The 116409-nt window shown below is 46.1% G+C and overlaps 35 pseudogenes; 23 read left to right on the top strand and 12 right to left on the bottom strand.

Annotated features, from left to right (window-relative positions):
- The first annotated feature begins 840 nt into the window (after positions 1-840).
- LOC143936406 (5S ribosomal RNA) lies at positions 841-959 on the top strand (annotated as a pseudogene).
- Positions 960-1659: 700 nt separating this feature from the next.
- LOC143937147 (5S ribosomal RNA) lies at positions 1660-1778 on the bottom strand (annotated as a pseudogene).
- A 297-nt stretch (positions 1779-2075) lies between these two features.
- LOC143937790 (5S ribosomal RNA) lies at positions 2076-2194 on the bottom strand (annotated as a pseudogene).
- Positions 2195-10682: 8488 nt separating this feature from the next.
- Positions 10683-10801, top strand: LOC143937416 (5S ribosomal RNA; annotated as a pseudogene).
- Positions 10802-10909: 108 nt separating this feature from the next.
- Positions 10910-11028, top strand: LOC143937313 (5S ribosomal RNA; annotated as a pseudogene).
- A 26747-nt stretch (positions 11029-37775) lies between these two features.
- Positions 37776-37894, bottom strand: LOC143937359 (5S ribosomal RNA; annotated as a pseudogene).
- Positions 37895-38225: 331 nt separating this feature from the next.
- LOC143937175 (5S ribosomal RNA) lies at positions 38226-38343 on the bottom strand (annotated as a pseudogene).
- Positions 38344-38673: 330 nt separating this feature from the next.
- Positions 38674-38792, bottom strand: LOC143937410 (5S ribosomal RNA; annotated as a pseudogene).
- A 107-nt stretch (positions 38793-38899) lies between these two features.
- LOC143937140 (5S ribosomal RNA) lies at positions 38900-39018 on the bottom strand (annotated as a pseudogene).
- Positions 39019-39828: 810 nt separating this feature from the next.
- Positions 39829-39947, top strand: LOC143936756 (5S ribosomal RNA; annotated as a pseudogene).
- A 100-nt stretch (positions 39948-40047) lies between these two features.
- On the top strand, positions 40048-40166 carry LOC143937248 (5S ribosomal RNA; annotated as a pseudogene).
- A 320-nt stretch (positions 40167-40486) lies between these two features.
- On the top strand, positions 40487-40605 carry LOC143937726 (5S ribosomal RNA; annotated as a pseudogene).
- A 101-nt stretch (positions 40606-40706) lies between these two features.
- On the top strand, positions 40707-40825 carry LOC143937363 (5S ribosomal RNA; annotated as a pseudogene).
- A 10095-nt stretch (positions 40826-50920) lies between these two features.
- Positions 50921-51039, top strand: LOC143937286 (5S ribosomal RNA; annotated as a pseudogene).
- Positions 51040-51360: 321 nt separating this feature from the next.
- Positions 51361-51479, top strand: LOC143936346 (5S ribosomal RNA; annotated as a pseudogene).
- Positions 51480-51580: 101 nt separating this feature from the next.
- On the top strand, positions 51581-51699 carry LOC143937134 (5S ribosomal RNA; annotated as a pseudogene).
- Positions 51700-51799: 100 nt separating this feature from the next.
- On the top strand, positions 51800-51918 carry LOC143937339 (5S ribosomal RNA; annotated as a pseudogene).
- Positions 51919-52238: 320 nt separating this feature from the next.
- On the top strand, positions 52239-52357 carry LOC143937727 (5S ribosomal RNA; annotated as a pseudogene).
- A 101-nt stretch (positions 52358-52458) lies between these two features.
- On the top strand, positions 52459-52577 carry LOC143937364 (5S ribosomal RNA; annotated as a pseudogene).
- Positions 52578-59266: 6689 nt separating this feature from the next.
- Positions 59267-59385, top strand: LOC143936982 (5S ribosomal RNA; annotated as a pseudogene).
- Positions 59386-60355: 970 nt separating this feature from the next.
- LOC143936983 (5S ribosomal RNA) lies at positions 60356-60474 on the top strand (annotated as a pseudogene).
- Positions 60475-63506: 3032 nt separating this feature from the next.
- LOC143937737 (5S ribosomal RNA) lies at positions 63507-63625 on the top strand (annotated as a pseudogene).
- Positions 63626-63945: 320 nt separating this feature from the next.
- Positions 63946-64064, top strand: LOC143937729 (5S ribosomal RNA; annotated as a pseudogene).
- Positions 64065-64165: 101 nt separating this feature from the next.
- On the top strand, positions 64166-64284 carry LOC143937346 (5S ribosomal RNA; annotated as a pseudogene).
- A 1195-nt stretch (positions 64285-65479) lies between these two features.
- On the bottom strand, positions 65480-65598 carry LOC143936984 (5S ribosomal RNA; annotated as a pseudogene).
- Positions 65599-82097: 16499 nt separating this feature from the next.
- Positions 82098-82216, top strand: LOC143936852 (5S ribosomal RNA; annotated as a pseudogene).
- Positions 82217-82910: 694 nt separating this feature from the next.
- LOC143937205 (5S ribosomal RNA) lies at positions 82911-83029 on the top strand (annotated as a pseudogene).
- A 1175-nt stretch (positions 83030-84204) lies between these two features.
- Positions 84205-84323, bottom strand: LOC143937351 (5S ribosomal RNA; annotated as a pseudogene).
- Positions 84324-84424: 101 nt separating this feature from the next.
- LOC143936449 (5S ribosomal RNA) lies at positions 84425-84543 on the bottom strand (annotated as a pseudogene).
- Positions 84544-85054: 511 nt separating this feature from the next.
- Positions 85055-85173, bottom strand: LOC143937240 (5S ribosomal RNA; annotated as a pseudogene).
- Positions 85174-90533: 5360 nt separating this feature from the next.
- On the top strand, positions 90534-90652 carry LOC143936347 (5S ribosomal RNA; annotated as a pseudogene).
- A 101-nt stretch (positions 90653-90753) lies between these two features.
- On the top strand, positions 90754-90872 carry LOC143936600 (5S ribosomal RNA; annotated as a pseudogene).
- A 7825-nt stretch (positions 90873-98697) lies between these two features.
- Positions 98698-98816, bottom strand: LOC143937730 (5S ribosomal RNA; annotated as a pseudogene).
- A 316-nt stretch (positions 98817-99132) lies between these two features.
- LOC143936415 (5S ribosomal RNA) lies at positions 99133-99251 on the bottom strand (annotated as a pseudogene).
- Positions 99252-109332: 10081 nt separating this feature from the next.
- On the top strand, positions 109333-109451 carry LOC143936462 (5S ribosomal RNA; annotated as a pseudogene).
- The last annotated feature ends 6958 nt before the right edge of the window (positions 109452-116409 follow it).

The following is a 116409-nucleotide window of genomic DNA, read 5'->3' on the forward strand; positions in this document are numbered from 1 at the left end:
TCATATATACGGACTTATTGGTTATACACTGGGTGTTTTTTATTTTTTTATTTTTTTTATTTCCCTCTTTTTTCCATGTTGTTATAGGTTTATATAAATGGAATTTCATATTGCAAGGAATAAGTTGTATGGTTTGAGCTACTAATGTATTTGTGTTTTTTACTATGCACGATATAGGCATATATTAATCTATATATAGTTGCTAATATTGGTTCACGATTTATTTCATTTTTTGCACAATTAGATGTTTGTGTGAGTCAAGCACGGCTTATTATTTTTCATTTTGTTTTTCTGTATTTATGTGACACAGTGAAGCTGCTGCTAAACGTTCATTTTTAAGAGTATCACACACGATTCTTTATTTATTTTATGTTTCACCTTAGCGCAGTTTTTTCTTCTTTTTTTCTTTTTTTTTTCTATGGACTCATCAACCTGAATGCGCCTGATCTCTTCTAATCTCAGATGCTAAGCAGGGTCGGGCATGCTTAGTACATGGGAATACCAGGTGCCGTAGGCTTTTTGTTATTTGTTGTTGGCGTCGACGACCTGTTTTATTTTTCTGCTTGTTTGCTGAGGTGACCATCTTGGCGTTTTTCAGGAGGGTTGAGAGTGGGCAGCAAGATTGCCTTCGGCCACATCACTCTGCATGTGCCCGATCTCGTATGCTAAGCAGGGTCGGCCTGGTTAGTACCTGGATGGGAGACCCACTGGGCGTACCAGGTGCCGTAGGCTTTTTTTTAATATGTTGTTGGCGTCGACGACCTGTTTTATTTTTCTGCTTGTTTGCTGAGGTGACCATCTTGGCATTTGTCAAGAGGGTTGAGAGTGGCCAGCAAGATTGCCTACAGCCACATCACCCTGAATGGGCCCAAACTCATCTGATCTCGGATACTAAGTAGTGTCGGGCCTGGTTAGTACCTGGATGGGAAACCGCCTGGGAATATCAGGTGCCGTAGGCTTTTTTTTAATATGTTGTTGGCGTTGACGGCCTGTTTTATTTTTCTGCTTGTTTGCTGAGGTGACCATCTTGGCGTTTGTCAAGAGGGTTAAGAGTGGTAGGCAAGATAACCTATGGCCACATCACCGTGAATGCGCACAATCTCGTCTTATCTAGGATGCTAAGCAGGGCCGGGCCTGGTTAGTATCTGGATGGGAGAGCACCTGGGAATACCAGGTGCTGTAGGCTTTTTTTAAATATGCTGCTGGCGTCGACAACCTGTTTTATTTTTCTGCTTGTTTGCCGAGGTGACCATCTTAGCGTTTGTCAAGAGGGCTGAGAGTGGTCAGCAAGATTGCATACGGCCACATCTCCCTGAATGCGCCCGATCTCATCTGATCTTGGATGCCAAGCTGGGTCGGGCCTGTTTTATTTTTCTGCGTGTTTGCCGAGGTGACCATCTTGGCTTTTGTCAAGAGGGTTAAGAGTGGCCAGCAAGATCGCCTATGGCCACATGGAGACCGCCTGGGAGTACCAGGTGCCGTAGTCTTTTTTTTAATATATTGTTGGCGTCAACGACCTGTTTTATTTTATTTGTTTTACCTGTTTTAGGTCATCTTGCTGGTCACTCTCAACCCTCTTGACAAAAACAAAGATGGTCACCTCGTCAAACAAGCAGAAAATTAAAACAGGTCGTCGACGCCAATAACATATTACAAAAAAGCCTACGGCACCTGGTATTCCCAGGTGGTCTCCCATCCATGTACTAACCAGTTCCGACCCTGCTTAGCATCCGATACCAGACAAGATCAGGCACATTCAGGGTGACGTGGCTGTAGGCAATCTTGCTGGGCACTCTCAACCCTCTTGACAAATGCCAAGATGGTCACCTCGGCAATCAAGCAGAAAAATAAAACAGGTCGTCTACGCCAACAACATATTTAAAAAAAGCCTACGGCACCTGGTATTCCCAAGTAGTCTCCCATCCAGGCGGTCTCCCATCCAGGTATTAACCAGGCCCGATACTGCCAATCTTGCTGGCCACTCTCAACCCTCTTGACAAACGCCAAGATGGTCACCTCAGCAAACAAGCAGAAAAATAAAACAGGTCGTCGACGCCAACAACATATTAAAAAGAAGCCTATGACACCTGGTACTCCCAGGCGGTTTCCCATCCATGTAATAACCAGGCCCGACCCTGCTTAGCATCCGAGATCAGATGAGATTGGGCGCATTCAGGGTGATGTGGCTGTAGGCGATCTTGTTGGCCTCTCTCAACCCACTTGACAAACGCCAAGATGGTCACCTTGGCAAGTAGAAAAATAAAAGCCTACGGCACCTGGAATTCAACAAAGCCAACAACATATAAAAAAAAAGCCAGGAGGGCGTGGCTTGCCTAGAGAGAGGATGGCTGCTAAAGCTTTTTGCTCCGTCTTACCTCAGCCTAAAAAAGATCGATCACTGAGGATTTTACCTGAAAAACACTGTCACATCATGGGGACCTCCTCAAGCGGACCCTCTGCATCTAGATCCCACTCACCAAGGGACCTGGGATCCCGTAATACCCAGACAATACCGGATCTTTTCAGGAACCAGGGGGCCGACATGGCGGCCCGTTCTCCCGCCACCAACCACATCGGGATTACCCTGATGCCGACTGATCCACAGCACACTATGGCAGACAGTCCATCTCCCATCACCAACAACTAAATATCCACGACCTGAGGACTGTCGCGGCCAATATAAAGAGCACTCTAACCGTGGCCATCTCAGACCTCCGCCACGAGATACAAGCAATCACAGGGAGAGTAAACTTCATGGAGCTAATGGCGGCGCAACAACAGAATGAATTGCAGATGGCTCAAGGCAAAGTCGACACACACACACCTGGCAGCTCAGAGACCTCCAGCGCCATGTCGAAGGTATCGGCAATAGGGGACGAAGACACAATCTGAGGATTAGAGGCCTCCCGGAGTCGATGGAGCCCGAGCAAATCCTCCCAGCGGTCACATCCCTATTCAACCAGCTGCTAGTCTGACCCTCCGGTACACCTATAGCTATGGAGCGGATACATAGAGCCCTTAGGCCTAAGGGCAAAGATTCTGATCCCCCACAGGATGTCATCTGTTATGTTAATGACTATACCCTCAAAGAAGAGGTTCTTAAAAAAACTAGGAGCGATCTGAACCTGACATTTGAAGGCCATTTGATCCAGATATATCGGGATCTTTCGGCGATCACGCTGAAACATCGAAGAGACTTGCGCCTATTGCTTGACGTGCTGAGGCAGAGAGACATCCGCTATCGCTGGAAATTTCCATTCGCTCTGCAAGCCTCTTACCAGGGCCGCACTGCCATCTTAAAAGTGCCAGAAGATCTAGAAACCTTCTGCAAAACGCTGGACCTGCCACTGGTTGAAGTACCTAATTGGTATGCTGATTTTCGGATCCACATTTCACCCAACACCCACAGCACTGAAGATCTCATGGAAACTCAACTGTCCAGATCTCGCAGACATAGGTCGCCATCCACCTTTAGACCACTTGGGGGACACCGACCCCGCCACCCACAGACGAGCCTGACTTCGGCCCCGCTACCTCACAGAGCACACAGGGACCGCTAGACCTGTCGCCTCACGAGAGCTCCGGGACACCCATGCGATGGTGGATTAGCCTACATGCTTCATACCCTGCCTAGTGCCGCTCTCCTTTCCTCTGCCGTGCATATGGACCATTCCCTTACTCACCTGCCTTGAAAGACTACAGACACTTACACTAGCTTCAATATCCCTGACTCCGGTTACCACCATGATTTCTACCTGGAGCAGTCCTGGGCCTCCAACCCGTCAGACGAGAGAGCATTCAACGCACGCACTTGACTAGACACCAGACCTGCTCGGATCCCATATAGTTGTAGCCTTTTACTCTCTAACTGAACACTACCACGGCCGAATGAGCACCCAGAAGGACCCGAGACACCTATCGGTAAAGTATACATCGAACGGAGCACTTGGTATATTTTAGTGACTGATCCGATCTTGTGCCCTGCTGCGACATTTATATTGGCGCTTACCTCTATGCCTTATATGAACTATTCTTCATATTGCAGACCTCATATCATCATAGAGAAGCTAGTAATTCTATATACTTTACTAAACATCATACTACCCTGAAAGCACTACCTTACAATATTGCAGGCATTGGGTGGTCAATTTATCAAGTGATACCCCCCTTACTAGCCTTATCCCTGATCCAGGATATACAGGAGCCATGATTTATATGATTTTTAGGCCCACCCAAACCTACCCCCAAGTACCCACCTCTTACAAACCTATAACATCTATCAGGTGTAGGGCAGGGGTCAGGGGCGTAACTATAGGGGGTGCAGCAGTCGCAACCGCAACCGGGCCCTGTGATGCAAGGGGCTCATGCAGCCCCCTCTACATATGGCCAGCAGCAGCATAGGCAGCTAGGCGTACCAGTGCACCATGCACACGAGTGGCTGGAGGTGGAGAGTGACAAGCAGAGCTCCATGCTCGACTGTCGCACTGGCTGCTCTTTAGTTGTGCATTCCCCGCATGACCTGTGTCCTCAGCCGGCTCCTCATAGTACCCCTATCCTGCTCCATGCATTGCCGCTCAGTCCGATATCTGTTCTCCCCGGCCAGAGTCCCGCCCTCCCCCGAGTCCGGCACACACTGCACTGCATACTTCTCCCGGGTAAACAAACTTTAAGCACACAGATGCAGTGCAGCCCTATGAGAGCCGGCTCCCCGGAGGACACTGCAGGCTTGTCTGCCAGCCCCCCTCCTCCCCCGTCATACACAGATGATGAAAGGTCTTTCTGGGAGATAAGCTGATCGACTCATCCAGCACACTGGATGGAGCCCAGGCCAACATGGATGAGTGCGCGGCCTACAGCTTGGTCATGGTGAGTGAGAGGACCCCATCCCCCACACACCATTACATACCCCCTCCCTCTCCCCCTGGGGACAGGGACCCCTTTTTACGTGGGGACAGGGACTCCCACCTCCCCTGGGGACCGGGACCCCTTCTCACCTGGGGCAGTAACTACATCTGCCCTGGAGAAAAGGACCTTATCTCTTCTGGGGACAGGGACCCCATCCTGCCTAGGGACAGTCCCCCAATGGGGCACCTAAGAATTAAAAAAAAATTATAAAAAAAAAACGAATGATACCAGTGGTGGAACTACAGGGCTCACAAAGGTCATACCTGTGACCACGCCCTGGAGTTCCACCGCCAGACTCGAAGGGAAGGGCCCTGGCTGGGGTTCAGGGGGGCCCTTCATGGTTTCTTGCATTGGGGCCCTGAAGGTTCTAGTTATGCCACTGGCAGGGGTAGACAAGCCATCCCTAGTTGTTAAGATTATGTAGCTCTCACTTCCCCTAGTCAAACAGCCGCCACTATATATATTGCGTCACCCATCTAAGCCCCGGTTAGGGTTAATTCATTTCATTACTTGTTTGCCCATCACTATATGGATGCTGCACATTATAGAATACAGACCCCCAACTTACTTCGGGGAACGACAATATGATATAATAACGATATAGTGAGGCCCGAAACTGAAAAGACAGAAAAGAAAAAGTAGTGCAGGGCCGGGCATGACCATGTTTTTAGGGGAGACAATGCAGGGGTTAATATGAAGAGATAAGAGGGGAGGGGACAGTGAGTAAAGTCCAAGGGGGAGTGGTAATATATAAGGAGGAGGTGGGACTTGGCTGGGGAACAGAAAGTTGTGGAGAAAGAAAGGAGGAGGCAGTTTTTTGCTCTGCTCCTCCAACATAGCTGAGATGTCACTCGGATGAGGGTCCCTATGGATGACCAGGTGAGTGGATGGAGGCTGGGAGGTGAGGGTTGCTGTGCATGCAGAGTTTGCGGCCTCTGGCACTCTGTTTTCACCAGGGCCCTCATCTGGGGCCATGCGCCAGGCAAGGAGCACTCTAGGGGGAACAATCCGGTCCCGCAACAAAGAATACCCAGCCGTCTGCCTGAGCAGGGTCTGGGCAGACTCCACGCCGCCAGCCCAGCTCAGTGGGTGGGGCCACGGGCCATTATGGTGCTGCTTCCCCGCCCGTGAATCGCAGGACTACTACCTCCTCTGCCTGCATCACTGTGCGGGGAGGAAGGCTCGGCGTGGGAGACTTATTAGTATGGCCGTCAGGCTGCTTATATAAAAAAAAGTTTTTAAGGGGGCGGAGTTCCACGGGTGGGCGTTACCTATACGGGCGGCACGAGATGGCACAAGATGGAGGTGGAAGGACGAGGTTGACCTTCCAGGTCACAGTATGTGAGGGCATGTGTAGAACCATGGCAGGAGGCAGAGCTTCGGGGGTGAGACGGGCACTACAACAGAGGGATTTCACAGCCCCCAGGACCTCTTTGCCTGGGGGGCTGATGACACCACCGGTCCTGGTCTAGGACGACAGGTCGGAAGGCGAACTGACAGTGTGCGAGGAGGAGGAGCCGCAGGAATGCGAGCCAGCAATTGAGGCAAGCACGGCGGCTGTTGGGGTTCCAGTCAGCCCGGTAAGTCAAATAATGTCTAAATGTTTTTCGCTTAAGTTGCATTACAGGATTTGTTGGGGGGTTGGAAAGGGGGGTGCAATGTCGGCGGCAGTTGCTCCTCTGGGAACAGAGGTGGTGGATGCTGGTCCACAAATGGCGGGCGGTGCGTCTGCAGTTTGGGGACAGTGGTGCAGTGGTGGGGTTGTCAGGTAATGGTAGGATGGAGATGGTAAGGATTGCAGATGCAAAAAAAATAAATTAATTAATAAAATGTGAGATGTACGGGTGCTTTGAGGGTCCCCTGGGAACACAATTAAATAGGAATTCCGGGATACGATTTGAAAAGGTAAGTGTGTGGAGATCTTCTCGTTATGGCCCCCTTTAAAAAAAATTAAAATAAAAGGGGGGGAATTTAGATTTTAAGTGTGTAGGGTCATGCAGGAATATTAAGGGAAAAGGGATGAAGGTAAGAGGAGGTACCGATTGATTTTGTGGAAGGCGGTCGCCATTATGCGATTGCCATGGGGGGGAAGAACCCGTTGTTCTGTTATATGTAGGCCATTGCACACGTTAAAAAGGGGAACTGATTGGCTACGGGATGATGAGCAGTTTAGACCGTGCAGGTCGGTATGGCCGCCTCTTAATGGGGATCAAAGGATAGCGGCTTCTGGATGCGGTTTCTGTAGTAGTCGAGGCCCCCGAAGCAGTTCCTTCGGGGGGGTATACCCAGGGCCGTCTTTAATATTGATTGGACCCTGGGCAAACATTTTTTTAGGGCCCCCCCCATGCAATTTCGCTCTCCATCTTCTCTGAGACATACAATAAATAGCAGCAAGACTTAAAATCACTTTACTGTATCAGATCAGGCAGCGATTGCGATTGGTTGCCAGAGGTTACAGCATATTATTACTGCTTACTGACTGGTTGCTAGAGGTTACAGCACATTTCTGCTTGTTGATTGGCTGCTAGAGATTACTGTACAGTAATACTGCTCACTGGTTGCAATAGGTTACAGCACATCTTCTCACTGCAGTGGGGTATGATATACTTATGAATGCTGCCTTTATTTAAATATCAATGCCGTTGGCCTCGGCTATTTACATATGCATGTGACTGCTATTTACATATGAATGTCAGTATTTATAGGTAAACACAGGTCTGCAGGTGAGTCATCTGTACACAACAATAGGGCAGAGCTGGGCAGCATTAGTAGCAGCACAGGACTAAAACTTCAAGGGACAAGGGAATGTAAACTGGGATAGTTGTCAAATATGAGGCAGCTGCTTTGGGCCCCACAACAATGACAGGGCCCTGGGCAGCTGCCTCTTTTGCCCTGCCTTAAAGACGGCCCTGCGTATACCCCCCTCTGGACGGTCGGCCGAAAAGGAAGGGGGGTGGGTTGGCAGTGCAATGTGAGCTCCTGTCAGTTCAGTGGTTTTTGACGTTAAACACGAGTGTTAAAAGGTTCTGTCATAATCCGATTATAAGGTGGGTTAGGTGTGACGGAAAAGGGGCGCCTATGGTGAACTAGGAATCCGTGTTCCACTTGCTTACAGTTTATTCGGAGAGCTTTGGCTGCTGGATAGATGCTGGCAAGAGGAGTTTTTTACTTGGAACGATGCCTGCCCATAGGTTGCTCAATTTAGTGGGCCATGGTTAGATGTTTAGGTAATTACCAGAGTGGGGGGTAGAGACGTGTCGGTCCCTGATTCAATCGTACATGGCTTGGACATTTTTGTGTGTTGGGCCGCCTTCCTCCGATGTGTGTGCGATTATACTTTATACATTGCAGCACATTGCAGGTAGGTTCATTAGTGCCATTGGCTGCAAAACACGAGGGGCCGACGAGGGATATTGTACTATTTTGTTCTGGCATTGTGATTGTTTCAGGGGTTACGGAGGGTCATCTGCCAGTGACCAAGGTGGAGGTATTATAGAAGGGGGTGGGGGAGGCCCAGGGATGGCGTGAGGTACAGTTGAGGACTTTGCATTCGTTGCTGGGTAAGTTCAATTTCACCTGCCGGTTTTATTCTGATGAGTGGGTTTTGGCCGACGGCTGCCGTCTGCTACAGTGGGGGTTTCAGGCCCTGGCTAATTTAAACAGTTAAATGCGGAACATAGGGAGGGTTAGAAGGTTTGGTACGAGTTCTTGGCTACATATAACAGACGATAGGTGGATGCCAGGTCGCTGGGAAAAGGGGTCACGAACACGGCAGGGTAAACAGGTTTGGGGGAAATTTTTTCTTTCAGGGGCAATAGAGTGAGGAAATTTGGCCCTAATTTTGTTGGGTGGAAGTGGTGTTCATTCGTAAACGTGTGCTATTGGAATTTTTCCAGTGGTTCCGGCTATAGAGCTGGGGTTAGGGTCATGCAGGAACCTGACACAGAGTTGAATTGTGATTATGTGGGTGTGGTTTACGTGGTCAACCACATGTCCGTGTTGTCACAACTGGTCATACGGCAGCTACGCCACTTTGTGGTGCGTTAGGTGCAGTTGAACATTTTCTATATGCTATTCATCTTGCAGGCTTCGGAAACACGGGGGGCTTACTCCTTGCATCTATTTTCGGTGGGAGTTAGCCGGCTACAAAGGGGGAGGAATTCCCTACTCGGGCTGGGTATGGGAGATGGCATTGGAGTCACCACGGGAGGTAACAGGGCGGTCAGCCAGTGAGTGCACATGGGCGTCTTACGTGAAGGTATGAAAAGAAGGGTGGGTTGTTCGGTGCAAGAGTCTGAGGTCAAACATGGCTATGTGGGGGGTAAGGTTGTTGGTGGTACTGTGGTTCTAGGAACTTGGTAAACGGGGTCGGTATCTGCCATTGAGCGGAAACTGGTGGGTTTTTGGCTTTTGTTTAACCTGCGGTGCAGGGTGGATTGAAAAAAAAAGAGTTTGGGTTGGACAATTAAAAATGAGGCGGCAGTAAGGAGGAATGGTAGGTGGGAAGCAAAGCGATTACGCACTTACCTATGCCTTCATGTGGTGGTGGAATAAATAATAAAAATAAATAAATAAAAATAAAACACGAGTGGGGGAGTAGTCTGTATATACAAGCTGTGTTGTTTGTGGTAAGGGGTACATTGGTTTACTTTAAAGTTGCTGCTGCCTTTGTTTGGTGTTTTTTTTGTCCAGATGGAGGACTTATACACCTTGTCTGGATTTTCTTTGTTATCTGTATGTTTGTTGGGGGGCCAGGAGAGCAGATGCGAGATCCGTTGGCAGACAGTTGGGTAGTTAGAGGAGGGAGGCATGTGTTCACTGGCTAGGTGTATGGGGGTTGAGGTGGAGCAAGGTGATATGGGAAATGGAACGTTAGGCATGGCGGGATAAACTGCCGGCCGTCTGGGTTATGCATGCAAGGGGTAATGCTTTTGGGTTCAAATGATCAGGGAGCTGATCTCGGACGTTAAGTCAGATATTTTACGACTTCGTACAGTTGTCTAACACTCAGGTGGTGGGGAGGTTGTGGCTCAGAATGGGGGGCCTGGTGATCAGGCAAGTAGAGGTGGAAACTAATGTGGGCCTGTAATTGAGGGTGTTAGAATACACCTCTAGGTAGTGGGGATTGTTTTCTGGGCTCTGGGGCTGCAAGATGGGATCCAGCGGGCCCCGGGGGTGTGGGGGAGCCCTTAAGGGTATGGTGTCATCCTTGTGGGCTGTGGCGGTGTTTTGTTGGTCTTTGACGGTGGCAGTAAACATATGTGATGGAAAGGGGTGGGGGGCTCATCGGTAGTATGTGCCCCTCCGGTGTATTCCAGCGAAAGGTTAGCTGGAATACTGTAATGGTTGCGCTGCGGGAAGGGGGTTGTCTCCGAGCTGATTATCCGCTGGAGGCCTATCGTGTGAAAAAAGGTCCCGCAGTGTATTGGTGGAATATGTGTTGGAGTTCGAGGGTGCCGTCAAAGACCAACAGACTGGAGTTAAACAAGTTGTTACGGAGGTGATATTTTGGTATATATTTGATATTGGAGTTATTTATATGGTGTGAATAATAAATAGTCTGCTATGGCCATTTATACTCCAAAATTAAGGTGTGGTCTCTTCATTTTAGAAGGGTAAGAAATGGGGATGTTTGAGTACAAGTGATATAGCAGTAAGAGGCAGGTTGGGTACCTCTGAACTACACTGGTTAGTACCTGATGTTTTATTTTTCTGCTTGTTTGCCGAGGTGACCATCTTGGCATTTGTCAAGAGGATTGAGAGTGGCCAGCAAGATCGCCTATGGCCACATCACCCTGAATGCACCCATTCTCGTCTGATCTTGGATGCCAAGCAGGGTCAGGCCTGGTTAGTAAATGGATGGGAGACCGCCTGGGAATACCAGGTGCCATAGGCTTTTTTTCAATATGTTGTTGGCGTAGACGACCTGTTTTATATTTCTGCTTGTTTGCCGAGGTGACCATCTTGGCGTTTGTCAAGAGGGTTGAGAGTGGCCAGCAAGATCGCCTACAGCCATGTCACCTTGAATGCACCTGATCTCGTCTGATCTCGGCTGCTAAGCAGGGTCGGGCCTGGTTTGTACCTGGATGGAAGACTGCTTGGGAATACCAGGTGCTGTAGGCTTTTTTTTAATATGTTGGTGGCGTCGACGACCTGTTTTATTTTTTGCTTGTTTGCCGGGGTGACCATCTTGGCGTTTGTCAAGAGGGTTGGGAGTGGCCAGCAAGATCGTCTATGGCCACATCACCCTGAATGCGCCCGATCTTGTCTGATCTTGGATGCTAAGCAGGGTCAGGCCTGGTTAGTACCCAGATGGGAGACCGTCAGCGCTGGACTGGGAATAAAAACCAGCCCAACAGCATAACGTCATTATTTTCTTGTTCATGAAAGGGAAAGCCATACATTTTAAAGAACATTTGATGAAGAGTGTATTATATATAGATATGAAGTCACATAGGGATATATATATATGCAAATTCCAGTTAAAAGTGGTAAGTGGACAATCATCAAGGGGGACCCCAGGAACTCAGAACGTGGGGGGGGACCACCTTCCACAGAAAGAATACACTAAGGTAAAGGGGATGGGTGCTCACCAAATACAGCTTTACTCTACCTGTGAATGCAGTCTCACTGTGCCCACAAATGCGGCCTCACCGTGCCCACCATTGCAGCCTCACTGTGCCCATTATTGCAGCCTCGCTGTGCCCATCAAATGCAGTTTTACTGTGCCCATGAATGCAGCCTTACTGAGCCCATGAATTCAGCCCCTCCTGTTCCCCATGTCCCAGTCTGCAGTCCCTGTCTGTGGGAAGATGTGTTGTTGATGCTCGGTACGGTACCTTGCATGCCAGCAGGATATCCATGACAGCCAGCAGCAGGCAGGGTCTGTTCTCGTTTTGGATGGGGACAGTGCTCCTTCTGTTTGCTGTGAGATGGAGTGGTCCCTGGCCACCTGCACCTTCAGCCGTCCCCATTTTCCGGCCCCAGTCAGCCTGTCCTCTGGTCCTGGGGAAGTGGAGAATACTGGGTGGGAGGTGGAGAGAAGGGGAGCAGAGAGTATTGGCGGGGTTGGAGAACACATGGGTGGGGGCAAAGAGCAGGGGGTAGTGGAGATCACAGGGGTGGGGAGCAGAGAGTGCTGGGGGGAACTTGAGAGTACTGGGGGGGCCAAAAAGAATAGGGGTGGAGAGCATGGTGGGCTGAGAGCACTGAGGGGGCTCCTCAGAATGTGGGGTGGCGAAGAGCACTGGGGGGCAGAAAAGCAGGGATGGAGAGCACGGGGGCTGAAGAGTGCTGGGGGGGGGTACAAAGAGTAGGGGTGAGGGCTTAAGAGCACCAGTGGGGGCCAGAAAGAACAGGGGGAAAAGCACGGGGGATTGGAGAGCATTATGGGAGGTGGAGAGTATTGGCAGGGTTGGAGAGCACATGGGTGGGGGCAAAATGCAGGGGGAGTGGAGAGTGAAAGGTTATGTTAAGCATCCATCTTGTTTTTGTCAGCCATCTTAATATTCACAAACTTCCATTTTACAATATGTACAGTTTGAACACCCCTTTAACTTCTCAGATAACTGTCTCAACATGAGATTCTTCTAACTCATTTGTTCTCACACACTTATCTATAACTTTCACACATTTTCTCAGCATTGCTTTAGCTACAGAAGAAATCATGTACTGTCTCTTATCTTTTTCTCATATTAATTCAGCTAGCTTAGAACAAAGAACAATAGCGTTTTGTCTTGACCAGCTGTAATCGTCTTGATGTCTACTGCGCATGTCTTATTCTGTGTGACGTGAAATTTACTATATCAATCGCTTTGTAATAACTCAATACAATTAGTTCTTGAAGGACGCCATGGTGTGTGTGTGGTTTTATTTGTTCTTTGAGAATTGATTCCAGAGTGCTCTGAATTTATACAATACATTGGATCTAAGGTCTGAGAGGTTGAAGTCCCTTCAACACCCTAGACACAGGATTAACCCTTTCAGCACTGGGGGCTTGTCCTGGGATGGATGTTTATTTACCCTTAACGGACTTGGAAAGCTACTTTTAATGGCTCGGTAAGTGAATTCTATTCTTATTGAGTGAAATTGACTTGCCGGGGTCCAGGTGTGTGACTTGGCTTCCATCCCACAGAGATTGCTGTTGGGTTATAGAACCTCTCATAAGTATAGATAAGTTGACCGGTCATGACCTTAGGGGTCATATAGTGTTTTGGGGACACTTGAAAAGGTTTTGGTGACCTTAGAAAAATTTACAGAGTACTCTAGAGTTTTAGTTCTGTTCGGGACAGAACTGGTGACTGATGATCAATGTATTGTGTAAACTTTGTGTATGATTGTATAACTGCTTTGCTTTAAAAGTATCACGCTGAAAGTATAACGCTGAGTGTGTGTATATGTGAACTGCTATTTTGTTTCCAGAACCAAAAGGCATACTTGGTGAGTAGTATTCCTGGAGGTTATAAAGTTACAATTTGGGTAAAGCTATTTTGTGAAAGGTAAACAAATTAATGTACATTGCAAAGTTAAATTCATATGTGATTTAAATTTGTCTGAAACAAAACAGCAGCTCCATGAGCAAAATTGTGTGTTTATTGTATGTCTGAAATACTCTTGAACTTGTTCCAAATTTATTCTGTTACAGACTTGAAGTGATTGTAGCTGTATTAGTATAAAAAAGTATCACGGACCGTACCATATTTTTTTGTTAAAGGAATCTAAGTTGAGGTATTGTCTGATTGTCTGCACCGCTAGGTGGCAGTCAACCACGATAAATTGTTTTGTTTTCATAGGAAAATGAAAAGTACGGAGCAATACCTAGTTAACTCTTGGGTGGATCATATGGCAGAATGGACAGAAAGCCGGTTTGGGTATTGTGCCAACTTTGGATCCATTATTGATCCAGACTTTCCTGAGTAATCTCAAACCCCATTTAGTGGTCCCAGTCAAACAAATGATTACTGAATGGTCAACACTTTCTAGAACTAACTTTGGTAAAGCTCTTTCACAGAAAGATGCAGCAGGTTGTTTTGATATACCAAACCTGTCGCCTGTCTCCACACAACATTTCCAAGGGAATACAAAGGGGAACTTTAGAGGCAGAGGAAATTTTAGAGGCAAATTTTAAAGGCAAAAATGGAAGAGGGACGCGTCGCTCTAGAAACAATGGATGTTTCAATTGCGGTGCTGAGGATCACTGGGTGAGTCAGTGTCCTCACCCCACCGCTACTCAGACTCCCGATTCCAGCTCTGTCCCTAACCAGACACAACAACCACAGGCATCCATCCAACAAGGTCCAACATTTCCAATCAAATGGGGAAATCAACAACAATGATGGGGCCCGGAGGGTAGTGTCCCAGCTTTTCCTTTTGTCTCAGATGATTTCACTGACAGTCCTATGGTTGCTATTTCAATAAACGGGAGACTCCTCCCCTATCTCGTTGATAGCGGGGCCACTAGAAGTACTGTTTGTGAAGATCATTTCAGAGGCAAGTGGGAACCAGCGGAACCCTCTTTGGGAATTAATGGGATACTGACAAAAACATATAGGACTCCACCCATACCAATAGAAGATGATGAAGGGTACACCATATGCACACATTCTTTTAGGATAATACCAAGGTGTCCTGTAAATTTGTTGCGAAGAGACTTGTTTGGGCCACTAGGAATCACAATTAGAACCAACTCAGAAGGAGGTCTAGACATTTCCTCAGATAAAATCACTATAGTAGCATGCAAACCAGGTTTATTGATGCTGTCACAACAAAATAGTGAAGAAGATTTTGAGGATATAGACCCCCAGGTCTGGTCTACATCAGATCTGGATGTAGGACTTGTTTCATGCACACCATACAAGGCCACCCTCAAAGAAGGTGCATTTCCTATCTATCACAAACAGTATCCACTCTCTAAAGAAAAGATGGATGGCATAGTGCCAATGGTGAAAAAGTTTCTGCAGGATGGAATCCTGAAGGAAATTATTTCTCCATACAACACACCTGTTAACCCTGTAAAGATGCCGGATGGCTCCTTCAGATTTGTACAGGACTTGAGGGCCATAAATGACATGATAGTCCCAATAGCACCCATTGTACCTGATGTTCCATCACTACTGTCCTCCATTCCAGCAACAGCCAAATTTTTACTGTAATTGATTTAAAGAATGTTTTTTTCTCTGTCCTTGTAGACAAGGAGACAAGCCCACTCTTTGCTTTTACTGTGTCGATTGACCAACACAATCGCCAGTTTACCTGGTGTAGAATGCCCCAGGGATATATAGACTCACCTGTGGTCTATTCTATAGTACTCCAAGCCACCCTCAGGCCTTGGACTGCCCCTCATGGTTCTGTACTGTTGCAATATGTTGATGATCTTTTGATTTGTAGTTCTTCAGAGGAGGACTGCCGAGCTGATAGCCTATCCTTATTGAAATGGTTACATACGTGTGGTCACAAAGTGTCTAAGAAAAAATTACAATGGTGTAAACAGGAGGTTGAGTACCTAGGGTTTGTGCTGTCTCCGGGAGTTAGGAAAGTCAGTCACAAAAAAACTGTTGCTATAGTGGGTCTGCCCCGCCCACTTACCAAGAAAGACCTGCTAACCTTTCTTGGAATGATTGGTTACTGCCGCCAATGGATACCTGACTGTTCTTTCTATGACAATATATTGAGACAAGCAACCCTCTCTGAAATGTCTGACATTGTAAAATGGTCTGATGAAATGTTAAATGCTTTTACCATGTTGAAAAGTGCAATGGTTACCAGCCCGAGCCTCGGCCTCCCTGATTTTAGCAAAATGTTTCACTTGTTTGCTAGGGAAAATTGCAGAACCATGGCAGGAGTACTGGCCCAGGAACATGGTGGGAGACTGCGCCCTGTAGCTTTTTTCTCAAAGGTGGTTCCAGTACAGGTGCAAGGCATGCCTGCTTGTCTCAGAGCGTTGGCTTCTTGTTCTATGTTTGTAGAGTTGGCAGCACCCTTTACCTTGGGCCATAACACTACTTTACACACCTCACACAACGTTACCACACTCCTCAAAACTTTACATACTCAGCATATGTCAGCACAAAGATTGAGTGGGTATGAAGTCATCCTCCTGTCCAATCCAAACCTGAAAATAAAAAGTTCAAACATAAACTCTGGCCCAGCTCCAATTTTGAATGCCTTATTAGGTCTTAAAGGAGAACAGGATAACTTACCACCACCTCATGACTGTACGCAATCAATACATCAGGACATTTCACCTAGAGCAGATATGCTTTCAGTACCAATTCCTACTGCACAAACAGTTTTTGTTGATGGCTCTTGCAGCAGACCAAGTGATAATGTCTATCATGCAGGATATGCTGTTGTCCAACTGCCGGATTCTGTCCTTGAGGCCAATCCAATACCCTATCAGTCTGCATAAGCTGCTGAATTGATAGCATTAACCCGTGCATGCCAGCTGTAAACATTTACACCCATTCCAGGTATGCTCATGGTGTGGTTTGGGACCATGGTGTAATATGGCTTTGCAGAGGATATGTGGCAGCAGATGGAAAGAGCATCTCACACTCTGACCTAGTCACAGCATTACTAGATGCAATTCAGTTGCCTTCAAAACTAGCTATCATGCACTGTAAGGCACATACAGGCCAAATGACTGATATAACCAAAGGTAATGCACTAGCTGACAGAATAGCTAAAGAAGCTGCATCTACACAAAAGGCAGACATTCAAATGCCCATGTTAACACCTCAGCCATGTTCCCTGAAAGAGACACATTGGCTCACAGAACTACAGGCTTTTGCCACCCCTGATGATATTGCGCAATGGAACTGTGATGGGATGGTACAAAAGGATCCTAAAACAGGATTAATCTGCAAAGAGGGGAAGCCGTGTATTCCTGTTGCTAGCGCCCCCCTGTTCATTGCGCAATACCATGGACTGGGTCACAAGGGATGGCAGGCCACATGTGAACTTCTAGATGCAGATTTTTTCATTGCAGGATTACCTAATCTAGTCAAAGCTTTTGTAAGGAGATGTGTCACTTGCATTAGGAACAATCCAACAAACCCAAAGAAATCAAAGCATGAACATCTTGAGTACCCAACAACACTGTTTACCCATTTACAGATGGACTTTACACATATGCCCAAAGAAGGAAAGAAACAACAATATCTTTTGGTTATAGTGATCATGATGTCTCGCTGGTGAGAAATCTTTGTCACCAACAATGAAAACGCACAAACTGTAGTGAAGATCCTCACACAGGAAATTATTCCTAGATGGGGATGTCCATTGCAAAAAAATTCAGACAATTACCCAGCTTTCACAGCTAAAATCTGCCAAGATCTTGTAAAAGTACTAAAAATAGACTGGAAATTTCACCTCCCCTACCATCCACAGAGTTCAGGAATTGTAGAGAGAATGAATAGAACAATTTAAAGACAGGATAAGGAAAGCTACGGGTGGGAATTTTGGCAAGTGGAAAAAAGTTCTCCCAGCTGTATTAGCTGAAATCAGAATGACCCCTCACAGTGTGACGGGTTATTCCCCCTTTGAGGTACTCATGGGTAGGCCATTCCCCACACCGTGGGCTAATCATCCCTTGATGGTAGAGAAAGGTGATTTGGAACACATACATGGAGGAATATGTAAAAAAAACTGATTGAAACTCTTGATATTGTTGAAAGAAGAGTTGCTCGCACCTCTCCTTCTTCTTCACAGGTACCAACCCACCCGTTCCAGGTCGGTGATCAAGTTGTGGTCCAGAGGCTTCAGAAAGGTCAAAAGCCGCAAGAGGTTCCATTCGGACCAGTGACCAAAGTGGTAGCCGTCACCAGGACCGCCATCCTTACAGAGGAAAGTCCTACTTGGATCCATGCCAGCAGAGTAAAGAAGGTTGATCTAAGCCCAGGAATTCAAGAAAGGCTGAAAAGAGGTGAAGCAGGTGTTTTAAGTCCTCAAAAGACAAGCACAGACATAAAGGACAGTGATGTCACTCATTTCACCACAGACTTCTGGGAAGGCCTTTTGCCTTCTGGTGATGTTTCTACTTCTGATCTTTGTCCCAGTGTGGATAATTACTAACTGTATCTTTCATCCTGAAGACTTAGGTGCCTTGAAACTCATATGTGGTAAAAGCGAAATACACACCAACCATACTGACTTTCACCTCAGGAATCGCAGTAAAAGAGATGTCTCTAATGAATTGATCAAAGAAACAAGTTTTTCTGGAAAAATGTTACTGTTAAAATTTAAATATGCTTATGCTAGAAAGTCAGGATATGAAAAATGCTGGATTTGTAGTAAGTTGCACCCAGAAACTGCTAAAATCCCACTTTTAGCTGTCCCTCTAAACCTCAAGTCATTATTGGAAAATACTCTAGTCTTAAGTATTAAGAATGTCTCGGAAGGGTACCGCAATCAGAGTATTATGTTTTACACTTTAGGAAAGACACATGAACCTGAGTGGTGTGTTCAGTTAGGCAATACATCCAACGGAATAGGTAAGTGTTCCAAGTCAGTATTTAACATTTCAAAGGGTATTCCCTTCCACACCAGTAACATCATCAAAGGTCATATGTGTAGTTACAAAAATCAATCCCTTAACAACACCATTAGTGAACTTACTACATACAGGAACACAACCTCTGGGATACTTGTGAGTAAACTTGTTAGTGCTGCATTTGAGGCTGGAACTGAGCCCCAACGTAGTTCTCTAAGAAGTTTTTCATTGGGAAACAATACATACGTATGCTGTGCTAAAATTTGTTACCCATGGATCCCCGCAGGAGTGAAAGGATGGTGTTATTTAGCACAGTTGGTACCAGTCATGTCAGCCCTAGGCCAGAATCAGGAACATCACATACAAGTGACTTCAAGTCCAGTACATAGGTTAACTTATAAATACAAGAGAGAAACCCCACCTATGTTTTCTACTTCAGATAAGTCATGGACATGGTTTCCATCCTGGACAGGATGGGGCATACCCATGATGGACAAATTAAATAACTACACTAGTTTAATAAATGATGTTATGGAAAAAAACTCCCAAGATATAGGACTACTCAATGTCGAGCTCAAAGCAATTAGAAGACAACTAGAGTTACACGAATTGGCTATTGAAAGCATGAGTGCAGCTCTGACAGGTTTATGCGAAATGACCCAAGATTATGAATGTTGTACATGGTTTCACAATACCAGCCTGGAAATCCCAGACTACTATGATGTTATTAGTCAACACCGAACACAGGTAAATGAATTAATGAAACAAGCAAGGGACATAGGTAATTAAAGATGGAACCCCTTTTCTAGTTTGGGTTTAGGTGGAATGTTTTCATGGTTAAAGGACATAGTGATAATGATTATCATAGTACTATTGTTAGGATTGATAGGCTACCTGATTTTCAAGCTTATTCTACTTTGTATTAGCAAATGTACTACACCAGACCAACCTTCTCACGCATATACACAATATCTGCAGCTTTATGTAAATGAATATAACAAACGTAGCAAGAACTGTAGATTTCAGGAGGCTGCGGATCTGTAGAAAGTCATTCCATGACTTAAGAGGGGGTTGAAAGGTTATGTTAAGCATCCATCTTGTTTCTGTCAGCCATCTTAATATTCACAAACTTCCATTTTACAATATGTACAGTTTGAACACCCCTTTAACTTCTCAGATAACTGTCTCAACATGAGATTCTTCTAACTCATTTGTTCTCACACACTTATCTATAATTTTCACACATTTTCTCAGCATTGCTTTAGCTACAGAAGAAATCATGTACTGTCTCTTATCTTTTTCTCATATTAATTCAGCTAGCTTAGAACAAAGAACAATAGCGTTTTGTCTTGACCAGCTGTAATCGTCTTGATGTCTACTGCGCATGTCTTATTCTGTGTGACATGAAATTTACTATATCAATCGCTTTGTAATAACTCAATACAATTAGTTCTTGAAGGACGCCATGGTGTGTGTGTAGTTTTATTTGTCCTTTGAGAATTGATTCCAGAGTGCTCTGAATTTATACAATACATTGGATCTAAGGTCTGAGAGGTTGAAGGGACCACCCTAGACACAGGATTAACACTTTCAGAGAGTACAGGGGTGGGGAGTGGAAAGTGCTGGGGGGAGCCAAAAAGAACAAGAGTAGAGAGCACAGGGGGTAGAGAGCACGGGGGGCTGGAGAGAGATGGGTGGAGCTTGAGAGCACCAGGGGGCCATAATGAACAGGGGTGGGGAGAATGGAGGGCTGGAGAGCACTGGGGTGGGAGCTGGAGCGTGATGGGGATAGCTGGAGAGCACTGGGGAGGTGATAAAGAACAGGGAGGAGAGCACTGGGGGAGTGGAGAGCACTGAGGGGAGAACAGGGGGGAGAGCACTGGGGGGAGTGGAGAGCACTGGGGGGGGGGAGAACAGGGGGAGAGCACTGGGGGGAGGAAGAACAAGGGGGAGGGGGAAAACAAGGGTGGAGAGCACTGGGGGGAGTGGAGAGCACTGGGGGGAAGAACAGGGGGAGAGCACTGGGGGGAAGGAAGAACAAGGGGGAGGTGGAAAACAAGGGCGGAGAGCACTGGGAGGAGTGGAGAGCACTCTGGGGTAGAACAGGGGGGGAGTGAAGAGCACTGGGGGGGAAGAACAGGGGGGAGGACTGGGGGGAGTAGAGAGCACGGGGGGGAAGAACAGGGGGGGAGAGCACTGGGGGGAGTGAAGAGCACTGGGGGGAAAGAACAGGGGGGAGAGCACTGGGAGGAATGGAGAGCACTGGGGTGGTAGAACGGGGCGGGGGGGAGTGAGAGGAACAAATTGTGGGAGCCTGCAAAGAACTTAACAATTGTGGCAGCGAATCACAATTGCAAGACTTTCTCCAAGACAGAGGATGTACATTGGTCTTTAATCCTCCACACTCCTCACATATGGGTGGCATCTGGGAGAGACTTATAGGTATTTGCAGGTCGACTCTTGGATGCTATGTTGCTACAAACCAAACCTGCTAAGTTGACCCATGAGACTTTACGCACCTTTATGGCAGAGGTTACGGCTATTGCCAGGCCTATAGTTCCTGTGTCCCCAGACTCAGATACACCTATGGCCCTTACCCCAGCAATGTAGTTGGCTCAAAAGGTGAACTCTTTGTATGCTCCATCTGGAACCATAAGTACAACACAATTTCATGCAAAACAATGGAAGTACAATGCTTGGCAGACACATTTTGGAAAAGATGGAAAAGAGTATCTGTCAAATCTTCAACGCCTTAGGAAATGGACTCAGGATCGTCCAAATGTAAAAGTGGGTGATGTTATGTTGAAGGACAGCCAAGAGGGCAGCAGGGCCGGATTAACATAGGGGCTATTGGAGCTGCAGCTCCAGGCCCCTTTCTCAAGATAGGCCCATTTGCCCAAAAAAAAATAAAAAAAAAAAGATCGACCTAGAGGATTTTAGCTCGGCGACCAGGAGTCACAGAGACCCCATATTTGGTGGGTATGTAGCTAAAGACCCACCCCAGCACTGGTTAAAATATGGGGCTGCTATCATCTATGGTTCCGGAGATACAGGGTTCCTTGCGCAGCCTGTCAGAAGCTACATACAGAGCGGCAGTATAAATACAAGCTGGAACACTCTGCAGCAGACTGAGAGGATGAACTCACAGAGCTCATAATAATTATTTGTATATTACTTATGATAATTAACCCCTTGGCAACCAGGCCCATTCTGAGACTTCTCTCCTACATGTAAAAATCATCATTTTTTTATGCTAGAAAATTACTCAGAACCCTCAAACATTATATATTGTTTTAGCAGAGACCCTATGGAATAAAATGGTGGTATTTGCAACTTTTTATGTTGGAAAGAAACTGTTTCATTCATAAAAAAAAACACTAAAGTTAGGACGATTTTTTGTTGTGTACTAAGCGATGCTTTACATTTTTTTACAGTTTACATGTTTAGAGTTACAGAGGAGGTCTAGTGCTAGAATTATTGCTCTCGCTCTAATGATCTTGGCGTATGTAACCTGTGTGTATCTGGCTCTGATACTAACCGGTGCCTACCCAGGGACTGACTAGTATCTCTCCCAGCCTGTCCCCACACACCCTCTCACCTGCTGCCCTGTGAATGGGGCAATCACTCCCGCAGTGTTATTCAATCACTCCCGCAGTGTTATTGTGTTCTGCCAGTGAATACAATGATTAGTGTTGCTAACTATAGGTGGCAGCACTGATTATTTTGGGGAAAACCTGACAGGCTGGTTGCACTCAAGTCGGTTAATAGGTTGACTTGTGTAAAACCAGCTAGCCCATACATAGATCGACTATGGCTGGTCTCTGCCTAATTGGTGTAATTTCAATCCATGTCTGGCCCGCTTAACCACTACACAGCCCCTAAACATCCTTCCACAAACCTTTACATTTTTCCTTCCCAGATTACTTCATCCTCCTCTCCTATACATAGTGCCCACTGTCATACTCTCCACACTTCTCTCCTATACATAGTGCCCACTGTCATACCCTCCACACTTCTCTCCTATACATAGTGCCCACTGTCATACTCTCCACACTTCTCTCCTATACATAGTGCCCACTGTCATACTCTCCACACTTCTCTCCTATACATAGTGCCCACTGTCATACTCTCCACACTTCTCTCCTATACATAGTGCCCACTGTCATACTCTCCACACTTCTCTCCTATACATAGTGACCACTGTCATACTCTCCACACTTCTCTCCTATACATAGTGTCCACTGTCATACTCTCCACACTTCTCTCCTGTACATACTGCTCACTGTCATACCCTCCACACTTCTCTCTTATACATAACGCCCGCTGTCATATCCTACACTCTCCTCACCTGTACATAGTGCCCACTGTCATACACTTCTCTCCTGTACATAGTGTCCACTGTCGTACCCTTCACACTCCTTTCCTATACAGTGCCCACCGACATACCCTCCATACTCCTCTCCTATACATAGTGCCCACCGCCATACCCTCCATACTCCTCTCTTATACATAGTACCCACCGCTATACCCTCCATACTCCTCTCCTGTACATACTACTCACTGTCATACCCTTCACACTCCTCTCCTATACATAGTGCCCACTGTCATACCTCCAACACCTCTCTCCTATACATAGTGCCCACTGCCATACCTCCAACACTTCTCTCCTATACATAGTGCCCACTGTCATACCCTCCACACTCCTCTCCTGTACATACTACTCACTATCATACCCTCCATACTCCTCTCATATACATAGTGCCCGCTGTCATACACTTCTCTCCTGTACATAGTGTCCACTGTCGTACCCTTCACACTCCTCTCCTATACAGTGCCCACCGACATACCCTCCATACTCCTCTCCTATACATAGTGCCCACCGCCATACCCTCCATACTCCTCTCCTATACATAGTGCCCACCGCTATACCCTCCATACTCCTCTCCTGTACATACTACTCACTGTCATACCCTCCACACTCCTCTCCTATACATAGTGCCCACTGTCATACCTCCAACACTTCTCTCCTATACATAGTGCCCACTGCCATACCTCCAACACTTCTCTCCTATACATAGTGCCCACTATCATACCCTCCACTCCTGTACATACTACTAACTTTCATACCCTCCATACTCCTCTCCTATACATAGTGCCCACCGTCATATCCTCCCTCCACACTCCTCTCCTGTAATTACTGCTTACTGTCCTACTCTCCTGTACATAGTGCCCACTGTCATACCCTCCACACTCTTCTCTTATACATAGTGCCCAATTTCATACCCTCTACACTCCTCTGCTGTGCATACTGCCCACTGTCTTACCCTTCACACTCCTCTCCTGTACATAGTGCCTTCTGCCATACCCTCTGCACTCCTCTCATGTACATAGTGCCCACTGTTAGAACTTCCACATTCCTCTCCCTCACCTGCACATACTTCCCACTTTTATACCATCCACACTCCTCCCTTATGCCTCTTACCCACAAAAAACTGTTCTTTAAAATTATATGTTAAAATTATATGTTCCTCAATGTTACCAGCTCTAGAATGGGCACTTTTGTCAGTTCAACTAAAGGAAATCTCACAGTCCTCATATTTGTTCTGCCCCATTATTAGTACTTATTTTATTTTGTAATGACTATTGTGATGTATAGAGGAACACGGGGGATGTCAGCTACTCTAAATATAGCACTTGTAAAAAAAGCAACCCTAAAATATATTTGAAATGTTGACAACCATGTACTTAGGCACTGCCCAAGGGCCACAGGGTCAGTAGGGCCCCATGAGAGGCTCCGGTGATAGTAAAGCGGTAGTAAACTTTTCTAACATTACTACTTTTTAGAGGCCCTTGGGGAGGTTATGCCATAATGTACAAGTGTGCCCAGCATATTAGCACATTAGGGTACACTTACCTGTCAGACCTCCAGTGCTGTGCTGTGATCAGTCCAGCGGGGCCCGGGCACTTCCATCTTCACCCGGTCTTCGTTCTGGGTTCTGTGCCTTCCGTCATTTGCCTTGGCCAGGCTGCGTTGATGTCATTCCCTCTTTCTCCCATCCCCCCCTTTCTCTCTCATCCTCCCTCCCTTACCCCTCACACCTCTTTCATCCCCTCTCTCTCTTTCATTTAATTTGTTATAACAAAAAATAGTTTGCATTTTTATTTATTTATTGTTTATAAAAGGCCCCATCAAAATCCTCAGCACCAGGCCCACAATGTTCTTAATCTGGCCCTGGAGGGCAGGAATGAGTGGCCCGTAGGACTTGTTAATGCTCTAAGCAGGGATGGCAAGGTTAGAAAGGTGGAGGTCAAGATTGTGAAAAATGAGACTGCCAGAATTTATCTCAGACCTGTAATTGACAGTTTTGATCTTGGACTAGCTAGGATTCAATTTTCCTGTTTATCTGTTTTTTCTGCATAGCAGTAGTTATTTAGGTAGTGACATAATAAATTATGCCAGACAGAGTGTTTTGCCCATATTTTTTATATGCTGTTACAGATTATACTGCAATGTTAGTTTCACGTTGCTGCCATCTAGTGGTCAGAATTAGTTATTATTTTGCCACAGCTTGACAGGAAGTGATATTTTCTTCACAGTGAAAGCTGGAACTGTACTTCCTTAATTTCATGACTGAATGCAGTAGAGCTCTTAACTATTCCTGGGCTAATGGTGGAATTGTCCGTGAGTACTTTCACTGATAGAGTGAGGCTGCTGTATAATGGTTTTAATGCACTGACACATTTGTTTATGCTTATGTTGTAGTTTTACAAAGTTATTTGGAAAAAAGAATACATACACATCTGATGTCTCGTGTTTCTTGACTTCTGAATTATTTTTAAGTTGTCTGACTAGTGTTATACAACAGTTCAATAACGCAAAGCAGAACAGTGGGCGTTGCAGCACGTTTTCAAACTGCACAGCAAACTGCATTTTCTGTGTAGGTTGCGTGTTCGGAAATGTGTAGATGGATTCAGACACTGCCTAAATGGAAGCGCACACGCTATGCACATTTGTTGCCTTTTTGGAAACATGCAGAAAGGTTTTGCTGCCAAAACGCACAATGCTCCATGACCAAAAAGTTTATTTAAACTACTTTGGGGCGTTTGTCGCTTATAGGGCAGCCCATTCAAGTGATGCTTGTTTATATGGGAAAAACACAAAAAAAAGTGAAGCAGGAACATGCATTTCCACTATGCTTGGGTGTGGATGGGATGTGCTGGGGAGTAAGCTTTTAGGCAGCAAGGATAACTAGGGAGGAGAGGGGGGTGGGTCAAAAAACAAAAACACTACATCAGAAGTCTCAAAGATTAAGACAAAACGTACCCCTAGCTGGTGATTTTACAATGGGATTCGTGCTACACCAGAGTCACTAAAAAATACTGCAAGACTCAAGTCACTCAATTTAAGACAGCACCTATTGAAATCTGTGTGTTTTCACTTTACCTGAGTAGCAGGTCACCAATAAATAGTCAATATGTATCAGTTCACAGGAACCCTGAGGTAGATCAAAAACAGATTATAGGCGACTCACCTATAATCTGTTTTTGATCTACCTCATGGTTCCTGTGAACTGATACATATTGACTGAGCGCATTATTTATATAGCTGGTTGCCTTATGTGGCATATATAAAACAGCTTTGCTTTGCTCAGTTTTTTCCACAGTTTTTTGCATATACAATTTATTTAATTTTTTGCACTATTTGCACATATTTTTTGGATTTTTTTTTTGCACTCTGCACTTTATGGACGCAAGAGATATACAGCTTTTCACTATTTTTGGACTTTTATTGATCCTTGATTAATGTTGGATGTTATATACAATATATGATATTTAAGACACTTATATTCTAGTCCACATTAACCACTTGCCACCCGCCCATTGTCAAATGACGGTGGCAAAGTGGTTTCAAAATCCTGACTGGACGTCATAGACCGTCCTCAGGATTTTGAGCCGCTGTGCGCCCCCGGGGGTGCGCATCACGGCGATCATTGTTGCGGGGTGTCAGTCTGATCCAATCACGGCTGATCACAGTGTAAATAGGAAGAGCCGGTGATCGGCTGTTCCTCACTCGCGTCTGTCAGACGCGAGTAGAGGAGAGCTGATCGGCTGCTCCTCTGAGAGGGGGGTCTGTGCTGCACACTGGACCACCAGGGACTCCACCAGACCACCAGGGATGCCCAGCAGCAGGTATGCCACCCTAGACCACCAGGGATTCCAGTCAGTGCCCACGATGTATGCCAATCAGTGCCCACAATGGGCATCACTGATTGGCATGCATTATTTTTTTTTTTAACAGAAACATTTTTATTGGTCTTTTAACGGATACAGCAATGCATCACATCATATTTTTTACATATAAAATATAAAATACAATGTAACAAGCACAAAAAAGAAAAAGAAAAAAAAAAGGATCAGAGCAGAATCAAGCTATGGAGTATAGCGTACATTCAGATTTAGCAGTCATATTCCGCAGAACATATCCGCACTGCACTTATCCCAGTATTCGTAGGGGACAACTCCTTAATTTGGCTGCTATAAAGGGTCAGGTCATTTGATCATAATACAGCACCTAACCATCTACAGTAGGTCGGGGTGAGGGGACCAGCGCATCAATACAGGTCAGCCCTGTGTCTCATAGTGCGCTTCTCTCTTGAACCCAACATCCCCAGATCTTAGTAAACGTTGTACCTTGTACAGCTGGAGGGCAGAATCAATCAGGGATTTCCAGTGGGCTACACTAGGTGGGTCCGATTTCTTCCACTGCATAAGAATAGTCTTTCTGGCATAGAACGCCGTATAAAACACAAACAGCTGTTTATATGTATTTGGAGCTACCCTGTCACACACGCCCAGCAGTAAAACTACCGGATCTAACCCCAACGAGAGGTCCCCAACTTCATTGATCTCCCGCACCACACCTTCCCAAAATCGTATTATAACCGGGCACTCCCACACCACATGTATAAAGTGGTACACTTCGGGCATCTATCCGAGTATCCCGGGTATATTCTGGAAAGGCATTGCAGGGTATAGTATGGCCTATGAATACATTTCAACTGTATGTACCTGTCCTTAGCTGATATCATCAATGGCAAATATTGTTGTATCCCCTCTTCCCAATCATCAGTCGCCAGGGTGGGGAGGTCCTCCTGCCATTTCTGGAAGAGGCTAGGTCCACCCCTGGCTGACCCCGTCGAGATCCTAAGATAAAGAGAGGAGAGGACACGATCCGCCTCCTGGGCCATGAGAAATTTCTCAACAATGTGGGAGTGTAAGATTACTCCTGAAGGAAATTGTGCTCTCAGTGCGTGGCGTAATTGTATGTAGCGAAAAATGATTCTGGAGGGGAATTGGTATTCTTCTCTAAGGGAATCAAAGGGGATAAGTGATCCCCTCGGCATCACCTATTGCAGAGTTGTGACACCATACCTAGCCCAAAGGGCAGGGTCCGGGACCGAGTTGAGGTGTTTCAACTTTGGGTTTTCCCACATTGGGGTGTATGGCGGGCGGGTTCAATCGAGTCGTAACCTGATACCAAGCCCGAAGCGTAGTTCGCATAGGGGTAGTGACCTCAGGGTGAGCCTTCGGCCCTTTAAAGACTAAGTTACTCGATGCAGCATAGGTGCCTAAAATTGCCGCCTCCAGATTAACAAACGGGTTGGAGCGGAGCGGCATGAACCACCACCGCACCGTAACCAGTACCGCTGCCCAATAATATTCCTTCAGACAGGGAAGGGCTAGACCCCCAAGTGACAGGGGCAATTGGAGGGTAGTTTGTGCTATTCTTGGTGTCGCCCTGGCCCATATAAAGGTGTTCACTATCTGTTCTACCTTCTTAAAAAATGAATTGGGGATCAGGACCGGGGTGTTTTCGAAAGACATATAAAAATTTCGGGAGAAACGTCATCTTGAGCAAGTTGACCCTACCCACCGGTGTCAGGGGTAGAGTTTTCCACATCTGGCACTTAGCCACTAGGTCCTGTAAGACTGGGTAAACATTATCTGTCAGATACTGCTTGGGCTCCCTCTGAACTAGTGATGGACGAACTTCCGACGGGACGTTTCGCAAACGCGAAACGCGAACGCGGCCGATAGTTCGCGAACCGTAACGTTCGCGGCGGGCCCCATTGACTTCAATGGGAGGCAAACTTTACAAACCTACAGGTCAAATTTGCAGTCACAAAATAATTACTAGCTGTGCACACATAGTCCCACCACATGGCCAATGACATAACACATGTATGAGGTGAATCTGGGATCGACAACTACAAGCATTCTTTTTTTATATGTGAAATTCTGACAATTCAGGACTCATGAGGCAATGGATGCGAGGGAAGGTCAGGGTAGGCAAAGAAGAGGGTGCAGGAGATGATCACCAGCACCGTGATATAGAGCACTGACACCTGCACCGTGATAGAGTGATCTGACACCAGCACCGTGATAGAGAGCACTGACATCAGCAGCATGACATAAAGCACTGACACCAGCACCGTAATATACAGCACTGACACCTGCACCGTGATACAGTGATCTGACACCAGCGCCATGATAGAGAGCACTGACATCAGCAGCGTGACATAAAGCACTGACACCAGCACCGTGATATACAGCACTGACACCTGCACCGTAAGTAGCCCCAGGAGGAAGTCAGCATAGCACAGGGATGGTGGGAGCCCCTCATAATGAGCATAGTACAGGGATGGTGGGAGCCCCTCATAATATGCACAGCAGAGGTACAGCCCCAGGAGGAAGTCAGCATAGCACAGGGATGGTGGGAGCCCCTCATAATAAGCAGCCCCAGGAGGAAGTCAGCATAGCACAGGGATGGTGGGAGCCCCTCATAATGAGCATAGCACAGAGATGGTGGGAGCCCCTCATAATAAGCAGCCCCAGGAGGAAGTCAGCATAGCACAGGGATGGTGGGAGCCCCTCATAATAAGCAGCCCCAGGAGGAAGTCAGCATAGCACAGGGATGGTGGGAGCCCCTCATAATAAGCAGCCACAGGAGGAAGTCAGCATAGCACAGGGATGGTGGGAGCCCCTCATAATGAGCATAGCACAGGGATGGTGGGAGCCCTTCATAATGAGCATAGCACAGGGATGGTGAGAGCCCCTCATAATATGCACAACAGAGGTACAGCCCCAGGAGGAAGTTAGCACAGCACAGGGATGGTGGGAGCCCCTCATAATAAGCAGCCCTTGGAGGAAGTCAGCATAGCACAGGGATGGTGGGATCCCCTCATAATGAGCATAGCACAGGGATGGTGGGAGCACCTCATAATGAGCATAGCACAGGGATGGTGGGAGCACCTCATAATATGCACAGCAGAGGTACAGCCCAAGGAGGAAGTCAGCACAGCACAGGGATGGTGGGAGCCCCTCATAATAAGCAGCCCCAGGAGGAAGTCAGCACAGCACAGGGATGGTGAACTTTACAAACCTACAAGTCATATTTGCAGCCACAAAATAATTACTAGCTGTGCACACATAGTCCCACCACATGGCCAATGACATAACACATGTATGAGGTGAATCTGGGATCGACAACTACAAGCATTCTTTTTTTATATGTGAAATTCTGAAAATTCAGGACTCTTGAGATAATGGAGGTGAGGGAAGGTCAGGGTAGGCAAAGAAGAGGGTGCAGGAGATGATCACCAGCACCGTGATATAGAGCACTGACACCTGCACCGTGATAGAGTGATCTGACACCAGCACCGTGATAGTGAGCACTGACATCAGCAGCGTGACATAAAGCACTGACACCAGCACCGTGATATACAGCACTGACACCTGCACCGTGATAGAGTGATCTGACACCAGCACCGTGAGAGAGAGCACTGACATCAGCAGCGTGACCTAAAGCACTGACACCAGCACCGTGATATACAGCACTGACACCTGCACCGTAAGCAGCCCCAGGAGGAAGTCAGCATAGCACATGGATGGTGGGAGCCCCTCATAATGAGCATAGCACAGGGATGGTGGGAGCCCCTCATAATATGCACAGCAGAGGTACAGCCCCAGGAGTAAGTCAGCATAGCACAGGGATGGTGGGAGCCCCTCATAATAAGCAGCCCCAGGAGGAAGTCAGCATAGCACAGGGATGGTGGGAGCCCCTCATAATAAGCAGCCCCAGGAGGCAGTCAGCATAGCACAGGGATGGTGGGAGCCCCTCATAATGAGCATAGCACAGGGATGGTGGGAGCCTCTTATAATGAGCATAGCACAGGGATGGTGGGAGCCCCTCATAATATGCACAGCAGAGGTACAGCCCCAGGAGGATGTCAGCATAGCACAGGGATGGTGGGAGCCCCTCATAATAAGCAGCCCCAGAAGGAAGTCAGCACAGCACAGGGATGGTGGGAGCCCCTCATAATAAGCAGCCCCAGGAGAAATATGACACCGCTCAACCTCTTCAAACAGGAGGGTACGGGCATATAGTACGGTGTGCTTTTTTTGTACAAGGAAGTGAGCCAAATGAAGAAAGAAGGTCTGTGTGCTCGATTAAAAAAATCGTTTATAGACACATACATGGTCTACTGGTCACATGTGTTGAATTCCTCCGAGATCCATGCCTCATTCATTTTTAGAAATGTGAGGTAGTTAACACTGTCGTGAGCTAGGCGAGCTAGGTGAGCTTGGCACCGTTGTCACACACCACTTTACCAACTGTCAAATTGAGTGGTGTTAGCCACTGATCTGCCTGTGAACGCAAAGCTGAAAGGAGTGCAGAGCCAGTGTGGCTCTTTGCTTCCAGGCACAACAGACGCAGCACGGCATGGCAGCGTCTCACCGGGCATGTCGAATAGGTTCTGGGGAGCTTGGACGGCACAGCGGAAGAGACGCTAGCAGCGGAAAAGGAGGAGTCAGCCGAGGAGGAGAGGGAGGAGGATGGAGTAGGAGAAGGAGGAGAAGAAGAGCCAGGCCTGCATGCGGAAAAGGAGAAGAGACGCTAGCAGCGGAAAAGGAGGAGTCAGCCGAGGAGGAGAGGGAGGAGGATGGAGTAGGAGAAGGAGGAGAAGAAGAGCCAGGCCTGCATGCAATCCGTGGCGGTAAAACCAAATCTACACGGGTGCCACGGGTTACATGCTTGGAGGCCTTCAGAAGGTTCACCCAGTGGGCAGTAAAAGTGATATACCTTCCCTGCCCGTGTTTTCTAGACACTGTGTGCCAGAGATACATTCACTTGCCGCTGAACATGGCCATATAGCTCTGGGATGCCCTTCTGTGAGAAATACTTCCTTCCTGGGACCTTCCATTGTGGTGTTCCAATGGCCACAAATTTTCGAAAGGCCTCCGAGTCCACCAGTTTATATGGCAGTAGTAGGCGGGCTGTCAGTTCTGACAAGCCAGCCTTCAACCGTTGGGCAAGAGGGTTATCCGGCGTCATCATTTTTTTACGCTCGAACATTAGGCCCACGGAAGCCTGCCTTTTTGCAGAAAAACGTGAGCTTGGCGTGATGGAAGGTGGAGTGGAGGACAATTGTGAGGAGAGAGGAGAAGAAGTAGAAGATGAGGCTGGACGATGAGAGCCTGGAGAGTGGCTTTGTATGTTCCGTTGCTCCCACTGGGCTCGGTGATGGCTGCTCATGTGCCTTCTTAAGGCGGTCGTCCCTAGGTGAGTGTTGGGCTTACCGCGACTAATGCGTTGACTGCAAAGATTGCAGATGGCAACACTATTGTCAGCAGCGGATACGTTAAAAAAAGCCCACACTGCGGAGCCATGTGCCGGCGTCCTGGGAGTGCCAGATGTGACCGTACATGGTCGATGACTCGCTCCTGATACGTTAGCAGTCTGCTTTGTCCCTCCTGTGCAATGTAAGTTATTCCTGCTTCTCCCCCCTATCTGCTGGTCCATATCTCCCTCTGAACTCCCCTCCTCTTCCTCTCTTGTGGGCACCCACGTGATATCACTAGATACATCATAATCGACGTCACCTTCCCCACCGCTATAATTAGAGATCTCGGAGTAGGCAGCAACACTGGTGACCAACCTCCTCCTTGGACTGATCTGGGTACTGTCGTCAGACTGCTGAGTGGCGGTTGTTGCTACCTCCTCTTCCTGATCCAATGCCAAAAGTGGCTGCGCATCAGAAATGTCTTGATATGGATCGGAAAATAATTCCTGTGACTCAAGTGGAAGGTATGTGGTGGTGGTGGTGTTGTTGGTGGTAGTGTCTTTGGGGGTGCACATAGCAGAGAGTGAAGAAGAGGGTGCAGATCGAGAGAATGAGGAGGGTGCAGAAGAGTAAGGCTGAGTGAGCCACTCAACCAATTCTGGTGCTTCCTTTGACGCAATCGCATGCACCTTCTGCAATTTCCCACTTTGGCTCAAGCCTGTTGCTCCTGCCCTACCCCTACCACCCCTGCGAAAGGACCTGCCTCTTCCTCTGCCTGTCATTTTTTAAATGACCGTGACAAAACTCTCGACAGAAGTGCAGTATGTATGTGGAAGAAGGTATATAACACCCCGCTTCAATCTGTTGTTTTTGGGGGCCACTGGTCTATCACACCAGTTACAATACTTTTTTTTTGGATTGCGTTTGTCACTCTTTGTAGTATCGCTGCAGAACCGCTCAGCAGTCACAATGCTGCACAGTGGAAACGCACTATACTATGCTTTCTATATGTGCAAGTATTTTATACGTGTATTACATAACTATATACTGCACACCAAATAGTACACCTATACCAGTCCTTAAGGACCTTTGTGGAACTAGTAGGTTGTGATTAGCAGACTGTACCTCACTCAACCCTATATACTGTGGTACACTATACCTTACCAGTCCTTAGAAGGACCTTTGTGGAACTACTAGGTTGTGATTAGCAGACTGTACCTCAGTCCCTATACTGATAAAGGACTGCTGCAGAATAGGGCAGCAGTCAGCAGTAGTGCACCTCAACCCTATATATTGTGGACCTATACCAGTCCTTAAGGATTAGCAGACTGTACCTCACTCAACCCTATATACTGTAGTACGCTATACCTTACCAGTCCTTAGAAGGACCTTTGTGGAACTAGTAGGTTGTGATTAGCAGACTGTACCTCACTCAACCCTATATACTGTAGTACACTATACCTTACCAGTCCTTATAAGGACCTTTGTGGAACTAGTAGGTTGTGATTAGCAGACTGTACCTCAGTCCCTATACTGATAAAGGACTGCTGCAGAATAGGGCAGCAGTCAGCAGTAGTGCACCTCAACCCTATATATTGTGGAACTATACCAGTCCTTAAGGATTAGCAGACTGTACCTCACTCAACCCTATATACTGTAGTACACTATACCTTACCAGTCCTTAGAAGGACCTTTGTGGAACTAGTAGGTTGCGATTAGCAGACTGTACCTCAGTCCCTATACTGATAAAGGACTGCTGCAGAATAGGGCAGCAGTCAGCAGTAGTGCACCTCAACCCTATATATTGTGGACATATACCAGTCCTTAAGGATTAGCAGACTGTACCTCACTCAACCCTATATACTGTAGTATGCTATACCTTACCAGTCCTTAGAAGGACCTTTGTGGAACTATTAGGTTGTGATTAGCAGACTGTACCTCACTCAACCCTATATACTGTAGTACGCTATACCGTACCAGTCCTTAGAAGGACCTTTGTGGAACTAGTAGGTTGTGATTAGCAGACTGTACCTCACTCAACCCTATATACTGTAGTACACTATACCTTACCAGTCCTTATAAGGACCTTTGTGAAACTAGTAGGTTGTGATTAGCAAAGTGTGCCTCAGTCCCTATACTGATAAAGGACTGCTGCATAATAGGGCAGCAGTCAGCAGTAGTGCACCTCAACCCTATATATTGTGGACCTATACCAGTCCTTAAGGATTAGCAGACTGTACCTCACTCAACCCTATATACTGTAGTACGCTATACCTTACCAGTTCTTAGAAGGACCTTTGTGGAACTAGTAGGTTGTGATTTGCAGACTGTACCGCACTCAACCCTATATACTGTAGTACGCTATACATTACCAGTCCTTATAAGGACCTTTGTGGAACTAGTAGGTTGTGATTAGCAGACTGTACCTCACTCAACCCTATATACTGTAGTACGCTATACTTTACCAGTCCTTATAAGGACCTTTGTGGAACTAGTAGGTTGTGATTAGCAGACTGTACCTCAGTCCCTATACTGATAAAGAACTGCTGCAGAATAGGGCAGCAGTCAGCAGTAGTGCACCTCAACCCTATATATTGTGGACCTATACCAGTCCTTAAGGATTAGCAGACTGTACCTCACTCAACCCTATATACTGTAGTACGCTATACCTTACCAGTCCTTAGAAGGACCTTTGTGGAACTAGTAGGTTGTGATTAGCAGACTGTACCTCACTCAACCCTATATACTGTAGTACACTATACCTTACCAGTCCTTATAAGGACCTTTGTGGAACTAGTAGGTTGTGATTAGCAGACTGTACCTCAGTCCCTATACTGATAAAGGACTGCTGCAGAATAGGGCAGCAGTCAGCAGTAGTGCACCTCAACCCTATATATTGTGGAACTATACCAGTCCTTAAGGATTAGCAGACTGTACCTCACTCAACCCTATATACTGTAGTACACTATACCTTACCAGTCCTTAGAAGGACCTTTGTGGAACTAGTAGGTTGTGATTAGCAGACTGTACCTCACTCAACCCTATATACTGTAGTACACTATACCTTACCAGTCCTTATAAGGACCTTTGTGGAACTAGTAGGCTGTGATTAGCAGACTGTACCTCAGTCCCTATACTGATAAAGGACTGCTGCAGAATAGGGCAGCAGTCAGCAGTAGTGCACCTCAACCCTATATATTGTGGAACTATACCAGTCCTTAAGGATTAGCAGACTGTACCTCACTCAACCCTATATACTGTAGTACACTATACCTTACCAGTCCTTAGAAGGACCTTTGTGGAACTAGTAGGTTGTGATTAGCAGACTGTACCTCAGTCCCTATACTGATAAAGGACTGCTGCAGAATAGGGCAGCAGTCAGCAGTAGTGCACCTCAACCCTATATATTGTGGACATATACCAGTCCTTAAGGATTAGCAGACTGTACCTCACTCAACCCTATATACTGTAGTATGCTATACCTTACCAGTCCTTAGAAGGACCTTTGTGGAACTAGTAGGTTGTGATTAGCAGACTGTACCTCACTCAACCCTATATACTGTAGTACGCTATACCTTACCAGTCCTTAGAAGGACCTTTGTGGAACTAGTAGGTTGTGATTAGCAGACTGTACCTCACTCAACCCTATATACTGTAGTACACTATACCTTACCAGTCCTTATAAGGACCTTTGTGAAACTAGTAGGTTGTGATTAGCAAAGTGTGCCTCAGTCCCTATACTGATAAAGGACTGCTGCATAATAGGGCAGCAGTCAGCAGTAGTGCACCTCAACCCTATATATTGTGGACCTATACCAGTCCTTAAGGATTAGCAGACTGTACCTCACTCAACCCTATATACTGTAGTACGCTATACCTTACCAGTTCTTAGAAGGACCTTTGTGGAACTAGTAGGTTGTGATTTGCAGACTGTACCTCACTCAACCCTATATACTGTAGTACGCTATACATTACCAGTCCTTATAAGGACCTTTGTGGAACTAGTAGGTTGTGATTAGCAGACTGTACCTCACTCAACCCTATATACTGTAGTACGCTATACTTTACCAGTCCTTATAAGGACCTTTGTGGAACTAGTAGGTTGTGATTAGCAGACTGTACCTCAGTCCCTATACTGATAAAGAACTGCTGCAGAATAGGGCAGCAGTCAGCAGTAGTGCACCTCAACCCTATATATTGTGGACCTATACCAGTCCTTAAGGATTAGCAGACTGTACCTCACTCAACCCTATATACTGTAGTACGCTATACCTTACCAGTCCTTAGAAGGACCTTTGTGGAACTAGTAGGTTGTGATTAGCAGACTGTACCTCACTCAACCCTATATACTGTAGTACACTATACCTTACCAGTCCTTATAAGGACCTTTGTGGAACTAGTAGGTTGTGATTAGCAGACTGTACCTCAGTCCCTATACTGATAAAGGACTGCTGCAGAATAGGGCAGCAGTCAGCAGTAGTGCACCTCAACCCTATATATTGTGGAACTATACCAGTCCTTAAGAATTAGCAGACTGTACCTCACTCAACCCTATATACTGTAGTACACTATACCTTACCAGTCCTTAGAAGGACCTTTGTGGAACTAGTAGGTTGTGATTAGCAGACTGTACCTCACTCAACCCTATATACTGTAGTACACTATACCTTACCAGTCCTTAGAAGGACCTTTGTGGAACTAGTAGGTTGTGATTAGCAGACTGTACCTCAGTCCCTATACTGATAAAGGACTGCTGCAGAATAGGGCAGCAGTCAGCGGTAGTGCACCTCAACCCTATATATTGTGGACCTATACCAGTCCTTAAGGATTAGCAGACTGTACCTCACTCAACCCTATATACTGTAGTACGCTATACCTTACCAGTTCTTAGAAGGACCTTTGTGGAACTAGTAGGTTGTGATTTGCAGACTGTACCTCACTCAACCCTATATACTGTAGTACGCTATACATTACCATTCCTTATAAGGACCTTTGTGGAACTAGTAGGTTGTGATTAGCAGACTGTACCTCACTCAACCCTATATACTGTAGTACGCTATACTTTACCAGTCCTTATAAGGACCTTTGTGGAACTAGTAGGTTGTGATTAGCAGACTGTACCTCAGTCCCTATACTGATAAAGAACTGCTGCAGAATAGGGCAGCAGTCAGCAGTAGTGCACCTCAACCCTATATATTGTGGACCTATACCAGTCCTTAAGGATTAGCAGACTGTACCTCACTCAACCCTATATACTGTAGTATGCTATACCTTACCAGTCCTTAGAAGGACCTTTGTGGAACTAGTAGGTTGTGATTAGAAGACTATACCTCAGTCCCTATACTGATAAAGGACTGCTGCATAATAGGGCAGCAGTCAGCAGTAGTGCACCTCAACCCTATATATTGTGGACCTATACCAGTCCTTAAGGATTAGCAGACTGTACCTCACTCAACCCTATATACTGTAGTACGCTATACCTTACCAGTCCTTAGAAGGACCTTTGTGGAACTAGTAGGTTGTGATTAGCAGACTGTACCTCACTCAACCCTATATACTGTAGTACACTATACCTTACCAGTCCTTATAAGGACCTTTGTGGAACTAGTAGGTTGTGATTAGCAGACTGTACCTCAGTCCCTATACTGATAAAGGACTACTGCAGCAGAAGGGCAGCAGTCAAGTATAATATTCTTTCTATATTTAGAAGAAATAATATTATACGTGTACAACCCTATTACCACTTATTAAAAAATTGCCTACGGCACCTGGTATTCGCAGGCGGTCTCCTATCCAGCTACTAACCAGGCCCAAACCTGCTTAGCATCCAAGATCAGATGAGATCGGGTGCATTCAGGTTGATGTGGCCGTAGCCAATCTTGCTGGCCTCTCTCAACCCTCTTGACAAACACCAAGATGGTCACCTCGGCAAACAAGCAGAAAAATAAAACAGGTCGTCGACGCCAACAACATATTAAAACAAAGCCTACGGCACCTGGTATTCCCAGGCGGTCTCCCATCCAAATACTAACCAGGCCCATCACCATGCCATCAGATCAGTTGAGATCGGGCGCATTCAGGGTAATGAGGCCATTGACGATCTTGCTGGCCGCTCTCAACCCTCTTGACAAACGCCAAGATGGTCACCTCAGCAAACAAGCAGAAAAATAAAACAGGTCGTCGATTTCATCAACATATTAAAAAAATGCCTATGGCACCTAGTATTCCCAAGCAGTCTCCCATCCAGATACTAACAAGCCTGACCCTGCTTAGCATCCGAGATCAGATGAGATCGGGTGCATTAAGGGTTATGTGGCCGAAGATGATCTTGCTGGACACTCTCAACCCTCTTGACAAATGTCAAGATGGTCACCTCGGCAAACAAGCAGAAAAATAAAACAGGTCGTCGACGCCAACAACATATTTAAAAAAAGCCTACGGCACTTGGTATTCCCAGGAGGTCTCCCATCCAAATACTAAACAGGCCCGTCACCAGGCCATTAGATCAGTTGAGATCAGGCGCATTCAGGGTGATGAGGCCATAGACGATCTTGCTGGCCACTCTCAACCCTCTTGACAAACGCCAAGATGGTCACCTCGGCAAACAAGCAGAAAAATAAAACAGGTCGTCGATGCCAACAACATATTAAAAAAAGCCTATGGCACCTGGTATTCCCAGGCGGTCTCCCATTCAGCTACTAACCAGGCCCAACCCTGCTTAGCATCTGAGATCAGATGAGATGGTGCGCATTCAGGGTGATGTGGCCATAGACGATTTTGTTGGCCACTCTCAACCCTCTTGACAAATGCCAAGATGGTCACGTCAGCAAACAAGCAGAAAAATAAAACAAGTCGTCGACGCAACAACATATTAAAAAATTGCCTACGGCACCTGGTATTCCCAGGCGGTCTCCTATCCAGCTTCTCACCAGGCCCGACCCTGCTTAGCATCCGAGATCAGATGAGATCAGGTGCATTCAGGGTTATGTGGGCGAAGGTGATCTTGTTGGCCACTCTCAACCCTCTTGACAAACGCCAAGATGGTCACCTCGGCAAACAAGCAGAAAAATAAAACAGGTCGTCGACGCCAACAACATATTAAAAAAAAGCCTACGGGACGTTATCCCATCCAGCTACTAACCAGGCCCAACCCTGCTTAGCATCCGAGATCAGACAAGATCGGGCGCATCCATGGTGATGTGGCCATAAGCAATCTTGCTGGCCACACTCAACCCTCTTGACAAACGCCAAGATGGTCACCTCGGCAAACAAGCAGAAAAAAAAAGATCGTCGATGCCAACAACATATTAAAAAAAGCCTACGGCACCTGGTATTCCCAGGCTGTCTCCCATTCAGGTACTAACCCGGCCAAACCCTGCTTACCATCTGAGATCAGACGAGATGGTGCGCATTCAGGGTGATGTGGCCAAAGACAATCTTGTTGGCCACTCTCAACCCTCTTGACAAATGCCAAGAGGGTAACCTCAGCAAACAAGCAGAAAAATAAAACAGGTCGTCGACGCCAACAACTTATTAAAGAATTGCCTACGGCACCTGGTATTCGCAGGCGGTCTCCTATCCAGCTACTAACCAGGCCCGACCCTGCTTAGCATCCGTCCCGATCTCCTCTGATCTCAGAAGCTAAACAGGGTTGGGCCTTGCTAGTACCTGGATTGGAGACCACCTAGGAATACTAGGTGCTGTAGGCTTCCTTTTATGTGGTTGGCCGTGACCTGTTTTTTTTTCACTTGTTTCCCAAGGTGACCATCTTGGCGTTTGTCAAGAGGGTTGAAAGTGCCTGAAGAGATTGCCTACGGGCACATCACCCTGAAAGCACCCGATCTCGTTTGATGTTGGAGGCTAAGAAGAGTCGGGCCTTGTTAGTACCTGGATGGGAGACCGCCTGGGAATACCAGGTGTCGTAGACTTCTTTTGATGTTGTTGGCGTTGACCTGTTTTTTTTTCGCTTGTTTCCCAAAGTGACCATCTTGGTGTTTGTCAAGAGGGTTGAGAGTGCCTGAAGAGATTGCCTATGGCCACATCACTCTGAAAGCACCCAATCTCGTCTGATCTTGGAGGCTAAGAAGAGTCGGGCCTGGTTAGTACCTGGATGGGAGACCACCAGGGAATACCAGTTATTGTAGGCTTCTTTTTATGTTGTTGGCGTTGATTCGTTTTTTTTTTTTGCTTGTTTCCCAAGGTGACCATCTTGGCATTTGTCAAGAGGGTTGAGAGTGCCCAAAGAGATCGCTTACAGCAGCATCACCCTGAAAGAGCCCTATCTCTTCTCTTCTCTGAGGCTAAGAAGGGTTGGGCCTAGTTAGTACCTGGATGGGAGATGGCGTTGGAATACCAGGTGCCGTATTCTTCTTTTTATGTTGTTGACATTGACCTGTTTTTTTTCGCTTGTATCTCAAGGTGACTATCTTGGCATTTGTCAAGAGGGTTGAGAATGCCCAAAGAGATTGCCTATGGGCACATAACCCTGAAAGCACCCGATCTCCTCTGATCTCAGAAGCTAAACAGGGTTGGGCCTTGCTAGTACCTGGATTGGAGACCACCTGGGAATACTAGGTGCTGTAGGCTTCTTTTTATGTTGTTGGCCTTGACCTGTTTTTTTTTTCACTTGTTTCCCAAGGTGACCATCTTGGCGTTTGTCAAGAGGGTTGAGAGTGCCCGAAGAGATCACCTACGGCCCCATCACCCTGAAAGCGCCCAATCTCGTCTGATCTCGGATGCTAAACAGTGCCGGGCCTGGTTAGTACCTGGATGGGAGACCGCCTGGGAATACCAGGTGCCATAGGCTTCTTTTTTTTTTATTTAGTAGTATGCGACATACAATGCAAAGGCAACTTCACAGAATGTGTGATACAAATAGTTACAAACAAACGATCATATTGCATGGATATCAGAGCCAATGGTAAGAAGTCCGAGGAGAATAGCACGTGTACAGCTTTTCGGTCATATCAAGATGAGATTAAAGCTCCATCTCGTTGGGATCCTCTACCACTTAAAATATTATTGATACTAGCCCTGCTACCCTCGAAGAGTTTAGATATCCATAGATAGGGGAAGAGTATTGTGTAGTAGTCAAATGGGCTCGGAACATACCATTTTCTTTTCCCTTTTTTGAGTTAAGAAGGGAAATAGTAGAACTGAAAGGAGGGAGAAGGGGAAAGAGAAGATTGGGGAAGGAAATGGCAGAAAAGGAAAAGAAGGGGTAAGGGGGTGTCGTGGGTAGAGTGGATAGGGTGAGGTCCCCTCCCAGGGAGCAAGAGACGCCCTCGGCTCACCAGCTCATCAGCTGTCCAACGTTTGGAACAGCGATCTCCAACGATCACCATGAGCTTACTATGTCTCGCGGAGGTATTCTTCCGAAAAGCAAAACTTGGTCCAGTAGAACCATCTGTTCCCATGCTCCTCCGTTTTATCCCTCATTGTGGCAGACAGGTCTTCCATTCGTTCAATATCATTTACCCTTGCGAACCACTGGGTCACCATTGGAGCAGATTGCTCTTTCCACTGACTTGGGATGCAGGCCCTAGCTGCATTGAGGAGATGTTTAAGTAAGGACTTATGATAACGCTTTCTCGACATAGGAGTTAGATTGAGAAGAACTGCTGCGGGATCATTGGCTAAGGAAATGTCTGTGAACTTGTGGATGAGTCTCAGGACAGGCTGCCAGAATGTTTGTAATTTAGGGCATTCCCAGAAAATGTGGAGAATGGTGCCAGCCTGTTGCCCACAGCGACAGCAGCGGTCAGATTGACCAGGGAATATTTTGGCCAACACCACCGGTGTACGATACCAGCGTGTGATCAGCTTATATGAGATCTCCTGATATTTACTGCAGAGTGACGACTTATGGGCGAAAAAGAGTATTCTGTCCTTCTGTGGTTTGGAGAATGTAGTTTGTAAGTCCCTTTTCCATTTAGCTAGGAAGGGTGGATCCGTGGAGGATTGTACGTCTGTCAGGATTTGGTAGGACCTAGAGAGGGAACCACGAATTGGGCCATCATCCAGGCAAAGTTCCTCGAAGGGGTGGAATTGTCTAGAGAAGAACGAATGGTTAGGTAGTGATCCGAGGAAATGGATTAGCTGTCTAGCTCTCCAGCTATCCAATGCAACAGGTACTTGCTCTAGCAGTATGGTCCCCATGGGAATCAAGCCCGTGGGTCCAAGAAATAGGGCTGCTCTCAGAAGCCCTTTCGGGGCTTGCCTGGTAAAAGCCTGGTCAGACAGGCCCGGAGGGAATCTAGGATGTCCAATAATTGGGGTCATAGGTGAAGGGAAGTTAGTCAGGTGGGAAAGGTGAAAAAAACTATCCATCTCGGCGAGCGAGGGGCCAATTAACGGGTGAGTAGTCACACAGGGCTCCAATGGCCTCCCCGCCCAAGGCAGACCAGCCAGTGGAACCCGCGCCATCTCCTGCTCTAGCTTGACCCATAGCTTCAGTTCCCCATGCTGGTGTCTTATCACATATGGTCCCCCATCGGATAGTGTCCGCTGTGTACTGCGCATGCGCAGTACACAGCAACACAGATTCCGAAAATTGCCGAGCATGAACGGCCCCTGCGCACTGAGTCCAGGTTCTATCCCCACTATCCAAGTGGACATAGAGTAAGAATATAACAGAGCCGAGCGCAGCGAGGCTGAGCCCGAAGCGTGGCGAGCGAAGCTCGCCTGTGAAGGGGCCCTCTAATATTCACAACCTTATGTCCGCATGGATGGTGGGGCTACCACCTCCACTCACCGCGCAGGCGCCGTTCAACTTCGGAGATTTTCCAAAGCTTCGTCTGCTCTGTACTGCGCATGCGCAGTATGGCGCAGACACTATATCATGGCCGGACAGTATATGGCAGAACACCGGCACCAGTCAACCACCAGTGTCATGTGCGTCGCTGTGTAATATAGAGCAGGGTCCGGGAAGCCAATACCTCCCCGCAATTTCGGTCGCAATAGCATTGCCCTACCAATACGCATATGTTTTCCGCGCCAGAAGAACTTGATAAAGATTGAGCGAACCGCATGAAAGAAAGTCTGGGGTATTTTGATAGGTAAGGCTTGTAGTAGATACAGAAGTCGTGGCATCGCGTTCATCTTCAACACATTACAGCGTCCGAACCATGACAGAGCTAGTGGGTCCCATCTTTTAGGGTCCGCTGTAAGCCCATAGGCTTCTTTTTATGTTGTTGGCTTTGACCTGTTTTTTTTGCTTGTTTCTCAAGGCGACCATCTTGTCGTTTGTCAAGAGGGTTGGGCGTGTCTTGAAGAGAATGCTTACGGCCACATCAACCTGAAAGCACCCGATCTCGTCTGATTTCAGAGGCTAAGCAGCGTCAGGCCTGGTTAGTACCTGGATGGGAGACTGCCTGGAAAGACCAGGTGCCATAGAAGGATCTGGTCTGGTTAGTGTCTTGATTGGGAGATCGCCTGGGAATACTGGATGCCGTAGGTTGGCTTTGACCTGTTTTTTTAGCTTGTTTCCCAAGGTGACCATCTTGGCCTTTGTCAAGAGGCTTCAGAGTGCCCAAAGAGTTAATGTTAATTTTGTTGCGCACGAAGACGGCTTACATTGACTGTTTTACGTTTCCACTGGAAAGAGAATCCTATTGCAAAGAGGTAGCGAGCGATGGTTGCATTACTCTTAATGTGTAAAGGTTTTAAAAAGATGGTTTTGTGTGAATTTTGCTTTAACGTAAAATTAGCTGTAGACATTATAACTATGGTTAGGTTTACAATGATTTAGAGTTAGTAATCTCTATAATATAATAATAATAAGTATAGCAAAACAAATTAGGAAAATATTGAGGCAGTATATATAGGTCGAGATAAAGTGAATACACAAAAGGGATCAAGGGATAGTTGCAAAGTAATATCCTCATTAAGGCAGAATGTCGGAATAGCAATGAGATTCGATGGTTGCAACATAAAACGAAATATGAGCACGGCTAAAATACAGAACAACAGTACATAATTTAAGAGTACAGTAGAATATAGTATAAATTATTTAAGATTAAATAGACTTAGAATGAAAAAAATCTAAGTTTAAATCGTTGAGTAAATCGTTGAGTAAATCGTAAATTTATCAGCTAAATTAACGCTGAGATTATGATTAATTTCACAGTTCCATTACGCGGTCCTTTTCCACTGGTGTAGTCATAATTTAATATCAGTAATTGCTATCAGTAAATATTAAAATTGTAAGACGGTTCATGGTTATGTGGAATTGATATGGATTTAAAAGCGGTACATTAATTTTCTGAAGCATATGGCAGAAAGACGGCTTACACTGCTTTTCTCACATTTTGCTGCGGTAAAAAGAAATGTTTTGTCACTGTGTTTTAACTGTGACAGTTAAGGTGGAGAAAAAGAAGTAATACAGAAAATAGAGTCAAACAGTGGAAACGTTTATTTGTCATGACAGCTGATACTGGTTGAGCAATAAAACTGTTTTATTAAGATGTAAGACTAGTTTTATTCTCTACATATAGGCTTTTCAGAGAGTTGTATAATATAGGCGACCAATAGGACATTTAAATGGCTTAATATTGTAGGGAGGAAGTATCGCTGTTCAAAGGTAAGAGATTGAAAGCTTAGCTTGAAAATGGCCGAGAAATAGTTGCGTTAGTCTAAATTTAAAGGATATGCCGGTACCAATGAGAAAGCTTATATTAGACTAGTTGATCTTTGCATTACACAATCCTATTATTATTATTATTATTATTGAGATCATAGTGCAGAGAGATACTCAGTTAATGTCAGAGATACTTGGTTAATGTCAGAAAAGCAATAAAACTGTTTACATCGTTAGAGAGCGATAGTTACATTACTCTTAGTATGTGCAGCATGTCTGGTAGCAAATGGATGGTTTTGTGAACATTTTGCATTACCGTACAATTAGCGGTAGAACTCATCGAAGTGAATAGATTTAAGCGGATTTTGAGATAGTACTCTCTATTTCTAATAAGAAATAAAGAAAAATAAGTCAGGATGGTGTGTCAGGACTGTCACATACCCAATGTGACAGTTGATGTGGAGAATTACAAATATGCAAAATAGAGCAAAAGAGTACATGGTTTATTTTGATGTATGATAGTTTTATTGCATGCTTGATGTGGATGATTAAAATCGTGTAGTGATCTATATTTAGCATAAGAATGAAAAGACATAACATGGCAATGAGACAAACTCCATTAGAGATGTGAGCTAGATGAAATGATGAAATGTCTCTGTATAGCCCAGATTGTCTTCTGTTATCACTTAGCCTACCCTCTAAATTCACTAGCCTCTCTATATGAACCAGCATGTTTACACTAGCCGGTCTTCTGCATACAATAGCCTGTCTTCGATATACACTAGCCTATGTTCTGAATACACTAGCCCGTCTTCTGTCTTCTGTATGCCCTAGCCTGTCTTCTGTATACATTAGTCTCTCTGTATAAACTAGCATCTCTGTATACCCCAAACTGTCTTCTGTAAAAACTTGTCTCTCTTTATAGCCTGTCTAGCCTTTCTTCTGTACACACTAGCTTCTCTGTATACACTAACCAGGCTTCTATATACAATAGCTTCACTCTATGCACTAGCCTCTCTGTATAATCTAGCCTCTCTATATACCCTAGATAGTGTTCTGCATACACTAGCCTCTCCGTAGAAGCCAGCCTTTATTCTGTATTCACTAGCCTTTCTTCTGTATGCTGTAGTCTTCTATATATACTAGCTTCTCTGTACACCCCTGCATCTCTGTAATACACTAAACCCTCTGTATACCACAGCCTGTCTTCTGTATACACTAGACTGTAAAAACTAGCTAGAATACACCAGCCTGTCTTCTGTACCCACTAGACTCTGTGTATACACTACCCAGTCTTCTGTATACACTGTCAGCTTGGATGTATACCCAAGCCTGTCTTCTGTATACACTAGGATCTCTATATGCACTGTCCTATCTGTATACACTCGACTCTCTCTATACACTAACCTCTCTATATACACTAACATCTTTGTATATACTAGCTTCTCTTTAAACTAGCCTCTCTGTGTACCCCAGCCTCATTGTTTACTCTAGCATCTCTGTATACTCAAGCCTATCTGCATACACGAGTCTGTATTCTGTATTCACTAGCCTTTCTTCTGTCTTCTATATATACTAGCTTCTCTGTACACCCTTGCATCTCTGTAAACACTGTCTGAACTAGCCAGTATTATGTATACACTCACCGACTGTATACACTAGACTCTCTGAATACACTAAACCCTCTGTATACCACAGCCTGTCTTCTGTATACACTAGACTGTAAAAACTAGCTAGAATACCCCAGCCTGTCTTCTTTACCCACTAGACTCTCTGTATGCACTACCCAGTCTTCTGTATACACTGTCAGCTTTGATGTATACCCAAGCCTGTCTTCTGTATACGCTCGTTTCTCTATATGCACTGTCCTTTCTGTATACTCTCGACCCTCTCTATACATTAACCTCTCTATATACACTAACATCTTTGTATATACTAGCCTCTCTTTAAATTAGCCTCTCTGTGTACCCCAGCCTCACTGTTTACTCTAGCATCTCTGTATACTCAAGCCTATCTACATACACGAGTCTGTATTCTGTATTCACTAGCCTTTCTTCTGTATGCTGTAGTCTTCTATATATACCAGCTTCTCTGTACACTTCGGAACCTCCACCAGGATGGAGGCGAAGTATTGTCTCCTGGGATTAGTTGAAGGAGTTGGAAACCCGGGAAGCAGCCAGATGGCAGTTCTGAGATGCCTATTTCAGGCAAGGAAACTGATTGCCCAACCCTGCTTAGCCTCCAATGTTGGCACTGACTTGTTTTTTTTCTCTTGTTTCCCAAGATGACCATGTTGGCGTTTGTCAAGATGGTTGAGAGTGCCCGAAGAGATCGCCTATGGCCCCATTATCTTGAAAGTGCCTGATCTTGTCTGATCTCGGAGGCTAAGCATTGTTGGGCCTGATTAGTAACTGGATGGGAGACCAACTGGGAATACCAGGTGCCATAGGATTCTTTTTATGTTGTTGGTGTTAACATGGTTTTTTTTTCCGCTTGTTTCCCAAGGTGATCATCTTGGCATTTGTCAAGAGGGCTGAGAGAGCCCAAAGAAATCTCCTACGGCCACATCCCCCTGAAAGCGCCCGATCTCATCTGATCTCAGAGGCTAAGCAGGGTCCGGCCTGGATAGTACCTAATTAAAGGTGCCGTAGGAATCTTTTTATATTGTTGGCTTTGACCTGTTTTTCTTTCGCTTGTTTCCCAAGGTGACCATTTTAGCATCAGTCAAGAGTTTTGAGTATGTCCCAAAGCGTTCGCCTGAGGTCACATCACCCTGAAAGCGCCCGATCTCAGAGGCTAAGCAGGGTCTGGGTCAGATGGGAGACCACCAGGGTCTATGTTGTTGGCGTTGACCTGTTTTTTTTCACTTGTTTCCCAAGATAACCATCTTGGTATTTGTCAAGAGGGTTGAGAGTGTCTAAATAGAACACCTATGGCCACATCACCCTGAAAGCGCACAATCTCATCTGATCTCGGAGGCCTAGCAGTGTACGGCCTGGTTAATACCTGTATGGGAGACCATCTGTGAATACCAGGTGCCGTAGGCTTCTTTTTATGTTGTTGGCGTTTACCTGTTTATTTTCGCTTGTTTCCCAAGGTGACCATCTTGGCGTTTAACAAGAGGGTTGAGAGTGCCCAAAGAGATCACCTACGGCCCCATCACCCTGAAAGCGCCCAATCTCATCTGATCTCAGAGGCTAAACAGTGTCGGGCCTGGTTAGTACCTGGATGGGAGACCGCCTGTAAATACCAGGTTCCATAGGCTTCTTTTTATGTTGTTGGCTTTGAACTGTGTTTTTTGCTTGTTTCTCAAGGCGACCATCTTGGCGTTTGTCAAGAGGGTTGGGTGTGTCTTGAAGAGAACGCTTACGGCCACATCACCCTTAAAGCACCCGATCTCGTCTGATTTCAGAGGCTTAGCAGCGTCAGGCCTGGTTAGTACCTGGATGGGAGACTGCCTGGGAAGACCAGGTGACATAGAAGGATCTGGCCTGGTTAGTGTCTTGATTGGGAGATCGCATGGGAATACCGGATGCTGTAGGATTCTTTTTATGTTGTTGGCTTTGACCAGTTTTTTTTCCCTTGTTTCCCAAGGTGACCATCTTGGCATTTGTCAAGAGGGTTGAGAGTGCACAAAGAAATTTCCTACGGGCACAACACCCTGAAAGCGCCCAATCTCATTTGGTCTCAGAGGCTAAGCAGGGTTGGGCCTGGTTTGTACCTGGATGGGAGACCGCCTGGGTTTTCCAGAGCCGGTCATGTCCAGAACCCTGGGGTTCTTCTGGGTCCCGAAGGCTAGTAAGGAGACAAGGCATAGTCAAAAGGGCGGACGGGGGAAGAAGAGAGTGCAAAGACGGAGAGAGAGGAGGTGGGGGGATGGCGGCGGGGAAAAAAAGAAAAATAAAGACAAAAAGGGAGGGGGGAATGCCACCCAGGGCAGACATGGCCTTCGTAGGTAAACGTTAGATGTTCAGTCGTTTTCTGGGACAGAGGCACTGCTCACCTCCCGAATGTAGTCTCGAGTACCAGTAAAATACCTCCAGGGCCTCCATGTAACACTAAATGCCTCTTCAGTGTTGTGAAGGGTGGCGGTCAATTCTTCCATCCAGAGAATATGATTGACTTTGGAATACCACAGCACCTTGGATGGGGGCTGAGGCTGCCTCCACAGTGCCGGAATGCAGGCCCAGGCGGCATTCAGGAGTTGCATCGTGAGGGTTTTTTTGTATTTTCGAACAGGCTGTTGGGTCAAGTGTAGAAGGCACGCTGCTGGGAACCCAAAAGTTCCTCAAGGCCGGGCATGCCCAGAAAAGGTGTCCCATGGTCCCCGTATCTGAATTTCACCTCCAACAAACATCCGGGATCGATCTATCCATTTTATTCAGAAGGCATGGGACTCTATACCAGCGTGAGACTATCTTGTATCCTGATTCTTGATATTGGTTTGCGATGGAAGCTTTATGTACTAAGGTCAGGATCTTCCCTATCTGTTGTGGGGTAAATGTGATGCCTAAGTCCCTCTCCCATTTGTGGATAAATGGTGGGGTCGACTCCTCCTCCTGACTACTCAATAGGTTGTACAGGAGGGAGAGGGTGTGTCGCACAGGTTCCCTTTTGTGACAGATGGATTCATAGGGTGTCAGGTCTCTAGGAGTGTAGGGGGCCCTTTGTATGGCCAGAAGAAAGTGACGAAGTTGATAAGCGCTAAACAAGTCAAGCGGAGGGTCAGAAAGCTCGGCGACAGTTTGCGTGGTCGGGAGCCCTCCCGAGGGCCACACCTCTCCCAGACGCTGTTTCCCCACCACTGTCAACTGTCGCAGTTTCTTGTTGGTAAATCCCGGTGGGAAGTCTGGATTACCTATAACCGGAGTCATTGGTGATGGCAGGGGAGCAATGTGTGTGCAGCGGAACAACCTCCGCACAACAGCCAACGTAGCTCCCACTACGGGGTGACCTCTGAGGTCTTTTGGTAGGGAGGACAGGAGCCACGGGGAGGTCAATAGGGGAATGGATCCATCCTCAATCTCCATCTCCACCCACTGCTTGTGTGGGCCATTACAATGCCAATCAACGACTCTCGCTAGCAGAGTCACTCTGTAGTATTGTCTGAGATCTGGGAGACCCAGACCCCCCCTTGTCCTTTGGTCTGGCAAGCAATTGCAAACGGGCTCTGGGCAGTTTGCGCGCCAGAATAAAGTCCCGGAGCAGCACCTGCAGTTGTCTTAAAAAAATTGGGGGTAACCGGATCGGTAATGTCTGGAACATGTATAAGATCCGCGGGAGGGCCGTCATTTTGAATGCATTACAGCGCCCGAACCAGGTCAGTGTTAAAGCATGCCAGTTTCCCAAATCAGATTTCAGTCTATCCAGGAGAGGGACAAAATTAAGCGGGTACAATTGCGCTAAATCCGGTGCGATGTCAACGCACAGGTAACGTATAGATTTTTCAGCCCAGTAGAATGGAAAAGCGGAGCGGAGCCTCTTGGCCTCACCATCCGAGACCGATATATTCAATACAGCTGACTTGGCGCAATTGATTTTATAGTTTGATAGGCTGCCGTATCGCTGTAGAGACGCAAGTATATTGGGAAGCAAAATGTGTGGATTGGAGACGGAAAAAATGAGATCGTCAGCGTACGCCGCAATATTGTGGTGTGCCGAGGGTTTGGCTATGCCAGTAATATTCGGGTCATTCCGAACGTGACACATAAGTGGTTCCAGTGTCAGAATAAAAATTAGGGGAGACAGAGAGCACCCCTGCCTCGTCCCATTAGTGATGGGGAAAGAGTCCGAGCACCACTCGTTCACCCGTACCGCTGCCGACGGCGTGGAGTAAAGCGACATTACCCAGCTCATCATGTTGGGGCCAAGACCTATATGTTCCAGGGTGGCCTGCATAAAGTGCCAGTCCACCCTGTCAAAGGCCTTCTCCGCGTCCGTTGACAACATAAGCAAGGGCCTTCCCTGTACATGCGCCACATGGATTAAATTGAGGACTCGGGCCGTATTGTCTCTAGCTTCCGACTTATGTTTATTTTTTTTGCTTGTTTCCCAAGGTGACCATCTTGGCGTTTGTCAAGAGGGTTGAAAGTGCCTGAAGAGATAGCCTACGGGCACATCACCCTGAAAGCACCCGATCTCGTTTGATGATGGAGGCTAAGAAGAGTCGGGCGTTGTTAGTACCTGGATGGGAGACCGCCTGGGAATACCAGGTGTCGTAGACTTCTTTTTATGTTGTTGGTGTTGACCTGTTTTTTTTTCGCTTATTTCCCAAAGTGACCATCTTGGTGCTTGTCAAGAGTGTTGAGAGTGCCTGAAGAGATTGCCTATGGCCACAACACTCTGAAAGCACCCAATCTCGTCTGATCTTGGAGGCTAAGAAGAGTCGGGCCTGGTTAGTACCTGGATGGGAGACCACCTGGGAATACCAGTTATTGTAGGCTTCTTTTTATGTTGTTGGCGTTGATTCGTTTTTTTTTTTTCGCTTGTTTCCCAAGGTGACCATCTTGGCATTTGTCAAGAGGGTTGAGAGTGCCCAAAGAGATCGCTTACAGCAGCATCACCCTGAAAGAGCCCTATCTCTTCTCTTCTCTGAGGCTAAGAAGGGTTGGGCCTAGTTAGTACCTGGATGGGAGATGGCGTTGGAATACCAGGTGCCATATTCTTCTTTTTATGTTGTTGACATTGACCTGTTTTTTTTCGCTTGTATCTCAAGGTGACTATCTTGGCATTTGTCAAGAGGGTTGAGAATGCCCAAAGGGATTGCCTATGGGCACATAACCCTGAAAGCGCCCGATCTCCTCTGATCTCAGAAGCTAAACAGGGTTGGGCCTTGCTAGTACCTGGATTGGAGACCACCTGGGAATACTAGGTGCTGTAGGCTTCCTTTTATGTTGTTGGCCTTGACCTGTTTTTTTTTTCACTTGTTTCCCAAGGTGACCATCTTGGCGTTTGTCAAGACGGTTGAAAGTGCCTGAAGAGATTGCCTACGGGCACATCACCCTGAAAGCACCCGATCTCGTTTGATGTTGGAGGCTAAGAAGAGTCGGGCCTTGTTAGTACCTGGATGGAAGACCGCCTGGGAATACCAGGTGTCGTAGACTTCTTTTTATGTTGTTGGCGTTGACCTGTTTTTTTTTCGCTTGTTTCCCAAAGTGACCATCTTGGTGTTTGTCAAGAGGGTTGAGAGTGCCTGAAGAGATTGCCTATGGCCACATCACTCTGAAAGCACCCAATCTCGTCTGATCTTGGAGGCTAAGAAGAGTCGGGCCTGGTTAGTACCTGGATGGGAGACCACCAGGGAATACCAGCTATTGTAGGCTTCTTTTTATGTTGTTGGTGATGATTCGTTTTTTTTTTTTGCTTGATTCCCAAGGTGACCATCTTGGCATTTGTCAAGAGGGTTGAGAGTGCCCAAAGAGATCGCTTACAGCAGCATCACCCTGAAAGAGCCCTATCTCTTCTCTTCTCTGAGGCTAAGAAGGGTTGGGCCTAGTTAGTACCTGGATGGGAGATGGCGTTGGAATACCAGGTGCCATATTCTTCTTTTTATGTTGTTGACATTGAACTGTTTTTTTTCGCTTGTATCTCAAGGTGACTATCTTGGCATTTGTCAAGAGGGTTGAGAATGCCCAAAGAGATTGCCTATGGGCACATAACCCTGAAAGCACCCGATCTCCTCTGATCTCAGAAGCTAAACAGGGTTGGGCCTTGCTAGTACCTGGATTGGAGACCACCTGGGAATACTAGGTGCTGTAGGCTTCTTTTTATGTTGTTGGCCTTGACCTGTTTTTTTTTTCACTTGTTTCCCAAGGTGACCATCTTGGCGTTTGTCAAGAGGGTTGAGAGTGCCCGAAGAGATCACCTACGGCCCCATCACCCTGAAAGCGCCCAATCTCGTCTGATCTCGGATGCTAAACAGTGCCGGGCCTGGTTAGTACCTGGATGGGAGACCGCCTGGGAATACCAGGTGCCATAGGCTTCTTTTTTTTTTATTTAGTAGTATGCGACATACAATGCAAAGGCAACTTCACAGAATGTGTGATACAAATAGTTACAAACAAACGATCATATTGCATGGATATCAGAGCCAATGGTAAGAAGTCCGAGGAGAATAGCACGTGTACAGCTTTGCGGTCATATCAAGATGAGATTAAAGCTCCATCTCGTTGGGATCCTCTACCACTTAAAATATTATTGATACTAGCCCTGCTACCCTCGAAGAGTTTAGATATCCGTAGATAGGGGAAGAGTATTGTGTAGTAGTCAAATGGGGTCGGAACATACCATTTTCTTTTCCCTTTTTTGAGTTAAGAATGGAAATAGTAGAACTGAAAGGAGGGAGAAGGGGAAAGAGAAGATTGGGGAAGGAAATGGCAGAAAAGGAAAAGAAGGGGTAAGGGGTAATTCGTTCAATATCATTTACCCTTGCGAACCACTGGGTCACCATTGGAGCAGATTGCTCTTTCCACTGACTTGGGATGCAGGCCCTAGCTGCATTGAGGAGATGTTTAAGTAAGGACTTATGATAACGCTTTCTCGACATAGGAGTTAGATTGAGAAGAACTGCTGCGGGATCATTGGCTAAGGAAATGTCTGTGAACTTGTGGATGAGTCTCAGGACAGGCTGCCAGAATGTTTGTAATTTAGGGCATTCCTAGAAAATGTGGAGAATGGTGCCAGCCTGTTGCCCACAGCGACAGCAGCGGTCAGATTGACCGGGGAATATTTTGGCCAACACCACCGGTGTACGATACCAGCGTGTGATCAGCTTATATGAGATCTCCTGATATTTACTGCAGAGTGACGACTTATGGACGAAAAAGAGTATTCTGTCCTTCTGTGGTTTGGAGAATGTAGTTTGTAAGTCCCTTTTCCATTTAGCTAGGAAGGGTGGATCCGTGGAGGATTGTGCGTCTGTCAGGATTTGGTAGGACCTAGAGAGGGAACCACGAATTGGGCCATCATCCAGGCAAAGGGGTGGAATTGTCTAGAGAAGAACGAATGGTTAGGTAGTGATCTGAGGAAATGGATTAGCTGTCTAGCTCTCCAGCTATCCAATGCAACAGGTACTTGCTCTAGCAGTATGGTCCCCATGGGAATCAAGCCCGTGGGTCCAAGAAATAGGGCTGCTCTCAGAAGCCCTTTCGGGGCTTGCCTGGTAAAAGCCTGGTCAGACAGGCCCGGAGGGAATCTAGGATGTCCAATAATTGGGGTCATAGGAGAAGGGAAGTTAGTCAGGTGGGAAAGGTGAAAAAAACTATCCATCTCGGCGAGCGAGGGGCCAATTAACGGGTGAGTAGTCACACAGGGCTCCAATGGCCTCCCCGCCCAAGGCAGACCAGCCAGTGGAACCCGCGCCATCTCCTGCTCTAGCTTGACCCATAGCTTCAGTTCCCCATGCTGGTGTCTTATCACATATGGTCCCCCATCGGATGGTGTCCGCTGTGTACTGCGCATGCGCAGTACACAGCAACACAGATTCCGAAAATTGCCGAGCATGAACGGCGCCTGCCCACTGAGTCCAGGTTCTATCCCCACTATGCAAGTGGACATAGAGTAAGATTATAAAAGAGCCGAGCGCAGTGAGGCCGAGACCGAAGCGTGGCGAGCGAAGCTCGCCTGCGAAGGGGCCCTCTAATATTCACAACCTTATGTCCGCATGGATGGTGGGGCTACCACCTCCACTCACCGCGCAGGCGGCGTTCAGCTTCGGAGATTTTACGAAGCTTCGTCTGCTCTGTACTGCGCATGCGCAGTACGGCGCAGACACTATATCATGGCCGGACAGTATATGGCAGAACACCGGCACCAGTCAACCACCGGTGTCATGTGCGTCGCTGTGTAATATAGAGCAGGGTCCGGGAAGCCAATACCTCCCCGCAATTTCGGTCGCAATAGCATTGATCTACCAATACGCATATGTTTTCCGCGCCAGAGGAACTTGATAAAGATTGAGCGAACCGCATGAAAGAAAGTCTGGGGTATTTTGATAGGTAAGGCTTGTAGTAGATACAGAAGTCGTGGCATCGCGTTCATCTTCAACACATTACAGCGTCCGAACCATGACAGAGCTAGTGGGTCCCATCTTTTAGGGTCCGCTGTAAGCCCATAGGCTTCTTTTTATGTTGTTGGCTTTGACCTGTTTTTTTTTGCTTGTTTCTCAAGGCGACCAGCTTGGCGTTTGTCAAGAGGGTTGGGCGTGTCTTGAAGAGATCGCTTACGGCCACATCAACCTGAAAGCATCCGATCTCGTCTGATTTCAGAGGCTAAGCAGCATCAGGCCTGGTTAGTACCTGGATGGGAGACTGCCTGGGAAGACCAGGTGCCATAGAAGGATCTGGTCTGGTTAGTGTCTTGATTGGGAGATCGCCTGGGAATACTGGATGCCGTAGGTTGGCTTTGACCTGTTTTTTTAGCTTGTTTCCCAAGGTGACCATCTTGGCCTTTGTCAAGAGGCTTCAGAGTGCCCAAAGAGTTAATGTTAATTTTGTTGCGCACGAAGACGGCTTACACTGACTGTTTTCCGTTTCCACTGGAAAGAGAATCCTATTGCAAAGAGGTAGCGAGCGATGGTTGCATTACTCTTAATGTGTAAAGGTTTTAAAAAGATGGTTTTGTGTGAATTTTGCTTTAACGTAAAATTAGCTGTAGACATTATAACTATGGTTAGGTTTACAATGATTTAGAGTTAGTAATCTCTATAATATAATAATAATAAGTATAGCAAAACAAATTAGGAAAATATTGAGGCAGTATATATAGGTCGAGATAAAGTGAAAACACAAAAGGGATCAAGGGATAGTTGCAAAGTAATATCCTCATTAAGGCAGAATGTCGGAATAGCAATGAGATTCGATGGTTGCAACATAAAACGAAATATGAGCATGGCTAAAATACAGAACAACAGTACATAATTTAAGAGTACAGTAGAATATAGTATAAATTATTTAAGATTAAATAGACTTAGAATGAAAAAAATCTAAGTTTAAATCGTTGAGTAAATCGTTGAGTAAATCGTTGAGTAAATCGTAAATTTATCAGCTAAATTAACGCTGAGATTATGATTAATTTCACAGTTCCATTACGCGGTCCTTTTCCACTGGTGTAGTCATAATTTAATATCAGTAATTGCTATCAGTAAATATTAAAATTGTAAGAAAGAATATGTGGAATTGATATGGATTTAAAATTAATTTTCTGAAGCATATGGCAGAAAGACGGCTTACACTGCTTTTCTCACATTTTGCTGCGGTAAAAAGAAATGTTTTGTCACTGTGTTTTAACTGTGACAGTTAAGGTGGAGAAAAAGAAGTAATACAGAAAATAGAGTCAAACAGTGGAAACGTTTATTTGTCATGACAGCTGATACTGGTTGAGCAATAAAACTGTTTTATTAAGATGTAAGACTAGTTTTATTCTCTACATATAGGCTTTTCAGAGAGTTGTATAATATAGGCGACCAATAGGACATTTAAATGGCTTAATATTGTAGGGAGGAAGTATCGCTGTTCAAAGGTAAGAGATTGAAAGCTTAGCTTGAAAATGGCCGAGAAATAGTTGCGTTAGTCTAAATTTAAAGGATATGCCGGTACCAATGAGAAAGCTTTTATTAGACTAGTTGATCTTTGCATTACACAATTCTATTATTATTATTATTATTATTGAGATCATAGTGCAGAGACATACTCAGTTAATGTCAGAGATACTTGGTTAATGTCAGAAAAGCAATAAAACTGTTTACATCGTTAGAGAGCGATAGTTACATTACTCTTAGTATGTGCAGCATGTCTGGTAGCAAATGGATGGTTTTGTGAACATTTTGCATTACCGTACAATTAGCGGTAGAACTCATCGAAGTGAATAGATTTAAGCGGATTTTGAGATAGTACTCTCTATTTCTAATAAGAAATAACGAAAAATAAGTCAGGATGGTGTGTCAGGATGTCACATACCCAATGTGACAGTTGATGTGGAGAATTACAAATATGCAAAATAGAGCAAAAGAGTACATGGTTTATTTTGATGTATGATAGTTTTATTGCATGCTTGATGTGGATGATTAAAATCGTGTAGTGATCTATATTTAGCATAAGAATGAAAAGACATAACATGGCAATGAGACAAACTCCATTAGAGATGTGAGCTAGATGAAATGATGAAATGTCTCTGTATAGCCCAGATTGTCTTCTGTTATCACTTAGCCTACCCTCTAAATTCACTAGCCTCTCTATATACACCAGCATGTTTACACTAGCCGGTCTTCTGCATACAATAGCCTGTCTTCGATATACACTAGCCTATGTTCTGAATACACTAGCCCGTCTTCTGTCTTCTGTATGCCCTAGCCTGTCTTCTGTATACATTAGTCTCTCTGTATAAACTAGCATCTCTGTATACCCCAAACTGTCTTCTGTAAAAACTTGTCTCTCTTTATAGCCTGTCTAGCCTTTCTTCTGTACACACTAGCTTCTCTGTATACACTAACCAGGCTTCTATATACAATAGCTTCACTCTATGCACTAGCCTCTCTGTATAATCTAGCCTCTCTATATACCCTAGATAGTGTTCTGCATACACTAGCCTCTCCGTAGAAGCCAGCCTTTATTCTGTATTCACTAGCCTTTCTTCTGTATGCTGTAGTCTTCTATATATACTAGCTTCTCTGTACACCCCTGCATCTCTGTAATACACTAAACCCTCTGTATACCACAGCCTGTCTTCTGTATACACTAGACTGTAAAAACTAGCTAGAATACCCCAGCCTGTCTTCTTTACCCACTAGACTCTCTGTATGCACTACCCAGTCTTCTGTATACACTGTCAGCTTTGATGTATACCCAAGCCTGTCTTCTGTATACACTCGTTTCTCTATATGCACTGTCCTTTCTGTATACTCTCGACCCTCTCTATACATTAACCTCTCTATATACACTAACATCTTTGTATATACTAGCCTCTCTTTAAATTAGCCTCTCTGTGTACCCCAGCCTCACTGTTTACTCTAGCATCTCTGTATACTCAAGCCTATCTACATACGCGAGTCTGTATTATGTATTCACTAGCCTTTCTTCTGTATGCTGTAGTCTTCTATATATACCAGCTTCTCTGTACACCCTTGCATCTCTGTAAACACTGTGTAAACTAGCCAGTCTTATGTATACACTCGCCGACTGTATACACTAGACTCTCTGAATACACTAAACTCTCTGTATACCACAGTCTGTCTTCTGTATACACTAGACTGTAAATACTAGCTAGAATACACCAGCCTGTCTTCTGTACCTACTAGACTCTCTGTATACACTACCCAGTCTTCTGTATAGAATGTCAGCTTTGATGTATACCCAAGCCTGTCTTCTGTATACACTAGCTTCTCTATATGCACTGTCCTTTCTGTATACACTCGACTCTCTCTATACACTAACCTCTCTATATACACTAACATCTTTGTATATACTAGCCTCTCTTTAAACTAGCCTCTCTGTGTACCCCAGCCTCACTGTTTACTCTAGCATCTCTGTATACTCAAGCCTATCTACATATTCGAGTCTGTATTCTGTATTCACTAGCCTTTCTTCTGTATGCTGTAGTCTTCTATATATACCAGCTTCTCTGTACACTTTGGAACCTCCACAAGGATGGAGGCGAAGTATTGTCTCCTGGGATTAGTTGAAGGAGTTGGAAACCCGGGAAGCAGCCAGATGGCAGTTCTGAGATGCCTATTTCAGGCAAGGAAACTGATTGCCCAAACCTGCTTAGCCTCCAATGTTGGCAATGACTTGGTTTTTTTCTCTTGTTTCCCAAGATGACCATGTTGGCGTTTGTCAAGATGGTTGAGAGTGCCCGAAGAGATCGCCTATGGCCCCATTATCTTGAAAGTGCCTGATCTTGTCTGATCTCGGAGGCTAAGCATTGTTGGGCCTGATTAGTAACTGGATGGGAGACCAACTGGGAATACCAGGTGCCATAGGATTCTTTTTATGTTGTTGGCGTTGACATGGTTTTTTTTTTCCGCTTGTTTCCCAAGGTGATCATCTTGGCATTTGTCAAGAGGGCTGAGAGAGCCCAAAGAAATCTCCTACGGCCACATCCCCCTGAAAGCGCCCGATCTCACCTGATCTCAGAGGCTAAGCAGGGTCCGGCCTGGATAGTACCTAATTAAAGGTGCCGTAGGAATCTTTTTATATTGTTGGCTTTGACCTGTTTTTCTTTCGCTTGTTTCCCAAGGTGACCATTTTAGCATCAGTCAAGAGTTTTGAGTATGTCCCAAAGCGTTCGCCTGAGGTCACATCACCCTGAAAGCGCCCGATCTCAGAGGCTAAGCAGGGTCTGGGTCAGATGGGAGACCGCCAGGGTCTATGTTGTTGGCGTTGACCTGTTTTTTTTCACTTGTTTCCCAAGATAACCATCTTGGTATTTGTCAAGAGGGTTGAGAGTGTCTAAATAGAACACCTATGGCCACATCACCCTGAAAGCGCACAATCTCATCTGATCTCGGAGGCCTAGCAGTGTACGGCCTGGTTAATACCTGTATGGGAGACCATCTGTGAATACCAGGTGCCGTAGGCTTCTTTTTATGTTGTTGGCGTTTACCTGTTTATTTTCGCTTGTTTCCCAAGGTGACCATCTTGGCGTTTAACAAGAGGGTTGAGAGTGCCCAAAGAGATCACCTACGGCCCCATCACCCTGAAAGCGCCCAATCTCATCTGATCTCAGAGGCTAAACAGTGTCGGGCCTGGTTAGTACCTGGATGGGAGACCGCCTGGAAATACCAGGTTCCATAGGCTTCTTTTTATGTTGTTGGCTTTGAACTGTGTTTTTTGCTTGTTTCTCAAGGCGACCATCTTGGCGTTTGTCAAGAGGGTTGGGCGTGTCTTGAAGAGAACGCTTACGGCCACATCACCCTGAAAGCACCCGATCTCGTCTGATTTCAGAGGCTTAGCAGCGTCAGGCCTGGTTAGTTCCTGGATGGGAGACTGCCTGGGAAGACCAGGTGACATAGAAGGATCTGGCCTTGTTAGTGTCTTGATTGGGAGATCGCCTGGGAATACCGGATGCTGTAGGATTCTTTTTATGTTGTTGGCTTTGACCAGTTTTTTTTCCCTTGTTTCCCAAGGTGATCATCTTGGCATTTGTCAAGAGGGCTGAGAGAGCCCAAAGAAATCTCCTACGGCCACATCCCCCTGAAAGCGCCCGATCTCACCTGATCTCAGAGGCTAAGCAGGGTCCGGCCTGGATAGTACCTAATTAAAGGTGCCGTAGGAATCTTTTTATATTGTTGGCTTTGACCTGTTTTTCTTTCGCTTGTTTCCCAAGGTGACCATTTTAGCATCAGTCAAGAGTTTTGAGTATGTCCCAAAGCGTTCGCCTGAGGTCACATCACCCTGAAAGCGCCCGATCTCAGAGGCTAAGCAGGGTCTGGGTCAGATGGGAGACCGCCAGGGTCTATGTTGTTGGCGTTGACCTGTTTTTTTTCACTTGTTTCCCAAGATAACCATCTTGGTATTTGTCAAGAGGGTTGAGAGTGTCTAAATAGAACACCTATGGCCACATCACCCTGAAAGCGCACAATCTCATCTGATCTCGGAGGCCTAGCAGTGTACGGCCTGGTTAATACCTGTATGGGAGACCATCTGTGAATACCAGGTGCCGTAGGCTTCTTTTTATGTTGTTGGCGTTTACCTGTTTATTTTCGCTTGTTTCCCAAGGTGACCATCTTGGCGTTTAACAAGAGGGTTGAGAGTGCCCAAAGAGATCACCTACGGCCCCATCACCCTGAAAGCGCCCAATCTCATCTGATCTCAGAGGCTAAACAGTGTCGGGCCTGGTTAGTACCTGGATGGGAGACCGCCTGGAAATACCAGGTTCCATAGGCTTCTTTTTATGTTGTTGGCTTTGAACTGTGTTTTTTGCTTGTTTCTCAAGGCGACCATCTTGGCGTTTGTCAAGAGGGTTGGGCGTGTCTTGAAGAGAACGCTTACGGCCACATCACCCTGAAAGCACCCGATCTCGTCTGATTTCAGAGGCTTAGCAGCGTCAGGCCTGGTTAGTTCCTGGATGGGAGACTGCCTGGGAAGACCAGGTGACATAGAAGGATCTGGCCTTGTTAGTGTCTTGATTGGGAGATCGCCTGGGAATACCGGATGCTGTAGGATTCTTTTTATGTTGTTGGCTTTGACCAGTTTTTTTTCCCTTGTTTCCCAAGGTGACCATCTTGGCATTTGTCAAGAAGGTTGAGAGTGCACAAAGAAATTTCCTACGGGCACAACACCCTGAAAGCACCCAATCTCGTTTGGTCTCAGAGGCTAAGCACGGTTGGGCCTGGTTTGTACCTGGATGGGAGACCGCCTGGGTTTTCCAGAGCCGGTCATGTCCAGAACCCTGGGGTTCTTCTGGGTCCCGAAGGCTAGTAAGGAGACAAGGCATAGTCAAAAGGGAGGACGGGGGAAGAAAAGAGTGCAAAGACGGAGAGAGAGGAGGTGGGGGGATGGCGGCGGGGAAAAAAAGAAAAATAAAGACAAAAAGGGAGGGGGGGAATGCCACCCAGGGCAGACATGGCCTTCATAGGTAAATGTTAGATGTTCAGTCGTTTTCTGGGACAGAGGCACTGCTCACCTCCCGAATGTAGTCTCGAGTACCAGTAAAATACCTCCAGGGCCTCCATGTAACACTAAATGCCTCTTCAGTGTTGTGAAGGTTGGCGGTCAATTCTTCCATCCAGAGAATATGATTGACTTTGGAATACCACAGCACCTTGGATGGGGGCTGAGGCTGCCTCCACAGTGCCGGAATGCAGGCCCAGGCGGCATTCAGGAGTTGCATCGTGAGGGTTTTTTTGTATTTTCGAACAGGCTGTTGGGTCAAGTGTAGAAGGCATGCTGCTGGGAAATCAAAAGTTCCTCAAGGCCGGGCATGCCCAGAAAAGGTGTCCCATGGTCCCCGTATCTGAATTTCACCTCCAACAAACATCCGGGATCTATCTATCCATTTTATTCAGAAGGTATGGGACTCTATACCAGCGTGAGACTATCTTGTATCCTGATTCTTGATATTGGTTTGCGATGGAAGCTTTATGTACTAAGGTCAGGATCTTCCCTATCTGTTGTGGGGTAAATGTGATGCCTAAGTCCCTCTCCCATTTGTGGATAAATGGTGGGGTCGACTCCTCCTCCTGACTACTCAATAGGTTGTACAGAAGGGAGAGGGTGTGTCGCACAGGTTCCCTTTTGTGACAGATGGATTCATAGGGTGTCAGGTCTCTAGGAGTGTAGGGGGCCCTTTGTATGGCCAGAAGAAAGTGACGAAGTTGATAAGCACTAAACAAGTCAAGCGGAGGGTCAGAAAGCTCGGCGACAGTTTGCGTGGTCGGGAGCCCTCCCGAGGGCCACACCTCTCCCAGACGCTGTTTCCCCATCACTGTCAACTGTCACAGTTTCTTGTTGGTAAATCCCGGTGGGAAGTCTGGATTACCTATAACCGGAGTCATTGGTGATGGCAGGGGAGCAATGTGTGTGCAACGGAACAACCTCCGCACAACAGCCAACGTAGCTCCCACTACGGGGTGACCTCTGAGGTCTTTTGGTAGGGAGGACAGGAGCCACGGGGAGGTCAATAGGGGAATGGATCCATCCTCAATCTCCATCTCCACCCACTGCTTGTGTGGGCCATTACAATGCCAATCAACGACACTCGCTAGCAGAGTCACTCTGTAGTATTGTCTGAGATCTGGGAGACCCAGACCCCCCCTTGTCCTTTGGTCTGGCAAGCAATTGCAAACGGGCTCTGGGCGGTTTGCGCGCCCAAATAAACTCCCGGAGCAGCACCTGCAGTTGTCTTAAAAAAATTGGGGGTAACCGGATCGGTAATGTCTGGAACATGTATAAGATCCGCGGGAGGGCCGTCATTTTGAATGCATTACAGCGCCCGAACCAGGTCAGTGTTAAAGCATGCCAGTTTCCCAAATCAGATTTCAGTCTATCCAGGAGAGGGACAAAATTAAGCGGGTACAATTGCGCTAAATCCGGTGCGATGTCAACGCCCAGGTAACGTATAGATTTTTCAGCCCAGTAGAATGGAAAAGCGGAGCGGAGCCTCTTGGCCTCACCATCCGGGACCGATATATTCATAGTTTGATAGGCTGCTGTATCGCTGTAGAGACGCAAGTATATTGGGAAGCAAAATGTGTGGATTGGAGACGGAAAAAAATTAGATCGTCAGCGTACGCCACAATTTTGTGGTGTGCCGAGGGTTTGGATATGCCAGTAATATTCGGGTCATTCCGAACGTGACACATAAGTGGTTCCAGTGTCAGAATAAAAATTAGGGGAGACAGAGAGCACCCCTGCCTCGTCCCATTAGTGATGGGGAAAGAGTCCGAGCACCACTCGTTCACCCGTACCGCTGCCGACGGCGTGGAGTAAAGCGACATTACCCAGCTCATCATGTTGAGGCCAAGACCTATATGTTCCAGGGTGGCCTGCATAAAGTGCCAGGCCACCCTGTCAAAGGCCTTCTCCGCGTCCGTTGACAACATAAGCAAGGGCCTTCCCTGTACATGCGCCGCATGGATTAAATTGAGGACTCGGGCCGTATTGTCTCTAGCTTCCGACTTATTTTTATTTTTTTTGCTTGTTTCCCAAGGTGACCATCTTGGCGTTTGTCAAGAGGGTTGAAAGTGCCTGAAGAGATAGCCTACGGGCACATCACCCTGAAAGCACCCGATCTCGTTTGATGATGGAGGCTAAGAAGAGTCGGGCCTTGTTAGTACCTGGATGGGAGACCGCCTGGGAATACCAGGTGTCGTAGACTTCTTTTTATGTTGTTAGTGTTGACCTGTTTTTTTTTCGCTTGTTTCCCAAAGTGACCATCTTGGTGTTTGTCAAGAGTGTTGAGAGTGCCTGAAGAGATTGCCTATGGCCACATCACTCTGAAAGCACCCAATCTCGTCTGATCTTGGAGGCTAAGAAGAGTCGGGCCTGGTTAGTACCTGGATGGGAGACCACCTGGGAATACCAGTTATTGTAGGCTTCTTTTTATGTTGTTGGCGTTGATTCGTTTTTTTTTTTCGCTTGTTTCCCAAGGTGACCATCTTGGCATTTGTCAAGAGGGTTGAGAGTGCCCAAAGAGATCGCTTACAGCAGCATCACCCTGAAAGAGCCCTATCTCTTCTCTCCTCTGAGGCTAAGAAGGGTTGGGCCTAGTTAGTACCTGGATGGGAGATGGCGTTGGAATACCAGGTGCCATATTCTTCTTTTTATGTTGTTGACATTGACCTGTTTTTTTTCGCTTGTATCTCAAGGTGACTATCTTGGCATTTGTCAAGAGGGTTGAGAATGCCCAAAGAGATTGCCTATGGGCACATAACCCTGAAAGCACCCGATCTCCTCTGATCTCAGAAGCTAAACAGGGTTGGGCCTTGCTAGTACCTGGATTGGAGACCACCTGGGAATACTAGGTGCTGTAGGCTTCTTTTTATGTTGTTGGCCTTGGCCTGTTTTTTTTTTCACTTGTTTCCCAAGGTGACCATCTTGGCGTTTGTCAAGAGGGTTGAGAGTGCCCGAAGAGATCACCTATGGCCCCATCACCCTGAAAGCACCCAATCTCGTCTGATCTCGGATGCTAAACAGTGTCAGGCCTGGTTAGTACCTGGATGGGAGACCGCCTGGGAATACCAGGTGCCATAGGCTTCTTTTTTTTATTTTATTTTTTATTTAGTAGTATGCGACATACAATGCAAAGGCAACTTCACAGAATGTGTGATACAAATAGTTACAAACAAACGATCATATTGCATGGATATCAGAGCCAATGGTAAGAAGTCCGAGGAGAATAGCACGTGTACAGCTTTGCGGTCATATCAAGATGAGATTAAAGCTCCATCTCGTTGGGATCCTCTACCACTTAAAATATTATTGATACTAGCCCTGCTACCCTCGAAGAGTTTAGATATCCATAGATAGGGGAAGAGTATTGTGTAGTAGTCAAATGGGGTCGGAACATACCATTTTCTTTTCCCTTTTTTGAGTTAAGAAGGGAAATAGTAGAACTGAAAGGAGGGAGAAGGGGAAAGAGAAGATTGGGGAAGGAAATGGCAGAAAAGGAAAAGAAGGGGTAAGGGGGTGTCGTGGGTAGAGTGGATAGGATGGGGTCCCCTCCCAGGGAGCAAGAGACGCCCTCGGCTCACCAGCTCATCAGCTGTCCAACGTTTGGAACAGCGATCTCCAACGATCACCATGAGCTTACTATGTCTCGCGGAGGTATTCTTCCGAAAAGCGAAACTGGGTCCAGTAGAACCATCTGTTCCCATGCTCCTCCGTTTTATCCCTCATTGTGGCAGTCAGGTCTTCCATTCGTTCAATATCATTTACCCTTGCGAACCACTGGGTCACCATTGGAGCAGATTGCTCTTTCCACTGACTTGGGATGCAGGCCCTAGCTGCATTGAGGAGATGTTTAAGTAAGGACTTATGATAACGCTTTCTCGACAGATTGAGAGTTAGATTGAGAAGAACTGCTGCGGGATCATTGGCTAAGGAAATGTCTGTGAACTTGTGGATGAGTCTCAGGACAGGATGCCAGAATGTTTGTAATTTAGTGCATTCGCAGAAAATGTGGAGAATGGTGCCAGCCTGTTGCCCACAGTGACAGCAGCGGTCAGATTGACCGGGGAATATTTTGGCCAACACCACCGGTGTACGATACCAGGTACTAACCAGGCCTGACGCTGCTAAGCCTCTGAGATCAGACGAGATTGGGTGCTTTCAGGGTGATGTGGCCATAAGCGTTCTCTTCAAGACACACCCAACCCTATTGACAAACGCCAAGATGGTCGCCTTGAGAAACAAGCAAAAAAAACAGTTCAAAGCCAACAACATAAAAAGAAGCCTATGGAACCTGGTATTTCCAGGCGGTCTCCCATCCAGGTACTAACCAGGCCCGACACTGTTTAGCCTCTGAGATCAGATGAGATTGGGCGCTTTCAGGGTGATGGGGCCGTAGGTGATCTCTTTGGGCACTCTCAACCCTCTTGTTAAACGTCAAGATGGTCACTTTATATTTATATTTAATTATTTGTGTTGGTTCACAAATTTTGTGTATATTTACACCTGGTTGATATTTAGAGTGTTCTTTTCTTCTTTCATATTTTTGGTTTATAAGTTAAGCGCACACACCCCCACTTTATTTTTAGTCTATACATTGAGAGTCAACTCATACAGTGATTGCTGCTTCTTTTGTCATCCACCTTTTCCCTATTTTTTCATAGAGCGCGGAAGCCTATAGATACATGAGTCTCAGGACAGGCTGTCAGAATGTTTGTAATTTAGGGCATTCCCAGAAAATGTGGAGAATGGTGCCAGCCTGTTGCCCACAGCGACAGCAGCGGTCAGATTGACCGGGGAATATTTTGGCCAACACCACCGGTGTACGATACCAGCGTGTGATCAGCTTATATGAGATCTTCTGATATTTACTGCAGAGTGACGACTTAAGGGCGAAAAAGAGTATTCTGTCCTTCTGTGGTTTGGAGAATGTAGTTTGTAAGTCCCTTTTCCATTTAGCTAGGAAGGGTGGATCCGTGGAGGATTGTGCGTCTGTCAGGATTTGGTAGGACCTAGAGAGGGAACCACGAATTGGGCCATCATCCAGGCAAAGTTCCTCGAAGGGGTGGAATTGTCTAGAGAAGAACGAATGGTTAGGTAGTGATCCGAGGAAATGGATTAGCTATCTAGCTCTCCAGCTATCCAATGCAACAGGTACTTGCTCTAGCAGTATGGTCCCCATGGGAATCAAGCCCGTGGGTCCAAGAAATAGGGCTGCTCTCAGAAGCCCTTTCGGGGCTTGCCTGGTAAAGGCCTGGTCAGACAGGCCCGGAGGGAATCTAGGATGTCCAATAATTGGGGTCATAGGAGAAGGGAAGTTAGTTAGGTGGGAAAGGTGAAAAAAACTATCCATCTCGGCGAGCGAGGGGCCAATTAACGGGTGAGTAGTCACACAGGGCTCCAATGGCCTCCCTGCCCAAGGCAGACCAGCCAGTGGAACCCGCGCCATCTCCTGCTCTAGCTTGACCCATAGCTTCAGTTCCCCATGCCGGTGTCTTATCACATATGGTCCCCCATCGGATAGTGTCCGCTGTGTACTGCTCATGCGCAGTACACAGCAACACAGATTCCGAAAATTGCCGAGCATAAACGGCGCCTGCGCACTGAGTCCAGGTTCTATCCCCACTATCCAAGTGGACATAGAGTAAGAATATATAAGAGCCGAGCGCAGCGAGGCCGAGCCCGAAGCGTGGCGAGCAAAGCTCGCCTGCAAGGGGCCCTCTAATATTCACAACCCTATGTCCGCTTGGATGGTGGGGCTACCACCTCCACTCACCGCGCAGGCGCCGTTCAGCTTCGGAGATTTTCCGAAGCTTCGTCTGCTCCGTACTGCGCATGCGCAGTACGGCGCGGACACTATATCATGGCCGGACAGTATATGGCAGAACACAGGCACCAGTCAACCACCGGTGTCATGTGCGTCGCTGTGTAATATAGAGCAGGGTCCGGGAAGCCAATACCTCCCCGCAATTTCGGTCGCAATAGCATTGCCCTACCAATACGCATATGTTTTCCGCGCCAGAGGAACTTGATAAAGATTGAGCGAACCGCATGAAAGAAAGTCTGGGGTATTTTGATAGGTAAGGCTTGTAGTAGATACAGAAGTCGTGGCATTGCGTTCATCTTCAACACATTACAGCGTCCGAACCATGACAGAGCTAGTGGGTCCCATCTTTTAATAACTAGACCACGCTTTACTCCACGCCGTCGGCAGCGGTACGGGTGAACGAGTGATGTTCGGACTCTTTCCCCATCACTAATGGGACGAGGCAGGGGTGCCCTCTGTCTCTCCTAATTTTTATTCTGACACTGGAACCACTTATGTGTCACGTTCGGAATGACCCGAATATTACTGGCATAGCCAAACCCTCGGCACACCACAAAATTGCGGCGTACGCTGACGATCTAATTTTTTCCGTCTCCAATCCACACATTTTGCTTCCCAATATATTTGCGTCTCTACAGCGATATGGCAGCCTATCAAACTATAAAATCAATTGTGCCAAGTCGGCTGTATTGAATATATCGGTCTCGGATGGTGAGGCCAAGAGGCTCCGCTCCGCTTTTCCATTCTACTGGGCTGAAAAATCTATACGTTACCTGGGCGTTGACATCGCAGCGGATTTAGTGCAATTGTACCCGCTTAATTTTGTCCCTCTCCTGGATAGACTGAAATCTGATTTGGGAAACTGGCATGCTTTAACACTGACCTGGTTCGGGCGCTGTAATGCATTCAAAATGACGGCCCTCCCGCGGATCTTATACATGTTCCAGACATTACCGATCCGGTTACCCCCAATTTTTTTAAGACAACTGCAGGTGCTGCTCCGGGAATTTATTTGGGCGCGCAAACCGCCCAGAGCCCATTTGCAATTGCTTGCCAGGCCAAAGGACAAGGGGGGTCTGGGTCTCCCAGATCTCAGACAATACTACAGAGTGACTCTGCTAGCGAGAGTCGTTGATTGGCATTGTAATGGCCCACACAAGCAGTGGGTGGAGATGGAGATTGAGGATGGATCCTCCCTACCAAAAGACCTCAGAGGTCACCCCGTAGTGGGAGCTACGTTGGTTGTTGTGCGGAGGTTGTTCCGCTGCACATACATTACTCCCCTGCCATCACCAATGACTCCGGTTATAGGTAATCCAGACTTCCCACCGGGATTTACCAACAAGAAACTGCGACAGTTGACAGTGGTGGGGAAACAGCGTCTGGGAGAGGTGTGGCCCTCGGGAGGGCTCCCGACCACGCAAACTGTCGCCGAGCTTTCTGACCCTCCGCTTGACTTGTTTAGTGCTTATCAACTTCGTCACTTTCTTCTGGCCATACAAAGGGCCCCCTACACTCCTAGAGACCTGACACCCTATGAATCCATCTGTCACAAAAGGGAACCTGTGCGACACACCCTCTCCCTCCTGTACAACCTATTGAGTAGTCAGGAGGAGGAGTCGACCCCCACTATTTATCCACAAATGGGAGAGGGACTTAGGCATCACATTTACCCCACAACAGATAGGGAAGATCCTGACCTTAGTACATAAAGCTTCCATCGCAAACCAATATCAAGAATCAGGATACAAGATAGTCTCACGCTGGTATAGAGTCCCATACCTTCTGAATAAAATGGATAGTCCGATCCCGGATGTTTGTTGGAGGTAAAATTCAGATACTGGGACCATGGGACACCTTTTCTGGGCATGCCCGGCCTTGAGGAACTTTTGGGTTCCCAGCAGCGTGCCTTCTACGCTTGACCGAACAGCCTGTTCGAAAATACAAAGAAACCCTCACGATGCAACTCCTGAATGCCGCCCGGGCCTGCATTCCCGCACTGTGGAGGCAGCCTCAGCCCCCATCCAAGGTGCTGTGGTATTCCAAAGTCAATCATATTCTCCGGATGGAAGAATTGACCGCCACCCTTCACAACACTGAAGAGGCATTTAGTGTTACATGGAGGCCCTGGAGGTATTTTACTGGTACTTGAGACTGCATTCGGGAGGTGAGCAGTGCCTCTGTCCCAGAAAACGACTGAACATCTAACGTTTACCTACGTAGGCCATGTCTGCCCTGGGTGGCATTCCCCCCCTCCCTTTTTGTCTTTATTATTCTTTTTTTCCCCGCCGCCATCCCCCCACCTCCTCTCTCTCCGTCTTTGCACTCTCTTCTTCCCCCGTCCTCCCTTTTGACTATGCCTTGTCTCCTTACTAGCCTTCGGGACCCAGAAGAACCCCAGGGTTCTGGACATAACCGGCTCATATTTTACTCTGGTTCACGTAGGTCATGATAAGCTGGCTCGCTGTGGTCCCAGTTGTTCTCCATGATTACATTTGTCCGAACGGAGCTGCACTAGTTATACTGTACTACATGTCGGAGGTGGGGTTTCTCTCTTTTCTGCATGAAACTGTAGGACTCCCCTCTGAGAACCCAGAGTTATTTGGCTGCCTATTTTTTGTTACCATGTAATTGTGACCCTGGGTCATGCTGTATGGTTGACTGTTATATTTATGTTGTTCTACTTAATAAAAGAATAATAAAAATAAAAAAAATAAGTCAATGCCAACAACTTAAAACTAAAGCCTATGGCATCGAGAAATCCCAGGCGGTCTCCCATCCAGGTACTAACCAGGTCCCAACCCTGCTTAGCCTCTGAGATCAAATGCACGCTCAACCCTCTTGACAAACGCCAAGATGGTCACCTTGGGAAACAAACAAAAAAAACAAGTCAACGCCAACAACATAAAAAGAAGCCTGTGGCATTTGGAAAACCCAGGCGGTCTCCCATCCAGGTACAAACCAGGCCCAACCCTGCTTAGCCTCTGAGACCAAATGAGATTGGGCGCTTTCAGGGTGTTGTGCCCGTAGGCAATTTCTTTGTGCACTCTCAACCCTCTTGACAAATGCCAAGATGGTCATCTTGGGAAACAAGGGAAAAAAAACAGGTCAAAGCCAACAACATAAAAAGAATCCTACGGCATCCGGTATTCCCAGGCGATCTCCCAATCAAGACACTAACCAGGCCAGATCCTTCTATGTCACCTGGTCTTTCCAGGCAGTCTCCCATCCAGGTACTAACCAGGCCTGACGCTGCTAAGCCTCTGAAATCAGATGAGATCGGGTGCTTTCAGGGTGATGTGGCTGTAAGCGTTCTCTTCAAGACACGCCCAACCCTCTTGACAAACGCCAAGATGGTCTTGAGAAACAAGCGAAAAAGACATTTCAAAGCCAACAACATAAAAAGAAGCCTATGGCACGGGGCGTGGCCTGGACAGCAATGGAGTAGGACGCTTGTGACCTGAGCTCCGCTTCTACCGCGATCTCCTGTAGTGATCCTGGGTGCCCACTAACTGTTTTACCTACGATTTTACTGGTGTAATACCCGCTACCTTCTTGTGTATACATTGGGACGATGTCTCCGACGAAGAAGCAGTCTGCAGCGGCGGCATCTATTGAAAAGTTCCGGCGGGACCATGAGGGCCAACATGGCGGACAGTCCACTCCGGCTGCAGAACCTGCTACCTCAGAGGCGATTTCTGCCTGCCAGACCACACTGACAACTAAACTTGAGGAGGTTAGGGTGGATGTCTCACTTATCCGACAGGACATGGCTAAACTGCGTGACAGAGTGAAGGAAACTGAAACCCAGGTCAGTCAGGCCGAATATGTCCTGTTCCCTCTGCAGCATGCCCAAGAGGATGTGCAAAGGCAGCTCCAGCAGCTGGCCCAGAAACAGGACGACCTTGAGAATAGGGCCCGCAGATCTAACCTCCGCTTTATCGGCCTGCCGGAGGGCTCCGAGGGGGCTGACCCGGCGACATTTTTGGAATCTCTCCTGATTAAGGCCTACGGTAGGGAAGCGTTCTCTACCTCATTTCTTATTGAAAGGGCCCACAGAATGCCTGCCCGCCCGCCGCCGGAGGGGGCACCTCCTCGCACGTGCATTGCTAAGCTTTTAAATTACCGGGATAGGGATGCCATCCTTCGCCTTACTCATGAAAAAGGCAACATCCCGTTTCAGAACGGACATATCTCAGTGTTTCCTGACTTCTCCGCAGATGTTCAAAAACTTAGTTCCCGATTCGTGGAAGTCAAGAGGCGCCTTAGGGCACATCACCTCAAGTACGCCATGTTGTACCCGGCCAGCGAAGACTTAGGGGACGAATGGGGGTTTTTCTTTACTACTAATCAGGGGACGGCTCCGGTTGACTATACCTGGGAGGCTTTTAAGCTGCACGTACGCTCCAATTTAACACACCGGATTAACCGGTTGAAGCGTACCTCCAAGACTTTGCTATCTAATGCCCTACGGGAGCTGGACTCGGTGACCACTGACTTCACTACTGACCCCACACCTGCTAAGGCCCAGGTATTACGTCACCACACAAGGCTAGTAGATCACCTCCACATTGAACAGGCTAAGCAAAAGTTGTTTTTTGTTAAGCAACGGGTGTTTGAACAAGGAGAGAGGGCGGGAAAGTTGCTGGCCTACTTGGCGCATCGGGACTCCAAGCCCCCGGTGGTGGTTTCGTTGACTGACAATGGGGGTGAGGAGGTGACTGATCCGCCAACAGTGGCCACCATGTTTCGTGCTTACTATGCTGCCCTTTATGAGTCGCAGGTGCATAGGCCGAGAACTGAGACGGGGGCGTACCTCCGAGATATCTCTCTTCCCTACCTGTCTGAGGCTCAGGTTGAGTCTCTTGAGGCCCACGATATTGGCAGATGAGATTAGGCTAGCGGGGGCATCCCTTGCAATGGCTAAGGCCCCTGGACTGGAAGGTATTCCCCTGGATTTCTATGCCCACTACTCTGAGACACTAGTGCCAGAATTGTTGAGATTATATACACACATATTTGACTCCGGGTCCCTACCTGATACTCTAAGGCAGGCAGTTATTATAGTGATACCCAAGCCAGGAAAGGATCCCCACTCCCCGGATTCCTATCGCCCCATCTCGCTGCTCCAAACAGATATAAAATTTTTGGCTAAAGTCAGAACGGAGCTGCATTAGTTATACTGTACTACATGTCCGAGGTGGGGTTTCTCTCTTTTCTGCATTAAACTCTAGGACTCCCCTCTGAGAACCCAGAGTTATTTGGCTGCCTATTTTTTGTTACCATGTAATTGTGACCCTGGGTCATGCTGTATGGTTGACTGTTATATTTATGTTGTTCTACTTATACTTAATAAAAGAATAAAACAAAAAAAAAATAAGTCAATGCCAACAACTTAAAAAAAAAGCCTATGGCATCGAGAAATCCCGGCCGGTCTCCCATCCAGGTACTAACCAGGTCCCAACCCTGCTTAGCCTCTGAGATCAAATGAGATTTGGCTCTTTCAGGGTGATGCAGCCATAGTAGGTTTTTTCAGGCACGCTCAACCCTCTTGACAAACGCCAAGATGGTCACCTTGGGAAACAAACAAAAAAAACAAGTCAACGCCAACAACATAAAAAGAAGCCTACCGCACCTAGTATTTCCAGGCGGTCTCCCATCCAAGTATTAACAAGGCGCGACCCTTTCTAGCCTCTGAGATCAGCGGAGATTGGGCGCTTTCAGGGTGATGTGCCCATAGGCAATCTCTTTGGGCACTCTCATCCCTCTTGAAAAATGCCAAGATAGTCACCCTGGGAAACAAGCGAAAAAAAACAGGTCAACTGTTTTCCAAGGCCGTCTCCCATTCAAGTACTAACTAGGCCCAACCCTTCTTAGCCTCTGAGATCAGAAGAGATAGGGTGCTTTCAGGGTGATGCGGCTGTAAGCGATCTCTTTAGGCACTCTCAATCCTCTTGACAAATGCCAAGATGATCACTTTGGGAAACAAGCGAAAAAAACAGGTCAACACCAACAACATGAAAATAAGCCTGCGGCATCTGGAAAACCCAGGCGGTCTCCCGTCCAGGTACTAACCAGGCCCAACCCTGCTTAGCCTCTGAGACCAAACGAGATTGGGTGCTTTCAGGGTGTTGTGCTCATAGGCAATTTCTTTGTGCACTCTCAACCCTCTTGACACATGCCAAGATGGTCACTAGTGTATACAGATAGGCTAGATTATACAGAAGAACGTCCTGGGTATGCAGAGATGGAGGCTAGGGTATGCAGAGAGAGAGGCTAGAGTATGCATACTTGCTAGTGTATACAGGCGGACTAGTGTATACAGAAGACCGGTTAGTTTATACAGAGAGGCAAATGTGTACAAAAGACAGGCTAGTGTATACAGATAGGCTAGATTATACAGATAGGCTAGATTATACAGAAGAACGTCCTGGGTATGCAGAGATGGAGGCTAAGGTATACAGAGAGAGAGGCTAGAGTACACATACTTGCTAGTGTATACAGATGGACTAGTGTATACAGAGGACCGGCTAGTTTATACAGAGAGGCTAATGTGTACAAAAGACAGGCTAGAGTATACAAATATGCTAGATTATAGAGAAGAACGGCCTGGGTATGCAGAGATGGAGGCTGGGTTACACAGAGAGGCTAGTGTATGCAGGCTTGCTAGTGTATACAGACGGACTAGTGTATACAGTAGACCAGCTAGTTTATACAGGGAGGCTAATGTCTACAGAAGACCGGCTAGTGTATACACATAGGCTAGATTATAGAGAAGAACGTCCTGGGTATGCAGAGATGGAGGCTAAGGTATACAGAGAGAGAAGTTGGGTTACAAAGAGAGACTAGTGTATGCAGACTTGCTAGTGTATACCGGTGGACTAGTGTATACAGAGAGCTAATGTATAAAGAGATGCTAGTGTATACAAAAGACAACCAAGAGTAGACAGTGAGGCTCGTGTATACAGAAGACCGGCTACAGAGAAGCTAATTTGTACAAAAGACAGGCTAGTGTATACAGATAGGCTAGATTATACAGAGGAAGGTCCTGGGTATGCAGAGATGGAGGCTAGGGAATCCAGAGAGAGACTGTGTTACACAGAGAGGCTAGAGTATGCAGAAGACCGGCTATTTTTTTTACAGATAGGCTTGTGTATACAGAAGACAGTCTGGGGAATTCAGTGAGGCTAGTGTATGCCTTTGGGACCCAGAAGAACCCCAGGGTTCTGGACATGACCGGCTCATATTTTACTCTGGTTCACGTAGGTCATGATAAGCTGGCTTGCTGTGGTCCCAGTTGTTCTGCATGATTACATTTGTCCGAACGGAGCTGCATTAGTTATTCTGTACTACATGTCTGAGGTGGGGTTCCTCTCTTTTCTGCATGAAACTGTAGGACTCCCTTCTGAGAACCCAGAGTTATTTGGCTGCCTATTTTTTGTTACCATGTAATTGTGACCCTGGGTCATGCTGTATGGTTGACTGTTATATTTATGTTGTTCTACTTATACTTAATAAAATAATAAAACAAAAAAAAACAAAAAAAGTCAATGCCAACAACTTAAAAAAAAAGTCTATGGCATCGAGAAATCCCAGGCGGTCTCCCATCCAGGTACTAACCAGGTCCCAACCCTGCTTAGCTTCTGAGATTAAATGAGATTTGGCTCTTTCAGGGTGATGCAGCCATAGTAGGTTTTTTCAGGCACGCTCAACCCTCTTGACAAACGCCAACATGGTCACCTTGGGAAACAAACAAAAAAAACAAGTCAACGCCAACAACATAAAAAGAAGCCTACCGCACCTAGTATTTCCAGGCGGTCTCCCATCCAGGTATTAACAAGGCGTGACCCTTTCTAGCCTCTGAGATCAGCGGAGATTGGGTGCTTTCAGGGTGATGTGCCCATAGGCAATTTCTTTGGGCACTCTCATCCCTCTTTAAAAATGTCAAGATAGTCACCCTGGGAAACAAGCGAAAAAAAACAGGTCAACGCCAACAACATAAAAAGAAGAATACGGCACCTGGTATTCCAAGGCCGTCTCCCATTCAAGTACTAACTAGGCCCAACCCTTCTAAGCCTCTGAGATCAGAAGAGATAGGGTGCTTTCAGGGTGATGCGGCTGTAAGCGATCTCTTTAGGCACTCTCAACCCTCTTGACAAATGCCACGATGATCACTTTGGGAAACAAGCGAAAAAAACAGGTCAACACCAACAACATAAAAATAAGCCTGCGGCATCTGGAAAACTCAGGCGGTCTCCCATCCAGGTACAAACCAGACCCAACCTTGCTTAGCCTCTGAGACCAAACGAGATTGGGCAATTTCAGTGTGTGGTGCTCGTAGGCAATTTCTTTGTGCACTCTCAACCCTCTTGACACATGCCAAGATGGTCACTAGTGTATACAGATAGGCTAGATTATACAGAAGAACGTCCTGGGTATGCAGAGATGGAGGCTAGGTTATACAGAGAGAGAGGCTAGAGTATGCATACTTGCTATTGTATACAGGCGGACTAGTGTATACAGAAGACCGGTTAGTTTATACAGAGAGGCAAATGTGTACAAAAGACAGGCTAGTGTATACAGATAGGCTAGATTATAGAGATAGGCTAGATTATACAGAAGAACGTCCTGGGTATGCAGAGATGGAGGCTAAGGTATACAGAGAGAGAGGCTAGAGTTCGCATACTTGCAGTAGACCAGCTAGTTTATACAGGGAGGCTAATGTCTACAGAAGACCGGCTAGTGTATACACATAGGCTAGATTATAGAGAAGAACGTCCTGGGTATGCAGAGATGGAGGCTAAAGTATACAGAGAGAGAAGTTGGGTTACTAAGAGAGGCTAGTGTATGCAGACTTGCTAGTGTATCCCGGTGGACTAGTGTATACAGAGAGGCTTGGGTATACAGAGAGAAAATGTATAAAGAGATGCTACTGTATACAAAAGACAACCAAGAGTAGACAGTGAGGCTCGTGTATACAGAAGACCGGCTACAGAGAAGCTAATTTTACAAAAGACAGGCTAGTGTATACAGATAGGCTAGATTATACAGAGGAAGGTCCTGGGTATGCAGAGATGGAGGCTAGGGAATCCAGAGAGAGACTGTGTTACACAGAGAGGCTAGAGTATGCAGAAGACCGGCTATTTTTTTTTTTTACAGATAGGCTTGTGTATACAGAAGACAGTCTGGGGAATTCAGTGAGGCTAGTGTATGCAGAGAGGCTGGGACACCGAGACTATTGTAAAAAGAAGGCAGGCTAGTGTATATAGATTACGGGCACGTGTATACAGAAGACAGAGAGGCTAGTCTATATTGAGTGGCTGGTGTACACAGAGAGATTAATGTATACAGAAAAGCTAGCGTGTAAAGAAGACAGGACTTTATTTTTTGCTAATGCTACTACTTCTTTCATATTTTGGTGCTGTTAAAAAGTGGTGTGTTGTCAGTGGTGATATCAATGTGACAGTTAATGTGGAGAACTACAACTATACAAAATAGAGCAAAAGAGTGCTAAGTTTATTTTGTTAAGTCATTGACTGATAGACGTTAAGTAATTGGCCGTTATTGGTTTGGCAGTACATGGTTTATTTTGATGTAAGATAGTTTTATTCTCTACTTATAGCTGCAGTATAGCAGAGATTAAGTATTGCAGTCGAAATGAGATCGGAAGCGTTAGTTGCAGTAGCTCCAAAATGACTGAGAAATCATTTCATTACTCTAAATGTAAAAGTTATCCCGGTAGCACTGAGTGGACTGATATTAGATGAGTTATCGTTGTAGTACAAGTTCAGTTTCCTATAGCAGAGAGATGCCAGCTAAATATGAGACGAGCAATTAAACTGTTCAACGGTAGCATTGCATTACTCTTAATATGTGCAGCTTGCAAAGAAGCAATAAGATGGTTTTGTATTACCCTAAAATTAGCAGTATACGTAATAAAGGTCAGTAGGTAACCTGGATTTAGACATAGCAAACTCTACAATCTAATTTAGCAAAATTAGAACGGATAATATTGAGACAGTATATAAAAGTCGAGTTTAAGTGGAAATACACAAAATATCTAGCTTACCTTTACATTGTTCAATAGAGCGTTGCAAAGTAATACCAAAGCAGAATGTCGGAATATCAATTAGATGAGATGATTGCTGTAATCATGAAATATCAGCAACGACTAGGTTTCTATCGGATGAGAAAGTATAATAACTGGCAAAGTATGACAATGGCAAAGAGACAAATTGCATTAGAGATGTGAGATAGACATGAAATGTCATTCCCCATTGGTTATTTACATGTAACAATTAATACAGTTAACGCGGCTACATACAGCAAAGTGTGAGCTAAGCAGCTAAATATTACTTAATATTGCACAGATTAAGTATTGCAGTTTAAAAGAGATCGGAAGCGTTAGTTGCAGTAGCTCCAAAATGACTGAGAAATCATTTCATTACTCTAAATGTAAACGTTATCCCGGTAGAACTGAGTGGACTGATATTAGATGAGTGATCGTTGTGGTACAAATTCAGTTTCCTATAGCAGAGAGATACCAGCTAAATGTGAGAAGAGCAATTAAACTGTTCACATCGGTAGCATTGTATTACTCTTAATATGTGCAGCGTATAAAGAAGCAATAAGATGGTTTTGTATTACCCTAAAATTAGCAGTATACGTAATAAAGGTGAGTAGGTAACCTGGATTTAGACATAGCAAACTCTATAATCTAATTTAGCAAAATTAGAAAGGATAATATTGAGACAGTATATATTGGTCGAGTTTAAGTGGAAATACACAAAATATCTAGCTTACCTTTACATTGTTCAATAGAGCGTTGCAAAGTAATACCAAGGCAGAATGTCGGAATAGCAATTAGATGAGATAATTGCTGTAATCATGAAATATCAGCAACGACTAGGTTTCTATCGGATGAGAAAGTATAATAACTGGCAAAGTATGACATGGCAAAGAGACAAATTGCATTAGAGATGTGAGATGAACATGAAATGTCAATCCCCATTGGTTACTTACATGTAAACGCGGCTACATACAGCAAAGTGTGAGCTAAGCAGCTAAAGGGTTTTTAAGAGTAAATTGACGTAGCTTGAAAATTCCAACGTTTCCACTGGTTATCGGCATAATGTATCAGTAACCATGAACATTAATAGTGATAGACAGCTTACATTAGGATGTATGCATGATGTGAATGTAGTTGCATTATGTGTTATTAATGTAATCAAACTGTATTGCTATGCTTTCCTACTGCAACCACTTATCAATCAAGTAAACCGTCCCACTGCTTTTCTCACATTTTGCTGCTGTTAAAAAATGTGTTGCAAGTGTTATGTGTTACAAATGGTTATCAGTGTGACAGTTAATGTGGAGAAGAAGTAATACACAAAATAGAGTCAGAAAGAGAATCCTATTGCATAGAGGTAGCGAGAGATTGTTGCATTGCTCTTAATGTGCAGTGTGTAAAAGGTTTTAAAAAGATGGTTTTGTGTGACTTTTGCTTTAACGTAAAATTAGCTGTAGATATTATAACTTGTTACAATGATTTAGAGATAGTAATCTCTATAAAATAATAATAATAAGTATAGCAAAACAAATTAGGAAAATATTGAGGCAGTATATATAGGTCGAGATAAAGTGAATACACAAAAGGGATCAAGGGTTAGTTGCAAAATAATATCCTCATTAAGGCAGAATGTTGGAATAGCAATGAGATTCGATGGTTGCAACATAAAACGAAATATGAGCACAGCTAAAATACAGAACAACAGTACATAATTTAAGAGTACAGTAGAATATAGTATAAATTATTTAAGATTAAATAGATTTAGAATGAAAAAAAATCTAAGTTTAAATCGTTGAGTAAATCGTAAATTTATCAGCTAAGTTAACGCTGAGATTATGATTAATTTCATTACGCGGTACTTTTCCACTGGTATAGTCATAATTTAATATTTAAATTGTAAGACGGTTCACGGTTATGTGGAATTGATATGGATTTAAAAGCGGTACATTAATTTTCTGAAGCATATGGCAGAAAGACGGCTTACACTGCTTTTCTCACATTTTGCTGCGCTAAAAAGAAATGTTTTGTCACTGTGTTTTAACTGTGACAGTTAAGGTGGAGAAAAAGAAGTAATACAGAAAATAGAGTCAAACAGTGGAAACGTTTATTTGTCATGACAGCTGATACTGGTTGAGCAATAAAACTGTTTTATTAAGATGTAAGACTAGTTTTATTCTCTACATAGAGGCTTTTCAGAGAGTTGTATAATATAGGCGACCAATAGGACATTTAAATGGCTTAATATTGTAGGGAGGAAGTATCGCTGTTCAAAGGTAAGAGATTGAAAGCTTAGCTTGAAAATGGCCGAGAAATAGTTGCGTTAGTCTAAATTTAAAGGATATGCCGGTACGAATGAGAAAGATTATATTAGACTAGTTGATCTTTGCATTACACAATCCTATTATTATTATTATTATTATTATTATTAAGATCATAGTGCAGAGAGATACTCAGTTAATGTCAGAGATACTCGGTTAATGTCAGAAAAGCAATAAACTATTTACATCGTTAGCGAGCGATAGTTACATTACTCTTAGTATGTGCAGCATGTCTGGTAGCAAATGGATGGTTTTGTGAACATTTTGCATTACCGTACAATTAGCGGTAGAACACATCGATGTGAATAGATTTAAGCGGATTTTGAGATAGTATTCTCTATTTCTAATAAGAAATAAAGAAAAATAAGTCAGGATGGTGTGTCGGGACTGTCACATACTCAATGTGACAGTTGATGTGGAGAATTACAAAAATGCAAAATAGAGCAAAAGAGTACATGGTTTATTTTGATGTATGATAGTTTTATTGCATGCTTGATGTGGATGATTAAAACCGTGTAGTGATCTATATTTAGCATAAGAATGAAAAGGCATAACATGGCAATGAGACAAACTCCATTAGAGATGTGAGCTAGATGAAATGATGAAATGTCTCTGTATAACCCAGATTGTCTTCTGTTATCACTTAGCCTACCCTCTAAATTCACTAGCCTCTCTATATACACCAGCATGTTTACACTAGCCGGTCTTCTGCATACAATAGCCGGTCTTCGATATACATTAGCCTATGTTCTGAATACACTAGCCCGTCTTCTGTCTTCTGTATGCCCTAGCCTGTCTTCTGTATACATTAGTCTCTCTGTATAAACTAGCATCTCTGTATACCCCAAACTGTCTTCTGTAAAAACTTGTCTCTCTTTATAGCCTGTCTAGCCTTTCTTCTGTATGCAGTAGTCTTCTATATATACTAGCTTCTCTGTACACCCCTGCATCTCTGTAATACACGAAACCCTCTGTATACCACAGCCTGTCTTCTGTATACACTAGACTGTAAAAACTAGCTAGAATTAACCAGCCTGTCTTCTTTACCCACTAGACTCTCTGTATGCACTACCCAGTCTTCTGTATACACTGTCAGCTTTGATGTATACCCAAGCCTGTCTACTGTATACACTAGTTTCTCTATATGCACTGTCCTTTCTGTATACTCTCGACCCTCTCTATACATTAACCTCTCTATATACACTAACATCTTTGTATATACTAGCCTCTCTTTAAATTAGCCTCTCTGTGTACCCCAGCCTCACTGTTTACTCTAGCATCTCTGTATACTCAAGCCTATCTACATACACGAGTCTTCTGTATTCTGTATTCACTAGCCTTTCTTCTGTATGCTGTAGTCTTCTATATATACCAGCTTCTCTGTACACCCTTGCATCTCTGTAAACACTGTGTAAACTAGCCAGTCTTATGTATACACTCGCCGACTGTATACACTAGACTCTCTGAATACACTAAACTCTCTGTATACCACAGTCTGTCTTCGGTATAAACTAGACTGTAAATACTAGCTAGAATACACCAGCCTGTCTTCTGTAAGCACTAGACTCTCTGTATACACTAGACTGTAAAAACTAGCTAGAATACACCAGCCTGTCTTCTGTACCCACTAGACTCTCTGTATACACTACCCAGTCTTCTGTATAGAATGTCAGCTTTGATGTATACCCAAGCCTGTCTTCTGTATACACTAGCTTCTCTATATGCACTGTCCTTTCTGTATACACTCGACTCTCTCTATACACTAAACTCTCTATATACACTAACATCTTTGTATCTGTCTTTAAACTAGCCTCTAGTATTCACTAGCCTTTCTTCTGTATGCTGTAGTCTTCTATATACAGCAGCTTCTCTGTACACCCTAGCACTGTAACAGTGCTAGGTTCCTGTATTACAGAAACAGAACACCAGCAATAAGGTGTATGCTGTGCAGGAGGCACACAACACCCACTCTAACTTCTGCACTGCAGATGCATGTATTGCAGAAATTGAACACCAGTAATAAAGGGTAGCTTCAGGTGTGTACTGTGCAGGAGGCACATAACACCCACTGTAACAGTGCTAGGTTCCCAAGCAGTAAAGACACTGTCCCTGCCTATCGTCCTCTTTCCCTGACCACCGCAACACACTATACAAGGCCGCCGCGCAGGCGGCCTTATATAGTGTGGGGTGTGTACTAAACCCCCCTGAGCTATAATTGGCCACAGGAATCCTGCCTGTGGTGAATTGTGGCTCTCCTCACAGAGGATGTTACATCTGTTCTTATTATATAGAGCCTATTATGCTCCTCGTAAACTTTTTCAGTTTGGCCGAACGGCCGGACGCAAGTTGCCCCCCCTGCGGGAACATGGGGGGAGACATGTTGCACATGTTTTGGAGATGCCCGAAGTTGATCCGCTACTGGACAGAGGTGACAGGAACCATTGATCGGGTGTTTGGAACCTCCACCAGGATGGAGGCGAAGTGTTGTCTCCTGGGATTAGTTGAAGGAGTTGGAAACCCGGGAAGTAGCCAGATGGCAGTTCTGAGATGCCTATTTCAGGCAAGGAAACTGATTGCCCAACCCTGCTTTGCCTCCAATGTTGGCAATGACTTGTTTTTTTTCGCTTGTTTCCCAAAATGGCCATGTTGGCGTTTGTCAAGATGGTTGAGAGTGCCCGAAGAGATCGCCTATGGCCCCATCACCTTGAAAGTGCCTGATCTTGTCTGATCTCGGAGGCTAAGCATTGTCGGGCCTGATTAGTAACTGGATGGGAGACCAACTGGGAATACCAGGTGCCATAGGATTCTTTTTATGTTGTTGGCGTTGACATGGTTTTTTTTTCCGCTTGTTTCCCAAGGTGGTCATCTTGGCATTTGTCAAGAGGGCTGAGAGAGCCCAAAGAAATCTCCTACGGCCACATCCCCCTGAAAGCGCCCGATCTCCTCTGATCTCAGAGGCTAAGCAGGGTCCGTCCTTTATAGTACCTAATTAAAGGTGCCGTAGGAATCTTTTTATATTGTTGGCTTTGACCTGTTTTTCTTACGCTTGTTTCCCAAGGTGACCATTTTAGCATCAGTCAAGAGTTTTGAGTATGTCCCAAAGCATTCGCCTAAGGTCACATCACCCTGAAAGTGCCCGATCTCAGAGGCTAAGCAGGGTCTGGGTCAGATGGGCGACGGCCAGGGTCTATGTTGTTGGCATTGACCTGTTTTTTTTCACTTGTTTCCCAAGATAACCATCTTGGTATTTGTCAAGAGGGTTGAGAGTGTCTAAATAGAACACCTATGGCCACATCACCCTGAAAGTGCACAATCTCATCTGATCTCGGAGGCCTAGCAGTGTACGGCCTTGTTAATACCTGTATGGGAGACCATCTGTGAATATCAGGTGCCGTAGGCTTCTTTTTATGTTGTTGGCCTTTACCTGTTTATTTTCGCTTGTTTCCCAAGGTGACCATCTTGACGTTTAACAAGAGGGTTGAGAGTGCCCAAAGAGATCACCTACGGCCCCATCATCCTGAAAGCGCCCAATCTCATCTGATCTCAGAGGCTAAACAGTGTCGGGCCTGGTTAGTACCTGGATGGGAGACCGCCTGGAAATACCAGGTTCCATAGGCTTCTTTTTATGTTGTTGGCTTTGAACTGTTTTTTTTTGCTTGTTTCTCAAGGCGACCATCTTGGCGTTTGTCAATAGGGTTGGGCGTGTCTTGAAGAGAACGCTTACGGCCACATCACCCTGAAAGCACCCAATCTCGTCTGATTTCAGAGGCTTAGCAGCGTCAGGCCTGGTTAGTACCCGGTATCGTACACCGGTGGTGTTGGCCAAAATATTCCCCGGTCAATCTGACCGCTGCTGTCACTGTGGGCAACAGGCTGGCACCATTCTCCACATTTTCTGGGAATGCCCTAAATTACAAACATTCTGGCAGCCTGTCCTGAGACTCATCCACAAGTTCACAGACATTTCCTTAGCCAATGATCCCGCAGCAGTTCGTCTCAATCTAACTCCTATGTCGAGAAAGCGTTATCATAAGTCCTTACTTAAACATCTCCTCAATGCAGCTAGGGCCTGCATCCCAAGTCAGTGGAAAGAGCAATCTGCTCCAATGATGATCCAGTGGTTCGCAAGGGTAAATGATATTGAACGAATGGAAGACCTGACTGCCACAATGAGGGAAAAAACGGAGGAGCATGGGAACAGATGGTTCTACTGGACCCAGTTTCGCTTTTCGGGAGAATACCTTCGCGAGACATAGTAAGCTCATGGTGATCGTTGGAGATCGCTGTTCCAAACGTTGGACAGCTGTTGAGCTGGTGAGCCGAGGGCGTCTCTTGCTCCCCCACCCTATCCACTCTACCCACGACACCCCCTTACCCCTTCTTTTCCATTTCTGCCATTTCCTTCCCCAATCTCCTCTTTCCCCTTCTCCCTCCTTTCAGTTCTACTATTTCCCTTCTTAACTCAAAAAAGGGAAAAGAAAATGGTATGTTCCGACCCCATTTGACTACTACACAATACTCTTCCCCTATCTATGGATATCTAAACTCTTCGAGGGTAGCAGGGCTAGTATCAATAATATTTTAAGTGGTAGAGGATCCCAACGAGATGGAGCTTTAATCTCATCTTGATATGACCGCAAAGCTGTACACGTGCTATTCTCCTCAGACTTCTTACCATTGGCTCTGATATCCATGCAATATGATAGTTTGTTTGTAACTATTTGTATCACACATTCTGTGAAGTTGCCTTTGCATTGTTAGTCGCATACTACTAAATAAAATAAAAAAAAAGAAGCCTATGGCACCTGTTATTCCCAGGCGGTCTCCCATCCAGGTACTAACCAGGCCCGACACTGTTTAGCATCCGAGATCAGACGAGATTGGGCGCTTTCAGGGTGATGGGGCCATAGGTGATCTCTTCGGGCACTCTCAACCCTCTTGACAAACGCCAAGATGGTCACCTGGGGAAACAAGTGAAAAAAAAAACAGGTCAAGGCCAACAACATAAAAAGAAGCCTACAGCACCTAGTATTCCCAGGTGGTCTCCAATCCAGGTACTAACAAGGCCCAACCCTGTTTAGCTTCTGAGATCCGAGGAGATCGGGCGCTTTCAGGGTTATGTGCCCATAGGCAATCTCTTTGGGCATTCTCAACCCTCTTGACAAATGCCAAGATAGACACCTTGAGATACAAGCGAAAAAAAAACAGGTCAATGTCAACAACATAAAAAGAAGAATACGGCACCTGGTATTCCAACGCCATCTCCCATCCAGGTACTAACTAGGCCCAACCCTTCTTAGCCTCAGTGTGATGCTGCTGTAAGCGATTTCTTTGAGCACTCTCAACCCTCTTGACAAATGCCAAAATGGTCACCTTGGGAAACAAGCAAAAAAAAAACGAATCAACACCAACAACATAAAAAGAAGCCTACAATAACTGGTATTCCCAGGTATCTCCCATCCAGGTACTAACCAGGCCCGAATCTTCTTAGCCTCCAAGATCAGACGAGCTTGGGTGCTTTCAGAGTGATGTGGCCATAGGCAATCTCTACAGGCACTCTCAACCCTCTTGACAAACACCAAGATGGTCACTTTGGGAAACATGCGGAAAAAAAAACAGGTCAACGCCAACAACATAAAAAGAAGTCTACAACACCTGGTATTCCCAGGCGGTCTCCCATCCAGGTACTAACAAGGCCCGACTCTTCTTAGCCTCCATTATCAAATGAGATCGGGTGCTTTCAGGGTGATGTGCCTGTAGGCAATCTCTTCAGGCACTTTCAACCCTCTTGACAAACGCCAAGATGGTCACCTTGGGAAACAAGCAAAAAAAATAAAAATAAGTCGGAAGCTAGAGACAATACGGCCCGAGTCCTCAATTTAATCCATGCAGCGCAGTGGATTTAATCCATCCACCCGATGGTGGCCTTGCTTATGTTGTCAACGGATGCGGAGAAGGCCTTTGACAGGGTGGCCTGGCACTTTATGCAGGCCACCCTGGAACATATAGGTCTTGGCCCCAACATGATGAGCTGGGTAATGTCGCTTTACTCCACGCCGTCGGCAGCAGTACGGGTGAACGAGTGGTGCTCGGACTCTTTCCCCATCACTAATAGGACGAGGCAGGGGTGCCCTCTGTCTCCCTTACTTTTTATTCTGACACTGGAACCACTTATGTGTCACGTTTGGAATGACCCGAATATTACTGGCATATCCAACCCTCAGCACGCCACAAAATTGCGGCGTACGCTGACGATCTAATTTTTTCCGTCTCCAATCCACACATTTTGCTTCCCAATATACTTGCGTCTCTACAGCGATACGGCAGCCTATCAAACTATGAAATCAATTGCGCCAAGTCGGCTGTATTGAATATATCGGTCCCGGATGGTGAGGCCAAGAGGCTCCGCTCCGCTTTTCCATACTACTGGGCTGAAAAATCTATACGTTACCTGGGCGTTGACATCGCAGCGGATTTAGCGCAATTGTACCCGCTTAATTTTGTCCCTCTCCTGGATAGACTGAAATCTGATTTGGGAAACTGGCATGCTTTAACACTGACCTGGTTCGGGCGCTGTAATGCATTCAAAATGACGGCCCTCCCGCGGATCTTATTGGTTACCCCCAATTTTTTTCAGACAACTGCAGATGCTGCTCCGGGACTTTATTTGGGCGCGCAAACCGCCCAGAGCCTGTTTGCAATTGCTTGCCAGACCAAAGGACAAGGGGGGTCTGGGTCTCCCAGATCTCAGACAATACTACAGAGTGACTCTGCTAGCGAGAGTCGTTGATTGGCATTGTAATGGCCCACACAAGCAGTGGGTGGAGATGGAGATTGAGGATGTATCCATTCCCCTATTGACCTCCCCGTGGCTCCTGTCCTCCCTACCAATAGACCTCAGAGGTCACCCCGTAGTGGGAGCTACGTTGGCTGTTGTGCGGAGGTTGTTCCGCTGCACACACATTGCTCCCCTGCCATCACCAATGACTCCGGTTATAGGTAATCCAGACTTCCCACCGGGATTTACCAACAAGAAACTGCGACAGTTGACAGTGGTGGGGAAACAGCGTCTGGGAGAGGTGTGGCCCTCGGGAGGGCTCCCGACCACGCAAACTGTCGCCGAGCTTTCTGACCCTCCGCTTGACTTGTTTAGTGCTTATCAACTTCGTCACTTTCTTCTGGCCATACAAAGGGCTCCCTACACTCCTAGAGACCTGACGCCCTATGAATCCATCTGTCACAAAAGGGAACCTGTGCGACACACCCTCTCCCTCCTGTACAACCTATTGAGTAGTCAGGAGGAGGAGTCGACCCCCACCATTTATCCACAAATGGGAGAGGGACTTAGGCATCACATTTACCACACAACAGATAGGGAAGATCCTGACCTTAGTACACAAAGCTTCCATCGCAAACCAATATCAAGAATCAGGATACAAGATAGTCTCACGCTGGTATAGAGTCCCATACCTTCTGAATAAAATGGATAGATCGATCCCGGATGTTTGTTGGAGGTGAAATTCAGATACAGGGACCATGGGACACCTTTTCTGGGCATGCCCGGCCTTGAGGAACTTTTGGGTTCCCAGCAGCATGCCTTCTACACTTGACCCAACAGCCTGTTCGAAAATACAAAAAAACCCTCACCATGCAACTCCTGAATGCCGCCTGGGCCTGCATTCCCGCACTGTGGAGGCAGCCTCAGCCCCCATCCAAGGTGCTGTGGTATTCCAAAGTCAATCATATTCTCCGGATGGAAGAATTGACCGCCACCCTTCACAACACTGAAGAGGCATTTAGTGTTACATGGAGGCCCTGGAGGTATTTTACTGGTACTCGAGACTACATTCGGGAGGTGAGCAGTGCCTCTGTCCCAGAAAACAACTGAACATTTAACGTTTACCTACGTAGGCCATGTCTGCCCTGGGTGGCATTCCCCCCCTCCCTTTTTGTCTTTATTTTTCTTTTTTTCCCCGCCGCCATCCCCCCACCTCCTCTCTCTCCATCTTTGCACTCTCTTCTTCCCCCGTCCTCCCTTTTGACTATGCCTTGTCTCCTTACTAGCCTTCGGGACCCAGACGAACCCCAGGGTTCTGGACATGACCGGCTCTGGAAAACCCAGGCGGTCTCCCATCCAGGTACAAACCAGGCCCAACCCTGCTTAGCCTCTGAGACCAAATGAGATTGGGCGCTTTCAGGGTGTTGTGCCCATAGGAAATTTCTTTGTGCACTCTCAACCCTCTTGACAAATGCCAAGATGGTCACCTTGGGAAACAAGGGAAAAAAAAACAGGTGTAACACAGTCTCTCTCTCTGTATACCCTAGCCTGCATCTCTGCATACCCAGGACGGTCTTCTGTATAATCTAGCCTATCTATATACACTAGCCTGTGTTTTGTACACTTTAGCCTCTCTGTATAAACTAGCCGGTCTTCTGCATACACGAGTCTCTCTGTATACCCTTGGATGTCTTTTGTATACACTAGCTGCTCTTTATACATTAGCTCTCTGTATACCCAAGCCTCTCTGTATACACTAGTCCGTCTGTATACACTAGCAAGTCTGCATACACCAGCCTCTCTGTGTAACCCAGCCTCTCTCTCTGCATACCCAAGATGTTCTTCTCTATAATCTAGCCTATTTGTATACACTAGCCTGTCTTTTGCACACATTAGCCTCCCTATATAAACTAGCCGGTCTTCTGTATACACTAGTCCGTCTGTATACACTAGCAAGTATGCATACTCTAGCTTCTCTCTCTGTATACCCTAGCCTCCATCTCTGCATACCCAGGACGTTTTTCTGTATAATCTAGCCTATCTGTATACACTAGTGTATACAGACAGACTAGTGTATACAGAGGACCGGCTAATGTGTACAAAAGACAGGCTAATGTATACAGATAGGCTAGATTATACAGAAGAACGTCCTGGGTATGCAGAGCGCTCAGCTTCAAGGTATGGCCAACGTGAGTAATATGAGGGACACTCCTCCCCCCCTGCCCCCACCTACCAGATACCTAGTGCGCTGTACTGGAAGGGCTTGACATTCCCACATATGTGTCCCCTCCCCCTGGTTGCGCCCCTCGTCACCCCCTCTGGCTCCCACCTACTCTTTGCCGACATTGCCTTCTGCAGCTTTCGGGGACCCTGGATGACTTATTTATTGAGCCTATTGGTACGAGACACTGCTTCCCTCCAGGGTGACTCTGGACCCCCCTGGAGGATTTACCCCTTACTGTTTGGGCGGTCCCAGCCTCCCTTTGCATGCTCTACACAGCCCCCGATGGTGATGCAGGAGAGACACTAATTGGCGGGCCCCAGGACTGCTGCTCGGGTGAAGTCTCCCGTTTGATGGAGGGATGGTGGCCCAGCCCCTTGCCTGCCGGATTTTCCATGCACCGACCAGGGCTGCTCCTCTTTCATCTTGATGTGGTGACCATGGAGGGGAGGAGTTGAAATTTATGGGGTCCGGGTGTTTGCTGGTGGGAGTGCGCTAAAGGACTTGACATTTCCGCATGTTTGTCCCCTCTCCCCTGTTTCCCGCCTCCCTTCCCCCCCTTCCTACCCTTCCCTTCCCTCCTTTACCTCCCCCTTTCCCCCCTTCCACTCACCCTTTCCCCCTTCCACTCCCCCTTTCCCCCCTTCCCTGCCCCTTTTCCCCCTGGGGCGTGGATGGGGGAGAGGGGGTAAGGAGAGGACAATCTTCCAAAGGGAGAAATTCATTTGTTTGGGGACTGCATGTACTTTAGGGGTATGGGAGGGGGGGTGGTGGATCCCATTCTGTGATGCCTTTTCTGTTGTGACGGGCTCCCTCATGCATGCCTACGTTTTGTGCCTACGGGTAAAACACCCTGAAAGCGCCCAATCTCGTTTGGTCTCAGAGGCTAAGCAGGGTTGGGCCTGGTTTGTACCTGGATGTTTTTTTGTTTGTTTCCCAAGGTGACCATCTTGGCATTTGTCAAGAGTGTTGAGCGTGCATTTGATCTCAGAGGCTAAGCAGGGTTGGGACCTGGTTAGTACCTGGATGGGAGACCGCCTGGGATTTCTCAATGCCATAGGCTTTAGTTTTAAGTTTAGTTTGTGGTGTGCCGAGGGTTTGGCTATGCCAGTAATATTCGGGTCATTCCGAACGTGACACATAAGTGGTTCCAGTGTCAGAATAAAAATTAGGGGAGACAGAGGGCACCCCTGCCTCGTCCCATTAGTGATGGGGAAAGAGTCCGAGCATCACTCGTTCACCCGTACCGCTGCCGACGGCGTGGAGTAAAGCGACATTACCCAGCTCATCATGTTGGGGCCAAGACCTATATGTTCCAGGGTGGCCTGCATAAAGTGCCAGGCCACCCTGTCAAAGGCCTTCTCCGCGTCCGTTGACAACATAAGCAAGGCCTGGTTAGTACCTGGATGGGAGACCACCTGGGAATACCAGTTATTGTAGGCTTCTTTTTATGTTGTTGGCGTTGATTCGTTTTTTTTTTTTGCTTGTTTCCCAAGGTGACCATCTTGGCATTTGTCAAGAGGGTTCAGAGTGCCCAAAGAGATCGCTTACAGCAGCATTACCCTGAAAGAGCCCTATCTCTTCTCTGAGGCTAAGAAGGGTTGGGCCTAGTTAGTACCTGGATGGGAGATGGCATTGGAATACCAGGTGCCGTATTCTTCTTTTTATGTTGTTGACATTGACCTGTTTTTTCTCGCTTGTATCTCAAGGTGACTATCTTGGCATTTGTCAAGAGGGTTGAGAATGCCCAAAGAGATTGCCTATGGGCACATAACCCTGAAAGCGCCCGATCTCCTCTGATCTCAGAAGCTAAACAGGGTTGGGCCTTGCTAGTACCTGGATTGGAGACCACCTGGGAATACATCTTGGCATTTGTCAAGAGGGTTGAGAGTGCCCAAAGAGATCGCTTACAGCAGCATCACCCTGAAAGAGCCCTATCTCTTCTCTTCTCTGAGGCTAAGAAGGGTTGGGCCTAGTTAGTACCTGGATGGGAGATGGCGTTGGAATACCAGGTGCCATATTCTTCTTTTTATGTTGTTGACATTGAACTGTTTTTTTTCGCTTGTATCTCAAGGTGACTATCTTGGCATTTGTCAAGAGGGTTGAGAATGCCCAAAGAGATTGCCTATGGGCACATAACCCTGAAAGCGCCCGATCTCCTCTGATCTCAGAAGCTAAACAGGGTTGGGCCTTGCTAGTACCTGGATTGGAGACCACCTGGGAATACTAGGTGCTGTAGGCTTCTTTTTATGTTGTTGGCCTTGACCTGTTTTTTTTTTCACTTGTTTCCCAAGGTGACCATCTTGGCGTTTGTCAAGAGGGTTGAGAGTCCCCAAAGAGATCACCTACGGCCCCATCACCCTGAAAGCGCCCAATCTCGTCTGATCTCGGATGCTAAACAGTATCAGGCCTGGTTAGTACCTGGATGGGAGACCGCCTGGGAATACCAGGTGCCATAGGCTTCTTTTTTATTTATTTTTTATTTAGTAGTATGCGACATACAATGCAAAGGCAACTTCACAGAATGTGTGATACAAATAGTTACAAACAAACGATCATATTGCATGGATATCAGAGCCAATGGTAAGAAGTCCGAGGAGAATAGCACGTGTACAGCTTTGCGGTCATATCAAGATGAGATTAAAGCTCCATCTCGTTGGGATCCTCTACCACTTAAAATATTATTGATACTAGCCCTGCTACCCTCGAAGAGTTTAGATATCCATAGATAGGGGAAGAGTATTGTGTAGTAGTCAAATGGGGTCGGAACACACCATTTTCTTTTCCCTTTTTTGAGTTAAGAAGGGAAATAGTAGAACTGAAAGGAGAGAGAAGGGGAAAGAGAAGATTGGGGAAGGAAATGGCAGAAAAGGAAAAGACGGGGTAAGGGGGTGTCGTGGGTAGAGTGGATAGGATGGGGTCCCCTCCCAGGGAGCAAGAGACGCCCTCGGCTCACTAGCTCATCAGCTGTCCAACGTTTGGAACAGCGATCTCCAACGATCACCATGAGCTTACTATGTCTCGCGGAGGTATTCTTCCGAAAAGCGAAACTGGGTCCAGTAGAACCATCTGTTCCCATGCTCCTCCGTTTTATCCCTCATTGTGGCAGTCAGGTCTTCCATTCGTTCAATATCATTTACCCTTGCGAACCACTGGGTCACCATTGGAGCAGATTGCTCTTTCCACTGACTTGGGATGCAGGCCCTAGCTGCATTGAGGAGATGTTTAAGTAAGGACTTATGATAACGCTTTCTCGACAAAGGAGTTAGATTGAGAAGAACTGCTGCGGGATCATTGGCTAAGGAAATGTCTGTGAACTTGTGGATGAGTCTCAGGACAGGCTGCCAGAATGTTTGTAATTTAGGGCATTCCCAGAAAATGTGGAGAATGGTGCCAGCCTGTTGCCCACAGCGACAGCAGCGGTCAGATTGACCGGGGAATATTTTGGCCAACACCACCGGTGTACGATACCAGCGTGTGATCAGCTTATATGAGATCTCCTGATATTTATGGCAGAGTGACGACTTATGGGCGAAAAAGAGTATTCTGTCCTTCTGTGGTTTGGAGAATGTAGTTTGTAAGTCCCTTTTCCATTTAGCTAGGAAGGGTGGATCCGTGGAGGATTGTGCGTCTGTCAGGATTTGGTAGGACCTAGAGAGGGAACCACGAATTGGGCCATCATCCAGGCAAATTTCCTCGAAGGGGTGGAATTGTCTAGAGAAGAACGAATGGTTAGGTAGTGATCCGAGGAAATGGATTAGCTGTCTAGCTCTCCAGCTATCCAATGCAACAGGTACTTGCTCTAGCAGTATGGTCCCCATGGGAATCAAGCCCGTGGGTCCAAGAAATAGGGCTGCTCTCAGAAGCCCTTTTTGGGGCTTGCCTGGTAAAGGCCTGGTCAGACAGGCCCGGAGGGAATCTAGGATGTCCAATAATTGGGGTCATAGGAGAAGGGAAGTTAGTCAGGTGGGAAAGGTGAAAAAAACGATCCATCTCGGCGAGCGAGGGGCCAATTAACGGGTGGGTAGTCACACAGGGCTCCAATGGCCTCCCCGCCCAAGGCAGACCAGCCAGTGGAACCCGCGCAATCTCCTGCGATAGCTTGACCCATAGCTTCAGTTCCCCATGCCGGTGTCTTATCACATATGGTCCCCCATCGGATAGTGTCCACTGTGTACTGCTCATGCGCAGTACACAGCAACACAGATTCCGAAAATTGCCGAGCATGAATGGCGCCTGCGCACTGAGTCCAGGTTCTATCCCCACTATCCAAGTGGACACCGAGTAAGAATATAAAAGAGCCGAGCGCAGCGAGGCCGAGCCCGAAGCGTGGCGAGCGAAGCTCGCCTGCGAGGGGCCCTCTAATTTTCACCGTCCGCTTGGATGGTGGGGCCACCACCTCCACTCAAAGCGCAGGCGCCGTTCAGCTTCGGAGATTTTCCGAAGCTTCGTCTGCTCCGTACTGCGCATGCGCAGTACGGCGCGGACACTATATCATGGCCGGACAGTATATGGCAGAACACCGGCACCAGTCAACCACCGGTGTCATGTGCGTCGCTGTGTAATATAGAGCAGGGTCCGGGAAGCCAATACCTCCCCGCAATTTCGGTCGCAATAGCATTGCCCTACCAATACGCATATGTTTTCCGCGCCAGAGGAACTTGATAAAGATTGAGCGAACCGCATGAAAGAAAGTCTGGGGTATTTTGATAGGTAAGGCTTGTAGTAGATACAGAAGTCGTGGCATCGCGTTCATCTTCAACACATTACAGCGTCCAAACCATGACAGAGCTAGTGGGTCCCATCTTTTAATAACTAGACCACGCTTTACTCCACGCCGTTGGCAGTGGTACGGGTGAACGAGTGATGCTCGGACTCTTTCCCCATCACTAATGGGACGAGGCAGGGGTGCCCTCTGTCTCCCCTAATTTTTATTCTGACACTGGAACCACTTATGTGTCACGTTCGGAATGACCAGAATATTACTGGCATAGCCAAACCCTCAGCACACCACAAAATTGCGGCGTACGCTGACGATCTAAATTTTTCCGTCTCCAATCCACATATTTTGCTTCCCAATATACTTGCGTCTCTACAGCGATACGGCAGCCTATCAAACTATAAAATCAATTGCGCCAAGTCGGCTGTATTGAATATATCGGTCCCGGATGGTGAGGCCAAGAGGCTCCGCTCCGCTTTTCCATTCTACTGGGCTGAAAAATCTATACGTTACCTGGGCGTTGACATCGCAGCGGATTTAGCGCAATTGTACCCGCTTAATTTTGTCCCTCTCCTGGATAGACTGAAATCTGTTTTGGGAAACTGGCATGCTTTAACACTGACCTGGTTCGGGCGCAGTAATGCATTCAAAATGACGGCCCTTCCGCGGATCTTATACATGTTCCAGACATTACCGATTCGGTTACCCCCAATTTTTTTCAGACAACTGCAGGTGCTACTCCGGGACTTTATTTGGGCGCGCAAACCGCCCAGAGCCCGTTTGCAATTGCTTGCCAGACCAAAGGACAAGGGGGGTCTGGGTCTCCCAGATCTCAGACAATACTACAGAGTGACTCTGCTAGCGAGAGTCGTTAATTGGCATTGTAATGGCCCACACAAGCAGTGGGTGGAGATGGAGATTGAGGATGGATCCATTCCCCTATTGACCTCCCCGTGGCTCCTGTCCTCCCTACCAAAAGACCTCAGAGGTCACCCCGTAGTGGGAGCTACGTTGGCTGTTGTGCGGAGGTTGTTCCGCTGCACACACATTGCTCCCCTGCCATCACCAATGACTCCGGTTATAGCTAATCCAGACTTCCAACCGGGATTTACCAACAAAAAACTGCGACAGTTCACAGTGGTGGGGAAACAGCGTCTGGGAGAGGTGTGGCCCTCGGGAGGGCTCCCGACCACGCAAACTGTCGCCGAGCTTTCTGACCCTCCGCTTGACTTGTTTAGTGCTTATCAACTTCGTCACTTTCTTCTGGCCATACAAAGGGCCCCCTACACTCCTAGAGACCTGACACCCTTTGAATCCATCTGTCACAAAAGGGAACCTGTGCGACACACCCTCTCCCTCCTGTACAACCTATTGAGTAGTCAGGAGGAGGAGTCGACCCCCACCATTTATCCACAAATGGGAGAGGGACTTAGGCATCACATTTACCCCACAACAGATAGGGAAGAACCTGACCTTAGTACATAAAGCTTCCATCGCAAACCAATATCAAGAATCAGGATACAAGATAGTCTCACGCTGGTATAGAGTCCCATACCTTCTGAATAAAATGGATAGATCAATCCCGGATGTTTGTTGGAGGTGAAATTCAGATACGGGAGCCATGGGACACCTTTTCTGGGCATGCCCGGCCTTGAGGAACTTTTGGGTTCCCAGCAGCGTGCCTTCTACACTTGACCGAACAGCCTGTTCGAAAATACAAAAAAACCCTCACGATGCAACTCCTGAATACAGCCGGGCCTGCATTCCCGCACTGTGGAGGCAGCCTCAGCCCCCATCCAAGGTGCTGTGGTATTCCAAAGTCAATCATATTCTCCGGATGGAAGAATTGACCGCCACCCTTCACAACACTGAAGAGGCATTTAGTGTTACATGGAGGCCCTGGAGGTATTTTACTGGTACTCGAGACTACATTCGGGAGGTGAGCAGTGCCTCTGTCCCAGAAAACGACTGAACATCTAACGTTTACCTACGTAGGCCATGTCTGCCCTGGGTGGCATTCCCCCCTCCCTTTTTGTCTTTATTTTTCTTTTTTTCCCCGCCGCCATCCCCCCACCTCCTCTCTCTCCGTCTTTGCACTCTCTTCTTCCCCCGTCCTCCCTTTTGACTATGCCTTGTCTCCTTACTAGCCTTCGGGACCCAGACGAACCCCAGGGTTCTGGACATGACCGGCTCATATTTTACTCTGGTTCACGTAGGTCATGATAAGCTGGCTCACTGTGGTCCCAGTTGTTCTCCATGATTACATTTGTCCGAACGGAGCTGCACTAGTTATACTGTACTACATGTCGGAGGTGGGGTTTCTCTCTTTTCTGCATGAAACTGTAGGACTCCCCTCTGAGAACCCAGAGTTATTTGGCTGCCTATTTTTTGTTACCATGTAATTGTGACCCTGGGTCATGCTGTATGGTTGACTGTTATATTTATGTTGTTCTACTTAATAAAATAATAATAAAAATAAAAAACAATAAGTCAATGCCAACAACTTAAAACTAAAGCCTATGGCATCGAGAAATCCCAGGTGGTCTCCCATCCAGGTACTAACCAGGTCCCAACTCTGCTTAGCCTCTGAGATCAAATGCACGCTCAACACTCTTGACAAACGTCAAGATGGTCACCTTGGGAAACAAACAAAAAAAACAAGTCAACGCCAACAACATAAAAAGAAGCTTGCGGCATTTGGAAAACCCAGGCGGTCTCCCATCCAGGTACAAACCAGGCCCAACCCTGCTTAGCCTCTGAGACCAAACGAGATTGGGCGCTTTCAGGGTGTTATGCCCATAGGCAATTTCTTTGTGCACTCTCAACCCTCTTGACAAATGCCAAGATGGTCACCTTGGGAAACAAGCTAAAAAAAACAGGTCAAAGCCAACAACATAAAAAGAAGCCTACGGCATCCAGTATTCCCAGGCGATCTCCCAATCAAGACACTAACCAGACCAGATCCTTCTATGGCACCTGGTCTTCCCAGGCAGTCTCCCATCCAGGTACTAACCAGGCCTGACGCTGCTTAGCCTCTGAAATCAGACGAGATCGGGTGCTTTCAGGTTGATGTGGCCCGTAAGCGTTCTCCTCAAGACACGCCCAACCCTCTTGACAAACGCCAAGATTTTCGCCTTGAGAAACAAGCAAAAATAACAGGTCAAAGCCAACAACATAAAAAGAAGCCTATGGGCTTACAGCGGACCTTAAAAGATGGGACCCACTAGCTCTGTCATGGTTCGGACGCTGTAATGTGTTGAAGATGAACGCGATGCCACGACATCTGCATCTACTACAAGCCTTACCTATCAAATTACCCCAGACTTTCTTTCATGCGGTTCGCTCAATCTTTATCAAGTTCCTCTGGCGCGGAAAACATATGCGTATTGGTAGGGCAATGCTTCGGAAAATCTCCGAAGCTGAACGGCGCCTGCGCAGTGAGTGGAGGTGGTAGCCCCACCATCCAAGCGGACATAGGGTTGTGAATATTAGAGGGCCCCTCGCAGGTGAGCTTCGCTCGCCACGCTTTGGGCTCGGCTTCGCTGCGCTCGGCTCTTTTATATTCTTACTCTATGTCCACTTGGATAGTGGGGATAGAACCTGGACTCAGTGCGCAGGCGCCGTTCATGCTCGGCAATTTTCAGAATCTGTGTTGCTGTGTACTGCGCATGCGCAGTACACAGCGGACACTATCCGATGGGGGACCATATGTGATAAGACACCGGCATGGGGAACTGAAGCTATGGGTCAAGTTATCGCCAGGAGATGGCGCGGGTTCCACTGGCTGGTCTGCCTTGGGCGGGAAAGCCACTGGAGCCCTGTGTGACTACTCACCCATTAATTGGCCCCTCGCTCGCCGAGATGGATAGTTTTTTTCACCTTTCCCACCTGACTAACTTCCCTTCTCCTATGACCGCAATTATTGGACATCCTAGATTCCCTCCGGGCCTGTCTGACCAGGCCTTTACCAGGCAAGCCCCGAAAGGGCTTCTGAGAGCAGCCCTATTTCTTGGACCCACGGGCTTGATTCCCATGGGGACCATACTGCTAGAGCAAGTACCTGTTGCATTGGATAGCTGGAGAGCTAGACAGCTAATCCATTTCCTCGGATCACTACCTAACCATTCGTTCTTCTCTAGACAATTCCACCCCTTTGAGGAACTTTGCCTGGATGATGGCCCAATTCGTGGTTCCCTCTCTAGGTCCTACCAAATCCTGACAGACGCACAATCTTCCACGGATCCACCCTTCCTAGCTAAATGGAAAAGGGACTTACAAACTACATTCTCCAAACCACAGAAGGACAGAATACTCTTTTTCGCCCATAAGTCGTCACTCTGCAGTAAATATCAGGAGTTCTCATATAAGCTGATCACACGCTGGTATCATACACCGGTGGTGTTGGCCAAAATATTCCCCGGTCAATCTGACCGCTGCTGTCGCTGTGGGCAACAGGCTGGCACCATTCTCCACATTTTCTGGGAATGCCGTAAATTACAAACATTCTGGCAGCCTGTCCTGAGACTCATCCACAAGTTCACAGACATTTCCTTAGCCAATGATCCTGCAGCAGTTCTTCTCAATCTAACTCCTATGTCGAGAAAGCGTTATCATAAGTCCTTACTTAAACATCTCCTCAATGCAGCTAGGGCCTGCATCCCAAGTCAGTGGAAAGAGCAATCTGCTCCAATGGTGACCCAGTGGTTCGCAAGGGTAAATGATATTGAACGAATGGAAGACCTGACTGCCACAATGAGGGATAAAACGGAGGAGCATGGGAGCAGATGGTTCTACTGGACCCAGTTTCGCTTTTCGGAAGAATACCTCCGCGAGACACAGTAAGCTCATGGTGATCGTTGGAGATCGCTGTTCCAAACGTTGGACAGCTGATGAGCTGGTGAGCCGAGGGCGTCTCTTACTCCCTGGGAGGGGACCCCACCCTATCCACTCTACCCACGACACCCCTTCTTTTCCTTTTCTGCCATTTCCTTCCCCAATCTTCTCTTTCCCCTTCTCCCTCCTTTCAGTTCTACTATTTCCCTTCTTAACTCAAAAAAGGGAAAAGAAAATGGTATGTTCCGACCCCATTTGACTACTACACAATACTCTTCCCCTATCTATGGATATCTAAACTCTTCGAGGGTAGCAGGGCTAGTATCAATAATATTTTAAGTGGTAGAGGATCCCAACGAGATGGAGCTTTAATCTCATCTTGATATGACCGCAAAGCTGTACACGTGCTATTCTGCTCGGACTTCTTACCATTGGCTCTGATATCCATGCAATATGATCGTTTGTTTGTAACTATTTTTATAACACATTCTGTGAAGTTGCCTTTGCATTGTATGTCGCATACTACTAAATAAAAATAAAAAATAAAAAAAGAAGGTACTAACCAGGCCCGACACTGTTTAGCATCCGAGATCAGACGAGATTGGGTGCTTTCAGGGTGATGGGGCCGTAGGTGATCTCTTCGGGCACTCTCAACCCTCTTGACAAACGCCAAGATGGTCACCTTGGGAAACAAGTGAAAAAAAAAACAGGTCAAGGCCAACAACATAAAAAGAAGCCTACAGCACCTAGTATTCCCAGGTGGTCTCCAATCCAGGTACTAGCAAGGCCCAACCCTGTTTAGCTTCTGAGATCAGAGGAGATCGGGTGCTTTCAGGGTTATGTGCCCATAGGCAATCTCTTTGGGCATTCTCAACCCTCTTGACAAATGCCAAGATAGTCACATTGAGATACAAGCGAAAAAAAACAGGTCAATGTCAACAACTTAAAAAGAAGAATACGGCACCTGGTATTCCAACGCCATCTCCCATACAAGTACTAACTAGGCCCAACCCTTCTTAGCCTCAGAGAAGAGAAGAGATAGGGCTCTTTCAGGGTGATGCTGCTGTAAGCGATCTCTTTGGGCACTCTCAACCCTCTTGACAAACGCCAAGATGGTCGCCTTGAGAAACAAGCGAAAAAAACAGTTCAAATCCAACAACATAAAAAGAAGCCTATGGCACCTGGTATTTCCAGGCGGTCTCCCATCCAGGTACTAACCAGGCCCGACACTGTTTAGCCTCTGAGATCAGATGAGATTGGGCACTTTCAGGGTGATGGGGCCATAGGTGATCTCTTTGGGCACTCTCAACCCTCTTGTTAAATGCTAAGATGGTCACCTTGGGAAACAAGCGAAAATAAACAGGTAAACGCCAACAACATAAAAAGAAGCCTACGGCACCTGGTATTCACAGATGGTCTCCCATACAGGTATTAACCAGGCCGTACACTGCTAGGCCTCCGAGATCAGATGAGATTGTGCGCTTTCAGGGTGATGTGGCCATAGGTGTTCTATTTAGACACTCTTAACCCTCTGCACAGTACACACCTGAAGCTACCCTTTATTACTGGTGTTCAATTTCTGCAATACATGCATCTGCAGTGCCGAAGTTAGAGTGGGTGTTGTGTGCCTCCTGCACAGTATACACCTTTATTGCTGGTGTTCTGTTTCTGTAATACAGGAACCTAGCACTGTTACAGTGCTAGGGTGTACAGAGAAGCTGGTATATATCTACAGCATACAGAAGAAAGGCTAGTGAATACAGAATACAGACTCGTGTATGCAGATAGACTTGAGTATACAGAGATGCTAGAGTAAACAGTGAGGCTGGGGTACACAGAGAGGCTAGCTTAAAGAGAAGCTAATATATACAAAGATGTTAGTTGATATAGAGAGGTTAGTGTATAGAGAGAGTTAAGTGTATACAGTTAGGACAGTGCATATAGAGAGACTAGTGTACACAGAAGACAGGCTTGGGTATACATCCAAGCTGACAGTGTATACAGAAGACTGGGTAGTGTATACAGAGATTCTAGTGGGTACAGAAGACAGGCTGGTGTATTCTAGCTAGTTTTTACAGTCTAGCATATACAGAAGACAGGCTGTGGTATACAGAGGGTTTAGTGTATTACAGAGATGCAAGGGTGTACAGAGAAGCTAGTATATATAGAAGACTACAGCATACAGAAGAAAGGCTCGTGAACACAGAATAAAGGCTGGCTTCTACGGAGAGGCTAGTGTATGCAGAACACTATCTAGGGTATATAGAGAGGCTAGATTATACAGAGAGGCTAGTGCATAGAGTGAAGCTATTGTATATAGAAGCCTGGTTAGTGTATACAGAGAAGCTAGTGTGTACAGAAGAAAGGCTAGACAAGCTATAAAGAGAGACAAGTTTTTACAGAAGACAGTTTGGGGTATACAGAGATGCTAGTTTATACAGAGAGACTAATGTATACAGAAGACAGGCTAGGGCATACAGAAGACAGAAGACGGGCTAGTGTATTCAGAACATAGGCTAATGTATATCGAAGACAGGCTATTGTATGCAGAAGATCGGCTAGTGTAAACATGCTGGTGTATATAGAGAGGCTAGTGAATTTAGAGGGTAGGCTAAGTGATAACAGAAGACAATCTGGGCTATACAGAGACATTTCATCATTTCATCTAGCTCACATCTCTAATGGAGTTTGTCTCATTGCCATGTTATGCCTTTTCATTTTTATGCTAAATATAGATCACTACAGGATTTTAATCATCCACATCAAGCATGCAATAAAACTATCATACATATAAATAAACCATGTACTCTTTTGCTCTATTTTGCATATTTGTAATTCTCCACATCAACTCTCACATTCTTATTAGAAATAGAGAGTACTATCTCAAAATCCGGTTACATCTATTCACTTCGATGAGTTCTACCGCTAATTGTACGGTAATGCAAAATGTTCACAAAACCATCCATTTGCTACCAGACATGCTGCACATACTAAGAGTAATGTAACTATCGCTCGCTAGAGATATAAACAGTTTTATTGCTTTTCTGACATTAACCGAGTATCTCTGACATTAACTGAGTATCTCTCTGCACTATGATCTTAATAATAATAATAATAATAATAGGATTGTGTAATGCAAAGATCAACTAGCTTTCTCATTGGTACCGGCATATCCTTTAAATTTAGACTAACGCAACTATTTCTCGGCTATTTTCAAGCTAAGCTTTCAATCTCTTACCTTTGAACAGCGATACTCCCTCCCTACAATATTAAGCCATTTAAATGTCCTATTGGTCGCCTATATTATACAACTCTCTGAAAAGCCTATATGTAGAGAATAAAACTAGTCTTACATCTTAATGAAACAGTTTTATGGCTCAACCAGTATCAGCTGTCATGACAAATAAACGTTTCCACTGTTTGACTCTATTTTCTGTATTACTTCTTTTTCTCCACCTTAACTGTCACAGTTAAAACACAGTGACAAAACATTTCTTTTTACCGCAGCAAAATGTGAGAAAAGCAGTGTAAGCCGTCTTTCTGCCATATGCTTCAGAAAATTAATGTACCGCTTTTAAATCCATATCAATTCCACATAACCGTGAACCGTCTTACAATTTTAATATTTACTGATAGCAAATACTGATATTAAATTATGACTATACCAGTGGAAAATTTAACTGATAAATTTACGATTTACTCAACGATTTAAACTTAGATTTTTTTCATTCTAAGTCGATTTAATCTTAAATAATTTATACTATATTCTACTGTACTCTTAAATTATGTACTGTTGTTCTGTATTTTAGCCGTTCTCATATTTCGTTTTATATTGCAACCATCGAATCTCATTGCTATTCCGACATTCTGCCTTAATGAGGATATTACTTTACTCTCGACCTATATATACTGCCTCAATATTTTCCTAATTTGTTTTGCTATACTTATTATTATTATATTATAGAGATTACTAACTCTAAATCATTGTAAACCTAACCATAGTTATAATGTCTACAGCTAATATTACGTTAAAGCAAAATTCACACAAAACCATCGTTTTAAAACCTTTTCACATTAAGAGTAATGCAACCCATCTCTCGCTACCTGTATGCAATAGGATTCTCTTTCCAGTGGAAACGGAAAACAGTCAGTGTAAACCGTCTTCGTGCGCAACTAAATTAATGGAACGATTTACACTTTGGAATTTGCAAGCTACTTCAATTTACTCTTAAATAATGTACCTTTGCATTTATCCCTTGACTTTGCAACTATCCCTTGATCCCTTTTGTGTAGTCACTATATCTCGACCTATACATACTGCTTCAATATTTTTCTAATTTGTTTTGCTATACTTATTATTATTATTTTATAGAGATTACTATCTCTAAATCATTGTAACAAGTTATAATGTCTACAGCTAATTTTACGTTAAAGCAAAAGTCACACAAAACCATCTTTTTAAAACCTTTTACACACTGCACATTAAGATTAATGCAACCATCTCTCGCTACCTCTATGCAATAGGATTCTCTTTCTGACTCTATTTTGTGTATTACTTCTTCTCCACATTAACTGTCACACTGATAACCATTTGTAACACATAACACTTGCAACACATTTTTTAACAGCGGCAAAATGTGAGAAAAGCAGTGGGACGGTTTACTTGATTGAGAAGTGGTTGCAGTAGCAAAGCATAGCAATACATTAATAACACATAATGCAACTATTTTACATTCATTTTACATTCACATCATGCTTACATCCTAATGTAAGCTGTCTATCATTATTAATGTTCATGGTTACTGATACATTATGCCGATGACCAGTGGAAACGGAAAACAGTCAGTGTAAGCCGTCTTCGTGCGTAACATAATTAATGGAACGATTTACACGTTGGAATTTTCAAGCTACGTCAATTTACTCTATTGAACAATGTAAAGGTAAGCTAGATATTTTGTGTATTTCCACTTAAACTCGACCAATATATACTGTATCAATATTATCCTTTCTAATTTTGCTAAATTAGATTATAGATTTTGCTATGTCTGAATCCAAGTTAACTTTATTACGTATACTGCTAATTTTAGGATAATACAAAACCATCTTATTGCTTCTTTACACGGTGCACATATTAAGAGTAATATAATGCTACCGATGTGAACAGTTTAATTGCTCGTCTCACATTTAGCTGGTATCTCTCTGCTATAGGAAACTGAATTTGTACCACAACGATCAGTCCACTCAGTGCTACCGGGATAACTTTTACATTTAGAGTAATGAAATGATTTCTCAGTCATTTTGGAGCTACTGCAACTAAAGCTTCCGATCTCATTTCGACTGCAATACTTAATCTCTGCTATTGCAGAATATTTAGCTGCTTAGCTCACACTTTGCTGTACGTAGCCGTGGGGATTGGCATTTCATCTCTAATTCATATTCACATTTCTAATGCAGTTTGTCTTTTTGCCATGTCATCCTCTGTTAGTTATTATGCTTTCTCATCCTTGTGCTATATTGGGGGTATATTCACTACATGATTAAAGACACGTAATGAACCTGATTGTTAAAAATCTACACACGTCGTTTCTGTTATTTCGTGTATTTCCACTTAAACCTGTAAACCTGTATATACTGTCTCAATATTAATTTTAGAGTTATTTTGCTATATTTATTATTAGTATAAACAGATTACTATCTCTAAATCCTGGTAAACCAGCTCACACTAAACCATCTAATTTCTACCTTACACGCAGCACATATTAACATTTAGCCGGTATCTCTCTGTAATAGTAAACGAAATGTGTAGATCACTCATCTAATATCGTCTTTTCAGTGCTACCGGAACAACTTTTAAATTTAGAGTAATGCAACGATTTCTCAGTTTTATGAAGCTACTGCAACTAACGCTTTGGATCTCTTTCCTGATAAATTACGCTCTGCAATATTAAGCCATGTAAATTGTCCTATTGGTCTGCTAACGATGCTATGTATAATAATACAAATCTTTCAAAAGCAATATCGTCTCACTGCAATACTTACACTCTGCATAATATATATGAATAATACGAATAATGATAATAATGCTAATAATAAGTAGAGAATAAAACTATCTTACATCAAAATAAACCATGTACTGCCAAACCAATAACGGCCAATTACTTAACGTCTATCAGTCAATGACTTAACAAAATAAACTTAGCACTCTTTTGCTCTATTTTGTATAGTTGTAGTTCTCCACATTAACTGTCACATTGATATCACCACTGACAACACACCACTTTTTAACAGCACCAAAATATGAAAAAAGCACTTTACATGTTTCAGAAGTAGTTGCATTAGCAAAAAATAAAGTCCTGTCTTCTTTACACGCTAGCTTTTCTGTATACATTAATCTCTCTGTGTACACCAGCCACTCAATATAGACTAGCCTCTCTGTCTTCTGTATACACGTGCCCGTAATCTATATACACTAGCCTGCCTTCTTTTTACAATAGTCTCGGTGTCCCAGCCTCTCTGCATACACTAGCCTCACTGAATTCCCCAGACTGTCTTCTGTATACACAAGCCTATCTGTAAAAAGAAATAGCCGTTCTTCTGCATACTCTAGCCTCTCTGTGTAACACAGTCTCTCTCTGGATTCCCTAGCCTCCATTACTGCATACCCAGAACCTTCCTCTGTATAAAATAGCCTATCTGTATACACTAGCCTGTCTTTTGTAAAATTAGCTTCTCTGTAGCCGGTCTTCTGTATACACGAGCCTCACTGTCTACTCTTGGTTGTCTTTTGTATACACTAGCATCTCTTTATACATTTTCTCTCTGTATACCCAAGCCTCTCTGTATACACTAGTCCACCGGTATACACTAGCAAGTCTGCATACACTAGCCTCTCTTAGTAACCCAACTTCTCTCTCTGTATACCTTAGCCTCCATCTCTGCATACCCAGCACGTTCTTCTCTATAATCTAGCCTATATACAAGCAAATATACACTAGCCGGTCTTCTGTAGACATTAGCCTCCCTGTATAAACAAGCTGGTCTACTGTATACACTAGTCCGTCTGTATACACTAGCAAGCCTGCATACACTAGCCTCTCTGTGTAACCCAGCCTCCATCTCTGCATACCCAGGACGTTTTTCTCTATAATCTAGCCTATTTGTATACACTAGCCTGTCTTTTGTAGACGTTAGCCTCTCTGTATAAACTAGCCGGTCCTCTGTATACACTAGTCCATCTGTATACACTAGCAAGTATGCGTACTCTAGCCTCTCTCTCTGTATACCTTAGCCTCCATCTCTGCATACCCTGGACGTTCTTCTGTATAATCTAGCCTATCTCTATAATCTAGCCTATCTGTATACACTAGCCTGTCTTTTGTACACATTTGCCTCTCTGTATAAACTAACCGGTCTTCTGTATACACTAGTCCGCCTGTATACACTAGCAAGTATGCATACTCTAGCCTCTCTCTTTGTATACCCTAGCCTCTATCTCTGCATACCCAGGACGTTCTTCTGTATAATCTAGCCTATCTGTATACACTAGTGACCATCTTGGCATGTGTCAAGAGAGTGCACAAAGAAATTGCCTACGAGCACCACACACTGAAAGTGCCCAATCTCGTTTGGTCTCAGAGGCTAAGCAAGGTTGGGTCTGGTTTGTACCTGGATGGGAGACCGCCTGGGTTTTCCAGATGCCGCAGGCTTATTTTTATGTTGTTGGTGTTGACCTGTTTTTTTCGTTTGTTTCCCAAAGTGATCATCGTGGCATTTGTCAAGAGGGTTGAGAGTGCCTAAAGAGATCGCATCACCCTGAAAGCACGCTATCTCTTCTGATCTCAGAGGCTAAGAAGGGTTGGGCCTAGTTAGTACTTGAATGGGAGACGGCCTTGGAATACCAGGTGCCGTATTCTTCTTTTTAGGTTGTTGGCGTTGACCTGTTTTTCCCAGGGTGACTATCGAGCATTTTTCAAGAGGGATGAGAGTGCCCAAAGAAATTGCCTATGTGCACATCACCCTGAAAGCACCCAATCTCCGCTGATCTCAGAGGCTAGAAAGGGTCACGCCTTGTTAATACCTGGATGTGAGACCGCCTGGAAATACTAGGTGCGGTAGGCTTCTTTTTATGTTGTTGGCGTTGACTTGTTTTTTTTTGTTTGTTTCCCAAGGTAACCATCTTGGCGTTTGTCAAGAGGGTTGAGCGTGCCTGAAATAATCTACTATAGCTGCATCACCCTGAAAGAGCCAAATCTCATTTGATCTCAGAGGCTAAGCAGGGTTGGGACCTGGTTAGTACCTGGATGGGAGACCGCCTGGGATTTCTCGATGCCATAGGCTTTTTTTTTAAGTTGTTGGCATTGACTTATTTTTTTTTTTTGTTTTATTATTTTATTAAGTATAAGTAGAACAACATAAATATAACAGTCAACCATACAGCATGACCCAGGGTCACAATTACATGGTAACAAAAACTAGGCAGCCAAATAACTCTGGGTTTTCAGAAGGGAGTCCTACAGTTTCATGCAGAAAAGAGAGAAACCCCACCTCAGACATGTAGTACAGTATAACTAATGCAGCTCCGTTTGGACAAATGTAATCATGGAGAACAACTGGGACCACAGCGAGCCAGCTTATCATGACCTACGTGAACCAGAATAAAATATGAGCCGGTCGTGTCCAGAACCCTGGGGTTCTTCTGGGTCCCAAAGGCTAGTAAGGAGACAAGGCATAGTCAAAAGGAAGGACGGGGGAAGAAGAGAGTGCAAAGACAGAGAGAGAGGAGGGGGGGGATGGCGGCGGGGAAAAATAGAAAAATAAAGACAAAAAGGGAGGGGGGGAATGCCACCCAGGGCAGACATGGCCTACGTAGGTAAACGTTAGATGTTCAGTCTTTTTCTGGGACAGGGGCGCTGCTCACCTCCCGAATGTCAAGTCTCAAGTACCAGTAAAATACCTCCAGGGCCTCCATGTAACACTAAATGCCTCTTCAGTGTTGTGAAGGGTGGCGGTCAATTCTTCCATCCGGAGAATATGATTGACTTTGGAATACCACAGCACCTTGGATGGGGGCTGAGGCTGCCTCCACAGTGTGGGAATGCAGGCCCGGGCGGAGTTCAGGAGATGCATCGTGAGGGTTTTTTTGTATTTTCGAACAGGCTGTTCGGTCAAGTGTAGAAGGCACGCTGCTGGGTTGTGTGCGATATCTATATTTCTGTGAGTTTTTATTGTCCCGGTCACCTCCACCCAAAAGTTCCTCAAGGCCGGGCATGCCCAGAAAATGTGTCCCATGGTCCCCGTATCTGAATTGCACCTCCAACAAATATCCGGGATCGATCTATTCATTTTATTCAGAAGGTATGGGACTCTATACCAGCGTGAGACTATCTTGTATCCTGATTCTTGATATTGGTTTGCGATGGAAGCTTTATGTACTAATGTCAGGATCTTCCCTATCTGTTGTGGGGTAAATGTGATGCCAAAGTCCCTCTCCCATTTGTGGATAAAGGTTGTACAGGAGGGAGAGGGTGTGTCGCACAGGTTCCTTTTTGTGACAGATGGATTCATAGGGCGTCAGGTCTCTAGGAGAGTAGGGGGCCCTTTGTATGGCCAGAAGAAAGTGATGAAGTTGATAAGCACTAAACAAGTCAAGCGGAGGGTCAGAAAGCTCGGCGACAGTTTGCGTGGTCGGGAGCCCTCCCGAGGGCCACACCTCTCCCAGACGCTGTTTCCCCACCACTGTCAACTGTCGCAGTTTCTTGTTGGTAAATCCCGGTGGGAAGTCTGGATTACCTATAACCGGAGTCATTGGTGACGGCAGGGGAGCAATGTGTGTGCAGCGGAACAACCTCCGCACAACAGCCAACGTAGCTCCCACTATGGGGTGATCTCTGAGGTCTTTTGGTAGGGAGGACAGGAGCCACGGGGAGGTCAATAGGGGAATGGATCCATCCTCAATCTCCATCTCCACCCACTGCTTGTGTGGTCCATTACAATGCCAATCAATGACTCTCGCTAGCAGAGTCGCTCTGTAGTATTGTCTCAGATCTGGGAGACCCAGACCCCCCTTGTCCTTTGGTCTGGCAAGCAAATGCAAACGGGCTCTGGGCGGTTTGTGCGCCTAAATAAAGTCCCGGAGCAGCACCTGCAGTTGTCTGAAAAAAATTGGGGGTAACCGGATCGGTAATGTCTGGAACAAGTATAAGATCCGCGGGAGGGCCGTCATTTTGAATGCATTACAGCGCCCGAACCAGGTCAGTGTTAAAGCATGCCAGTTTCCCAAATCAGATTTCAGTCTATTCAGGAGAGGGACAAAATTAAGCGGGTACAATTGCGCCAAATCCGCTGCGATGTCAACGCCCAGGTAACGTATAGATTTTTCAGCTCAGTAGAATGGAAAAGCGGAGCGTAGCCTCTTGGCCTCACCATCCGGGACCGATATATTCAATACAGCCGACGGTGCAATTGATTTTACAGTTTGATAGGCTGCCGTATCGCCGGAGAGCCGCGAGTATATTGGGAAGCGAATTGTGTGGTTGGAGACGAAAAAAATTAGATCGTCAGCGTACGCCGCAATTTTGTGGTGTGCCGAGGGTTTGGATATGCCAGTAATATTCGGGTCATTCCGAACGTGACACATAAGTGGTTCCAGTGTCAGAATAAAAATTAGGGGAGACAGAGGGCACCCCTGCCTCGTCCCATTAGTGATGGGGAAAGAGTCCGAGCACTCTGAAAGCACCCAATCTCGTCTGATCTTGGAGGCTAAGAAGAGTCAGGCCTGGGTTAGTACCTGGATGGGAGACCACCTGGGAATACCAGTTATTGTAGGCTTCTTTTATTGTTGTTGGCGTTGATTCATTTTTTTTTTTTCGCTTGTTTTCCAAGGTGACCATCTTGGCATTTGTCAAGAGGGTTGAGAGTGCCCAAAGAGTTCGCTTACAGCAACATCACCCTGAAAGAGCCCTATCTCTTCTCATCTCTGAGGCTAAGAAGGGTTGGGCCTAGTTAGTCCCTGGATGGGAGATGGCTTTGGAATACCAGGTGCCGTAGTCTTCTTTTTATGTTGTTGACATTGACCTGTTTTTTTTTCGCTTGTTTCCCAAGGTGACTATCTTGGCATTTGTCAAGAGGGTTGAGAGTGCCCAAAGAGATTGCCTATGGGCACATAAGCCTGAAAGCGCCCGATCTCCTCTGATCTCAGAGGCTAAACAGGGTCGGGCCTTACTAGTACCTGGATTGGAGACCACCTGGGAATACTAGGTGCTGAAGGCTTCTTTTTATGTTGTTGGCGTTGACTTGTTTTTTTTTTTGTTTGTTTACCAAGGTGACCATCTTGGTGTTTGTCAAGAGGGTTGAGAGTGCCTGAAGAGCTCGCCTATGGCCACATAACCCTGAAAGCACCAGATCTCGTCTGATCTCAGAGACTAAACAGGGTCGGGCCTTGTTAATACCTGGATGGGAGACCACCTGGGAATACTAGGTGCTGTAGACTTCTTCTCATGTTGTTGGCGTTGACTTGATTTTTTTGTTTGTTTCCCAAGGTGACCATATTGGCGTTAGTCAAGGTTGAGAGTGCCTGAAGAAATCTCCTACGGCCACACCACCCTGAAATAGCCCAATCTCATCTGATCTCAGAGGCTAAGCAGCGTTGGGACCAGTTTAGTACCTGGATGGGAGACCGCCTGGGATTTCCAGATGCCGTAGGCTTCTTTTTATGTTGTTGCCGTTGACCTATTTTTTTCCGCTTGTTTCCAAGGTGACCATCTTGGTGTTTGTCAAGAGAGTTGAGAGTGCCTGAAGATATTGGCAACGGCCACATCACCCTGAATCTGTTCCATCTCATCTGATCTTGGAGGCTAAGCAGGGTTGGGCCTAGTTAATGCCTGGATGGGAGACCGCCTGGGAATACCAGGTGTTGTAGGCTTCTTTTTTTTTTCAAATACAATTTTTTCTCCAAATAGGGGAAGACGGTCCCCCGAGTACATAATGCAACAGAGAAATACAGAGCAAAAAGCAGCTGAACAATACTTGATACAGGTATATTCGCAACTGTGAGTCTGCCTTCCATCAATCACAATGATTCGAGGCACGGATAAAGTACTGTACCAAGATCCAGGGTGACACAAACCCCAGATCCCTCCAGCATTATCCATCCAGAGGGGGGTGTGGGACCGTCATTCCCAATTTTCCACTTTTTCCAAAAGAGAGAGGGGGTGGAGGGGGTGAGAGATAGGGGAGGAAGGCAGAAAAGAGAAGGATTGAAAGATCAGGAAAGGAGAAGAAGGGACGAGACACGATGGCAGCCACTGTCCAAGGGGCCAGTCAAAGAAAGCTCAGAGCACTAAGGCGATAGCAGGCGACATCCTTCCAGCGAGAATATAAAGGTATTCCAGATGTCTCAGGTTTGTTTAAAAAATTCTTGTTTACCTTGTGATGTGAGGATCAAGTCCTCCATTTTTTTTAATGTCCTCTATTTTCCTAAGCCAGTGAGTAATGAAAGGGGGGGAACATTTTTTCCAATAGAGAGGGATGCAGGATTTCGCTGCATTTATCACATGCCGTAAAATTGATTTTTTTGTACTTCTTAATGGGAATCTGTGAATGGTGCAAGAGAAAGAATGCAGCCTCTTCCTGGATGGAGAAGTCTGTGAATTTTTGTGTTATGCAACGGATCTCTGTCCAGAAGTCCACCAAGCTGGGGCAGGACCAAAAAATGTGCAGCAACGTGCCCTCTTCTTCTCCACACCTCCAGCATATGTTCGAGGAAGAGGGGAAACATTTCTGCAGCTTTGATGGTGTCAAATACCACCTGGTGAGAAGTTTAAAATTCGTGTCCTGTATCTTCGTGCACAGCGACATTTTGAGAGCCAAAGTGATAATGCGTTGTCTCTGTGCTGGGGAAAATGAGCAATTAAGGTCCTTTTCCCAGTTGGACAGACAGGTTAAGTGTGGGTAATCTGTTTGAGAGAGAATGTGGGCCAAAGGGCCTTCGCTCCTGCATAGGGTCTCAAACTCCGTCTGAGGGCGGGCGAACGTTTGAGGATTGGGGATGGAATGGAGAAAATGATGTCGTTGCGTCGCTCTCCAAAAAGGCAGTTGGAAAAGCCCTGTCGGATCTGTTAGGGTTGAGAAAGAAGGCCATTTTCCATCAATGACGAATTTAGACACATTGTCTAGGTTGGAATTTCTAAGTGGGTCCCCAGTTCAAAGGTTGGATGGCCACGTATAGGGAATAGGGGGGAAGTCAAAGACGTGAGTGTGTTTTGGGTAGCGATCAGGTGACTGACTTTCAACTAAGCCCCCATAGTGGGATGTGACATCAATTCTGTGGGTAAATACTTATAGCACCACATGGCGCTTCTTAGCGGAATTCGGGAGTGAGCTTAGAAAGTTTGTTTCGATTCCAGTCCAATACGCGCCCCAGGAGCGTGGTCGGACCAAGTAATATGGCCGATGGAGGAAGAGCTCACCAAGTGCAGTTGGTCATGTGGAATCAAGAAGAAGTCTATCTTCAAGTATGATTTGTGAGGGGAAGAGCAAAAAGAGTAGTCCCTTTCCCCAGAGTGTTGCAGACGCCAGACATCAACTAATTGGTCATTCAGTAAACACTTAGTAATCCGCTTTCTAGAGGAAATGAGGAGCGAGGAGCAAGAGGCAGAAGTGTCAACCGATGGCGAAAGGGGACATTAAAGTCCCCACCTAATATCAACTGGCCCTCCCGAAAGTCACATAATCTGTGCAGGGTAGTTCTGAGGAACGTGTCTTGGTGATCATTGGGAGCGTACACAGTGGCAAATGTAAAAAGGCGCTCTCCAATGTGGCCCCTAAGAATAAGATATCGGTCCCCAGGGTCCACCAGAGAATCCTGGAGAACCCAGGGGAGCCTGCTAGAGATCAGAATGGAGACTCCCTTGGTCTTAGAGGAGGGGTTAGTAGAGTGGTAGACCTTAGGGAAGGATCTCTACCATAGAAAGGGGAGGCTAGTATTTTTAAAATGTGTTTCTTGTATAAAGGCCACATCAGTACAGGAAGTCTTCAGTTCTCACAGGAGGATCCACCGTTTTTCAGGGGAGTTCAGTCCCTTAACGTTTAGAGAGGTGACCTTGACTGAGTCTGCCATCGCTCCTCGGGGAGGGGGAGGGGGACGTCAGAGAAAAGCAAAGAAAGTTGAACCAAGGTAGGTTTTGGGTAGGTAATGCATGGCGGGAACTAAGGGGGAGAAAGGAAGGGCAAATGGAAGGAAAGGTAAAGGGAAAAAGAGGCCGGGCACCTCAACCCCAGGGGGAGAGGGAAATTAAGGGTTGTCCGCACTCAACAGTACAGGAAGGGTATATTAAAACAGCACAATTATGCTATAGCGCTTACCAGATGTACACTGGGTTTAACGCGCTGTCCTACTTGGGTAATTGGGTAGACAGGTTGGAGAGGGAGCCCCCGAATCCTAGTCCCCCCAGCCCCGGCAGTGGTAAATGTCACGTCTGATACCAGTATGCAAATAAAAGACAATCAGTAACATCATAGAACCAAAAAACAATAGTATAACCAAAACAGAGGTAGAGCATATAACTGTCAGCACTGAGGGGTCTCCTCGGCTCGCCCTAAACATAGGCATGCACGAGGGAGCCCGTCACAACAGAAAAGGCATCACAGAATGGGATCCACCACCCCCCATCCCATACCCCTAAAGTACATGCAGTCCCCGAACAAATGCATTTCTCCCTTTGGCAGATTGTCCTCTCCTTACCCCCTCTCCCCTGTCCACGCCCCGGGGGGAAAAGGGGCAGGGAAGGGGGGAAAGGGGGAGTGGAAGGGGGGAAAGGGGGAGTGGAAGGGGGAAAGGGGGAGGGAAAGGAGGGAAGGGAAGGGTGGGAAGGGGGTGAAGGGAGGGGGGAAACAGGGGAGAGGGGACAAACATGCAGAAATGTCAAGTCCTTTAGCGCACTCCCACCAGCAAACACCCGGACCCCATAAATTTCAACTCCTCCCCTCCATGGTCACCACATCAAGATGAAAGAGGAGCAGCCCTGGTCGGTGCATGGAAAATCCGGCAGGCAAGGGGCTGGGGCCACCATCCCTCCATCCAATGGGAGACTTCACCCGAGCAGCAGTCCTAGGGCCCGCCAATTAGTGTCTCTCCTGCATCGCCATCGGGGGCTGTATAGAGCATCCAGAGGGAGGCTGGGACCGCCCAAACAGTAAGGGGTAAATCCTCCAGGGGGGTCCAGAGTCACCCTGGAGGAAAGCAGTGTCTCGTACCAATAGGCTCAATAAATAAGTCATCCAGGGTCCCCGAAAGCTGCAGAAGGCAATGTCGGCAAAGAGTAGGTGGGAGCCAGAGGGGGGGACAAGGGGCGCATCCAGGGGGAGGGGACACATATGCGGGAATGTCAAGCCCTTCCAGTACAGCGCATTAGGTATCACTCAGACCCCCCAAAGTGCAACTCCCCCATCTAAGGTCAAGACTCCAGAAGGGAAGATGAGCCGCCCTGGTCTGTACATGAAAGAACCTGCTGCCAAGGGGTTGGGGCCATCATCCCTTCCTCCAATGGGAGATGCCACCGGAATGAAAGCCCTGTGTCCTGTCAAGTGGTGCCCCTCTGACAATGTCGTTGTGGTATATGTGGAGCATCCAGGGAGAGGCAGGGACCACCCAAACAGTGAGGGGTAAAGCCTCCAAGGGGGACCGGTGTCAGACAGGAGGATAGCTGTGTCTTGTACAAGTTGGTTAATTAGACAAGTCATCCAGTGTGTTCCTGTGAGCAGCGGAAAGAAAGGTCGGTAAGGATTATGAATGGGTGGGGGCCAGGGAGTGCATAAAACTGCCACCAGATGACCGGGGCAGAGAGGGCAAGGGGATGAAACTCAGATCTGGTAGGTGGGGGCGGGGGTGAGGAGTGTCCCTCATATTACTCACGTTGGCCATACCTTGAAGCTGAGCGCTCTGCATACCCAGGACGTTCTTCTGTATAATCTAGCCTATCTGTATACATTAGCCTGTCTTTTGTACACATTAGTCGGTCCTCTGTATACACTAGTCTGTCTGTATACACTAGTGTATACAGATAAACTAGATTATACAGAAGAACGTCCTGGGTATGCAGAGATGGAGGCTAGGGTATACAGAGAGAGAGGCTAGAGTATGCATACTTGCTAGTGTATACAGACGGACTAGTGTATACAGAAGACCGGCTAGTTTATATAGGGAGGCTAATGTGTGCAAAAGACAGGCTAGTGTATACAAATAGGCTAGATTATAGAGAAGAACATCTTGGGTATGCAGAGAGAGAGGCTGGGTTACACAGAGAGGCTGGTGTATGCAGACTTGCTAGTGTATACAGACGGACTAGTGTATAGAGAGGCTTGGGTATACAGAGAGCTAATGTATAAAGAGCAGCTAGTGTATACAAAAGACATCCAAGGGTATAAAGAGAGACTCGTGTATGCAGAAGACCGGCTAGTTTATACAGAGAGGCTAAAGTGTACAAAACACAGGCTAGATTATATAGAAGAACGTCATGGTTATGCAGAGATGGAGGCTAGGGTATACAGAGAGAGAGACTGTGTTACACAGAGAGGCAGGAGTATGCAGACTTGCTAGTGTATACAGATGGACTAGTGTATACAGTAGACCGGCTAGTTTATACAGAGAGGCTAATGTGTACAAAAGACAGGCTAGTGTATACAGATAGGCTAGATTATACATAAGAAGGTCCTGGTTATGCAAGAGATGAAGGCTAGGGTATGCAGAGAGAGAGGCTTGGTTACACAGACTTGCTAATGTATACAGACGGACTAGTGTATACAGAGGACCGGCTAGTTTATATAGAGAGGCTAATGTGTACAAAAGACAGGCTAGTTTATACAGATAGGCTAGATTATACAAAAGAACGTCCTGGGTATGCAGAGATGGAGGCTAGGGTATACAGAGAGAGAGTGAGGCTGGGTTACACAGAGAGGCAGGAGTATGCAGACTTGCTAGGGTATACAGAGAGAGAGGCTAGAGTATGCATACTTGCTAGTGTATACAGGGGGACTAGTGTAATACAGAAGACCGGTTAGTTTATACAGAGAGGCAAATGTGTACAAAAGACAGGCTAGTGTATACAAATAGGCTAGATTATAGAGAAGAACGTCCTGGGTATGCAGAGATGGATGGCTAGTGTATACAGATAGGCTAGATTATACAGATAGGCTAGATTATAGAGAAGAACGTCCTGGGTATGCAGAGAGAGCAGTTGGGTTACAAAGAGAGGCTAGTGTATGCAGACTTGCTAGTGTATACCGGTGCACTAGTGTATACAGAGAGGCTTGGGTATACAGAGAGCTAATGTATAAAGAGATGCTAGTGTATACCGACGGACTAGTGTATACAGAGGACCGGCTAGTTTATACAGAGAGGTTAATGTGTACAAAAGACAGGCTAGTTTATACAGATAGGCTAGATTATACAGAAGAACGTCCTTGGTATGCAGAGATGGAGGCTAGGGTATACAGAGAGAGAGAGCGAGGCTGGGTTACACAGAGAGGCAGGAGTATGCAGACTTGCTAATGTATACAGATGGACTAGTGTATACAGTAGACCGGCTAGTTTACACAGAGAGGCTAATGTGTACAAAAGACAGGCTAGTGTATACAGATAGGCTAGATTATGCAGAAGAAGGTCCTGGTTTATGCAAGAGATGGAGGCTAGGGTATGCAGAGAGAGAGGCTTGGTTACACAGACTTGCTAGTGTATACAGACGGACTAGTGTATACAGAGGACCGGCTAGTTTATACAGAGAGGTTAATGTGTACAAAAGACAGGCTAGTTTATACAGATAGGCTAGATTATACAGAAGAACGTCCTGGGTATGCAGAGATGGATGGCTAGTGTATACAGATAGGCTAGATTATACAGATAGGCTAGATTATACAGAAGAACGTCCTGGGTATGCAGAGATGGAGGCTAAGTTATACAGAGAGAGAGGCTAGAGTACGCATACTTGCTAGTGTATACAGATGGACTAGTGTATACAGAGGACCGGCTAGTTTATACAGAGAGGCTAATGTGTACAAAAGACAGGCTAGTGTATACAAATAGGCTAGATTATAGAGAAGAACGTCCTGGGTATGCAGAGATGGAGGCTGGGTTACACAGAGAGGCTAGTGTATGCAAGCTTGCTAGTGTATACAGACGGACTAGTGTATACAGTAGACCAGCTAGTTTATACAGGGAGGCTAATGTCTACAGAAGACCGGCTAGTGTATACACATAGGCTAGATTATAGAGAAGAACGTCCTGGGTATGCAGAGATGGAAGCTAAAAGGTATACAGAGAGAGAAGTTGAGTTACAAAGAGAGGATAGTGTAGGCAGACTTGCTAGTGTATACCGGTGGACTAGTGTATACAGAGAGGCTTGGGTATACAGAGAGCTGTATATGTATATGTATAAAGAGATGCTAGTGTATAC

Source organism: Lithobates pipiens, unplaced genomic scaffold (assembly GCF_037356315.1).
Source record: "Lithobates pipiens isolate NorthernLeopardFrog02 unplaced genomic scaffold, aLitPip1_a1.2 Scaffold_28, whole genome shotgun sequence".
NCBI lineage: Eukaryota > Metazoa > Chordata > Amphibia > Anura > Ranidae > Lithobates > Lithobates pipiens.